Raw genomic sequence first — 128,975 nt, 5'->3', positions numbered from 1 at the left:
ATGAAGTTGAACATCTTTTCATGTGCTTGTTTGCCATCTGTATATCCTCCTCAGTAAAATATATGTTCAGTTCAGTGAAACGCCTCTTGCCTATGTCTTAACTGGATTGTTTTTAACTGTTGAGTTTTATTTATTTATTTATTTATTTTAGAGCCAGAGTCTCACTCTGTCGCCCAGGCTAAAGGGCTCAAGCAATCCTCCCACCTCAGCCTTCTCAGTAGCTGTGACTACAGGTGTGCACCACCGTGCTAGGCTAAGTTTAAAAATTTTTTTTGTAGAGATGGGGTCTTACTACATTGCCCAGGCTGGTCCTGATCTCCTGGCCTCAGGAGAGCCTCCTACCTCGGCCTCCTCCTACCTCGGTCCCCCAAAGTGTTGGGATTACAGGCGTTAGAGACGGGGTTTTACCATGTTGGCCAGACTGCTCTCAAACTCCTGACCTCAGGTGATCCGCCTGCCTTGGCCTCCGAAAGTGCTGGGATTACAGGCATGAGCCACCGTGTGCGGCCGTAATTATTAAAATTTCTTGTAGAGATGAGGTCTTGCTATGTTGCTCAGGCTGGTCTCAAACTCCTGGGCTCAAGTGATTCTCCCGCCTCAGCCTCCCAAAGTGTTGAGATTACAGGCGTGAGCCACCACACCAGCAATTTCTATTCTTATTTTTATTATTAATTTTTTTTTGAGATGGAGTTTCGCTCTTGTTGCCCAGGCCGGACTGCAATGGCACAATCTTGGCTCACCGCAACCTCCACCTCCCAGGTTCAAGTGATTCTCCTGTCTCAGCCTCCCGAGTAGCTGGGATTACAGGCATGTGCCACCACGCCCAGCTAATTTTTTGTATTTTTAGTAGAGAGGGGGTTTCTTCATGTTGGTCAGGCTGGTCTCAAACTCCCAACCTCAGGTAATCCACCCATCTCAGCCTCCCAAAGTGTTGGGATGATAGGCATGAGCCACCACACCCAGCCATTATGTTCTTTTAGAAGTGGTTTTTGCAAATATTTATTGAGCATCTTACCCTATGCCAGACACTGTGCTCAATGCTAAGGATATAGCAGGGGACAAGACAAAACCTGACTTCCGGGGCTTACAGGCCAGTGGAGAAGTCAGAGCAATCAAATCACCCTACAGATATGTGATGGGTTAGGAGGAGAGGCCTAGAGAGCATGCACAGGGTCAGGGAGGCCTCCTTGAGGAAGGGATAAGCCCAGGAGGTTGCAGTGAGCTGAGATCATGCCACTGCACTCCAGGCTGGGTGACAGAGAGAGACTCCATCTCAAAAAAAAAAAAAAAAAAAAAAATCATTCAACTTCCCTCTCCTGGAGCTGCTCATGGCTTAAGGAAGGGAAGAAAGTCCTTGCACAAACCACTTCTCTTAGAAGGCTGGGGCTGTGGCTTCAGCTCTGCAGCCAGCTAATACCCCTGCCTACCCAGGCCTCAGCATTCCTCTCTGTTCAATGGGGTGCTGTTCCCAAGCCCTCCCACCATGCTTCGGGGTGGGAGTCCCAGTTTCTTGCCAGCTCAGCCTCCTTCATGCCTCTGCCCCTACCTCTTGGAGGGTGGGGACGCTGAGTGACAGCAGGACACAGCTCAGCCGGCCTTGCCCTTGGCTGAAAACCTACAAGCTCTGGAAATATCCCCCAACCCACCCATCTCACGCTTCCGTGCCTTCCCCATTTCTACTTCTCCATTCCGAGGTGGGGTGCGGGGAGAACTCTGGGGAGTGGGGCTGAGGCAGGAGGAAGTGGGGGTGCCGACTGAAAGACAGACACCTTGTTTTCAGGCCCTGGGAGGAGGGAACCTCGGCAGCCAGCCCGCAGGAGGGGGTTTGGGAATTCCTGCCCACTCCTGCCACCGCTGCCTCCTGTCCCACGTGGCTCCCTGCCCAGAATCGTGCCCAGCAATCACAAACAGGGCTTTGTGTTCCTGAGACAAAGAACAACCCATCACCCCAGCCTAGGCCAGGGCCCGTGTCTGCTTTGCCCTGGTCTTGGCCTCAGAATGGAAAGTGCCACTTCCCAGGAGGGGACACAGGCCTCCTGGTTTGAAGGTGTAGGTACACTGGGCAGGTGGTAAATTGGCAATGACGAAGCTGCCCTCCTAGGCACTGTAGGGAGGGAGGAAGTAAAAAATAATATGACTGTTATCACATGAAGAGAGGCCGGGTTCCAGCCCTCCAGGGGAACTGAATTCTGTTTAGCCCGGTGTGCGTGTCGTGAGTCTTTCTTATGTGCCTAGCTGTGTGGGAGGCTCAACATGAATCAGACACTGTCCCTGACATTTAGAAGGTAAGAGAAGCATGTAAATTGCCACGAAATAAGGGAACAAGAGACCAAGGTCACACAGCGGTGCCTCTGGGGCCTGGGGTTGGGGGAGCATCTCTGCCTCCCCGCTCCTCTGTAAGGGCTTCTCAGAGACTGTGGATATACAAATAAAGGACAACTATTCCATTTATTTATGTATGGAGATGGGGTCTCACTACATTGCCCAGGCTGGTCTCAAACTCCTGGGCTCAAGAGATCTTCCTGCCTTAGCCTCTGGAGTAGCTGAGGCTACAGGTGTGTGCCACCACACCCAACGAATTTTTTATTTTTATTTTTTGTAGAGACAGGGTCTTGCTATGTTGCCCAGGCTGGTCTCAAACTCCTGGGCTCAAGAAATCCTCCTGCCTCAGCCTCACAAAGTGCTGGGATTAGAGGTGAGAACCACTCACCTGTACTTGGGGCCGTGGGAGAGGCCACAAGTCTGGAGAGATCAGGGGTCTGGAAGCAGCCACCCCCTCTTGCCACATGGCCTGTGGAGCACATGGCTTGGGACAGTGGTTCTTTTAGAAGCCGGAGGGACCACGAATCCTTTTCTGATGATAAAAGAAGCACATGGGGTTGGGTGTGGTGGCTCACGCCTGTAACCCCAGCACTTTGGGAGGCCGAAGCAGGAGGGTCACCTGGGGTCAGGAGTTCAAGACCACCCTGGCCAACATGGTGAAACCCCGTCTCTACTAAAAATACAAAAATTACAATTTGGGAAGCCGAGATGGGTGGATCACAGCGTCAGGAGATCGAGACCATCCTGGTTAACACGGTGAAACCCTGTCTCTACTAAAAATACAAAAAATTAGCCAAGCGTGGCAGTGGGCGCCTGTAGTCCCAGCTACTCAGGAGGTTGAGGCAGGAGAATGGCGTGAACCCAGGAGGTAGAGGTTGCAGTGAGCCGAGATCACGCCACTGCACTCCAGCCTGGGCGACAGAGCGAGACTCGGTCTCAAAAAACAAAAACAAAAACAAAAATTAGCCAGGTGTGGTGGCGGACCCCTGTAATCCCAGCTACTTGGGAGGCTGAGTCAGGAGAATTGCTTGAACCCAGGAGGCAGAGGCTGCAGTGAGCCGAGATTGCCCCACTGCACTCTGGCCTGGGCGACAGAGTGAAAGTCTGTCTCAACAACAACAACAACAACAACACAAAAAATTAGCTGGGCGTGGTGGCACATGCCTATAATCCTAGCTACTTGGAAGGCTGAGGTGGGAGGATCACTTGAACCTGGAAGGCAGAGGTGCCACTCCACCTCCCAGTGAGCCAAGATCACTCCAGCCACCCAGGCTGCAACAGAGTGAGCCGAGATCGTGCCACTGCACTTTAGCCCGGGTGATAGAGCAAGACTTCACCTCAAAAAAAAAAAAAAAAAAAAAAAAAAAGCACATGCTATTTTATGTAAGGAATCCCTCCAGCTCCAGCTGTACCCCCATGTCTGCTCCATCATCCTCGCATCGTTCTTTACTCTCTGGGAGTTTATTATTGAGCTGTGTTACTTTTGTCTGCTTTCCTATTTTACTGAGAGCCCCAGGAGAGCAGTGCGGGGCCATCTTATCCTTCACTTGAACCTTGCTATATCCCTACCATCTAGTACATTGTAGGTGCTCAATACACGTTTGTTCAACAAAAGATCTTATATATTCATACATAGAATATTCTATGGCCTCAGACTCCTACTGTGTATATGGTTGTATATACCTTTTCCTCACCATTTATGCTTTTTTAGTATTTTCTTGTCATTAAATCTTCCTTGAGAACATTTTTGAAAGAGCCATACAGTATTCATTTACACTGATGCCTGTGCTTTACTTCCCCCCACCACCATCTCTTATAATCTTTATTAACCTATTGGGAAGACTTTTACTTATTTATTTATTAGTTTTTGAGAAAGTCTCGCTCTGTCACCCAGGCTGGAGTGCATTGGTGCAATCTCGGCTCACTGAAACCTATGTCTCCTAGGTTCAAGTAATTCTTGTGCCTTAGCCTTCCAAGTAGCTGGGATTACAGGCACATGCCACCACGCCTGGCTAATTTTTATATTTTTAGTAGAGACGGGGTTTCGCCATGTTGCCCAGGCTAGTCTCTGACTCCTGAGCTCAAGTGATCTGTCCCTCTCGGCCTCCCAAAATGCTGGGATTACAGGTGTGAGCCACCATGCCCAGCCTTATTTACTTATTTAATTAAAAAGAATTCTATAATAGAGGTGAGGCCTCACTATGCTGCCCAGGCTGATCTCAAACTCCTGAGCTCAAGTGATCCTCCTGCCTCGGCCTCCCAAAATGCTAGGTTTACAGGTGTGAGCCACCACACCCAGCCTATTTATTTATTTTTAAGATACAGTGTCTTGCTATGTTGCCCAGGCTGGAGTGCAGTGATGCTATCATAGCTTACTGCAGCCTTGAATTCCTGGGCTCAAGTCATCCTCCTGCCTCAGCCTCCTGAGTAGCTGGGACTACAGGTGCAAGCCATCATACCTGGTTAATTTTAAAATTTTCTGTAGCAGCGAGGTCTTGCTATGTTGCTCAGGCTGGTCTCAAACTCCTTGCCTCAGCGATCCTCCCACCTTGGCCTCCCAAAGTGTTGGGATTACAGGGGTAAGCCACCATGTCTGGCCCTGTAAAGGCCTTCTTGAGGGAAATGACTGATCGAGCAAAGGCAGTGTGTGTTGGGGGAGCAGATTGGGAGGATACGAGAAAAGTCTTAAGGGTGTTGAATTCAGGAACGGTATCTAGAGAGCTATGTGACTGGGGATTCCTGTGCCCAGTAGTGTATTGGTAAACTGACTCTCAAAAACAAATGTAGCATTTGCCAGTTTCCATACTGTAAATCCTACCCTAGTCAATTTCAAGTTCCCACGTGATGTGGCTAAACATGGAGTTGGAAAGTTATGTGCACAGTCGAATCCAGTGCCGATGGGAGCGGGCTCCAGGACGCCCCCACCATGCCCAGGCCCGATTCCTCTTCTGGGATGAGGAGCCCTCTCTCCTCCATGTCTGTGAGCCCTCCCTGGGCCACAGGCCCAGCATCTCAGATCAAGTGGAGACTCAGCCAGTCCTGGTCAGAGGGCCCAGCATCTCAGATCAAGCAAAGACTCAGCCTGTCCTGGACAGAGGGCCCACAGGGGAGGCCGGAGCCCTGATCTTGGAAGCTGTCTATCAGATTTCTCAGCCAGGATGAAAATCCTCAGATTCCCCCAGCTCAGCGATCTGGAACTGCCCTGGCTACTGAAGTGTGGGCCTTCATCCATGTCTGGAATCTGGGGCTGGGCCTGCATTCTACCTGGGCAATGTCCCCAGGACCCAGCCTCAGAGCTAAGCCACCAAATGGGGCTCAGTATCAGGCACAGGATGTTCCACAATGGCCATGACATTTATTGAGTGCTTGTAGTATGCCAGGCTGTGCAAAACACCTGGCACTTATTTCTTTTCCAGCCTCATGCTCATCCTAGAGGTGGATTCTATTAGTATCCCCACTTTACAGATGAAGAAACTGAGGCACTGAGAGAGTAACTCACTTGCCCAAGAACACTTGGCTTGGAAGTACAGGTGCCAGGGTTCAATCCTAGGTCAGCCTGATGCTAAACCCTCTTCTGGTAAACCCTGAGCTCAGCATTTCTTCCCGCTTAAGTCTTTATGAAACACCTGCTGTGTGTATCGCATGGGTATTGCAAGAGATGGTTATGAATTTACCTTTAAGGAGCTTGGGGTTGGGGTTTGGCCATTTCTTGAGCACCTACTATGTGCCAGGAATGATGCTAAGTGCCTTACGCTGCCCTCGAGATTAACTCTCATAATAACCCTGGGAGAATCACCAGCCTGCCCTCTCCCTGCCTAGCTGGATGGTCCCGCGCAGGTCACACACTCTCTCTGGTCTGCCTTTCCCGCTTCGGTCCCTTGGCATGGACTGCCCTAGGCAAACTCCAACTCCCTGCTAGTTTCAGGTCAGAGATTCTCAGAACAACAGGAAATGGCCGGGCCATGTGCAAAGTTTGGGGACTGTGGCCATTGCCCCAGGCAAATTGTGGGGTCACCCTCCAGATATTGGACAGGTAACAGCGCTGGCTTGCTGGAGGCCCAGCTGGCACAGTCTATATCCTTGGTATTTCCCCGTGGGGAGCTGGGGAAGGGTGTTTGGGTATATGACTTCCTGCTTAGCTCTGGAAGATGGGCCAAGATGGCTGCGTGGCAGTTTGGCTGGCATCCCATGGGGGCTGGAGGAACAGGCCCCTTAGGTTCCATCATCAGGGGGTTCCAACAGGGGTCCTGGGGGTCTGGAGGCCTGTCTGCGGTCTTTGCAGGCTCACAGAAGAAAAAGGCTCAAACAGTAGCTTCCACTAAATGTGTGTGGTGGGGGGCGGTGTGGGGCGGGGGGCAGGATTCCCGTCTTAAAGCTTCAGTTACATAGCAAATACCTTAAGTACCATTCCCCCCACCACCTTAGGTGGTATATTTTCTTTGGAGAGAATCTGGGGTAACTGATAAAGATCACAGTGGGCCAGGCATGGTGGCTCACGCCTATAATCCCAGCACTTTGGGAGGCTGAGGTGGGTGGATTGCTTGAGATCAGGAGTTCAAGACCAGCCTGGCCAACATGGTGATATAAAAATACAAACTATAAAAATCTACTAAAAATACAAAAATTAACCGGGCATAGTAGTGGGTGCCTGTAGTCCCAGCTACTCAGGAGGCTGAAGCAGGAGAATCACTTGAACCCAGGAGTGGAAGTTGCAGTGAGCCAAGATCGCGCCCTGCCTTCCAGCTGGGCAAAAAAAAAAAAAAAAAAAAAAAAAAAAAAAAATCACAGTGGGATGATTCCTTTGGGGCTATTACTGTTCTGGATCTAACCCTGGATTACCCCTCCTGCCCAGCTGAGGATGTTGCAATACTTCTAAGGCTTGGAGCCTGTTCTGCTAGATCCATTTCCCAGATGGGATTAACTGAGACCCCATCTCTGGTGGCTCAGAGACTCACCAGGCAGCCACCAGCTGGGGAAGGAATTCCAGGGCTCTGAGTTCCTCATCAGCCTGTCTGGGGTGCTGGGTGGGGAGTCAAGAAGGGAGACTGGGAAGCAGACCATTGGGCTGCTGATGGAGCCAGGCAGGGCACTCCTGGTCTCACCAGTCTGGGCGTTGGCTCCCGCACTCAGTCTGCAGGGGCACTCCCATTGGTGCCTGGCCTTTCTAAGAGGTCTTGGGCAGGTCAACAATGAATTCACAGGGAGAAATAAGTGTGCGAACGGATCTGTTCTGGGACAGGCCCTGCCTGTCATATTATCTCATTTAAAATCAGAAAAATGTACAAACCTGGAGCCACTGGAGCAGAGAGAAAGGAAAGAAAATCTCTACCGGAGTGGAAGGGCATCCTGGAAGCCTTTCCAGGAGAGGTGACGCATGGGCCACGCCTCAAAAGACAACAATCAGAATATCAAACACTTTCTGGACGTGTATTAGGTACTTGTCACTGTCCTGAGACTTTTATCTTCATTAACTCTTTTAATTCTTTCAAAATCCTATGACTGAAATGCAATGTCATCCTCACTCAACAGATGAGAAAACCAAACCAAAGCACAGAGAGGTTGAATGGCTTACCCAAGTCCAGACAGCTACCAAATGGCAGAGCCAGGATTCGAACCCCGGAAGGCAAATCAGTTACTGACTGTGAGACCTCCGCCAAGTTATTTAATCCCTCTGAACCTCAGTTTCTTTATCCATAAACTGCGGGTAATGGGGTAACAGTGGAGTAGTGTGTAGTGCACATCTGGAGACAAAAATGAGCTAATCCCAGTAAAGCGCTTAGAACAGTGCCTGGCACCCATGAAGTGTTCAAACAACTGTAGATGACTTTTTATCATCGCTGTAGTGGTTATCTTCAAGCCTTCCCCTCCCCCATCCGGCCGCGGCTTCCTCCCCCGCAGTGCCAGCCCGTGACGTTAGAGCAGAGTCTGGGTTCTGTGTTTAACTGGAAACTAGAACGAGATGGAAGGGGAGGTTCAAGGCCCCTCCCTTGACTCTGAACGGACCCCCAGGGAACATGCGACCCTCTCTCTGGCGGCGCCTCCCACCCACCACTAATACTTGCTCCTGAACCGGGGGGCGCGGAGGTTGGAGAGAGGAGGCAGGTGTCTGCATGGTAGGCAAGGAGGGGTGGGGGCGGAGAGGTGTGAATATGTTGGATGAGGGACAGGCGGGGGCACAGACCATGTCTTTTAAGCCCAATGCCAACTCACCAGGAGCCAGCGGCCACGCCCATCAGGACGGGGGCCCCTCCCCACCTGGCGGTGCACCCTTGTCTCCGCCGCCCGTGCGCTCTGGCGCGCATGACTGGGGTGCCGGTAGAGGGCGCGCGAGGGGGCCCGGGGTCAGGTGGGGGACCCCATTGGAGGCGGGACTGTGGGGAGGTCCCTGGGCCGCCCCTCACGCCCCCTGCCCGCCCAGCCTGCTTGTCTGGAGCTCCAGACGCCTAGGCAAGAGCCCGCTGCGCCCCCTGCGCGCTCCTCCTGCTCGGAGCACGGCTCCTACCTGTAGAGTCCGGACGGGCGCTCCCTCCCCGGGCACCTACACCTTCTCCCCTTTCGGAAATCTCCCGTCCAGCTACCCGGGTCTCGGACAGGCGGCACTGGGACCACGAGGCAGGGAGCCAGGCTTGAAGCAGGTGACATGTAGACGTCCCCTGGTCCAGCCTCGGAACCTGAGCGCCCTTCTGCCTGGAAAGTTTGTGGCTAGGCGCCATGGCCAAGAGCAGCTCCCTGAATGTTCGCGTGGTGGAGGGCCGCGCGCTGCCTGCCAAGGACGTGTGAGTACTCCTCGGGCGCTTCTGGGTGAGGGGCGCGCAAGGCCTGGGGTGGGGCCGACGTCGCCCTTTCCGCGTGCCAGGGCGGGTTGGCAGGAGGGCGAGGGGTTCTTGTCCAAGACTGGTCTTGGGGCAGATCCGCTTTAAAGGGGCGAGAGGCCGCATGCCCATGGCTGTCCCGGTGGGAGGGGGGCGCCTAGAGTTAGCAGATGCCCCGCCTCACCCCCGGGCAGGGGAGGGGGTGTCTTTGTTCCCGGGATGTACTAAAGGGGGTCGTCCAGAGCCGAAGAGGGGATTAGAGGGCCATATTCTGTCAGATCTGGGAGGGGAGAAAGCGGGGGGTCTCTTCCTTAGTCCAGGCAGATGTTGGAGGTGGCTCCTCCAGGCCTGGGTGGGGGCCTAGCAAGGGAACCCTGGGGAGGACCCTTGGAGAGGGCCTGGGATCAGATGAGCCCTAACATCCTGTGTGGATCTGGTGCTTAGGTTTGAAGAGTGTCACCAGGTGGCCCTCCAGGGTCCTTTTGACCCCAAGCCCTGAGCTCCCCAGTCTTGTGGCTCCCAGCCTCGTGTGGGCCTTCCCTGGGTGCTGAGCTGCTTGAAGAGCCAATTCCTTGCTGCGACCCCCTCCCCAGCCAGGTGCAATGGGACTGGGGGGCCCTACGGCTCCCTTCACTACCAGTCCCAAGCTATGCTTCCCCCAGGGCTGAGTCAGCAGCTGCTGAATCAGCAGAATATGGGGGGCGGGTTCCCCCTCCTGCTTGGCATAGTGCCCAGAAGGGGCTCTGAGGGCCTTAGCGCCTGCGACAGGTGTGGGATCCTCTGGAGGACATTTGCTGTGTGACCTTGAACCTGCTTCTCTCTGGGCCTTGGTTTCCCATTTGGGCAATGAGAGCTCTGGACCGGAGTCCCCGTCTGGTTGCCTGGGGTCTCCCATCCAGCTGGGAGGGTGGAGGACCTGTTAGGAGTTCCCCTGTGGCCCAGGTGAGCAGGAGCATGGATTGGGAGCCTTCACCTGTGTCAAGGTTCAGTCTTAGCTCTGCGCTGATTCCCCAAGGTGTGGGCTCCCAGAGAGGACTTTCCTGCCTGATTTTACGACACTCCCAACCCCCAAAACACTGCAGCTGCGTCAAGGGGGCAGCTGTTGAGAGCAATTTTTGCCACCCTTCATCCTTATTGGCTACTCCAAATATACACACCCTGAATGAGAAGCAGAGTGTGTGCTCTGACAGTTCAGTGGCTGGACAAGCCCCCCCACCAGACTCTTTCTAAGATGTCCCCTCAGAGGCCCTGGGAATGAGACGGCCTACACTGTTAGGTCATGGAGGCCAGGCTGGATGCCTGGCAGCTGCTAGGTGGTGAAAAGAGTTCTTTCCAGAAACGGGGTTCTCACTCACTGAGCTCTGGCCCCTCCACCAGCCCTGGGTGAGAGGTCATGAGGGGGCGATGGGTGTCACCCCTGCACCTGGACACTGGCTCACGGTAACCTGCTGCTCTTCTGGAGAAGGGACTTGAGTCATGCCTGATTCCTGCAGCTCTTGGCCAAACTTCCTGCCCCCAATTCCTGGGCCAGTGAGCTATGAAATAGGTCATGCCGTAGAGCAAGGGTGGGAAGGAGTCACTTAGCCCCAGCTGGGGGGGGGGGTCCGGCCACCCTGCCTCAGTTTCCCTAGCTGTCAGCACCCTTCTTCAAAGGGGCTCTTCCTGGAGGCTGCTGGGAGCTCCATGCCATGGGAGCCCTTAGGTGGGGTGTGTTCTTTCCCTCTTCTCCTAAGGGAAAGGGCCCAGACTCTGCCTAAAGCATTGCCAGGTTTGAGGGGGTCCATTCTGGCCCAGGAGGAGGCCTCTTCAGGTAATTGTAGAGTTTTTACTATTAGAAATAGTAGCAGTCAGTCACTGAGGGCTTAGTATGGACAGGCCCTGTGCTTAACACTTCATATAGTTCTATTGGCGTCTCTTATTTTACAAATGGGGAAACTGAGGACCAGAGAGGCAGTCACTTGCCTAAGGTCACCCAGCTGCGATTCGAACTCTGACTACTCCATGCCCAAACCAGACTGGGCAGGCGATGGCTGAGGGGCCTGCTTTCCCAAGACTGAGCTGAGTCAGGGGCCGTGGGAGAGGCCACAAGTCTGGAGAGATCAGGGGTCTGGAAGCAGCCACCCCCTCTTGCCACCGTTGCCCTCCCTGATAGGAGTCTGATAAGGCCCTCATGCGTCAGAGCCCTGCAGCTGACTAGTGCTGAGCTCGGCTCCCAGGAGGGCCTGGAGGTCAGGCTGGGTCTGCAGGAGGGGGTGTGTCTCCCAGCCCTCGGCTAGTGGGATCCCAGCCCATCTGACCCCACATTTGTAGTTGGGGAAACTGAGGGGTGGGAGCCTGCATAAAGGAAGCTTAGGGGTGGAGAACCCAGGGAGGGAAACTGAGACACAGGACATTACCAGCCACAGGTGTCTGAAGGTGAAGCCCAGATGGGGAAACTGAGGCTCCTGGGGTTACCCAGTCCAATGGATTTGGGATGGAGCCAGAAGGGAAAACTGAGGCTTGGGGCACTCCGCAGAAGGGGATTCAGATGTAGGACCCACAGAGGATCACGAAGACACTGTCTGTCTAAAGTGTTCAGGGATAGAAGCCAGGTAGGGAAATGGAGGCATTGGAGTGTCCAGCCAGAGGGGGATAAGGGAAGGAGTCCAGAGAGGGAAACCGAGGCACAGGGAAGGGCTCATCCAGCAAGATAGGTTCAGGTTGGAGGCAACTCTTAGCGCCAATGTCCCTCTTTCCTGGCATCCCAGAGGCATTTGTGGATCTATACAAACTGGAGAGACAGAAGGTGGCAGAGATCAAGGGAGTGGTGCTGGGGCATCAAGGGAGAGGGCCATTTGAATAGGTAGAGGGGGCATTGGTTTCAGAACATGAGTGTGAGCCCACAAACCTGGGTCCCAGTCCTATCTCCACTGTTACTCCCTGCTCCAGAGAGAGCACTCCATAAACCTAGTCATTCAGAAATAGCTCTAGAGGGCCAAATGCATGCCAGATGTGGGGGCCGGGGGTGGGGAAGGTGGGGACACAGACTCTCCCCAGGGAGTTCACAGTTTGGAAGTGGCAGGGAGGTGGGGAGACAGATACTAAACGCATAGAGAAATAAGGAAGGCCGGGTGTGGTGGCTCACGCCTGTAATCCCAGCACTTTGGGAGGCCGAGGCGGGTGGATTACTGGAGGCCAGGAGTTGGAGTCCAGCCTGGCCAGCATGGTGAAACCCTGTCTCTACTAAAAATACAAAAAATTAGCCAGGCGTGGTGGTGTGTGCCTGTAATCCCAGCTACTCAGGAGGCTGAGGCAGGAGAATCGCTTGAACTTGGGAGGCAGAGATTGCAGTGAACGAAGATCGCGCCACTGCACTCCAGCCTGGGTGATACGGTGAGACTCTGTCTCAAAAAAAAAAAAAAAAAAAAAGAAGAAGAAGAAGACGATTTTAGGTGGAGGTAATTTTAGATAGGACAGTGGTGGCCAGGGATAGCCTCTCAAGGAGGTGACTTTGGACTGAGACTTGAATGGCAGGAAGGAGCCAGCCATGGCAGTATCAGGGCTAAAGTGTCTTAGGCAAAGGGAACAGCAGGTGCAAAGGCCCTGAGGCTGGCCGGGGGCCTGATGAAAGACAAAGAAGGCCTGTATGATGGGATGGAGGAGGAAGTGAGGGACCTGTTAGACAGCTTGGGATTTGCTGGTGTCTGTTATTATGAAGGGGGGATGCAGCTGGCCTGAATTGGCAGATGACTCATAGCTACTTAAGGGGGTGCAGCACATCTTAAGAGATTTTGAGGGTTGATTTTGAAGCCTGGGTTCCCTGGTCTTTGCCTGTAGGGAGGGTCTGCCGAGTCTGTCCCCATGGAGGGCTGAGGAATGGGGAGTCCCCTTCCCAGGGAAGCTCCCATTGAAATGAAAAGCTGGGGACACAGCATTAAAGCCCCTGCAGGGGAGAGCTGGGGGCCAGACCATGATCCGGCCCAGCATTTGAGTTCCTCCAGCCCCCTAGGAGGTGTATGTGAGCATCACACCTGATTTATAGAGCAGAGAAACTGAGGCCCAGAGAGGGAAGGGGACTCTCTGGGATGGCACAGCCAGAGGGTGGTGAAGCCAGGCATTCAAGACCCCCAGCCCCCCCACACACACACATGCTCTGGGCCTCTGCGTTGGGCTTTTCGAGGCCAGGACTCAGAACCTGCTGGCCTCAGGCCTCCCTGTTCTATTTCTATGGGTGGAAGCCCAGAGTGCACAGATGTGGTGGCCTGGGCAGCTGTGACATCTCCTGCTGGTCCCCTAAGATTCTACTTCTGAGCTGGACTTGCTGTGTGACCCTGGGCAAGTCCCCTTCTCTGTCTGTGCCTCCGACTCCCCTGCCTGTGTCATGACTGGGACCCTCCACCCATGGCTGCCCTCTCAATCTGCTTCCTCCCTGAACTCCCTCCTTCTGCAGGTCTGGGAGCAGCGACCCCTACTGCCTAGTGAAAGTGGACGACGAGGTGGTGGCCAGGTGAGGGGTGGCGACACCAGGCCTTGGGGGAGAGGAGGAAGGGAGGGGTCTCTTTCTAGACCTGGGGAATCTGGGACCAAGAATTCACATTTAAAGGAGTGCTTACCCTGAGGGGGACTCGCGGGCCTGCAGGTGGGTGATTTGTGTCCAGCTGGGACTGCCAGCTCCTCTCCCCGACCAGCCCTGCCTTCTCCCTCTGGACCTAATGCTGTCCCTGCTGGCTCCCTGGGGCTGACTCAGCGCTGCCAGCCTGTGCCTCCTACAGTGGCCTCCCTGGGGGCGGGCATCTCACGCTTGGCTGGACTGGTTGGTTCCGGGCCTGCCGGGTGCTGCGGGCACTGGGGATGTCTGTGTGCGTGGGCACATGCATTTGTGTCTGTGTGTGCACCCGCCCAGCTGGGCCTGCTTGTGAGTTGCAGGGGGTGGGGGATGTTGCGGGGCTAGTGTGAGTGCCTGTGACCACGTGTGTATGTCCTCGTGGCTGTGCAGGGCACAGGCTCACGTGTGTGTAGGGTGCATGTACATGCACGTGCACATGGCTGCCCTGCACATGCATGTGAACACCAATGCCAGCCGATTTGGTCACAAAGGCGCCGGTGTGGACACATGTGAAGGTGTGAGGATGTTTGGGGTGTCAGTGAGTCTCGCAGGGGGATATCAGGCTGCGCCCTGCTTGGCTCCCACCCCCGCAGGCCGAAGGACAGCTCTCAGCCCCTGGAGGCCTGATGGGGGTGGGTGGGCTGGTGGGTGGCTGAGGCCTTGGTTCCTATGGAGACGGCAGGATTCAGGATGCTCCTATTCTGGTCCAGATGGGCTCAAAGCTGGGGGTGGGGAGCCTGCCTGGGGGAGGGGTCAGCTGTAGCTCCCCCCTCCACTGACTCCCCTCCACTGTCCTCCCAGTGCTCATGCTGGCCCCTTGATACATTCCCTGACACCACCCCAAACCCACAGATTGATTTTCTGTGTGACCCCAGGCTGCTGTCTCTCCCTCTCTGGGCTGTAAGAAGCCTTTCAGCTCAGGAGCTGGGGAATGTTCAGAAGACCTTTGGCTGGGAAAAGGTCAGGTTGGGGGAAGAGGGTATTTGGGAGGAAGCACTGGGGGTCCATCTGAGGTTGGTGCCGCTGGGCTGGAGGAAGAAGGCGGGGTGTGTGTGTGTGTGCGCGCACGCGCGCATATGTGCACTCTTTCTTAGGGCACAGTGTGGTGAAAGGAGGGAGGAAGGGAGCAACAGGTATGAGAACCAAACTTTGCATCCACAAATGTGGATGTGTCTTTACCGGGCAAGTAGAATCTTTGTTCTCTGCTGGGTAAAGGGAAGTACCCCTGCAGGGATGTCAGGGCAGAGATGCTGTGTGTGTGCACCTGTTTCTGGGCTTATCTTGGTCCCCATCCTTCCTGTGCCTTCCTCCTGCTCATTGTGTGCTTCAAAGCCCCGAGTGCTCTGTCCCCTGCTCACCTCCTGTCTCCTGGCCCCTCTCCCTCCCCCATTCCCACCAGGCACCTTCCTATTCCTTCAGCTCACGAAACTCATTCCTGCTACAGGGCCTTGGCCCATGCTGTTCCAGCCTTCTGGAATACTTGTCCTTGTCCTCATTGTCTCTCCCCACTTTGCCTGACTAGCTCCTACAGGAAGCCTTCCCTAATCCCCTCCGACCCTACCCCCACGACCCAACGAGGGGCGATTGAGCTAACCCCAATCCCAGGACTTCTCCCACCATGTCCTAATTGCTGGGAGAGAGCGCCTGCTTGTAGAAGGGGGGTCTGTGGGGTAAGCAGCCCTGACACCTGTTTCTCTGATCCCTGGAGCCCAGCACAGGCTGGGTCCATAGTCCAAGTGAATGTTTATGGAGTAAACGAATGAACAAATGAATGAATGGAATTGTGTGTGTGTGTGTGTGTGTGTTGGTGACTGTGTGTTTGTATGACTGTGTGTGTGTCTCTATGTGTACCTGCCTTGTATCATTGTAAGTGTGTGAGAGTGTGTCTCTGGATCTCTGAGTGTGTCTCTGTGTTCCCAACATATGTCTATTTTCATATGTTTTCATATGTGTCTGTTTTCTATGTGTCTATCTGCATGTGTCTGGTGTCTGGATTTCCAAACACAAAGGTACATGTTTTTAGGACTTTCTGAGGGTGCATATGTGTATCTGCTTATGTGTAAATGTGTCTCTGTCTCTGGCCTCCTTGGTGTATCTGTGAGCAACTCTGTCTCAGTGTGAATCCGTGTGTGTGTATCTGCACATATGTTTCTGTGGGTCGCTATGCGTGTCTGTTGGTCTCTGTGTATCTGGGACCTTAGCTGTGTATTGGGGCCCTGTATGTGGGTGTGTAGGATCATGTGTGTGTTTTGTGTATGTGCCTCTCTGTGTGTGTGTGTGTGTGTGTGTTGAGATCTCTGGTGTATGTCTGATACTCTAGGTATGTGAGTGTTGGGGTCTGTGTGTGTTTCTATGCCTGGATTGATACATGGTCCAGTGTCCCTGGGTGAGTACATATCTAGGATCTTGGAGTGGCTGTCCTTGGGTGTGTGTGTGTGTCTGGGCCTCTAACTGGGTTCATGTGGGGGGTCTCTGAGTGTGTGTGTGTGTCTGGATTCCCGTGTGTGTGTGTGTGTGTGTGTGTGTCTGGGTCTCCAGGTGTCTGCCTCCTGTGTGGCCCGAGGACCCCCAGCCCCCTGCACCTCCTTTTGCAGGACAGCTACTGTCTGGAGGAGCCTGGGCCCCTTCTGGGGGGAGGAGTACACGGTGCACCTGCCTCTGGATTTCCACCAGCTGGCCTTCTACGTGCTGGATGAGGACACTGTCGGGTTTGTGGTTGGGGAAAGTGGAATGTGTGGGTTAGGGACCCAAGCCTGGGCACCTGAGGGGAGAGGGGATGTGGGTCCACAGCCCACGAGGGCGTGCCCTCCCACCCAGACCTTGACACCTGCCCCCACTTCTCTTGGGGCGGGGCAAAGGGGCCCCTGACTCAGACCTTCACGTGCCCGCCTTCCTGCAGGCACGACGACATCATCGGCAAGATCTCGCTGAGCAGGGAGGCGATTACAGCCGACCCCCGAGGTGGGCGAGGGACATGGGCAGAGGGAGGAGGGGGCCATGCCCAGGGTGGGCATTTGCAGGGGCATAGCACATGGCACGGTGAAGCACAGAGCCTTCAGTGGAAACTTATTTCTCTTGTTGCTTTTGTCTTTACTTTTTGTTTGCTTTTAATTGTTGTTGTTAGAGACGAGGTCTTGCTCTGTCACCCAGGCTGGAGTGCAGTGGTGCTATCATAGCTCACTGCAATCTTGAACCTCTGGGCTCCAGCGATCCTCCCATCTCAGCTTCCGGAGTAGCTGGGATTACAGGTGCACACCACCACACCCAGCTAATTTTTTCAGAAATATCTTATAGACACGGAGTCTTGCTATGTTGCCCAAGCTGGTCTCGAACTCCTGGGCTCAAGCAATCCTCCCACCTTGGCCTCCTAAAGTGTTGGGAGTCCAAGTGTGAGCCACTATGCCCAGCCTTGTCTTTAGTTTTTGAGCAGTTAATTTGTTTGCCTAGTTCAATATTCAGATTTTATGATAAGCACCCCAGCTACTCTGTTCCCTTCCTGGCATTGTCAGCTTCTTGTATGTCCTTCTAGAAATATTTCAAACATATATAAGCAAGTAACAGTAGTAATAGCAGGCTGGGCATGGTGCCTCACACCTGTAATCCCAGCACCTTGGGAGGCAGAGGCAGAGGCAGGAGGATTGCTTGAGCCCAGGAGTCCGTGAGCAGCCTGGACAACACAGGGAGACCCCATTGCTACTAAAAATAATTTAAAAATAGTAACAGCAGCAAACATTTATATACTGTATATATAAATATAAACATATAACATATTTATATATAATAAATATAAACATATAACATATTTATATATAATAAATATATATAAATATTATTCTGAACACTAATTCTTTATATTTATGGACTCAGTGATGTAGGTTCATCATAACCCTGAGAGGCAGGTGTTCTAATTACTAATGCCCACTTTATAGGTGAATAAACTGAGGCACAGAAGGTTAAATGACTTGCTCAAGATCACATTATTAAGTGAGGCAGCCAGGATTTGAACCAAAGTTGTCTAGTTCCAGAGTCTATGCCTTTTGTGTGTGTGTGTGTGAGAGACAGTGTCTCATTCTGTCACCCAGGCTGTCGTGAAGTGGTGCAGTCTTGGCTCACTGCAGTCTCAACCTCCCTGGCTCAAGTGATTCTCCCACCTCAACCTCCCAAGTAGCTGGGACTACAGGCGTGCACCACCACACCTGGCTAATTTTTGTATTTCTTGTAGAGGAAGGGTTTCACCATGTGAAATCATGCTGGTCTTGAACTCCTGGCCTCAAGTGATCCACCTGCCTTGGCCTCCCAAAGTGCTGGGATAACGGGTGTGAGCCAGTGCACCAAGCCGAGTCTGCGCTCTTAATACTGTGTTTTTCTGTGCTTATACAAATTGCAGCCTTTTACATTCTGCTCTGTATCTCGCCTTTAAAAAATTTTTAATTAATTAATTTATTTATTTTTGAGACGGAGTCTTACTCTGTCGCCCAGGCTGGAGTGCAATGGCACAATCTCAACTCACTGCAACCTTTGCCTCCCGGGCTCAAGCAATTCTCCTGCCTTGGACTCCTGAGTAACTGGGATTACAGGGGTCTGCCACCACACCCGGCTAAGTTTTGTATTTTTAGTAGAGACGGGGTTTCACCATGTTGGCCGGGCTGGTCTCGAACTCTTGACTTTGAGTGATCCATCTGTCTCAGCCTCCCAAAGTGCTGGGATTACAGGCATGAGCCACTGCACCCGGCCTGTACCTTGCCTTTTTACTTCACTAAGTATCTCTGAGATCTTCCTATAACAGTGCTCTCAGAGTTTCCGCATTCTTCGTTTGGGATGGCATCGTGGTGCTCCATTGTGTGGCTTTACCATTGTTTATTTGGCTAGTTCCCTACTGATGGCATCTAGGGAGGTCATAGTCTTTCCCTGGTTCAAGCAATGCTACAATAACTAGCCTGTACAAATAAAATTTCCCACATATGTAAGTTATATCCATCGGTCAGATAAATTACTAGAGGTGAATTAAAGAGTGCACACATTTGCATACTTGATAGTTGTTGCTAAATTACCCTCCATGGAAGAGGTAGCAGTTCACTCACCCCACACTCTCTCGGTTATCAAACTTTTTGTGATCAATTAGTTGTAAACACCACCACACTCAGACCAGCCAGTTATCAAACTTTTTGATCGTGTATCTGATAGGTGAAATATTACATCAGCATAGGTTTATTTTGCACTTCTCCATGAGCCTTTTTTATATACAGTTTTGAAGAATCACTTTATTTTCTCTTCCATTTATTGTCTACTCATATTATACATGAATTTCCCCCCTACCAGGTTGTTTGCCTTTTCTTATTGATTTGTAGGAGCTCTTTACATATTGGGGCAGTTAATTCTTTGTCAAATTAGCTGCAATATTTTTTCTCCGTTTGTCTCTTATGTTTTGACTTTGCCTATAATTTTTTCATGTATAAAATTTCTTTTTCTATATTTAATCCCATATTTTTCTTTTGGTTCTGAATTTTCTGTTAGACCTAAAAAGAACTTCTCAACTCTAAGTTTAAGAGAAACATTTTAAAACATAATTCCTTCTAACATTAATGTATTACACACACACACACACACACATATGTATATGTATTTTTTTTTTTTTTTGTAGAGACAAGTTCTCACTATGTTGGCCAGGCTGATCTTGAACTCCTGGCCTCAAGCAATCCTCCTGCCTTGGCCCCGCAAGGTGCCGGGATTACAGGTGGGAGCCACCATGCCTGGCCATTTATTGCATTAAACAAAAAACACATTTAAGTCTTTGATCTATTTGGAATTTGCCTAGATATAAGGTATGTAGTAAGGATTAAACTTTATTACTTTTTGTCTACATGACTGTTAATTGTCTCAATACCATTTATTGAATAATGCATTATTTCCCTCAGTGGGAATTAGTTGAAAACCAACTGTGTGCGGATCATCATTATAATCCTATTTCATGAGGGCCTACTATATGCCAGGCATGGTGCTAAGCACTTTACTTCTCAACACACCAGTGAAGTGTCCACCAGAATGATCTCCAATATACAGAGGCATAGAGAGGGGAGGTGACTTCCCCCTTCTAGAAGGTTCAGAAATCGGAGTCCAACCCAAGTTGTGTCGGCCTCCAAAATCTGTGCTCTTAATCTGCCCACTGAGCTGTACCCAGTGCACCTCAAACATCCTCCCAGGGGAGTGAAATTAAATGAGTGAAGTATGAGGCCTGGCTTGCAGGAACTTGTGGACTTAGATAGGAAAACAGAACACATTCCCACACAACAGGCAGCAAGAAAAGAAGGAACGTGTCCATGTGTCTGCATGCATGTGGCAGAAATGTGGAGGCTGCAGTGGAGATAGAGAGATGTGAGATGAGACTTCTACTTTCAGCAGCTGGAGGGACTCAATCCTCAAAAGCACTCTCCTGCTACACAACAGTGAGATCCTGGATTAAATAGGGTTCCTAATACATTGTTGGACTTGTGGTAACTTTTTTTTTTTTTTTTTTTTTGAGACAGAGTCTCGCTGTATCACCCAGGCTGGAGTGTAGTGGCATGATCTCAGATCACTGCAACCTCCGCCTTCCAGTTTCAAGCGATTCTCATGCCTCAGCCTCTGGAGTAGCTGGGATTGCAGACGTGCACCACCATGCCTAACTTTTTTTGTATTTTCATAGAGACAGGGTTTTGCCATGTTGGCCAGGCTGGTCTCAAACTCCTGACCTCAGGTGATCAGCTCACCTCGGCTTCCCAAACTTTTGGGATTACAGGTGTGAACCACCAAGCCAGGCCAAACTTCTTTATAGAACGGGAAATCCCTCAGTATTTTTTCCATCTCAAGTCATGAGACTGGGTGGAATGGCTCACGTGTGTAATCCCAGCGCTTTGGGAGGCCGAGGCTGGCGGATCAGTTGAGGTCAGGAGTTCGAGACCAGCCTGGCCAACATGGTGAAAACCCTCTCTACTGAAAATACAAAAATTAGATGGGCATGGTGGCAGGTGCCTGTAATCCTTGCTATTCAAGAGGCTGAGACATGAGAATTGCTTGAACCTGGGAGTCGGAGTTTGCAGTGAGCCAAGATTGCACCATTGCACTCCAGCCTGGGTGACAGAGTGAGACTCCATCTCAAGCAAAAACAAAAACCATTAGCTAAAACCTAACAGTGAATGGTAAACAAAAAGCAAGGAGACCATGAAGGATTTCCCTGAAAGTAGACGTCAGTATCAATTCTACACTCAACAAAGAGACTAAAACTTGGACTAGGGGCAGGGTGGATGTTACTCAACATGAGAATTCTCCATTAGGCTGAGACCCTCAAGGGGTCCCAGAATAACCAACTCCTGCTCCTCTCTAGGGATAAGCATGTTCACTTAGGTTTCCCAGAGTAAGATCAAACAAACACGACTTCACAATCAAAGATCAGCAAACACACAAGGAAATGAGACACCATGGGCAATAGTCAGCAGAAACAATAATCATCTGATTTAGACCCACAAAGACTTTAGATTCTGTAATTATAATATACAGGATTTTTAAAAAGAATCAGATTAAAAGAAATAAAAGATGTAATCACAAGAAAGGTCTGCAATAACAGCAATAAATTACAAGTAATTATGCAGACAGATTTTTAAAAAGCACCAAATAAAACTTTTAGAGGTAAGTATAATTGTCGAAATAAAAAATGGAGTGGTTGAGTGAAACATCAGATTATTCATAGTTAAAGGGAGATTTAGTGAACTGGAAGAAAGGTCTAGAGAAATTATTCAGAATTAGTTTCAGAGGAAAAGGAGAAAAAATAAAATAGAAATTCAGAGACATGGAAAATAACTGTGGAGGTTTAACATTTATTTAATTGGAGTTCCAGAAGGATAGAATTTTAAAAATTAGAGACAGGCAAAAATTATAACAAAAATTGGGAAGAGGAAATAATTTTAAAAAATCAATCATCTAGAATTTTGCAGAACTAAAGGAAGGATATGATTCCATAAATAGAAGCAGCACAATCTCTACTCAGCAGGATTTTAAAAAATCTGTATCTAGACACGTTGTGATGAAACTGCAGTGCATCAGAGACATAGTCCTTAGAATTATAATAGATAGAAAAGGCTGGGCATAGTGGCTCCTGCCTGTAATCCCAGAACGTTGGGAGGACAAGGCAGGCAGATGGCTTGAGTTCAGGAGTTCGAGACCAGCCTGGGCAACATGGCAAAACCTCGTCTCTACAAAAAACACAAAAAATTAGCTAGCTGTGGTGGTATACATCTGTAGTCCAAGTTACTGGGGAGGCTGAGGCAGGAGGATCGCTTAAGCCTGGGAGGCTGAGGCTGCAGTGAGCTGAGATTGTGCCACGGCACTCCAGCCTGGTGATGGAAAGCTAGAATTCAGTGGAACAATATCTTCAAAGTGTTGAGAGAAATACAGAGGGGAGAAATGTCCAAGATTTTTTTGAGGGGAGAGTATGTTGGGATTACATGATGAAGTTCTTTCTATACCAGGGTGAAGTGTGTGATGGCACATGGCTACGAGCATTGGCCCTAGAACTAACTATACTGCCTGCATTCAAATTCCAGCTCTGCCATTTGCTAACTGTGAGACCATGGACAAAACTCTTTCTCCTTGTGCCTCATTTTCCTCATCTGAAAATGGGGATAATTACAGCACCTATATCAGAAGCCAGGGTCTTAACACATTTTTTATTTTAATTGAGGTAGGACATAGTGGCTCATGCCTGTAATCCCAGCATTTTGGGAGGCCAAGGTGGATGGATTGCTTGATCTCAGGAGTTTGAGACCAGCCTGGGCAACATAATGAAACCCCATCTTTACAGAACAACACAAAAATTATCCAGGCATGGTGGTGCACGCCTAAAGTCCCAGTTGGTCGGGAGGGTGAGGCAGGAGAATCTCTTGAGCCCAGGAGGCAGAGGTTGCAGTGAGCCAAAATCGTGCCACTGCACTCCAGCCTGGGCAAGAGAACCAGACCCTGTCTCAAAAAAAAAAAAAAATAATAATGAAAATAATGTTAATTGAATTTTTAAGTTAACACAATGCCCAGTACATGGTAGGCACTTCATAAATGTTAGTGCCTGTGCCCTCCAGGGATTGACAGCTGGATTAACTTGAGCCGAGTGGACCCAGATGCAGAAGTGCAGGGTGAGATCTGCCTGTCAGTGCAGATGCTGGAGGATGGGCAGGGCCGCTGCCTTCGCTGCCATGTGCTTCAGGCCAGGTATGCTTAAGGTGGAGGTGGTGTGGAGGGTGGTCTGAGAATGAGCAGGAGTCCCCTGGGTCTCCCCTGCTGCCTGGCGTTTGGGACCTCCTCAGTCCTGGGGCACTTCTGGGCTGGCAGTCAGGTTCCCTGGGTGGACAAACAGTCCAAGCTCACTGGGTTGTAAGTTCCTGGGGGCAAAATCCTGTTGAGTCCCCAGGGACTAGCAGCAACAGACCAGACACTCAGGATGACAGGTGACAGGTGAGTGTGGAGGTGTAGTCATTAAATTGTAACTGACAAATACCCAATTCATACTGGCTTAAGCAAAAGAGCTGCTTTATTGGCTTATATGACTGACATGTAGCTTCAGGCATGGCTGGGTCCAGGTGTTCAAATGATGCCATTAGGAATCTGTCTTTTAGCTCTGCTGGTCTCTGTGTTAGCTTCATTCTTAGGCAGCCTCTCCCCAGGTGAGAGATGGCCCTAGCAACTCCAGGCTGGCACCCTGCCAGCTTAGCCACTCCAACAGAAAAAAACACTTCTATTTCCTACCATTTCCAACCAATGTCCTGGGATTAATTTTTACTGGCTCAAGCTGGGGCACATGTCTATCTCTGAACCAATTACACTGAATAATGGATCAGGCCTGAGTCACAAGCCCATTACTGGAGCGGAGGGAGGGATTGGCCCCCACTAAGTCATGTGAGAGGGGGGTGGTGAGAAGGAGATAGGTTCTGTCCCAAAGAAAAATCAGGTGGAAGATGGATGCAAGACCAGGAAAACCCACAGGTGGCCCTCTAGGGGCACCAGCTCATGGGACACCCATCTTCCCTCTTGCCTACTTGTCATGGCCATCCCTTTTTCCCTTCCTCAGCTCTCTGTCATTTTGCTCCCTCAAATACCTCCACCCTTCCCCCACTCCTCTCTCATCCTGTTTTTCTGCCTTTTTTTTCACCTCCCCAGCTCTCATTTTTAGGAAAATCCCTGCCCAGATTGGGGAGGACCTCCAATTTCTAGCTTGCTGTGTGACCATAAAGCCCTTCCTTGCCCTCTCTGAGCCTCTCCCACCACCTCCAGATTTTTGCTTCCAGCCTTGGCCTCAGCTGGGGCTTCCTAGAGTCTGGTTGAGGGAGAAGCAGGGAGGCAGGTGACAGGCTGAGGGACTCAGCAGGGGGCAGAGGCTCCTGGTCTTCCTTGAGCCCACGGCCCCTTCCTCAGCCACAAGGCTGTGCAGGTTCCTTGCAGGCATGAGAGGGACTGATTGCTGTCGCTTAGCAACTGGGCCAGCTCCTAGGAAACCGAAGAAGGCTTTGGATGCTAAGCAGGGGTGGGAAGGGAGCAGGAGGAAGAAGGAAGCAGCCCCTGGTGTGGGGGTGGGGTGGTGGTGTGTTCCTGGGTTTGGGGAACGTCAAGAAGGAGGGATGGGGAAGCTGCCTGGAGTAAGACTTTTGGGTTGTCATGGCAACCAACGGCAAGGAGTCCCTGCCTCATGCTTTCTCTTGGGTCCTAGACAAGGTGTGGGCATGGGTGTTTGTTGAATGAATAAATGAACCAAGCACCCATCACCTGCCAGGTGCTATGCTTGGCCCTTTACACACATCATCCAATCTAACCCTCGGCTCTATGAGGTTGGTCTGTTATTACTCCCATTTTCCAGGTGAGGAAATGAAGACTTAGAGAGGGGAAATGACTTTCCCTAGTGTCCGCTAGCCAATGAGTGCAAAGCCAGGCTTTGAACCTTTGCATCAAGTTTCCCATCTGGGGCCTCCAGAGAATTTGAGGCTCTCTTTTCCCCCTCCCTGCTGCACTTCTACTTGCTGGGCTTTGTGATGTAGGATATGACCTTTTGGTGCCTCAGTTTCCTCATCTGAAAAATAGGGATATACAAGTGCCTCCCCATAGGGTGGTGACAGGAAGATACTGGGTTTGGACGGTCATGGTCAGGGGTGTCCCTAGCTGGACCCCTACATGGAACAGTTTGTTGCCTTGGAAACCAGCGACATTGGAATGATCTACTCTTAACAGCCTTTCCAAGGCCCAACTTGGGTGCCGTGTTTCCTCACTCCTTTCCCCATCTGTTCCCAGGGACCTGGCTCCCAGAGACATCTCTGGCACATCTGACCCATTTGCACGTGTGTTTTGGGGCAGCCAGAGCTTGGAGACCTCAGTGAGTGGTGGGGGATGAAACCAGGAAGGAGTGGGGCATTTGGTGGTGGGGCAGGAGTCCCCATCAGCTCTCCCACTCACAGACCACTTCCTTCGCCCTCAGACCATCAAGAAGACTCGCTTCCCGCACTGGGATGAAGTGCTGGAGCTGCGGGAGATGCCAGGTGCCCCGTCCCCACTGCGGGTGGAGCTCTGGGACTGGGACATGGTGGGCAAGAATGACTTCTTGGGCATGGTGAGCCTCATTCCCTACAATAGCCTCCATGGCTCCCCAGTGCCTCCAAGGGGGAAGAAAGATGAGACGGGCTGAGCCTCCTGGCTCTCAGAAGGGTGGATGTACAGCTGCCTCATCAGGTTCCCCTGGTTAGGCCTGAGTGTTGCGGTTTCATTGCTCTGTTGTACAGGTGAGGAAACTGAGGCTGTCAAAGGTACAGGAACCTATCCAAGATCACAGGACGGGCCCAGATTCTCATTCTGGGATGAGAGCATGACAGATGACTATGTGCTGGCCCTGTGCTGAGTGTCCCTCCCACAGAGCCTCATTACTTAACCTTCATGGCTACCCTATGAGGCTGGGACTGTTGCTATCCGCATTTTACAGATGGGGACATTGAGGCTCAGAGAGGCTAAGTGGCTTTTTCAAGGTCATATGGCTAAGAAAGGGCAGAGCCAGGATCTGAGTTCAGATCTCTTTGACTCCAGACTTACGCCCTTAACTCCTACTCCTGGAAGTCCTGGGCTCAGGTTCTTTCTCTTGGTTTCCCTGTCTTTGGAGACAGCCTGGCATTTCCTCAAATAGTTAAAGATAGAGTTACTCTATGACCTAGCAATTCCACTCTTAGGTACATACCCCAAAGAAATGAAAACTTATGTTCACACAAAAACTCTGACATTACTGTTCATAGCAGCATTAGTCATAACAGCCCAAAATGGAAAAAAACTCAAGTGTCCATTATAGATAAACAAAATGTGGTCTATCGATACAATGGAATATTATTCAGCCATAAAAAGGAATGAAGTACAGTAAGTCCTCATTTAATGTCATCCATAGGTTCTTGGAAACTGCAGCCTTAAGCAAAATGACATACTGTATGCTGTAGGAACTTAACTCTTGTTTATTTTTTTATTTTTATTTTTTAGAAGGAATCTCCCTCTATTGCCCAGGCTGGAGTGCAGTGGCATGAACTCAGCTCACTGCAACCTCCACCTCCTGGGTTCAAGGAATTATTTTGCCTCAGTCTCCCAAGTAGCTGGGGTTACAGGTGCACACCACTACATCTGAGTAATTTTTGTATTTTTAATAGAGACAGGGTTTCATCAGGTTGGTCAGGCTGGTCTTGAACTCCTGACCTCAAGTGATCTGCCCGCCTCATCCTCCCAAAGTGCTGGGATTACAGGCATGAGCTACCCACCCGGCCTTCATTCTTGTTTATAGTAATTAGCTCATGGTACATTTGATTTCCTTATACGTTATGAGTCAGGACTTACCGTACTGGCACGTGGATGAACCATTACACTAAGTGGAAAAAGCCAGCCCCTGCAAAACACATATGATTCCATTTATACGAAATGTCTAGAATAGTCAAATCTACCGACACAGAAAATAGATTCGTGGTTGCCAGGGGCTGGGGGGCACGAAGTGACTGGTAATGAGTGCAGGCTCTTTAGGGCTCATAGACAATGTTCTGGAATCAGCGGCACAACTAATTGCGGTAACTCTGTGAATATACTAAAAATCATTGAATTGTACACTTTTAAAAGGTGAATTGTTTAGGATGTGAATTACGTCTCTATAAAGTTATTTAAAAAGAGAGAGAGGGTGGGGCTTGGGTCCCTCCAGGGCTGTCCTTATGCCTTTTGATAGATGAAATTTATGTCCCTAAACAGAGCTGAAAATACACTCAGTCCAGACATGCTATCTCTAGCAGCTGTGTGACCTTGGGCAAATCACTCCACATCGCTAAGCCTCAGTTTCCTCAATTGTAAATTAAGTGTCCCTGGTAGGCCCTCAGAAGCCCTCAGTGTCCTGGCAGGAGCTAATAATTTGGGACTTGTAGGAGAGAAGGAGGGGTCCCCTGGCAGGCCATTCTGCCCCTCTGTGGGTGGGCAGTCTGTTCTTCCAGGGCTAGGTGAGACCTGAGCCAGGCAGGGCAGGGCAGGCCAGGGCCCGGCTGAGGGTCTGTGTGTCTCTCTCAAAAGGTGGAGTTCTCTCCAAAGACCCTCCAGCAGAAGCCACCTAACGGCTGGTTCCGCCTCCTGCCCTTTCCCAGAGCCGAGGAGGATTCTGGGTAAATGTCGGTGCAGAGGGAGGGGGCCAGGCTGGAGCCATGCCGGGCAGCATCCACAGCTTGTGGGCAGAGCCCATGCCAGCCCACACATTATCACTATGCCACTTCATGCATTCATCCATTTAACAACTGTCTATGGAATGTCTCTCAAGGTGTTTACGTAAGTCCACATAATTTCACTTTACACCCGTTCACCTGTTCATGTGCAAACATGTTGGTTCACACTTGATGTATATTTAGAACTTTGGGTCCTTCCACACCTGTCCATACTGTTCATTCTTAAACACACTTGTTTATACCATCTCCACTTGCCTGTCCTGTTTATACCCATCAATATCATTTCACACCTGTTTATACTGGCCGCACCTATACACACCTGTCCATGCTTGTTCACACTGTCAACAATCATCTACACTTGTCCACACATCCTGTACATATTTGTGTACACCGGCCACATCTATCCACTCTGGCCACACCTGCCTGTTTATGTTGTTTGTATGCATTCCTATTTATGCCTGTTCACAGCTGCCTACCCCTGTTCATACCTGTCCACACTTGTCTATACCTGCCTACGCCTGTCTCGTTTTGCAAACACCCGCCCTCCTCCCATGTGTTCCCATTGGCCTCTCTTGGCTCTCCACACCTGCCCATGCGCACTTGTGCTCTTCCATAAGGGCATCTTTCATTTTCTTTTCTTTCTTTCTTTTTTTTTTTTTAGACAGAGTATCACTCTGTCACGCAGGCTGGAGTGCAGCAGCACAATCTTAACCTCTGCCTGCCAGGTTCAAGCAATTCTCCTGCCTCAGCCTCCTGAGTAGCTGGGACTACAGGCGTGTGTCATCACGCCTGGCTAATTTTTATATTTTTAGTAGAGATGGGGCTTCACCATGTTGGTCAGGCTGGTCACAAACTGCTGACCTCAAGTGATCTGCCCACCTTGGCCTCCCAAAATGCTGGGATTACAGGCGTGAGCCATCGTGTTCGGCCAGATCTTTCATTTTCTTATGATCTGATCCTGGACAGGGGGACCCTGGGTGCCCTGCGAGTGAAGGTACGCCTGATTGAGGACCGCGTCCTGCCCTCCCAGTGCTACCAGCCTCTCATGGAGCTGCTCATGGAGTCTGTGCAGGGGCCAGCAGAGGTGGGTGCGTCAGGCAAGCAATGCTATCAGGGGGGTGCCGGGGGTCTGGATCCTGGCCTCCCCCTGCCTCACGGAGCCCTATCTAGGCCCATCTGCTTTGGGGTCCCAGGGGCCGAGGTCATCTTTGTCTCCCGCCCCCACCCAGGAGGACACTGCTAGCCCCTTGGCTTTGCTGGAAGAGCTGACCTTGGGGGACTGCCGCCAGGACCTTGCCACCAAGCTGGTGAAACTCTTTCTTGGCCGGGGACTGGCTGGGCGCTTTCTGGACTATCTCACCCGGCGTGAGGTGGCTCGGACCAGTGAGTTGCCCGCACAACCCCCGACATCACCGCCCTCAATGGTGGGCTTGCAGGAGGGTCCTGGGGGAGGAATGGGGAGGCCTCAGGCGGAGGGAAAAAGGGCTCCTTTTTCTGTGGGTCCCTGTGCTGTGCACCTCCAGACAGTTGGGAGCCCAATTGCAGGTTCAGGCCCTGGTTTTGCTACTTGTGAGCTGTGTGACCTCAGGCAATTCACTTAACCACTCCGGGCCTCTGTACTGTGAATGGGGTTGATGTTTTGGGTCTTCCTGATTCTTGGGGCTGGAAGAATCATGACTCTCACCTTGGGTGAGTGGGGTGAGCTGGGTTCAGCTCCCTAAATCCCAGCAAACACTTCCTCCTGTCCTCCCAGTGGACCCCAACACCCTCTTCCGTTCTAACTCCCTGGCATCCAAGTCGATGGAACAGTTTATGAAGGTGAGTAGGTGAAGGCCTGGGGGACCGGGTGCAGCTTCCTCGGGTACCTCCTTCCCAGTGCCTACCTGGCTCCCTCACTTAGCTGGCTTCAGACAGCACTGAGCAGCCGAACTGCAGTGCTGGCGGCTGGTGCCCGGCCTTGCCCTGAGTTGCACCTGGATGTGTCCCCTACCCCAGCCCTGGCCTCTCTCTGAACCTCTTCCTGCATGGTCCCCCCGCGCCCAGCTCATGGGCATGCCCCGGCCTCGCCCTCAGCCCCACCCCGTGTGGTGCCCCCTGCCCCCAGCTCGTGGGCATGCCCTACCTGCACGAGGTCCTGAAGCCTGTGATTAGCCGCGTCTTTGAGGAGAAGAAGTACATGGAGCTGGATCCCTGCAAGATGGACCTGGGCCGCACCCGGTGAGCAAAGCCTGAGGACCCTGACCTTCCGACGGGCCCCTTTGGCTACCTGGAGCCTTGTCTGGGGGCTGGGTTCATGCTGACTGCCACCCACCCTGGGGCTACAGCTGCTCAGGAGCTCGGTGGCTGAGCTGAAAGCCTTACACACAAGTCCTTAAACCATCAGGCTGTGTAGTATAGGGGTTATGGTCAGGACTCTGATGCTAAGCTCCCTGGGTTCAAATCTTAGCTTTGCCACTACCGGTGGACAAAGTTGCCAAAACTTCTGTTCCTCAGTGGTTAAGTTGCTTCTTTTCTTTTCTTTCTTTTCTTTTTTTTTTTTTTTGAGACAGGGTTTTACTCTGTCACCCAGGCTGGGGTGCAGTGGTGTGACCACAGCTCACTGCAGCGTCAACTTCCCGGGCTCAGGTAATTTTTCCACCTCAGCCTCCTGAGTAGCTGGGACTATAGGCACACACCACCATGCCCAGCTAAGTTTTTACATTTTTAGCAGAGACAGGGTTTTGCCACATTGCCCAGGCTGGTCTCAAACTCCTGGGCTCAAGCAATCCTCCTGCCTTGGTCTCCCGAAGTGCTGGGATTACAGGCGTGAACAACCGTGCCTGGCATAATCAGATTTTTTAAAATTAAAAAACCTAAAATATTGATCCAATATTCTTCTACTTAATGCACACACTACTTCTAAAATGTCCCTTATCCAGCTGGTGAGAATATTATCACCTGAAACGTGGGGCTCATGACCTCTGCTCCGTTAACTGAGTCATGCATGTGCTCCACAAGCATTAGTGATCTTTATTACTGTGCTGCTGGGGCTCCCCGACATTAGTGATATTTACTGCTGTGCTGCTGGGGGTCCCCAACATTAGCGATTTTTATTACTGTGGTGTTGGCGGTCTCTGAGTGGGCCTGCCTGCAAGGGAGATCGTGGAGAGCTCAATGAGATTGGGAGGAAGCAGAGCAGTGGCTGGGGGTCATTCCACCCCTCCGTGGGCTCCTCCTTTCTCTCCAGAACCTTCTCCTGTCTAACCCACAAGCCTGGAGCTGTGGAAAATTGTTGCTGGGGTATCCACTGGGGACCGTGGCAGAGACAGGAGAGGATCTTTCCTTGTGCTGTCCACACCTTCCTACTACCTTAGAGGCAGGCATCATGACCCCCTCTTACTGATGATGCAACTGAGCTTCAGAGAGGGAAAGTCACTTGCCTAAGGTCACACAGCCAGGAAACTACAGAGCAAGGATTTGATCCCAGGCCCTGAGCAGAAGGGCACAGTCCATCTGTGAGACTCCAAGTTGAGGGCTTTTCCTAGCACACTTGATAACGATGGAGGAAACTCAGTGGGCACCCATGGGGACAGGGGCATCTAGGGACCTGGACAGGGCAGGGTTGCAGGCAGGCTGTGGAATTGGCAGTCCTGGGTTCTATTCTCAGCTGTGCCATCTCCCCAGTAACCTCTCTGAGCCTCAGTTTTCTTATCTGTTAAATGGGAACAAGTAAGGCTACTTACCCCATCAAGTTGCTGTTAGGATTAAAAGAGACCATGCCAGAGACAAGTCCAGGGCTCAGCACGTTGGGTCCAGGACACAGTGGGGCTGAGAACCCCCAGCTGTCACTCTAGGTGTGGGCAAGACAGACCCTCAATCTGTAAAGAAAGAAAGGAACACAACAATTGCAGATGGAAAAGTGCTGTTCTAGCATCCACAAAACAAAACAATGATTGAGTGTCAGGCTCTGGGCTGAACACTGACGATACAGTAGGGAACAAATAGTCCCAAGTCCCTATTCTGGGGGGAGACAGATAATGAGCAACTGGAGGAAGAAGGTTTATTTATTTATTTATTTATTTATTTATTTTTTGAGATGGAGTCTCGCTGTGTCACCCAGGCTGCAGTGCAGTGGCGCGATCTCGACTCACTGCAACCTCCACTTCCCATGTTGAAGCGATTCTCCTGCCTCAGCATCCCAAGTAGCTGAGATTATAGGCGTGCACCACCACGCTGGGCTAATTTTTGTATTTTTTGGTGGAGATGGAGTTTCACCATGTTGACCAGGCTGGTCTTGAACTCCTGGTCTCAAGTGACCTGCCCCCTCCGCCTCCCAGAGTGCTGGGATTACAGGCATGAGCCATCGTGCCTGGTTGGAAAAAGGTTATTGAATGGGACCAGGGAATGGAAAAAACGAGGGAGGGGAGAGGCCTGCAATATTCCAGAGGGTGAGGACAGGGGCAGCCTCGCAGGGGAGGGGACATCTAAGCAAAGACTTGCAGGCGGTGAGGAAGGGAGTGTTGCGGAGATTTAACATTTAACGGGAGAGTGTTCTGGGCACGGAGATGAGCCAGTGCAAAGGCTGCAGGATGGGAATGAGCTCATCGTGTTTAAGCAACAGCAAGAAACCCGGTGGGAAGGGGCAGGAAGGAGGCTGCGGACGTGGAGGGAAGATGACTCCTCTCGGAGCTCAGCGGGGCCGGTGGAGGGTTTGGAGCCGGCAGATGTTGTGCCCCGAGGCTGAGCTGCTCCGCCGGCCCCTCCAGGAGGATCTCCTTCAAAGGCGCACTCTCGGAGGAGCAGATGCGGGAGACCAGCCTGGGGCTGCTGACGGGCTACCTGGGGCCCATCGTGGACGCCATCGTGGGCTCCGTGGGGCGCTGCCCGCCCGCCGTGCGCCTCGCCTTCAAGCAGCTGCACCGGCGCGTGGAGGAGCGCTTCCCCCAGGCAGAGCACCAGGTGCGCCGGGATGGGAGGCTGAGGCTGGGGACAGGCCGGAGCTTGGCCGGGGTCACTCGGAGGAGTCAGGACAGAACTGTGACCAGAACCCAGGCTTGCCGGCACTAGAGCATTCTGTCCTGGCAGAAGTGGGGACAGCGTTCCTGGCAGGGTCCGGGTCCCAAGAATGATAGTAATAATAAAAATAGGCCGGGCGCAGTGGCTCACGCCTGTAATCCCAGCACTTTGGGAGGCCGAGGAGGGTGGATCACTTTCAAGTGAAGTCAGGAGTTCGAGACCAGCCTGGCCAACATGATGAAACCCTGTCTCTACTAAAAATACAAAAATTAACTGGGCATGGTGGCTCACACCTGTAATCCCAGCTACTCCGGAGGCTGAGTCAGGAGAATCGCTTGAAGCCAGGAGACAGAGGTTGCAGTGAGCCGAGATTGCGCCACTGCACTCCAGACAGGGTGACAGAGATAGACTCTGCCTCAAAATAAACAAATAAATAACAACAATAAATATAATAATGGCAGCTAACACTCTATGTAGCCTGACCATGGTCCATATCTTGTTTTAGGTGATTTATGTATTTATTACCCTATCTAATCATCACACGCAGCCTGTGAGGTGGATACCAGGATTATTCCCATTTTATGGAGGAGGAAACTGAGGCCCAGAGAGCTTAAGTCACACAGGTAGAAAGGAGTGATATTGGGACTGGCACTCACCCAGGCAGGCTGGCTCCTGAGTCTGTGCTCATAACCAGCAAATAATAGAGTCTGGCACAAAGTAAGTCCTTCTTAAAATTCCAGATGTAAAATAGAGAGAGAGAGAGGAAGTAAGAGAGAAGAACGCAGATCTGGCATACAGTAAGTGCTCAGAAACACCCAGAATAAAGTCTAAAAATGAATCCCTGCAGGTGTAGTGCTATACCAACATGGATAGAAAAGTTGAAAACTCAGATGCTGTGAGTTTCAGGCAGATGAGGCGCAAGAACAAAGCAGGCAGCGCGTGGGGTGGTAGGGAGTCACGAAGACTGTGGCCAACTGAAGCCCCCAGAGCTTGTCTAAAGGGGGCAGCTCCAGGGGATCACTGCCATATTGGAATGGAAGCCCAGTACTGCCAGATCTTTAGAGATTCTGGATTTTATGTGAGGTTATTTATTTATTTATTTATTTATTTATTACTAACTTTTGAGACGGGGTCTTGCTCTGTTGCTCAGGCTGGAGTGCAGTGGCACAATCATAGCTCACTGCAGCCTCTATCCCAGGCTTGAGTGATCTTCCCACCTCAGCCTCCCGAGTTGCTGGGACTAGAGGGGTGCACCACCACACCCAGCTAATTATTTATTTTTCTAGAGACAGGGTCTCACTGTGTTGCCCAGAGGGTCTCAAACTCCTGGCCTCAAGCAGTCCCCTTGCCTCAGCCTCCCAAAGTGCTGGGACTACAGGCGTGAACCACCGCGCCCGGCCTGATCTCTTATTTTTAAAATGTCAGCATGAATTCACGTGAAAACCAAACACACAAAAACACTTTGGGTCATGCATTACAAAACATTTGTGGTTGGACTGGCCAGTTTGGGACCCCCTGGTTGAATGCTCAGCACACCTCCCGAGGTGGCTGTCATTGTCCTCACTTGCAGATAACATCAGGTGAGATGAACTCTTACGTAGTGCTGATGTATCAGACTAGGATTCGCTTTGCAGAAAGATCTAAGACCTGTTACATTTTGGCAATGTCGTAACCCACTTCCTACAGCCTCATTTGAGAGCTTTTGATTTATGCCACATCTCTCTCCACTTCCTGTTTACAGATGGGGAAACCGAGGCCCAGAGAGGCAAAACACTTGGCCAAGGGTTTTCTAGACTCCCAGCTGGGGTCTCTCCCCTCCTCCCCCTCCTCCCCAGCTGAGGAGTAAGCTCTGGGCCTTGACCCTGGGATGTAGCTTGGCTTACACCTCACCTTGCTGGGCTCTCACCTGGGCTGCCAGCAGAGGTGTTAAGTGGGGCACAGCTGTGGCAGGGAACAGGGAAGAAATGGAGGAGGCCAGCTCCCCAGACAGCCTAGACCTCGTATGGTGAGCCAATATCAGTGACACCCAAGTGTCCTCTAGTTCTCAGCCCCCAAGGTGGGCCTGGAGCAGGGACTTTCTCCGGCCCGCGGAACCCAGGGAAGCCCCTTTCTCTGCTGCACTGACACCGGTTCTTTGCCTTAAAAGAAGGAAGAAACAAATGAGCTGATGTGAAGACTGAAATTACCCTGGACTACAGATGGCAGTGGGGTAGTGGTGGCCTTGGGGACAGTTCAGGGCTCCAGATGGAGGGGAAGATGCTCCCTCTGGGCAGTTCTAGGTACCCAGCTGCTGCAGGGGTCACTGTCAAGGCCAAGATGCCCCAGGAAGGTGGCACACGCCCCGGGGAGGGCATTGTTTCATGTGTGACTACAACCTCTGAATAAACACAGGCGCAGACTCTCAGGCTAAATATAGCCTGGCAAGTGTGAGAGGTGGGTGGGGAGCTGGTTTGCGGGGAGCAAGATGCACCCAGGATGGAGGGGCACCCTTCCCTGAGTCACCTCTGCTGGTGCTGGGGAACCAGCCTTACCTTTAGATGGGCCAGGCCCCGGATTCACATGGAGGGGAACCATACTCTACAGTTTGTAGAGGGCAGAGGCTGGAGGTGGGGAGGTGCACACAGGATGGACTCTGGAGCCCATCAGACTGGGTTCACTACTGAGCCTCAGTTTCCTCATCTGAAAAAATGGGATAATAGCACTTACCTACCCACATGGAGTTGTTTGAGGACTAAATGTGATAGTTTAGGCTTGGTTGCTAATACTTAGTGAGGGCTCCTTGGTAGCTGGTGTTGAATGGCAGGAGAGTGTGGTGAAGAACAGAGAATTCAAATCCTTGGCTGGGCGAGGTGGCTCATGCCTGTAATCCTAGGACTTTGGGAGGCCGAGGTGGCTGGATCACTTGAGATTAGGAGTTCAAGACCAGCCTGGCCAACATGGTAAAACCCCATCTCTACTAAAAACAAAAAAAACAAAAAAAAACCCCTAAAAAACAAAAAAACAAAACAAAAACTGGCCAGGTGTGGTGGCGTATGCCTGTAGTCCCAGCTACTTGGGAGGCTGAGGCACTAGAATCACTTGAAACTGGGAGGTGGAGGTTGCAGTAAGCAGAGATCGTGCCACCGCACTCCAGCCTGAGCAACAGAGCAAGACTCTGCCTCAAAAAAAAAAAAAAAAAAAAAGAAAGAAGAAAAAAAAAGAAAAATAATCAAATCCTGCCTAAGTCCAACTCCTGGCTCTGCCGCTTATGGCTGTGCAGCCTTAGGCAAGGGACTTTCCCTCGCTGGGCCTCAGTTGCCTCCTCTGTAAAATGGAGATGTGATCCTTCCTGGGTTGAGTATTAAATAAGCGAATGTATAGAGAGGTATCCGTCCTGCTGCTGTTATTATCATAAATCACAGGTCTGGGTTTGAATCCTGACTTTGCCACTCATTAGCTGTGTGACCCTGGGCAAATCGCTTGATGTCTCTGAGCTTCTGCTTCCTCATCTGTAAAATGGGAATCATGATGGTACCTCCCTCTTAGGGCTGTGCTCTTGGCATAGTGCTTGGCACAAAGCCAACTCTGAGGACATTTGGCCAAATCTGCTTTTGTAGGATTGGTTTTGTTATTCCATTTTCCAGGTGAGAAAACTGAGGCCCAGAGAGGAAAAACTTCCTTGGCCAGCCAGTGTGGCTTCCTGATCAATTCCCCATCCCACTTCTCTTTGCACCACAAATTTCTAGTCCTTGCTGCCTCAGTTTATGCAGCTGGGAAGTGGGTTTGGGGGGCTCCTCTTACCTTCTGCTCCTTCCAGCAGGATGTGAAGTACCTGGCCATCAGCGGATTTCTCTTCTTGCGATTCTTCGCACCTGCCATCCTTACCCCAAAGCTGTTTGACCTTCGGGACCAACACGCGGACCCCCAGACTAGCCGCTCACTGCTGTTGCTTGCCAAGGTGCCAGCCATGGGTTTCCCCCATCCTGGGTACTCTTAGCCAGGGAAAAAAGCATGGTAGGAGCAGAGCTGGGAGGCCAGACCCACAGAAGACCCAAAGAACACCCGAAGAAACCCAAGTCTGAAACACCAACGTTAGCATTCCATCCCAAGGGTGAAGGCAGTCATCATGCACTCCAATTTCCCCTTTGGGAATGAAAACCCAACCCTTCCAGAAGGAAAGTGGAAAACAGGCTAGCAGTCATTCACACCTTAGTATGAATTAGATCATCATTTGCAAAGGGCAACAACTTGAGATTCTGCATGAGAGTATGCATGGTAGGACTGAGCAGTTCTTGGGGAGGGTCTGGGCTCGGGAGGGAACAGAATAAGGTTAGTGGGGGGTGCAGATTCCAAAAAGAGGAAGGGGAAACAGACATCACCCAAGGAAGGTGTTGAGTCTTCTTATTAATTTATTTTTTTCCTTGAGACAAGTCTCGCTCTGTCACCCAGGCTGGAGTGCAGTGGCACGATCTTGGCTTACTGCAACCTCTGCCTCCTCGGTTCAAGTGATCTTCCCACCTCAGCTTCTGGAGTAGCTGGATTTACAGGCGTGAGCCACCACGACCAGCTAATTTTTGCATTTTTAGTAGAGATGAGGTATCGCCATGTTGGCCAGGCTGGTCACAAGCTCCTGACCTCAACTGATCCGCTTACTTCGGCCTCCCAAAGTGCTGGGATTACAGGCGTGAGCCACTGTGCCCGGCAATATGAGTCTTCTTTTATTGAGCACTGATTTGGGAGCCAGGAGGGGCCCTACCCTCTGCTGTGACCTTGGCCCCGGCATCCCTCGCTTCTTTGCTCCAGGCTGTGCAGAGCATCGGAAACCTGGGCCAGCAGCTGGGCCAAGGCAAGGAACTGTGGATGGCCCCCCTGCACCCCTTCCTGCTGCAGTGTGTCTCACGTGTGAGAGACTTCCTGGACCGGCTGGTGGATGTGGATGGGGATGAAGGTGAGTTCCTGAGGTCCGGCCACATCTGGCTTCTCAGCCCAGTTGAGACACCACTCAGGGACCTCCCCTTTCCCCCACCAGCTCCTCAGCACTAAGAATGTGAATCTGTGGGTCAGTCAACTAACATTTCCTGATACTTACTGTGCTAGGCCCCAGAGATGAACAGAGCTCAGGTTCTGTCCTCCAGGCCCATCCCCAGCCAGTGTGGGGATGTGGCTGTGGGCGGGATCGTGGTATGGTGTGCATGCCATTGACAAACATCTATTAAGCGCTTACTAAATAACAGGCACAGTTCTAGGTGCTGGGGATGCAGCAGTGAACAAGACAGAGAAAATCTGATCTCACAGAGGTTTTATTTTGTTGGGGACCACAGGCCATTAGCAAGATAAGTAAGCAAGTTATGTGGTATGTTAGAGAGCTGTAAGTGCTAAGAAGGAAAAAAAAAAAAGGAGGAAAGAACAGAGATCTGAAAGGGAAAAGTTAGAGAGCCTTGAGGATCCTGGGGAAGAGTGTGCCAGGCAGGGCACAGCATGTGCAAGGGCCCTGAGGTAGGACACAGAGCAGCACTGAGGACACCCGTGAAGAAGAGTGAACTGGGGGCAGTGGGGAGGCAAAGAGGCAAGGCCAGAGAGGTGAGGGGGCCAGATCCTGTGGGGCCTCATAGGCCTTGGGAAGAATTTTAGCTTTGACTTGGAGTGAAACAGAATCACAGGATGATTTGTAGCAGAAAAGTTGTGGTTGAGTCCATACCATAATGTGGGGCTCAGGTCATAACCTAGTTGGATCCCAGTCCCATTGAAGCAACCTGTCAGAACGTAGAACCTGGCTGTGGCATGGTGGGGTCCCTATGGTGCTGGGGTGGGGCGGCGGGGCTGTGTCCTGGCTCCCTGAGCATGATTAAATGCTGGACATTGCCTGGATGGGACCCCATAGGGTGTGGCTGCCCCTGCTGGCTGCCTGCATACTATCTGCAGATTTCTCTGGTTGGAGAGAGGTCTTCAAGGGCTACTCTGCCCTCCCCCTCCTCCCAGCCTCCATGATTGCATCCCCTATTGAGGGAGTGGTCTGAAGTCATCGCGCTCATCCTCCTGCCTCTAGGGGAGCAGAGAACCATGCCTGTCCACTGAGGTCCTCCCTGGGCATGCTAGTGGAGCAAGGTGAGCCTGGTTAGGGAGGGCTCACTGTCCACTGCTCTCTTCTCCCATCTCCTAGAAGCTGGTGTCCCAGCCAGGGCCCTGTTCCCGCCCTCGGCCATTGTTCGAGAAGGCTATCTGCTGAAGCGCAAGGAGGAGCCTGCCGGCCTGGCCACGCGCTTTGCCTTCAAGAAGCGCTACGTCTGGCTCAGCGGGGAGACCCTCTCCTTCTCCAAGAGTCCTGAGTGGCAGGTGGGGTTCCAGTCCACTATGGAGGGCTTTCCAGGGGTGGCCTTTTTCAGGGTGCTGCCTCTTTGTACCCAGGGGAAACTGAGGCCCACAGTGGGGCAAGGCCCCAAGGTGCCATAGCAACTTAACAATGACAAACTCTCAGGACAGGCTATGCTCACAAGTTTAGGCCAATGTGGGCACAGGACATGGACAGGCACCATCATGCATCCTTCAGAATGTACACATGCGGTGGCGGGGATACGCCTCCCAGATGTGGATGCACACAGGACAGGGATGATGCTGAGCCACTCTCCAATGCTCCCACCAGGATCTACACACATGCTAGACAGACTCATAAAATTGAATGTGTTCACTAGGAACGTGTGCAGATGTTCAGGCACATCCATCCAAGCATTCATTCACTCGTTCATTCATTCAGCAAACATTTATTGAGTGCCTATTATGTGCCAGTGTCCTAGGCACTGGAGATACAGAAGTGAACAAGACAGGTGAAAATCCTGCCCTTGTGGGGCTGGCGTTCATGACTAGAATGCCCCGAGACACGTGCTGGAATCTCCCGAATGGGGAGCTGTGTGCACACCAGTAGATGATGACGGCTAACGCTGAGAAGGGAGCCCACGCTTCCAGTTTCTATTTTATCAGAAGAATGGAGATTCTAGGGGTCAGTTCTCTGGGTTCCAATTTTGGGTCCACCCAATGAGTGACCTTGGAAGCGTCATCTATCCTCTTGCACCTCAGTTTTCTCATCTGCAGGTTGGAGAGAATAACAGAACCAACCCCAGAAGTTTGTTGTGATAATTAAATAAGTTGATCAATGTAAAGTGCTTGGAATCGCGTCCCAAGTACCATAGAAGTGGTAGTTATTATTAACAAGGAAATGGATGCCCAGAGAAGTTGTCACTTAGAGAGGTGGCTGGGCACGGTGGCTCATGCCTGTAATCCCAGCACTTTGGGAGGCCGAGGTGGGCAGATCACTTGAGGCCAGGAGTTCGAGACCAGCCTGGCCAACATAGTGAAACCCCGTCTCTACTAAAAATACAAAAATTAGCCGGGAGCGGTGGTGCACGCCTGTAATCCCAGCTACTTGGGAGGCTGAGGCGGGAGAATCGCTTGAACCTGGGAGGCGGAGGTAGCAGTGAGGCCAGCTCGTGCAACTGCACTCCAGCCTGGGCGGCAGAGCGAGACTCTGTTAAAAAAATAAATAAATAAAAATTAAAAAAATAAAAGGGGATAGGGCAGGACTCATGGAACAGCTCACATGGATGGATGGACGAGCACACAGAGCACAGACTTACAGGGTTGAATGTCCCGCCACTGGGAACTGAGTCCACCTGCTGCACACAACCAGACGGAAGGTGTCCCCACCCCGGCCCTAGCCCCCAGCCCATCCTGCAGCGACAATCCTCTTCCCCAGATGCGACACTCCATCCCCGTGTCTCACATCCGCGCCGTGGAGCGCGTAGACGAGGGCGCCTTCCAACTGCCCCACGTGATGCAGGTGGTGACGCAGGACGGCACGGGGGCGCTGCACACCACCTACCTCCAGTGCAAGGTGAGACCCCACCGCGATGGGGAGCGGGGGGCGTCCCTCTGTTCCCACCCGCCCCCTGATCGCCTCCCACCCGCTGCAGAATGTGAATGAGCTCAACCAGTGGCTCTCGGCCTTGCGCAAGGCCAGCGCCCCCAACCCGAACAAGCTGGCCGCCTGCCACCCCGGTGCCTTCCGCAGCGCGCGCTGGACCTGCTGCCTCCAGGCTGAGCGCTCAGGTGAGGGGGCAGGGCGGACTGCAGGCCCCGCCCTCCCCACCCGTCAATCAGCGGGTGTCCCACTTCCGCCTGGGCTGGCTGTGCAACCTCGGGCAAGTTACTCAACCTCTCTATGCCTCAGTCTCCTCAACTGTGAAATGAGGTTGATGACAGTGCCTATCTCATGGAGTTGTGATAATTAAATGACTTGATTTACACAAAGAGCATAGGACGCTGCTTGGCGCATGCGACGTGTTATTTCTAAAGTACTCACTAGGTGCCAGCATCCAGTGGTGCTCAAACATCATGAGCTTGTTCTCAAGAAAGATGAGTGCATAACCCAATAATTTTTTTTTTTTTTGAGACAGAGTCTCACTCTATTGCCCAGGCTGGAGTGCAGTGGCACAACCTCGGCTCACTGCAACCTCTGCCTCCCGGGTTCAAGCAATTCTCCTGCCTCAGCCTCCTGAGTAGCTGGGTTTATAGGTGCGTACCACTGCACCCAGCTAATTTTTGTATTTTTAGTAGGGACGGGGTTTCACCATGTTGGTCAGGCTGGTCTCGAACTCCTGACCTCAGGTGATAAGCCCTCCTCGGCCTCCCAAAGTGTTGGGATTACAGGCGTGAGCCACCGTGCCCGGCCTTTTGTTAATACAATGTTATACATTGTTATTAACAATGTATATACAATGTATAACAATGTATTACAATGTATAACATTGTAAATAATAACATTATTATTATATAAAATAATATATAATATATATAAAATAATATATAAAATAATGACATTGTTATTAGCAATGTATATACAATGTATAACAATGTATTACAATGTATAACAATGTAATACAATGTTATAAGTGCCAAGATGAGACGTTTGAGATTCCAGTGGATGCCTCTGACCCAGCCTCAGGATGGGGACTCAAGGAGGGCTTCCTGGAGGAGGTGCTGCTTAAATGTGACCTGAGTAGAGCAGAAGTTAAGCAGCGACATTGGAGACAGAACTGGGAGATGGGGGTAAGGAAGTGTTGCAGGTGTCATGAGCAAAGGCCTAGAGGTTGGGACAAGGTAGGCTGACGGATGGAAAAGGGTCTGTGTGACTGGAGCCTCGAATGAGGGAGGAGTACCGGGAGAGGCGAGGCTACTGCTAGAGTCTGGGGAGCAGAAGTGGGGCTGGATGAGAGTGGAGGATGTAAGATTCAAAGGAAGTAGTGGGTTTTTTTTATTTTTGTTTTTGAGACAGAGTCTCTGTTGCCCAGGCTGGAGTGCAGTGGTGCAATCATGGCTCCCTGCAGCCTCAAACTCCTGGGCTCAAGCAGTCCTCTCACCTCAGCCTCCCAAGTAGCTGGGACCACAGACGTGCCACCATGTGAGGCTAATTTTTTTGTGTGTGTGTGAGATGGAGTCTCACCCTTTTGCCCAGGCTAGAATGCACTGGTGCAATCTTAGCTCACTGCAATCTGTGCCTCCCAGGTTCAAGCGATTCTCCTGCCTCAGCCTCCCAAGTAGCTGAGATTACAGGCATGAGCCACCATGCCTGGCTAATTTTTGTATTTTTAGTAGAGATGGGGTTTCACCACGTTGGCCAGGCTGGTCTGAAACTCCTGACCTCAGGTGATCCACTCACCTTGGCCTCCCAAAGTTCTGGGATTACAGGTGTGAGCCACCGCTCCAGACCCAAGGGTAATTTTTAAATTATTTGTAGAGATGAGGTCTCACTATGTTGCCCAGGCTGGTCTTGAACTCTTGGGCTCGAGTGATCCTCCCATCTCAGCCTCCAAAAGTGCTGAGATTACAGGCATGAGCCACCGCGTGTGGCCTAGAAGTAGTAGGTTTGAGGAGGGATTTTAGAGGAAGAAGGAGCACGGCTTGGCGAATGCCTGGCTGTGGAGGCTTCTGGAAGGGGAGAGGGAGTTACTGATGAATGAAGCTGTGTCCCCTCAGCCGCCGGCTGCAGCCGTACACACTCGGCTGTCACCCTGGGGGACTGGAGTGACCCACTGGATCCTGATGCTGAGGCCCAGACAGTGTATCGGCAGCTGCTCCTGGGGCGGGACCAGCTCAGGTGGGTGCCCCCACCCATCCCACTTCACCTCCTATGACCAGCCAGGCCAGCCCCCCACTGTGGCCTTGCTGTGTCCATTTATTCATTCTTCCCATGTGTGTTGGTGGATATTCCCCGGGGGCCTGGCCCAGGGTGGGGACTGGGTGTCTACACAGTCAGGGCTTGGGAAGCATCCTCAGTGGGAGGGGTCCCTTATGCAGAACTGGGTCTTGGGATCTTTTAATACCTGGAGCTCCAGAGACCCTGGCACAATTCACATAAAATCCTGGCCCCCTGCGCTTGCTAAATGACCTTGGATAGATCTCTTCCCCTTCCTGGCATGAGAATCACTATCACTGTTATTTGGTGACAGAGATTTGTCCCAACTCATTATAGAGCGGGTTCTGAAGCTGACCTGTCTGGGTTCAAATCGTGACCTGGCCACTTACTAGCTGTGTGATCTGTTTTTAAAAAAATTTATTTATTTATTTACTTAGACAGAGTCTCGCTCTGTTGCCCAGGCTGGAGTGCAGTGGCATGATCTTGGCTCACTGCAACCTCTGCCTCCTGGGTTCAAGCGATTCTCTTGCTTCAGCCTCCCACATAGCCAGGATTACAGGCACTTGCCACCACACCTGACTAGTTTTTGTATTTTTAGTAGAGACGGGGTTTCACCATGTTGGCCAGGCTAGTCTCCAGTTCCTGACTTCAAGTGATCCACCTGTCTCGCCTTGCCCTCTCAAAGTGCAGGGATTACAGGCATGAGCCACTGCACCCAACCAGGCTGTGTGATCTTAAACAAGTTGCTTAACTTCTCTGTACTTCAGTTTCCTCATCTGGAAAAGGGGGATAATAATGGTGGCGACCTCGTGGGTTGTCCTGAGGATCAAATGAGCTAATACAGGTAGAGCACTTTGTAGGTGCCTGGCCAGATAGTTAGCTTTCAATAAGTGATAATGATGCTGCTGCTGATGCTGTGTGACCTTAGGCAAGTTACCTAACCTCTCTGTGTCTCAGTGATCATCTGTATAATGGAGCTAATAGTAAATACCTACCTCATATGAGTTTGTCATGATAATTAAATGAGTTAATACATGTAAAAGGTTTAGAATAGTATCTGGCACTCTAGAAATGTTTGCTGTGTAGATGATGATGATGATGGTAGATGGTGATGGTGATGGTTCAGGAAAACTAATTTCTCAGAGAATTTCTGGGGTAGGAAGCAGGAATGGGAATCAGGGACCAGACTTGTCTTTCTCCCTCTCACCTTCCAGGCTGAAATTGCTGGAGGATTCTAACATGGATACAACTCTGGAGGCAGACACAGGTAAGGGCTCCTGTACCACAGAAGGTAAAGGCTGGGTGCAGTGGCTCACACCTGTAATCCCAGCACTTTGGGAGGCCGAGGTGGGTGGGTCACTTGAGGTCAGGAGTTCGAGATCAGCTTGGCCAACATGATGAAACCCTGTCTCTACTAAAAATTTAAAAATTAGCCGGGCGTGGTGGTGCACACCTGTGATCCCAGCTACTGGGGAGGCTGAAGCATGAGAATTGCTTGAGCCCAGGAGGTGGAGGTTGCAATGAGCTGAGATCATGCTACTGCACTGCACCCCGGGCAACACAGCAAGACTCTGCCTCCACCCCCAAAAAAAGAAGCTAAGGGGTTAAGGAGGTCCCTTTTTCTTCGCAGGCACTTCCCCACTGTCTCCTGTGTCCTCCTGTTTCCAGTCCATTATCAGGCCACAGGGCTGTGTGTGGGGATTCTCAAGGATTTTAGGGTTCTCAGGGCACAAGGCACATCTTCAGCGTGAGAAACCATTGGGTCCGGGTTACAGCAGCCTGCCCTGGACTGGCTGAGCCCCTGTGGCCTCTTGTCTCCCTCCTAGGGGCCTGTCCTGAGGTCCTGGCCCGGCAAAGAGCAGCAACTGCCCGCTTGCTGGAGGTGCTCGCAGACCTGGATCGTGCCCACGAGGAGTTCCAGCAGCAAGAGCAAGGGAAGGCGGCCCTGGGCCCCCTTGGCCCCTAAGGAAATGCCAGAGCTAGCCCGGAAGGAGGAGCAAGAGCCAGGGGGCCCTCTTCAGCGCATCCTGCCCCGGGAGTCTCCTGTCTCCTTGGACCTCTTTGATTCTGTGGTTTGGAGGCTCCCAGAGACGTGCCTAGTCCTGTGTGCCTTGAGTCCAGAACTCAGGGCATGGAAGCCCTTTGGCAGGGGCCAGCCTTGCACTGAGTGAAACTTGCCCTCTGGCTTGATTCAGACTGGAGTGGATAGGATAAGGAACCTGACTTATTTGACTGAGAATGGGTTCTCTACTTCACCAAACTGGCCTCTATCCATACCAAGGAGGCCAGCCTGGCCCTGAGCTGCTGGATACAGCTGGACCTGAATTCCTGATGCCCATGTGATGTTATTGCCCCAGATGGGCACTAAATGGCCTCACTCCTTCCTGTTTTCATGTCTGCTAATCCCTATAACCTCACTGATTCTTCTGTACCCTGCCCTTGGCCTAGGACTCCAACCACAAGCTTCCAGAATCAGGTACCCTCAGGAAGAACCAAGGCTGGGTGGGGGTCCAGTGTGCCAAACTCAGACCCTTGGAGCCTGGGAGACCTTGGGCCAGGCTGTTTATCTCTCTTTGGGTCTCAGATTACCCTGTATAAAAAGAGGAGGGAAAGTCTAGATGTGTGGTTTTCAAACTGGATTCCAATGAGGTAGTTCAAGAACAAGGGAGGAGTTTTTCTGACTGTGGGCCAAAGACACCCGCTAGAATGTCTGCTAGAAATGCAGATTTCTGAGGACCAGCCAGCTACTGACTCAGAATCTGAGGGTATATGAGGGCAAGAATCAGGGTTATTTAACAGATTCCGTAGGTCATTTGGATGAGTATCAGCTTTGAGGACCACAGGCCTGGGGAATGGGCAATTTTATTTTATTTTGTTTTTAGAGTTGGGGGTCTCACTCTGTTGCCCAGGCTGCAGTACAGTGGCATGATCATAGGTCAATGCACCCTCAAACTTCTGGACTTCAGTGATCCTCCCATGTTAGCCTCCAGAGCAGCTGCGACTACAGGTGCAAGCCATCACGCCTGGCTAATTTTTAAATTTTTGTAGAGATGGGGGGTCTCACTATGTTGCCCAGGCTGGTCTCAAGCTCCTGGCGTCAAATGAGCCTCCCGCTTCGGCCTCCTTAGTTGCTGGGATTACAGGTGTGAGTCAGTGCCTGGCTTGCAATTTTATATGCCAGAGTTTGGGTTGAGGTTTTGTCTGAGAATGAACCACGGAGTACAAATGTTTGGGAACATGTGACTGGCAGAACTGGAAGGGCCTCCAAGGACTCGTTTCCGGTGTTGTGTCACTAGGGGGTGGGACAGAAACCAAAGCCTACCTGGCAGGGGATCAAGTGGACCAGGAAAGACACGGCGCTATCCCGAGGGTGGCCAGCAGGGGTTGCCCGAAGCCGCAGCATCCACCAGAACTACAGGGGCATCCTGGCATGTTGCAGAGAGGCTGATTTAAGGCTGGGGTCCATCCCTGTTTTTCCCTAGTTAGAACCTGACCCTCCTCCCCAAGGACAGGGTCCTGACAAGCTCTGAGATCCTGATGAGCTGATCACAGTGTCTCCCAGCTCCTCCGTATTTCCCTCGAGGCTCCCAGCTGCTCCGCCCGAGTTCCTTGTTTCTTGTCATTGTGCCAGGTAGCAGATGTGTGCATTGCCTTGTGCTCTTGTGAAAGAGAAGGGCACTTTCACCTCTGCATTCTCGGAGACTAGGACTAGGAGGGTCTGCCACTGCTTCACCGCCCCCACCCCTTCCAGCCCAAGGCAAGGACCCTGAAGTCATTCTCTTGCAAGCCATCACTCCCCAACGGGGCTGACTGCAGCCCCCAGGAACAGAGCCACCCACCCCTCTCTTGGCAGGAAAAGACCAGGCGAGGAGGAGAAAGACCATTTATTTCTCCACCCACAGTGGGACTGGTAGGTTTTGAAAAGAGCAATCGCTGGCATCCCTTTAAATCTTGGCTGACTCCCGCCGTGGCAGCCAATCAGCAGAGGCGGAGCTGGTGAGTTGCCTGGGCAACAGGCCCCTGGTTGGCCGAAGACAATTAGCCACCCCACTGCCCACTCCCAACTAAAGGGAAATTGACTCTCTGCTGTCCACTCTGCTTTAAAATACATGGGCCCAAACTAGGCCTCCTCCTTTCGCTCCTGAAGTCAGAAGCGCCAGCCTTTGGCTCTCAAAATTGGGAGCGATTTGGTGGAGAGGATGGGGTAGGGAGGATGGGAGAACAGCGCCTTTATCTGGGACAGACAGAAGGCCTGGAGATGGGAAGGGAAAAGGAGATCAGAGTCCAGAGAGATGAAGAGGCACAAACACAAAATCAGGACCCTCTAGTCCCCGCTCGTGCTGGCCATTCTTTTGTAGAACTGCTCAGTCACCTGGGGGCTTCCACCCCATGGGCCCACGATTGGCCAATCAGTGGGTGGCAGACATGGGTGATGACATGGAATGGGTGAGGCATCTGGGGTGCACTGAGTTTCCCGAGTCCCTCTTTGCCCCCCGAGCCCTGGCAGGCCCCAAAGGGCTTGCCCTGCATCCTCCAGTTCGCAGACAAGGCTGTACAGATGCAACTGAGACACAGATGGGGATCCACATGGGGGGGTCATGGGGTCTTTCTGTCTCTTCTCTTCCAGCCTGGGGGCAAGTACAGGCACGTACGTGGGTGTGCGTGCATGAGTTCAACAGGACATGTGTGTTTGTGTGTGAGGGGGCAGGTCTCTGTCTTTTTGGTAGGGAGGTTTCCAGTACTCTCTGCTTGGCCCTCTCAGGGAGCTATGATTCGGGGCCAGCCTGACATGCCATCTCTCTTCATCCCAGCTGCCACCAGGCAGGTCCCCTGAATGGCTGCGGCCCCTTCCGCAGGCTCCTCCCCAGCCCTGAACCTGGGCTACCAGGACACACCTGGTGAAGGAGGCATTTGCCGGACCAGGGGCAAAGCAGGAGGGAAGGTGGGCAGCCTTGGGCCTCAAGCCTTGGCTGCAGCCTCGGATACGCCCTGGGCTGTGAGCTCAGCCAGCACGTTGTCTAGGTAGCTAGCGTCCGGGTAGCCGTGGCCTGTGAGGTTGGATCCAAACTCGGTCTTGTGGTGGATCTCGTTCCACACCACGGTGTCCGACTCGCCCGTGGTGTTGGACGTGCCGATAGTGAAGATGAGTCTTCTCTCCCAGGCCGTGATGAGCAGCCGCAGCACCTGGGGGGACAGGGACACAGTGGGGCCGGGAGGAGGTCACAGGCAGCCTCCAGCCCACCAGCCTCAGCCTCCCTCCCTCCCCTGCCACATCATGGCTACCTTATGGCTTCGTCCATTGGCACCAACTACGTACTGCTGGCTTGGCCATTTCCTTTGCATTTGTATTTCCTGAACTTCCAGTAAAAGCTCTTTCCAAGTTACTTATGTTTGTTTCTTCTTTTCTTTTCTTTCCTTTTCTTTTTTTTCTTTTTCTTTTTTTTTTTTTTTTGAGGCAGAGTCTTGCTGTGTTGCCCAGGCTGGAGTGCAGCAGTGCAACCGGAGCTCACTGCAGCCTCGAACTCCTGGGCTCCAACAATCGTCCCACATCAGCCTCCCCAAGTCTCACTATGTTGCCCAGATTGGTCTCAAACTCCTGGCCTCAAGTGATCCTCCCACCTCGGCCTCCCCAAGTGCAGGGATTACAGGTGTGCGCCACTGCGCTTGGCCTGCCTGTTTTTTTTTTTTGTGATGGAGTCTTGCTCTGTCACCCAGGCTGGAGTGCAGTGGGGTGATCTCGACTCAGTGCAACCTCTGCTTCCTGAGTTCAAGCAATTCTCCTGCCTCAGCCTCCCAGGTAGCTGGGACTACAGGCGCACTCCACCACTCCGGATAATTTTTGTATTTTTAGTAGAGACGGGGTTTCACCATGTTGTCCAGGCTGGTCTCAAACTCCTGATCTCGTGATCTGCCCGCCTTAGCCTCCCAAAGTGCTGGGATTAGAGGCATGAGCCACCACACCCGGCCCTGCCTGTTTTTCTCTGGGGTGAAGAAAGCATCTGGCAGCTCTGCTCTATTTAGTTTGGACTCCACACTATATTAAAGAGCCACTTGTAAATTAGTTACTAACATTCAAAAGCCTAGAGATTTCCCATGAAAATCTGGATTTCTTGGTGCTCTTGAAAAGCAGAAAGTCAAATCAGACAACCTGTAGGGTGGTGGTGACAGCTTGGACTGCCTGGGCTCAAATCCCCGCTCCGCCACTTAGTTTCTCTGTGACCACAGTCAAGTGACTTGCCCTTTCTGAAGCCTTGCATCTTTGTCTATAAAATGGGGTCAGGATCTTGACCTCAGTGGCTCAGGAAACGAGATAAGATGTGTGAAGGAGGTGGCTGTGGTCGTTACTGTTCGGGTGCTGCTTTTGGGAGGAATGTGAAAGCAGGGATTGGGAATGATGGGGACCACAGGCCCAGGCCAGTGGTTGCTGGAGCCCCTGCCTGTGCCTATCTCCCATGCCCTCACGGCTGGGCACCCACCTTCCGGCCTTTCTCGTTGTTGGGTAGATAGCAGTGGCGAGGGAATCCTCTTGCGGTGAACTTCTTCCCGGGGTTGGGGTGCTCAGGGCCCTGCAGAGAGGGACAGTACAGGGATTTAGACCATGAACAGGTGGTGGCAGGGTGGAGAAGCATCTGGAGGAGTTGGAGGGGTGTGGGGGCTGGGGGCCAGAGAGGCGGAAGGGGAGCCCACCTGGATGCCTGTGGGGATGTCATAGACGATGCGGATGGTCTGGGTATCAGGGAAGCCGGGCAGCGAGTGGGGGATGAGGTGGAACTCCATCTTCCCAGGCGGCTGCGTACCCGTCTTCTCCCCGTAGATGGCCTTGCAGGTGGGGCACTGCAGGCTGCCATCCTGGGCAGGGGAGGCTGGCAGTGAGTTCCCAGCACCCCCCCAAACCCCACTCCGTTCCCTGCCCACTCCTCAGCCATTGTCCCGCCCAACCCACCTTGTTGCCATTGGAGTACATGGCCACGAGGCACAGCAGGTGGTACATGTGGCCACAGCGGCCCAGGCGGCCCACGAGCTCAGGCCGCACGCCCTTGTGCCGAAGCACGCCCTCGTAGCCTGACGCTGTGACCAGCCGCTCCATGCAGATGGTGCAGTCCTGCAGGTGGCAGCAGGGGAGACTGAGGACTGGGGAGGGCAGGGCACCTGCTGGGTCAGCACTGCCCCTTGGTGGGTCACCATAGGCAGCAGACCACACTCTCTCTGGTACCCATTTGGCAAAGGGAGACAGGACACACCCTCTGCCCCATACATTGTTTTATTTTCTTTTCTTCTTCTTCGTTATTTAATTTAATTAATTTATTTATTTTTATTAAGAGACAGGCTCTGTTGCCCAGGCTGAAGTGCAGCAGTGCAATCATAGCTCACTGCAGAGTCAAACTCCTGGGCTCAAGAGATCCTCCTGCCTCAGCCTCCTACGTAGCTGGAACTACAGGCATGAGCCACTGCACCCAGCCCCTTCCCATATATTGAATTCTGATATATCACAGAGGAAGATGGCTCCCTCACCACCCCCCAGGTGAATTAAGGGCTTAACTATCAAAAGCAAAACTTAAAAACATTTAGTGGAAAATATGGGTGAAAATGACACAAAAACTCAATCATCAAAAGATGGATAAATGTGAGTCTATTAAACGTAAGTATTTCTATTCATCAAAAAACCTCATAAAGTGAAGAAAGGAACAAACTAGAAGAGCTCTGTGTCACCCAGAACCCAGGAGGAGGGGTGAGGGTTCCTGCCCCCTCCATGCCAGGGCCCTCCCCCAGCCCCCCCATCCCCTCCTCACCTCATCAGGTGGGTTTTTCACCTTCTGCATGTATCTTCGAACCACATCCTCGGGATTCTTACCTGCAGGGACACAGCGGGGTGGGTTTCAGGGTACCCAGAGTCTGTCCCCGAAGGCTTGGCTCAGAACTGGGTCAGGGGTCAGAGGGCAGGGGTCAGGCTGGCAAGGGTTGGCCAGGGTCAGAGGTCAGGGGTTGCTGGAGGTTAGCTGTAACAGGAGCTGGTGAAAGATGGGGCCAGGGCAAGGGGAGCTGAGATCAGGCAATGGAGGTGAGGTAGTAAATGCTAAGAATAAGTTGGAGACCAGGGGTCACAGAGTTGTGGTCAAGGCTTAGTGGGGTTCATCTCGTGTGAGGCAGGGCGCGGAGGGCGTACTCTTTTTAAGGTGCTTCTTCTTGGTCTTGCGGCACACCCCGGGCACGCCAGGCACGGGCTTCACGTCGCTCTTGCTCACGGGCGGCGGGTGCAGGATGGGCTTGGGGGCCCGCGTCAGGCACACGGGCAGCCCGGCCGCACACAGCAGTATCCCGGTCATCCCTGGGGGTTAGGGGGCGCAGTCACAGGGCGGGGCGCCATCCCCGCCCAGACCCCCGACCACTGGCCCTGGGAATCCCGGGGCCCTCGGGTGGGTGGGAGGGTTGCGCTCTTGGGCCCCACCCACTCAGCCCCTTGAAGGCCCCTGAAGGGCCTTCTGCAGGCCACGCCCACCCCGTGTCCTGGGCCCAGTGGAAGGGGGCGTTTCCTCCGGGCCACGCTCACCAGCCCATCTCGGCGGCGGGGTCACCGGGTGACAGGCGGAGCTGCCTCCTAGTGGGCCCCGCCCTTCTTTCCCGCCCTGGGCCAGACCTCACCTGCCAGGGCCGGATGGACCGGCCCAGTACCATTCAAGTTCTTCACCGGGAGTGCGGGGACCCTGCGGGGAGAAGAGAAGAGGCCGCAGCTGGACTCCAGCCCCCGACGCGACGTCAGGGGACCTGGCTTGCCTTCTGTCTCTGGCTCCCGGGCCACACACCCTGGCCTCTTTGTACCTCTCTCTGCCAACTGCAGTTACCTCCAGGAAACTTTCTACTCTGACATCCTATTATGGGGCGGGGGTGGCCAGAACCTCGGCCCAGGTTCCAATGGGATGCACCCTTAGACTTTAGTGCAGACCCCTCCTTACCCTACAGCCGGCTCCTCCCTCGAGAGGGCGCTTTGGCTCTGAGGGCTCCTTTCGTTGGCCGCTGTGCCTGAAACCCAACTACTAGTGGTGTAGCTATTTTAGCATCTCTCAACGCTTGTTAGATGTAGCATTATTAATTTCCATAAAACGTTCCAGGAAAGAAGGATTCAGGAATCAAGTAAGTTAGGAACACGTCACTGTCTCCCTCTCTGAAATTCACAACATATCTGAGCATATTAAAGGCTCTGACAAGCCCTGCATAAGAACATATCATTAACAATGATAAGTCCAGGTTTTCAAAAGCATTTGCTGATGAATTTTTTTTCTCTTCTGGAATATTTACTGATGTCAGTTTCTGTGACAAGGTACTATCCTCTCTTCAAATGAAGAGCCCCTAGGAAAAGGTATCCTGACTCTCCTCTTCCTCTGGCCCTCAAAAGAGCTTTGGCTTTTGGAGTCAGCCAGAGCTGCTTTCATATCTCCGTTCAACCACTAATGAGCTGGGCGACACACAGCACATCATCTCATCTCTTGTAAGGGGTGGTCTGTAAAATGGGGACAATATGGTACCTTTTTTTTTTTTTTAATCTGCTGTGAGGATTCCGTGAAATTATATGTGTCAAGGGCCAAGCACAGTTCCTGGTACCTAACAGCTACTAAAAGCACAGCCATCGGTATCATCACTGTCAGCTGTGCAATCCTGGCCGAGTAATTTCACCTCTTTGCTTCCCAGGCACTAAGTCCTGGTGTAACTTCTCTCCATCTTAGAGAGGAAACCACAAAACTGCTGCAGTGACAACCTTGAACAAGTCACTTAACTTCTTGATCCTCAGTTACCTTATCTGTAAAACAGGCATATTAACACCTCACTTATAGTCGTTGGGAGGACTGAAGGAGAGCTTGCGGTGATGTGTACAGTGTGTCTGCCTGAGTCCTCCTGACTTCAGCACCTGTTTATGCAGGGGAACTGGTGTCTTGCTGTTGATGGGCATGGAACCCAGGCTGGATACGTTCTGATGAAGAGGGGTGTTCTGAAATCCAGGGGTCAGCCTGAAGGCCTTGGGGGATGTGCCAGGAGAGGAGGCAGGAAGGGCTGGGAGCAGTGACAGCTGGAGAAGGAGCTGCAGCAGCCCCCTTGGCTCTGGCCGTGCCCGTTCAGGTCACAGCCTGTCTAATGCTGTCTGGTCACCTGTCCTTGGCAGGCACAGTTGGCACCAGAAAGCATCTTCAAGCAAATGGTGCCCTTGGCAGGCTTGGGTACTGCTGCAGTGGGTGCAGACACACAGACATACACACCCAGGGCACACACCATCCACACAGATCCACAGATCCAAATATACACACATGCATGGAGAAGACCACACAGACTTATCATACTCCCCGGGACACATTACACACACATGTTTAATTTAAGTACACAGACACACAAACACACACAACCCAGGGAGTACATCACAGATACATGCACACACAGACACACACATACCAGGGAGCCTCCCTCCCCATCCGTCTACTTGGGGAACACACCGCACACACTAGGGAATGCACACCCTGCACATATACATGGATACACACAGGCACACTTCAGGGCACACCCCCCACAAACATACATGGATTAAGATACACACACACTCACATATTCCAGGGAATGCCTCCCCACACCTACATACAGAGACTTGTGCACACACGGGGACACACACATACACACAGAAGCACACACAGCTCTCCCCTGGGAGGATACTCCATTGGACAAGAGTCGGTGGCTCATGTAGACCAGCACTGCACCTGCCACTGCCGCCCCTCTCCCCAGCTGCACAGAGCTGGGTAAAGTGGGCAGCAAACCCAGAGGAGCATGCGCTCAGCCCTACAAGCACCCGGCGCATTGCAGCCTGCAGAACGGCCTGCCATCCACACGCGGACACACGATTCCGCACCGCCTGTGGGGAAGTACTCGTGCGTACTGATTCACATCATGCATGGGGGCGCAGGAGGACACGCTGACTCACTGCACACGAGGACACATGCGCACATGCTCTGACCCACACCTCCTGACACTGACACACACTCAGCCTGGGAGGCCCACACCTGCGCACACGCAGAGGCACAATCACACATGCACACAGGTGCAGCGCACACACACCCACTTGGTGGCTGCTCGGCTATACAGGATAGTATCACATGGCCGGGACTCCCATCCCAGACCCCTCTGAGGGCTGTGGAGAGGTCTGGAGCAGACATCTGGATTGAGCCCCTTGAGGAGGCGCCGGTGTGACGGAAGTCAATGAACACCGCTCCCGAGGGAGGCAGGATGGGATGGCGGGTACCCTGGGTCCCCCAGGACCTGGTCAGTGGAGGTGGGAAGAAAGCACTGTGCCTCAGTTTCCCCATCTGTAATGGGGATAGAGTCCTGTGAAAGTTAAATGTGCTAAAACATGTAAAGCTCATCATTTGGCGCAGGGATGAGAGTGGAGGTGTCTTGATTTTCTTGTCGGGCACCCTGCGGGGGGCCCCAGGAAGAGGGGCACTGAGTATTCATTTGACCCTTCTCAGGGTCTGTCATAATCCTCCAGGGCCTTCCTCAGGGGGGCAGCTGTCACCACTCTAACTTCCTCCCTCTCTATACTTTTATAGGAATGCATAGAGGCATTTCCCTCAAGCTTTTCCTCTTTCCTGCCCATTCTTCAAGCACCTCTAGTGCAGACAACCTGGTTAAGTCTAGGTCTGCCTCACCCTTCTTTCTTCCTTTCTGCCTCACAAGAAGAAAGTATCTCTTTTTTTCTCCAGGACTACCTATAAATTGGGTGGAAAGAAAAATATTGAGCATGCATACCACCACTGGTTGGTCTCCTACCTGTGGCAGACATCACTAATCCATCACAGCACTCTCTCAAGCTTAGCAGAGTCCTCAGTACAGCTCTCCAAGCAGCCTCTATCAATCAGTATAGCCAGTTTGCTACCCCAGGTCTATATAATGCCCAAAGTCTGGCCCAGTGGGTAACCCTGCTCTTGCTGAGTGTTTGGTCTAGGAGTTAGACAGAGGGTACTCCAGGAAAGGAAGGATTTAGATCTCAGCTGCCCTAAAATTTCTGGAGCCCCTTAAATGCCACATAGCCCTAGATTACAAAAGTCAGTCTTGCTCCTGGGAAGAGCACTGTGAGTGGGGTGTCACTGTGGGACTGTTATTTATTTACCCATCAGTGAGCCTGGGGGACAGTCCCGAGGTAGTCTCCAGCTTCTCTCTATCTGCAGGCCTCCTGCGAGAACCCAGGGTAGCAGAGTTCCCACGAACCCTGAGCGTGGGAGCCACCCGGCCCCCTTTTGATGTGGGACACGCTATTTCCTCCGAGTCAGTGAGAACATCCTCCTGCCTGGACAAGCGACCGCTGCCTGCGGGCCTCCCGGAAGGGAGCCAGCCTTCACCCCTAGCTCTGCCTTCTTGGGGGCCCAGGCTGGCACAGGACCTGAGGAGTCCCTCAGGCCCTCCCCGAAATCTACTCTGACCAGAAGGCAGGCATGGGCCCCACTGCCATGCAAGCCTCTCTGCCTTTCCCAGTCCCAAATCAGATCCCATCTGTCCTCTGCTCTCACTCCTCCTGCAGCTCCCACTTTGCTCACAGTTAACACCTGGCCTCCTGATCTGGCCCCCATCTACCCTCTGAACCTCATTTCCTATGTGTTCACCCCTCTCCCACTCCACTCCAGCCACCCTGGTCTCTCTGCTCTTTCTCAAGCATGCCAGGCACACTCCCACCCCAGGGCCTTTGCACTTGCTGACCCTTTCCCAAGGTGCTCTTCCCAGATATCCTCATGGCACACTCCCTCACTTAGCACAGGTCTCTGCTCAAATGTCAGCTTATCTGAGACACCTTCCCGACCACTTTATTTAGTTATTTATTTATAGACAAGATCTTGCTCTGTTGTCCTGGCTAGAGTGCAGTGGCTTAACCATTGCTTACTGCAGTCTTGAACTCCTGGGCTCAAGCGATCTTCCCACCTCAGCCTCTTGAGTAGCTGGGACTACTGGCACACACCACCACACCCAGCTTAAACAACAACAACAACAACAACAACAAAACTTTTGAGGAGACAGGGCCTCGCTGTGTTGCCCAGGCTGGTCTGGACTTGACCTCCTGGGCTCAAGTAGTCCTCCCTCCTCGACCTCCCAAAGTGCTGGGTTTACAGGCATAAGCCACTGTGCCTGGCCCCAACCACTTTATTTTTAAAAAGCCCATCTTTGTCCTTACCTTACTGAACTTTTTTTTCATAGCACTAATCACGACCTGACATTATAGTCTTTTTTTAAAATTATACTTTAAGTTCTAGGGTACATGTGCACAACGTGCAGGTTTGTTAAATATGTATACATGTGCCATGCTGGTGTGCTGCACTCATTAACTCATCATTTACATTAGATATATCTCCTAATGCTATCCCTCTTTAAGCATGACCAGGCCCTGTGTGATCTGGTCCACCCCTGCCTCTTCTGTCAGACAAAGTTAGAGCAGGAATGTCAAATATATGAGTGCATACCACTACTGTCCTCCTAGCACCCACAGCAGGCATTACTAATCAATTTCGGCATGCCTTACCGCTAAGCCAAGATGCAACTTCAGAATTCTCCTCAACATAGTGCTCCAGGAAGTCACTGCCCTGGAGCAGAGATGGCACATGAGATGAACTCTATTTGTCATTTATTTTGCAGATGATGGGACTGAAGCCCAGAGAAGGGAAATGACTTCACTAAGGTCACCCAGCTGGTTGGTGGTGCAGCTGGCACTGGGTCCTGGAGTTTCCGAGTCAGGGGCCAGGGATGACCCTGCCGGGTTGGTCTGTGGAGCCATCTGGAGTTGAGCCAGCCTTGAGAGCCCTCTGTGCTCTACAGGTGGGCTGAAGTCTTTGACCTGGATCCTGGAGCTGGCTCAGGCCTGGGCAGGGTAGATCAGGGCTGTCTAACTGGATCCATTGGCCTGCTTTGGCCACCTCTCTCTGTCCCCTAGAGGGGTCCAGGATCCCGAAACACTGACAACTGACCCTCCCTTTAGGGCAGCCAAGTCCCTTCCCTCCTCCAAAGTCTGGTCTCCTTATCTCTCCCCTCCCACCCCCAGCAGGCCTAGACTTGTTACTTTCTCTGATGCTAGTTTCCAGGTCCCCCATTGGCCTTGGCCCCCTTCAGGATACCTCACACTTACCCAGCAGCCCCCAAAGAGCCCCAGGAGCCTCAGGACTCAGTCATTTGGGGCCAAGTGGGTGAGGAGGGGGCAGAAGTGAGGATGTCACTTTATGGGGAGAAGGAAGTTGAACAGTGCTTTAGGGACCCCCCACACTCTCCCTTTCTCCTTTCTAGGGGTGTGAGCCTGTCACCTTTCCCCACTTTCAGGGCTGTCTCTGCCTCGTAGCTGCCTTCTCCCCCTCCTCCCCCCACAGTCCTGGGGAACACAGCCTGGGGCCAAGTCCCCGCCGCCACCCCCACTGCAGAGACTTGAAGGACATCACTGCAAGCCCGGGGGACCAGGTGCCCATGGACTCCTCCTCAGCTGCTGTCTGGGGTCCTCACTTCCCCTTTCCTTACCCCAGCACCTCCGTCTGCCTAGACAAACCTCTGAGCTTCTCTGGGCTTCAGTGTCCCCTCTGTGAAATGGGACCCCTTACTTCTGTCTTCTAGACCCCTTACTTCCATGTTCTAGAGATTAAAGGATGTAAAAGTCCCCTCGGGAGACATTTTGAGGGGTGAGTGGTATTGGAGGCTCAGATTTATCTAGAGGTATGGGGGCTGCGGGGGTCACTCTTTTCAACCCTCCTGGTCCTCCAGCCTGCCCAGCTGTCTGCGGGGGAAGGAACGGGAGGAGATGGTTGGGGGCAGGGAGGACCGGTCAGGTAGGGGAGGGGAGGGCAGGACCGGCTGTTCCCACGGCCCGGGGCAGCCACGTGCAGACAGGAGTGTGTGTGGTTTGGTCTCCCAGGGAGCAGGGCAGGAAGTGCTTCAGGTGGGGGGCAGGGTGGGGGGAGTGTTTGGTTTGACCTTGCAGCAGCGGTGAGGCGGGGTGACAGTCACTGCACACCAGTGGCTAGCGGGGCAGGAAAGTGGGGGAGGGTGGGCAGCCAGGGGCCTGGTGGGGTCCTTGACTTCACAGTGTACCTGTCAGTACTTTAACATTTTCAAACCCCTGAAATGTAATACTTATGGAAGATCTGGAGAAAGAAAATGTGGATTTTTAAAAATAAAAGCATAAAATCACTGCAAGAAATTTAAAGAAAAAAGGAAAAAAAAAGGAAGGAAAACCCTAAAACACACCCACCACAACAAAGTCCCTTTGCCCTTGGCCTCCTGCTTCAGCCCCACTGCGGTCTATGCTCAACATTCAGAGTGAACCTGTTAAAACAGTCACACCCATCTCTCCCAACACACAGCCCTGCTGGTTCCCTTCTCATGCAGAGCAAAAGCCAAAGTCCTAACCGCAACCTTCCAGGCCCTGTGTGACCTGGCACCTTTTCCTCTCTTACTTCTTTCCCACCAATTGCCCTGAGCCTCTCCAACCACACTGGCCTTCTCAGGCACCCCAGACCCACTCTGCCTCAGGGCCTTTGCACATGCTGTTCTGCTGTCTGGAATGTTGGAATGTTCTTCCCCCAGTTCTTTTGCTTTTTTTTTTTTTTTTTTTCTTGATACAGGGTTTTGCTCTGCCACCCAGGCTGTAGTGCAGTGGCTCGATCTTGGCTCACTGCAACCTGGGCTCAAGGGATCCTCCCACCTCAGCCTCCTGTGTAGCTGGGACTACAGGCACGCACCACCGCACCCAGCTAATTTAAAAAATTTTTGTAAAGGTGGAGTCTCACTATGTTGTCCAGGCTGGTCTCAAATTCCTGGGCTCAAGTGATCCTCCCACCTTAGCCTCCCAAAGTGCTGGGATTACAGGTGTGAGCCACAGTGCCTGGACCATACCTTGCTTTTTAACCTCCTTCCACCTTTGCTCAAGCAGGTATTACCTTCTCCATGAGGCCTTTCCTTCTCATCACTCCCTACATCCTTTCTCTCCTATATTTTTCCTCTGTAGCAGTTACTACTTTCTACCATATTCTACAATTAATTTATTCTGTTTCGTGTTTGTCGCCCACTAGAATGTGAGCTCCAAGAGAGCAAGGACTGTCTGTTTAGTTCACTGCTGTGTCCCCAGGGCCCCAAACAGTGCCTGCCACACAGAAGTTATTCAATAAATATGAATTAATTAAAAAACAGATGAACATATGCTATAAAGGAAAAAGAAACAGCAAACTACAGAAAAGATGGGAGACAAAGGGTTAATGCCCTTAATGCAGGAAGAACACTTGCAAATTAATAAGGAAGCAATAAACAGCTCCAGAGAAGGATAAGCCAAAGAAATACACAAGTAATTGGCAAAAGAAGGAACCACTCATGGCCAGTAAACAGGAAAAAGTTCTCAGGTTCAACTAAGAACCAAGGGTACGGAAACTTAAATGACGTCTCTTTAGGAATTATCAGCTTGGCAATGTTGTACAAATCTGATAGAGATGGGAGGGACAAGGGTGGATTTAAAATGGGTGCAGGCCTGGCTGGGCACTGTGGCTCACGCCTGTAATCCCAGCACTTTGGGAGGCTAAGGTGGGTGGATTGCTTGAGGTCAGGAGTTGGAGACCAACCTGGCAAACATGGTGAAACCCCACCTCTACAAAAAATATAAAAAATTAGCCGGGTTGGTGGCGTGCGCCTGTAGTCCCAGATACTCAGGAGGCTGAGGTACAAGTATTGCTTGAGCCTGGGAGGCGGAGGTTGCAGTGAGTGGAGATCTCGCCACTGCACTCCAGCCTGGACAACAGAGTGAGACTCCATCTAAAAAAAAAAAGGGTACGGGCCTGAGAAATCCAAGTGCTTTGACATCTGGCTTCATGATGGACTATGTGGGCCTGTGTTGCCAGTCCCATTTCACAGATGCAAAAACTGAAGACCAGAGAGGAAGATGAGCTCAGGCAGGGTCACACAGGAATCAGGGTGGGGCTTCTGGGACCATGATCCAAAACAGTAGAGGCTGGCTGGAGATGGGGCATCCCCAATATGCTGGTCAACTTGGGTTTTTGAATCTGAGTCCTAATTGTGTTACCTTGTGCAAATGTCTTAGTCTTCTGGAGCCTCAGTTTCCTCATTTGAAAAATGGGGATTATAGAACCTGCCACATTGAGTATCTGTGAGAATTAAGAGAGACATGCCTGTAAATGGCCAGACACAGTGGTTCATGCCAGTAATCCCAGCGCTTTGGGAGGCCAAGGCGAGAGGATCACTTGAGCCCAGGAATTTGAGACTAGCCTGGGCAACATAGTGAGACGCCCATCTCTACAAAAATAAAAAATTGGCCGGGCATGGTGGTGCATACCTTTAGTCTCAGCTACTTAGGAGGCTGAGGCAGGAGGATTGCTTGAGCCCAGGAGGTCGAGGTTGCAGTGAGCTATAATTGTGCCACTGCACTCCAGCCTGGGTGATGGAGTGAGACCCTGTCTCACACACACAAAAAAGCCATGAAATTGAGAGCCTGGGACATAGGGAGCGCTCGATAAATGGAAACAGGCCCGCAGCTATCACTGTCCTCCCACCCACCACGTGGGGTGGAAACTCTGAGTGTGGTTCCTCTGCTCCACAGCTGTGTTCCAACACACTGGACACTGACCCCTCAGGGGACAGGGCAGATCTTCCCCACCCCCGCAGGTCCCCCAGGCCCAGGCTGCCAGCTGGCTCTCCGCCCTGTCTGTTACAGGGGCAAGTGGAAAAAACCCTGGCCAGGTGGATACTCTGCCCCCACTGGCTGGGTGACCCTAGATGAGCCAATCCCCCTCTCTGGGCCTCCTTCGCTGTTACCCATCCAGGGCTGAGATGAGGTTGGAGGTGAGAATGACATTGAAGATCTCTGCAGAGTTCACACCTCCCTTGCAAGCTGATCCTTGCTGAGTCTGCCCATGTGAGAGGTGGTGGTTTTAGCTCTGTCTGACAGATGGGGAGACTGAGGCTAGAGAGGGCAAGCCTCAAGTGGGTCCAAGGTCACCCAACCTGTAAAGGGCTCTGGATCTGTTTGGGTCCAGGAGGGGAGAGAAGGAGGGTGGACAGAAGGAAGCCAGGGAAGGAAAGAGAGTGACTAAGAGGAAAAGGCAGAAGACAGAGAAAGAGAGAGAGAGACACAGAGCTACAAAGAGATATGGAAAGACTGAAAAAGACCAAGACACACAGAGATATTGTTTGGTGCAAAAGAAATGGTGGTTTTTGCCATTAAAATTATTGGCAAATTGGCCGGGCGCAGTGGCTCATGCCTGTAATCCCAGAATTTCGGGAGGCCGAGGTGGGTGGATCACTTGAGGTCAGGAGTTCGAGACCAGCCTGGCCAACATGCCAAAACTCCGTCTCTACTAAAAATACAAAAAATAGCCGGGCATGGTGGCAGGTGTCTGTAATCTCCATTACTCGGGAGGCTGAGGCAGGAGAATCACTTGAACCTGGGAGGTGGAGGTTGCAGTGAGCCAAGATTGCACCACTGCACTCCAGCCTGGGTAACAGAGCAAGACGGTCTCAAAAAAAAAAAAGTATTGGTAAATTATAAAAGGAGAGACACACAGACACATTGTTATGGGCTGAACTGCGCCCCACAGAAGTCATGTGTTGAAACCTTAAGCCTCAGGACCTCAGAATGTGACTGTATTTAGAGACGGGGTCTTTAAAGAGGTAATTAAGTTAAAATGAGGTCACTAGGACGGGCCCTAATCCAATAGGACTGATGTCCTTCTAAGAAGAGAAGATTAAGACACAGACAGGTACAGAGGGAAGACCATATGAGGACACAGGTAGAAGATGCAATCTACAAGCCCAGGAGAGAGGCCTCAGAAGGAACCTACCCTGTGACACCGTGATCTCGGACTTCTAGTCTCAAGAATGTGAAAGAGGGAATACATTTCTGTGCTTTAAGCTGTTACTTTGTTACCACTGCCCCAGCAAACTAATACAGACTTAAAGTCATAGAGACAGGCCAGGCGCTGTGGCTCACGCTTATAATTCCCAGCACTTTTGGAGGCTGAGGCGGGCGGATGCTTGAGGCCAGGAGTTTGAGACCAGCCTGGGCAACATAGCGAGATCCTGTCCCTACAAAAAATTTTAAAAAATTAGCTGGGTGTGGTGGTGCGTGCCTGTAGTCCCACCTACTTGGGAGGCTGCATCAGGAGGATTTCTTGAGCCCAGAAGTTTCAGGCTGCCGGGAGCTGTGATTGTGCCACTGTACTCCAGCCTGGGCAATAAGAGCGAGGCTCTGTCTCTAAAAACAAAAAACAAAGACACAGAAACAAAGAGACCAGGGTGGGGAGGGCTGGGAGGTGGTTTGGGGACGAGGGTGACAGTGGGTAGACCTGTCTGCCTGGCTCCTCAAAGACCCCCCGCCTCCATCCCTTTTCCCTCATAGGCTGCACTTGGGCCTCAGCTGTCTCAGCAATGGAAAGCTTTAGGCAGAAGAAGCCAGGGTCTGCCACCCCTATCTTCCTTCCTCCTACTCCCCTTCCCCAGCAACAGGCTCCACGGGTCTTGAGAGCCAGAGGGATTTTCCCTGGGGGGTTTCTTGGAGATGGAGGGTTGGGGACTTTGAGCCGGGCTTGTCTGGCTGGGGAGGATCAGTTAGAGGGGCTGGAGTGAGGCTGGGCAGAATCTGCGTGGGTGGGGAGGGATGAGGGAGTTCTTGAGAAGTTTCCCCCACCCCACATCTTCTGTTTTCCAGGCCAATGTCTGGGCTCAGGGAGGGTCAGAAACAGTCCCCAAGGGGAGGGGCAGGAGAAATGATGTCGGCTGTGGGGGAGCGGCATGTGGCTGGAGACAACAGAGCTCTGGCAGGTCAGAGGAGGACATGTTTAATGATCCGCACCCCCACAGAGAAAACTTCCTTTTCACTACAGCCCTCTAGAGCTCAAGCACACTCTATAGCTCCCCACTGATGGCAGCACCAAGCCCAGGCTTCCCTGAGGCCACCCAACCTGGCCTTGTACCCCCATTTGGGGTAAAAAATCTCAGCCCCCACTGTTCCAGAAGGGAGCCTCTATCCCTCGCTGGTCTCCAGAACCTTCTGGATTCATTCCTACCTCTGCCCCTTTGCACCTGCAATGCCCTGCCTGGGGTGCCCTTCCCCTTCTTGCTGGCGCCTCACTCCAGCCCTCCCCACACCTCTAGCCCTTCCCTGAACACACCACGCCCTTCGAGCCCCCTTGAAGTTGTTCATGCTGTTCCCTCTGCATGGATCAGCTGTTCTCCACATCTGGCCACCTCCTCAGAGGGATTTTCCCTGAACTCCCACATCACCCTGTCCCACTACCTCCCCAGCACTTCTGTCTCACTCCAGAGATCGTCTTCATTTACTCTTTGCTTGCTGTAGGTCTGTCTCCCCATCTGTCTGTGTGCCCCGGGAGGACACAGGCCTTGTTTGTCTTGTTCAGCTCTGTGAATACACACCCACAGCACATATTTGGAGAATTAACACTAGGCCATGAAAGCTGAGTAATTTTCAGCCTCCTCTAGAACAGTAGCTTTCAAATCTCTCTCTTTTTTTAATTTTTTTGGAGACGGAGTCTCACTCTGTCACCCAGGCTGGAGTACAGTGGCGTGATCTCGGCTCACTGCAACCTCCACCTCCAGGGTTCACGCAATCCTCCCAGTAGCTGGGATTATAGGTGTGTACCACCATGCTCAGCTAATTTTTGTATTTTTAGTAGAGATGGGGTTTCACCATGTTGGCCATGCTGGTCTCGAACTCCTGGCCTCAAGTGATCCACCTACTTTGGCCTCCCAAAGTGAGCCACTACACCCGCCTCAAATATTTCATCAGTGACTAAGAAATTCATTTCACCTTGCAATCTATTAAACATATGCAGAAATGATGCAAAACATTCATGGAGCAATTTTTTTTTTTGAGACAGTGTCTTGCTCTGTCTCTCAGGCTGCAGTGCAGTGGTGTGATCACAAGTCACTGCAGGCTTGACCTACTGGGCTCAAGTGACCCTCTTGCCTCAGCCTTCCGAGTAACTGGGACTACAAGCACACCACCCTGCCTGGCTAATTTTTTGTTATTGTTGTAGAGATGGTGTCTTGCTATGTTTCCCAGGCTAGTCTTGAACTCCTGGACTCAAGTGATCTGCCCACCTTGGTCTCCCAAAGTGCTGGGATTACAGGCATGAGGCACTGTTCCCAGGCTACATGTAACAATTCTTATTTTTACTATGTATTATACATGCCAATCTATTCTAGTTCTATTCTGTTTTCCATTCCATTCCATTCCACTCCACTCCACTCCACTCCATTCCATTCCATTCCATTCCATTCCATTCCATTCCATTCTGTTCCAAGAAAATTCTGGCTACAACCTTCTGATTTCTTTTTTTTTTTTTAACCTTCTGATTTCCAGTCTTCTTGTGGGTTACAATAAATTTACCCAGAGAGAAGGTTCTCAAATTCTTACTGCAGAGGTCCCTGGAATTTTTCTGGTTCTGTCCCCTCCCACACTCCCCCTAGCCTGTCATTCTAGGACCCACTCTTCTTGTCATTCTGGGACCTCCAGCCCCTTTTTTGTAAGGCAGCCAGAGCCCAGCTGCTGTCTATAAGGGGCCATAACTGATACTTCAGCCCCCTGAGATCTCCCTGAGATCTCGGTGACTCTATCCTGCAGCTTTGGACAAGGCTTCCCCAAGGGGTCTTCTTTGACCCCCTCAAGTCTGCTCTCTGTTGGCACTGGGCCTGCCCTAGGCTGAGGTCACATGGGACACACCTCTGTTTGTCCCCATGACCCTCTCCTCCAAGAGGAATGACCAGGCAGACAGGTGGTAGTGGCTGTGATGCATCCCTGGGAAATTACAGCTTCCCCGCCCTCCATGCCAACCCTCCTCCTGGAGAGCAAAAGTAGTCCTAATGGCCATGGCTGAACTACTGCCAGTGTAGATGCTGTGTTCAGGTTCACAGCGTTTTCACATGGTGGGAAGATCTGCTCCCATTTGACAGATGACGAAACTGAGGCTCAAGGAAGGAGAGGGACTCGTCCCAGGTCTCCCAGCTCAGAAGTGGTCAAGAAGGGGGCCGGGCATGGTGGCTCATGCCTGTAATCCCAGCACTTTGGGAGGCCAAGGCTGGCAGATCACAAGAGGTCAGGAGTTCAAGACAAGCCTGGGAAACATGGTGAAATCCCATCTCCACTAACACACACACACACACACACAGTAGCCGGGAATGGTGGCATGCACCTGTAGTCCCAGCTACTCAGAAGACTGAGGCAGAAGAATCACTTGAACCCTGGAGGCAGAAGTTGCAGTGAGTGGAGATTGTGCCACTGCACTCCAGCCTGGGCAACAGAGTGAAACTGTATCTCAAAAAAAAAAAAAAAAAAAAAAAAGAGAAGTGGCCAAGAGGGGATTTGAACCCAGGAAGTCAGACTCCCAAAGGGACAAAAGGTGAATAGGGCCACCTAGTTCAGGGTCCTGACCTTTCCTTTTCCCAGGCCTTGTTTGCCCATAATAAAAGGGGTGACCTGGATGCAGTGACCCCAAAGGTCGCATCCAGATCTGAGCTTTGGTGATCTCGGACCATCATTATCAATTCCGCCGGCCATGCCATAGTGATTGAAGCACAGTTGGTTTTGGGTGCCCTCTCTTCCTCTTGGGGACCACAGTCCAAACCCCCCTGGTCTTTTCTCTTCTGATCTGTCCCAAGTTCAAGGTCTTTGATCTTTCCTCTCATTGCCACCCCTCAGGGCTTGGTTCTTTGCTCAGATGACTGAATCTGGGGTCCAGGGTAGGCACCCAAGAGCAGCTCACTGGGTCCCTATCCTGGGGCCTGGGACACCTTAACCCAAGAATTTGCAAACTTGATACAAGCTGGGTGCCCATCGTTAATAAAATCATGCTGAGAAAGCCAGTTCATAAAAGTGTTTCCAAAAAGGGCTGCTCTGGTTAAAACAAGAGCAGAGAGACAGAGTCTCGTTTGCCTGGCTTTCTATTACCCCACCCCCCACGATTCCAGGTCACCCCGGGAGTCCCTGGAGCCCAGTGTGCAAACCATAGTATTAACCCAGAGTAATTGTGGTATTTCAGGTGCAGCCTATGGGGAAATACTTTGGACAAGCAGCTGATGCTTGCTCGAGCCACCATGTGAGGTGGGCATGGACTGGGACAAGGACAGATGGACTCTGAAGCCCTCTAAAAATCCTAAGACAACACAGCACAGACTTTGGAATTGGGCAGGTCTGGACTGCAATGTCTACCCTTCCCTGGTGACCCTGAGAAGGCACCATAGCTTTCCCAGCCTTGGCTTCCCCATCTGTAATATGCACATGGTAGAACTGTTTGGTGGAATAAATGAGAAGGCACCATAGCTCTCCTAGCCTCGGTTTCCCCGTCTATAATATGCACATGGTAGAACTGTTTGGCAGAATAAACGAGGTGATACATATAACGGGTTTAGCAAATAATAAACATGGAACACGCACCATTGCTGATGTTGCTATTATGGCCCCATCACTTGTGAACTGTCTGATCTTGGGGGAGTTAGTTCTTCATCTGTGAACTGGAGGTGATGATGGTACCCACCTCATAGGGTCCTTATGCATGGAGATAGATGCGTGGGAACATGTAAAGGTGCTTAGTTGATGCTTGGCACAAAATGAACATTTAGTGCATGCTGGATATTACTTATCGTCATTATTATTATTGTAATCTTTGCTCCTGCCCTAGTGGCCAACCACCCCCGGGCTTCGTCCTTGCCTGTGGACGACACAGAGGCCCCCTCCCCCTGGGCCCCGTCTTACCCCGGCGGGATGGAGGCGCGCGCGCTCACGCTGGTGGTGCGCTGGGGCCCGGGCCGGTTGAGGTTGTTCTGCCCCGGGGTGCGCGCTCCGCCGGGGGCGCCCGGGCTCCGTGGGGGCGCCCCGGGAGGTGGCGCGGGCTCGGCGGGGCCGGCGGCGGGCGCTGCCCAGAGCGCGGCGCCTGTGAAGGTGGCGCTGGGGCGCACGGCAAGCGCACCTGGAGGCCCTCCAGGTGGCGGCGGCGGCGGCAGCGGGGGCGCGGGGGGCGCCTTGCGGCGCTGCGAGGCCAGGATGGCGTTGGAGGCGGCGCGCGTGCTGTTGACCAGCAGGCACTGCTGGCAGGAGCAGGGCTGGCCCGAGCTGGCGCCCACGGGCCACGACTGCGACTTAGGGATGGAGCCCACGGTGAGCGGGTAGGCGAGGTCCAGGCGGCGGCGCAGGCGGCGGCGCCGGCGCGTCTGGCGGTTCATCTGCGACATGCTGTTGAAGTAGATGAGGTAGCAGAAGCCTAGCGAGGAGAGGTCGAGCCACGGGTGCTGCTTCTCGTAGGCGTTCTGGATGGTGATGCAGATGTCCATATCGTAGGCCGTCCATGCGCCGCCGTCGTTCTCCCACTCCCACACGATGCCCTTGCCCGGCGCCGACGACGGGTCGTAGAAGTTGCGCCGCACGGGCCGCATGGTGCCTGTACTCGAAATGGGGAGGGGACGTCAGCACAGCGGGCGTTGGTCTGCGCGGCTGGAAGGGCGGGCCACAGCCAGGCAAGGGTGGGCGGGAGGTTGGGGGGTCAGCACAGGCCTCCAGGGGGTCCACCCAGACTTGGGGAGAGGGTCAACACATGCACGGAGAGGAAGGAGGTCAAGGCCCAGGCATGAGGTTCAGCACAGGCTGGAGGGTCAGGACAGGCGGCACCCAGGGTGAGGGGGGCCGGGGCTAAAGGTTCAGCGCATAGCACTGGGGCGAGAGGTGGGCAGGGGCGCGTGGTCAGTAGTAGATTGGGGATAGGGGCGGGAGAGCCACCAAACAGGGTGGGGGTGCCAAGATAGCCTGGGGTAGGAAACCAGCAAGGTGTGGAGGGCTCCCCCACCCTCCACCTCTCCAGGGCCAAGACAGACACTGATGTGGGGGTTATCACAGGCCCTGGATGGTGCGGGGGAGGGCAAAGGGGGCCTGGGGGTTCTTCAGACCAGAGTCAGATAAAGTGGGGCAGGCATAGACAGAGACCAAGGCCATGCACAGAGGCCCCATGCAGTCCTCTTCTTCATTATAGTTTGCTCACTCATTCAATGATTCATTCATCAATCTGTTCATGCCTTAGTTCATTAATTCAAGCACTATTTCATTTAGTCATTCAACAATTCTTGCATTAGTTCATTCACTTATCCATGCCCTAGTTCACATATTCATATATTCCTTCATTCGATGATTCATTCATTCATTGATTCTTTCCTTAGGTCATTCATTCGTGCCTGCAGTCATCCATTATTTTATTTTATTTTATTTTATTTATTTAGAGACGGGGGTCTCCCTATGTTGCCCAGGCTAAGTCTCGAACTCTTCGGCTCAAGCAATCCACCCGCCTTGGCCTCCAAAAGTGCTGAGATGACAGGTGTGAGCCACCATGACTGGCCCCACTTTTTTTTTTTTTTTTTTTCCAGGCAGAGTATTGCTCTGTCGCCCAGGCTGGAATACAGTGGCACAATCTAGGCTCAATGCAATCTCCGCCTCCCAGGTTCAAGCGATTCTCCTGCCTCAGCCTCCTGAGTAGCTGGGACTACAGGCATGCACCACCTTGCTGGGCTAATTTTTGTATTTTTAGTAGAGATGGGGTTTTGCCATGTTGGCCAGGCTGGTCTCGAACTCCTGACCTCAGGTGATCCACCCACCTCAGCCTCCCAAAGTGCTGGGATTACAGGTGTGAGCCACCGCCCCTGGGCCCCTTATGCTTTTTTTTAATTGATACCTTTATGTATTCTCCATCTTCAGCCCACTCCCGTATTCAGGCATTCAGACATTCCTTCATTTACCATCATCCTATTTAAAAATGTGCACCCCCACGTACTTTCCCCTCTCTCCTTCCCCGCTCCATTTTCTCCCTCAGATATACTTCACATTCTACCCATTTATCTTGGTTTCTGTCTGTCTCCCCCTCGCTAGAATGTAATAGCCACAAGGTCAGGGATTTTGTTTTATTTACTACTATATCCCCAGCACCTGCACACAGCAGGTGCTCGAGCGATATTTGTTGAATGAATGAATGAATTCATTAGGTCACAAATGGATTCTTTTTTTTTAAATTCATTCACACATTGCGCTCATCCCTGCATTCGTCCATTCCTTCATTTGCTTATTTGTTATTTTCATTCATCTGTTTGTTTCATTTGTTACTTCCTTCAACAAACAACTGCTGACTGCCAGGTGGGCCCCCTTTCATAAAGGAGGGCACTGAGGCTTTACTCCAAACCACAGCTTCATGTTTGCCAAAGCTCTGCGTGCTCCCCTGACAGCAAGGCTCCACGGGAAACTCTGGGCTAACCAGAGATAACCCAAGGTCCAGGCCGCAGGACTTCTCAGAGCCTTTAGCCTGCTCTGTGTCTTGGGGCTGATGAAGTGAGGCTTTTGCTGGGTTCATTTGGCACACCTGCAGAAAGGCTGCACACTTGACTTCCCCTCAACTGCGGGAAAGTCCCTTAAGCCTCCTCAGGCCTTAGTGGCCCCATCTCAAAAAGAGGGGTGATCATCCATGACCCAGCCCTTCCCTCTCACACAGTGTTTGGGGGAGGAGTGAGTGAGAACAGCTGCAGAGGGTCTGGGTGGGACCCAAGGGCTGGGAGGCAGACAGCCCTCACTTCAAGTCCTGACTTGCTGACTTTCCAGCTCTGTGACTGTGCGTAGGCAACTCAACATCTCTGGGCCCCAGTTTTCTCATGTTGAAAATGGGCATAAGCAGACATGCAATAAAAGACTGCTGCGTTTGCCAGCTATAGCAACAGTTGCTTGTGGGGTTGCTAAGAGGATCAATTGAGATAAATACCGTGTCTACTCTGATGATTCCAAAATCTGCCGTCTTTGGCCCCATCTTCTCCCCTGGGAGCCAGGTTCATGACCCTTCCCTGGAGAGGTTTAACAGGCACCTTGAACTCAGCTCTGCTCTCCCCTGCCCCAAACCTGCTCCTCCTGAAGTCTTCACATCGCAATTCCTGGCAGCTCCTGCCCTTCCGGATGCTCTTCCTTGGACCCCCAAATCTTGGTCTCATCCTTGACTTCCTACCTCATATCCCACCTCCAATCTGTCAGTAAATCCAGTCATCTCCACCTTCAAACACATCCACATCTGACCACTGCTCCCCACTGCACTCACACCACCCAGTGCACGCCATGTTATCTCTCCTGCCTGGACCATTGCAGTAGACTCATGACTGGCCTCTGTAATCCATTTCCCATACCGCAGCCAGAGGGATCCTGCTCAATGCAAGTCATCACATCTTTCCTCTGCTCAAAATCCTTCCTGGCTTCCGCTCACTTGGAGTAAAAGCCAAAGTCCTTGCCATGACCTACAACGAAATCACACATTGTGGGGCCCTGTCCTCCTCTGACATTGCCTACCTCCCCCTTATCACTCACTCCATTCCAGCCACCCTGGCCTCCTTGCTGTTCCTCAAATACACCAGGCACTGTCCAGCCTCAGGGCCTTCTCACTGGCTGTTCCCTCTGCCTGGAATATGACCTCACCATTCCCAGATGTTCTCATCATTTCCTCCCTTCTTTCTTACAGGTGTGTGTTCAAACATCTAAAAGTGCAGCCCTCCTATTGCTGTCCTCTGAGCTTGCTTTATTTTCCTCCCTGGCACTTGGCATTACCTGACTGACTATATATATATATGAGAGAGAGTCTTTCTCTGTCACCCAGCCTGGAGTGTAGTGGCGTGATCTCGGCTCACTGCAACCTCTGCCTCCCAGGTTCAAACGATTCTCCTGCCTCAGACTCCCAAGTAGCTGGCATTACAGGTATGTGTCACCCAGCTAATTTTTTTTTGTATTTTTAGTAGAGACGGGGTTTCACCATGTTGGCCAGGCTGGTCTCGAACTCCTGACCTCAGGTGATCCACCTGCCTCAGCCTCCCAAAGTGCTGGGATTACAGGTGTGAGCCACCGCGCCAGGCTGTGACATGATGTATTAATCTGCATGCATTCTTTATGCTGCGTATCCTCACTCTAGGCTGTCAGCTGCGAAGTCAGGGATCTTGTCTGCTTTGCTCACTGCTGTACTCCCAGCACCTGGCACAGTACCTGCACACAGTAGGCCCTCAAAACCTGGAAGGCATTTCCATTGTTAATCGGCATCTTCCTCGGGTGCCTGGCCCAGGGATCTGCAACCCGATAGGGGAACTCAGACTGTTCCACACTGGTGTGTCCCTCCTCAGGGCTGAAAGAGCTTGTCCTCTGCCCTCTCCTCTGTTAGAATCACAAGGGCTACAGACTAGCCCTGTGCCTTGCCAACTGGACAGGCCCCAACAGCTGGAGAAATCGAGGCACGGAGCTATGGCTATTGATATGAGAGGGGCGGGGTTGAAGAGGTGGAGAGGTTGGACTGGCAGCCCAGCCCCAGGAAATAAGGTCCCTGGGCACCTACCATGTTCCAGCCCATCAGACAAAAACTTGCCCTGCATCTCTGGGGCAGCCTCACTCTGATGCCTGATTTATCATTTTAATTGAGTGTGTGCAGATCGATTTCTTCCCTGGTGATGGGGCTTCCTCCACAGCAGGCCCGGGAGGAGATGAGTTAGAGAGAAAACCCTGGATCCTGCTCCCACCTGCTCTTGTGTGCTGGTCTTCCCCTCTCAGGGCCTCAGTTTCCCCACCTGCAAAATGAGGGGTTGTGATGACTGATCTTCAAGGCCGATGTGCCTGAAGTACAACCATTCAGCTCCTGGTGAGGTGAAGGCAGTGTATTACCTGAAAAATGTGCAGGATAGGAAGGGAAGCAATGGGACCCCGCCTTATTTAACTTCCCCTGTGTGCCAAATCCTGAGCTCGGCAGGGGAGGGGCCGGGAAAGGAGGTGCAGAGTGAAGTGATTCAAACAACTCAGAAGTCTCTCAGGTTGAGCCAGGTGCAGTGGCTCACGCCTGTAATCCCAACACTTTGGGAAGCTGAGGCGGGTGGATCATCTGAGGTCAGGAATTCGGGACCAGCCTGGCCCACATGGTGAAACCCCCGATCTCTACTAAAAAATACAAACATTAGCCAGGCGTGGTGGTACGTGCCTGTAATCCCAGTTACTCAGGAGGCTAAGGCATGAGAATCGCTTGAACCCAGGGGGCAGAGGTTGCAGTGAGCTGAGATCACGCCGTTGCACTCCAGCCTGGGTGACAAAGCAAGACTCTTTCTCAAAAAAAAAAAAAAAAAAAAAAAAAAGAAAATCTCTCAGGTCTTGTGCAAATCCTGGCTGGTACCACACATAGCCTCAGTGCCCTTATCTATAAAAGGGGGGTATTAATATCTACCCCAAAGAATTACTGGGGAAACAAAATGAGATAACGTATAGGCAAAGGTGCTTAGCAGAACACTTAGCATTTAGTAAGCACTCAATGAATATAGCTACAATGGCTGACATTACATACATTACCCACATTCATCCTCCCCCAGCCCTTGTTCACTTGGCGAACTCCTATTCATCCAACAAAGCCCTGCATGTGCTCATCTCCTCCAACATGGGCTTCTCTGTTCTGTTGCTATAGTTGGCAAATGCAGCAGTCTTTTATTGCATGTCTGTCCTCATAGTGTCATTATTTGTTTTTGTTCTTAGTCATCCTCATTGGTAGATCACTTTTGGGAGGACAAAGACTACTAGGTCAGATATGCAACTATGTTTGGAGCACCAGGCACAAAGCCTGGTGCAAAGAAGGCATCTGCAACCGAGACGGGCAACCTACTTGGCACTCGGAGGAGTGGGAAAGAGGAAAATCTGGGCTTGATGGAGAGGGAGTGGAGATTGGAGAGCAAGCAGCCCCCAGGGGGGAGGCCAAGCTTCGAGGGGTCCCTGGGGAGGACCCTCAGGCCGGGAGGAGGATTCCCAATGTCAGCGTTGGCCAGCTCTGCAGCAAAGGACTCTGGGAACCCGTCAGGGCCAGCTAGCCCAGGCCTCCCTCTCTCCAGGGCTCTATTTACCAGGTATCGATTTTCCTGCCTGTTTACTGGTAGTTATTAAAGGCTGTGTCCCTGGAGTCCTTTTGAAACAAGATTGGAACCTGGAGAGCGGGAGTAATTAGGGCAGCTGCTGTCCTCCCCGCTGGGCCCTGCACCCTGCAGCGCCCGCCGCTGCCCGCCTGCCCATCCGTCCGCCTCTCCGGCCCAGGCTGGCCATGGACCAGGCCGAGGGGGTGGGCAGCTGGTTCCTTGGTGACCTGCCTGGACTTCGATCTCAAGATTTCTAAGGGAGCAGTGGTGGAAATGCTCCTTCTCCTCCGCAGTGGCCATGGCCTAGATTTTCAGCCAGAACAATGGGTCTAAGAAGGGGCTGGAGTTTCTTCAGCCTGGGAAAGAGGCTGGGCCTCAGGCTGGTGGCCCAGAGCAGACCACACCCCACTCTGGCCTTCAGGGCACCCTGCTGTGCTGGCCACAGGGTCTGCGTCCCCCAGGCAGTTAGGGGCCTGTGACAAACACGGGCTCCTCCGTGCCTCTGCCTCGGCCTGTTTTTGTGTCTCTGCCTTTGTTGTCTTCCCCTTCTCTCTCCTCCCTAGTTGCTTAAAAATGTTTGGCAGAAAAATTCCAGGCTTCTTCCAGCTGAACTGGAGAAAGGGGCTTTGGTCAGTGTCAGCTGGAGGACTGCACAAGCTGGGCCCCTGAGACCGGGTGTGGGGGCGGCCACAGCCACAGCTGCCAGTGACTGCTTCATGCCTGGGGCAGAGACAGGGTGACAGCAGGATGGAGAGAGACAGAGAGAGACATACATGATCAAAGAGACTGTCAGAGACAGGCCAAGGCCAACATGGGAAACTGAGGCAGATACCAAGAGAGCTGGAGTCAGAGATAGAACGAGCTTGAGAGATGAAAAGAAAGGGAAGCTGGAAACCTAGAGGCTGAGACCATCATGGAGAATCAGGGAAACCAAGGCTAGCATTTATTGAGCACCTACTGTATGGCACATGCTGCACTCAGCACTCTCCTTGCACTCACTCATTCCATCCTCACACCATTGCTTCCAGGGAGGGACCAGGACTATTTCCATTTTACAGATGAGGAAACTGAGGCCCGGAGAGGTGAACTCTTGGGAGGGTGAGAGCAGAGGGCTGGGAATGATGCCACACTCGTGGAGTAAAGGCAGGCCCAGGTTGGACTGGTTCCATGGGGTTCAACCTCACCAAGTGGTAGCACAGCCTAGGATACTTCCAGCGATGGAGAGCTCACTACTTCAGCTTTACTTTCCGTTGTTTAGCCGTGTGAGGTTTCTGCCCTAGAGCATGGTCCCGATCTGAACCCACTGCCTAGAGGTGGGTATGTGGGTGCCTCAGCCCCCACCTCTTGGCCTTAAGAAGCAGCTGACTCCATGGAGAAGGGGGAGGGTTCTGAGCCCCCGAGCCTTCCTCCTGCTGGCCCCTCGGCCTCTAAACGGTTCCTCTCTGGGCTGGGCCAGCTTCAAGGCCCAGCAGGGAACCCCTCCCTTTGGGGGCGGCTTCCCGGAGGGAAGTGATCTCAGTTTGGGGGCACCCAGACCCTGACGGGAAGGGGGCACGTGGGAGGCGGTCATGGGACATCCTGTCAGGCTGGGGGAGTCCCACCACAGGCTGAGGCCTGTGACCGGGGGTTGGGCAGTGGCTGGGCCCCAGTCAGAGACTTCACTGAATCCTTCACCAACCCAGAAGTCATAATACTAACAGCCATCCACACTCAGAGAGCACACTTTTCTGCCCCAGGCTGTGTTTAGCTCATTCAAGCGAAAGGGTGTGTTTAGCACCCCTAGGAGGTGGGGGTGTTATTGCCCCATTTTAGAGGCGAGAAAACAGAGGCACGGAGCAGTTAGGAGCACACCGGATGCCGTCTGTGAGCGGTCCAGCTGGAGCCTACACAAGGCCACCTTGCTTCATTTGCTGTTCCCTCTGACTTAGTCTCATGAGCCCATGTTCTGGGGGAGGAAACTGAGGCACAGCAGTTGCATGGTAAGTAAGTGACATGGCTGAGGTTCCAACCCTGGATTGCTATGTGACCTTCTGGAATAGCCCCTTAGCTGGCATCTGCATGGCTGCTCACCTGTCTCCTACAACAAGGACAACAGCGGCACCCAACACCTTACCGAATGCTCCGCAGTGCCAGCAACTGTGCTAGGGGCTCACACACATCATCTCCCAGTCCTCACAGCAGCCCCAGGGGTGTGTGTGCTAATATTAGCCCCATCGGACAGATGGGGAGACTGAAGCTCCCTAAGAAGACGTGGAAGTCTGGCTGGTGGCACCGGCTGGGCTGGGATTCGAGCTGCAGCCTGTGGATCCAGGCTGCCTCATCAGCTCCTGCCCCATGATCAATAATCCCGCAGTGTTCTGTTTCCCTCCAAACTCTCCTCTGGGACTCATCAGGCTAAGCTGTGTCCCATTAGTGGTTTCCTTGTGGTTGAAGCTGGCCCAGGTTCTCCAGGGTCTGCTGGAAGCCAGGCCAGGGTGGTGGGGAGACAAGGGGAGGAGAGGGGGTCTGCAGTGCTGCCTAAGGAAGGCTGAAGGGCTGCGTGGCACTCGGAGAGGCTACCACCTTGGAGGCTGCTGGCAGGCAGAGGCGGGCACTCATACGCCATGGGCTGTATGGGGGGCTTTCTGGTCACCTGGCTTCCCACACACCCAGCAGGGGATTCAGATCCCTAGCAAAGCAGGAAGTGGAGGGGGAGGGGACAGAGGGCTGGACAGTCCTCCACAGCCTGAGCCCTCCAAACTGCTCCTTTCTCATCTGTGAAATGGCATAATTGTAATAATAATAAAATAATAATGATAATAAACACTCCCAGAGGGCCTACTATGTGCCAGGCGCTGTTCTAAATGCTTCGTGTAAGTCAACTCTTCAGCCACAAAATGACTGGGGCAGGTTGTTATGATAATAATGATAATAAACATGATAATGATAACTATTATGATCACTGTCTTGTACAAACACTGAGTGAAGCACAGAGAGGTGAAGCAATTTGCCTGAAGTCCAGAGTCACACAGCCACTGGGCTACTAAGTGAAGATTGAATCTAGTCAGGATTTGAACTTCCCCGACTTCCACTGTCAGCCCTCTGGCCCATGCCACCAGAGTGCTAGCCTGGACTGTTGCAGGGGCCTCCTCCCCATGTCCCAGTGTCCACCCTTTGCAATGTGCAGTGCATTCTCACATGGCAACCGGGGGGATTTTTCACAGACTCAAGGCTGGACTGTGTCACTCCTCTGCTCCACAGCTATCAATAGCTCCCTAGTGCCCTTAGGAATCAGTCTAAACTCCTTAGAGTAGCCTCTGAAGCCCATCACAAGCTGTCTGCACAGCCTCACACTCTAACCACACCAAAATTCCAGCTTTTTTTTTAACATACCGTGTGTGCGGTTATGCCTCTGTATTTGCATATGCTGTTCCATCTGTCTAGAGTGTCCTACCCACCCCACCCCATTGGCCTCCCTGCTGAGTTCTTTCTCAATCTTCTGGCTCAGCACAAGCACTCTGTCTTCTTGGAATCTTCTCTGCCATCCTTAGGGCAAACCACTCGCTCCTTGGGGACTCCATAGCACCTTGCGCCTGCAATGCTCCCATCAAAGCACATAGCTCACTAGGTGCGGAGGTGTCTGTGTTCCTTCGGGCCTGGCAGCCCCTCCAAGGCTGGGCTGGTTTACAGTCACCTTGGCATCCCTCTGTGGTCAGGAGTGCAGGGAGGTAGGTCCTTGCAAAATGTTGGATGAATGAATAACCAAATACATCTGAATGAACCTAACTGAATGCTGCTCATGACTAGGCTGGAGACTGCAAGCTGGGCGGATATGGTTTTGTTCTGGTTCACATGCTATTTACATTTAAAAAATAGTGACCTGTATTTATTTATTTATTTATTTTTTGAGACAGGATCTCACTCTGTTGCCCAGGGTGGACTGCAGTGGTGCCATGATAACTCACTGCAGCCTGCACCTCCTGGTCTCAAGCAATCCTCCAGCCTCGGCCTCCTGAGTAGCTGGGATCACAGGTGTGTGCCATCATGTCTAGCTATTTTTTTTTTCGTTTTTATTTGGTGGAGATGGGGTTTCACTACATTGCTCAGGCTGGTCTTAAACTCCTGTGCTCAAGTGATCCTCCTGTCTCAGCCTCCCAAAGTGCTGGGATTCCAGGCATGAGCCACCTCAAATGGCCTCACATTTAAAAACTGGGGCAGATTCACACCAGTCCAGATTTCAGAAATCCCCAGATATCCAAGGGTGGGGCCACAACAATTGGCCTCCTTGGCAACAGTGAGCAGGAGCTGAGTTATGCTGGCCCCATTCATGCCTTCAAGTATTTCTTGAGCACCTGCTGCATACCAGGCACTGGAGAGCAAGACAGTTAAAAAACCTCTGCCTTCCCATACACTGCACACACTTCTATTAGTTGCCCAGGCCCTGTAAGCATCTGAATTTGCAGCCTTTGTGTAGATGGGTAAGCTGAGCTGCAGAGAGAAACTTGGGCAAGATCACCTGGCAAATTAGAGACAGGCCTTGGACCCAGGCTCCCTGACTGTCATTTCCACAGGGCCAGGTGAGTAACACCTTGGAACAAGTGAACCTTCGCTCCCTAGAACAGAGGAAGCTGGGGAGGGCAATGCTTACCCCAGCCAGGGGGAGGGCCCTGGGAAGGTGGTATTCCAGGTAAACTCTGTGCTTCCTCTTACCGTGCTCTGCTTGCAGTTGGAGGGGGAGGGGACAAAGGCCCAGTCGGTCATCGGGACAAGAGGTGGCTGTGCTGCAGCTGCTGGCAGGACTGTCCTGGCAGCCTCCTTTGATTGCCTCGTCCTTTGTTCTGCATCTCAGGGTGCTCAGCTCCAGGGCCCAGCGCCAGACTCCCTCATGTACCCCGTCACCGGCCTGCCACTGCTGTCTGTGCAGGCAGCAGTAGCAGCCTGGAGCAGCTCCAGAGGGATGATGGAAGGAGCCCAGAGAGGGAGAGGCGCTTGGCCAGGGTGGCCGAGCAAGGACACAACTATGCGGGACCTGGAGGAGACTCAGCTCCTAGCCCGGCAGCTCCTGGGCCCCAAGGTAGGGGACAGTCCTATATGCTGGGACTTCCTTGGCGCCTGGCCTCCTGCATCACACCCATCATCACTCCACCTCTCACCCCCAGAACAGAAGCACCTTGAGGGCTTCTGTGTCTGTCCTGTTGATTGTGACATTCCTAGTGCCCGGACAGTGCCTGGCACACAGTAGGTGCTCATGAAATTCCTGATGAATGAATGAATAGTGACCACAATCACACAAGTTCAGTACTATCATCAGGTCCATATTACAGGTGAGGAAACAGAGGCTCAGAGGCTCAGGGAGGGAGTGTGGTTTACTTAAGGTCACAAATCTCCCCACCCACTACGATTCTTTTTTTTTTTTTTTTGAGACGGAGTCTCACTCTGTTACTCAGGCTGGAGTGCAATGGCTCAATCTCAGCTCACTGCTACCTCCACCTCCCGGGTTCAAGTGATTCTCCTGCCTTGGCCTCCCGAGTAGCTGGGATTACAGGCGCCCACCACCAAGCCCACTAATTTTTGTATTTTTAGTAGAGAGGGGGTTTTACCATGTTGGCCAGGCTGGTCTCGAACTCCTGACCTCAGGTGATCCACTCACCTTAGCCTCCCAAAGTGCTGGGATTATAGATGTGAGCCACCACACCCGGCCTACACACCCCATGATTCTTAGTAAGCAGCTGGGATGGGAACCCAGAGCCTGGCCCTCACCAACAGCATTCCCCGAGGTAGCTGTTTCCAGGTTCCAGGCCCCATGTCCTCAGTTGATGTCAGCCAGAGGCAGCTAGGGGCTGCTGGGGCTGTCTATGTCAACCCAGAGGCTGGGTGGGCTCATGGGGGTGACTATCTAAGGGACTGGAGCTGTCCTGGGGACTGGTTACCACCGGTTGTGATTCCAGAGCCAGGTGGAAGGATGGAGGCCCAGGGAGAGACAGAGGTGGCGGGCGGAGGCCTGGGAGCACCCCAGGCACCCCCATGCACCAAGAACATCACACTGGAGAGAGAGTTAGGGACCTCAACCCCATTGCCTACTGCCTGAATGGGCACTTGGAGCCACTGTGACCAGTCCTGCCCCAACCCCTTGGCCTCCCCGTGGCCTCCCCGTCCTGGCCCCTCCTCGTCACCCTCTCATCACACCCTCCATCATCTCCCCTCCCAACCCCTCACGCTTCACTCCTTACCACCTTCTTCACCATCCCCTCCACAGCCCCGCTACCTGTCACTTCCGCATCACCTCCCCTACTCCAGCCCCCACGCTTCCCATCACAGCTTCCATCTCCTCCTTCCTCTCCAGGTCAGACTCCGCAGCTCCTTTGGAAGAATGAGGCGGGGGATGGGAGGAAGCTGGAGAGGAGGAGGGAGGGAAGGAGGAGGAGAAAGGGGTCAGGGGAGGAGAAGGAGAGGGAGAGGGCTGCGAGGGGGTCTGTCCCGGGCATCCCCACCCCCAGCCCGGAAGGCGCGGGCGGGTCGCTGATGGTGCTGTCCAAGGTACTCGGTGGCCTGGGCGAGCCTGGGAAGGGCCGTGCGCACCCAGCTGCAGACCTGGATCTGATCTCAGACCCATCTCTTCTCAGCGTCAGCAGGCGGCTCCCCACCCTCTGAGCTTCAGCTTTACTATGTGTAAAATGGGGTGACGCCCGCTGGCTGGGTGAAGGGAACCCAGACAGACTGTAGGAAGTGCCTGAGGCTGCCCCTGCCCCACCTGCTCCAGCTCCAAGGGCCCGTGATTAATGAGGCTGGTCCTGCAGCGTGGCTGTGAGTCCCCCGGGGCCTGGCTGCTAAAGGGCAGCAGCTGGCAGCCCAGCCTGCCAGGCCCCAGTGGGCCCCACGAGGCCTCCTCTACCCATCCCCTATCTCCCATCACAGCCGCCCTCTGCCACCCAGGCCTGAGACCCTCCTCCAGGACCCTGCTGAAGGACCCCTGCTGTTTCCTCCACCTGGAAGTGTTCCTCCTATCATTCTATTTACCCAAATCACACACTCTCAAAGGACTCCTCCTCCAGGAAGTCCTCCTCTCAGAGGCTCCAGGCATACACCATGCACATCCCATGGCTGAAGGCACCTGCATCTGCCTAGTGAGGCATTTAAATCTTTTTCTTCCTCGAGCATGAGTGCTTACTACGTGCAAAGTAGTATCCTCCAAGCTTTTATCTACATATCTCATTTAAGTATCTCATTATGTCCTCATGACAACCCTCCCAGCTAGGGACTATTCTTATCCCCATTTTACAGAGGAGGAAATAAACTCAGAGACGTTAAGGAATTTGCCCATGGTCACACAGCCAGCAAGGGGCCAAGCTGGGTTTTAGGTCTGAATCTGTTGTCCTTATGAGTCAGAGGGTTCAAAGGCTATTTCCATGATATGCATTTGCCTTCACCTTCACTAGACTCTGAAACTGATCTGAAATGGATAGATTAGACTCTGAAATGGATTTTGCCCTTCTCTCTGAGTCCCCAAGACCCAGCCCAGGACCTGGTACTGAGAGGCCACCAATGACTACCAAATACGAGCGATGAATTTACAGTTTCAAAACAGGCTTCTGGAGTTAGCCAAGCAGCCAGAGACCATGGGTCTGCAATAGTAGAAATACAGACAGTGTGACTGGTGGTTGGGGAGCACCCACATATGGATTAGCTGGACCTGCTGCTACCAGAGATGGACCGCTCCCTGCCCCTACACATAGTCTTTCTTGCCCCTGGCATCAGGCCCAGCCCTAGTCTCCAGTGAGGAGGCTGGAGAGAGGGTCCCAAAGGGTCCTGTAACCAGGAGCTGAGCCCTGGAGGCCTCCAGGGTAGTGCAGGCTGTCCCTGCCTTGGGCTAGACCCTGACAACAAGCCCCAAGAGCACTCTCAAGGGAGAAGGGGGAAGGGGGAAGGGGTTCTCTCAGCCCTGGCATTAAATGTCACCTTGTTTTCTATCCCTAAGGCCTGTCTGGGGGACCTGGGCTCTAGCTTAGGACTGGTAGGCTGTGTGACCTTGGGGAAGTCACTCACCCTCTCTGGGCCTCACTGTCCCCAGTTGGTGTCTAATTCTGGAGGTGTTTTCCCCGGTGATGGGAAAAGCTCCTCCCATCTGGGTGGTAACAGCCTAAGGGTCTCCAGCCTAAGTGTCCTCAGATAGTGCTTCCTCTCATGGCAGGGACCAGGGCTGAGTGAAGCCCAAGGTTTCCAGGGAAGGAGGCAGGCTGGAAGATCCCAGAACCAGCCACCACCTGCCACTCCAGCCTGTTGGCCAGCTTGGGGGCACCAGAAAAGGCCAGGCTTGCAGCCTCGGGTATGGCATCTTTGGATGGTCCCCAGCTGGCCTCCCTCGGCCTCAGCTATCCCATCAGCAGAATGGGCAGGAGGCTGCCATGCACCCCTCCAGCAGCACATGGAGAGCGACATGGGAGATACCAGGCAGATAGGTGTGCCTCCCCAGCTCCAGTCATACGAGGCCAGGGAGCGAGCTGGGAGCTTCTGTGGAAGTGGCTGAGTTACACCTCTGTCCAGCTGTGTGAACTGGGTGGGAAATTCAGGGTCTGGGTGAGGCCCTCGGAGGCGGCTGTCCCAGTGGCAGGGGATGTAAATGACCCCCCAGGGAAGATGTGGCTTCTTCTCTGGGAGCAGAAAGCCATTCTCAAACCTTTCCCCGACTGCCAGTGGCAGCCAACCCCCTCACCCCAAGACCCTGATGGCTCCTGGGCCCAGCCCAGCCACCAGCTGAGCATACCCTTCGGCCTTGGGCTTCCCATATGTGGCAATCTTTGTCTGTGGGAGGGACAGTTGGAGACAGAGGGAAATGAAGAAAGAAAGCTTTGAGGGAAACCGGGCACTTGGCTCAGTACTGCGAAGTGAGCAAGCGACCCATCCCTCGCCCAGCTCTGACTCTCCCTCCAACCCTCTGCCTGGGACACCACCGTGATTGATCTAACATCATCCAGCTCAGGGTCACAGCATTAGGCCTCCCCGTGGAGGGGCTCCAGTTTCCAGTCCAGACTCTGGGCTCTGGACCTGGAGGGCTTCAAAGGGAACCTCACCCCCTGCAGGGAGCAGTGAAAACAGCCCAGCAGGGGAAAGGTGAGGGGGCACGGCTGAACAAACAGCAGCCCCTGTGGGGCCAGAGCCTGGCTTCTCCCCTGTGGCCCCAGCCTGACACCTGGGCTTTCTTCCGCTGGCTGCACTGCACGAGAGGCACATACACAGGGCATGTGTGTGTCGGCATTGTGTGAGCAGACTGGTGCTGTGTGTGTGTACGCACACGCACGTGTACCTTGGTACACACCACAAGGGGTGGAGAAGCCATGCTGGGTGTCCTGTGGCACCAGCACGGTCTTACCCCATGCTCAGGTTCAGAACATGTGGGGCAGGGGTCAGTGAACCTGGAGCACACAGGCCAAATCCACCCACCATCTGCTATTGTGCAGCTCAGGAAGTAAGAATGGCTTTTACATTTTTAAATGGTTGGGGGAAAAAAAAAGAATATTTCATGACCCGTGAAAAAGATATGAAATTCAAATTTCTGTGTCCACAACTAGTTTGATTAGAACGCAGCCACACGCATTCACTTACATATTGTCTATGCTGCTTTTCTGCTCCGATAGAGTTGAATAGTTACAACAGAGACTGCAGGTCCCACAAAGTTTAAAAGATTTATTATCTGATGCTATTAGAAAAAAATCAGCCAGCTCCTGCATTGGGAAACTAGCAAAGCTAGGGCAGTCTCCCCTCAAAATTAAAGTCCAGCTTCAATGAACATATCAAGAATTTTACAATTAGAAAATCTAGTCAGAAGCTTGTGTTGATTTCAGCACATACACGTGAGTTTTGGGTTTTACAGCATTATGTTGGAGTGTGTGTGTGTGTGTGTGTGTGTGTGAAATATAATATTTTCAAGATTCACAGCCAGGCACAGTGGCTCACGCTTGTAATCCCAGCACTTTGGGAGGCCGAGGCGGGCGGATCACTTGAGGCCAGGAGTTCAAGACCAGCTTGGCCAACATGGTAAAACCCTGTCTCTACTAAAAATACAAAAATTAGCTGGGTGTGGTATGTGGTAGCTTGCCTGTAATGCCAGCTACTTGGGAGGTTGAGGCACGAGAATCACTTGAACCCGGAGAAAGAGGCTGCAGTGAGCCGAGATCGCACCACTGTACTCTAGCCTGGGAGACAGAGTGAGACACTGTCTCAAAAAAAGAAGAAAAAAAAAAAGATTTAAGATCTTTTGCTTGTCTCTCTTGTACCCACAGTGGTGAGCACGTGCTAGATGCACAGTAGATAATTAGTTGATGTTTGTGGGATAAAATCAGCCAGATTCTCTCTGTTCAACCCGACAACCCTGCTGGAGAGGTGATCCTCTCACCCATTTCACGGATGTGGAAACTGAGACCTGGAGAGGCCTGAGGTCACACCGTTGGCACTCAGGTCTGCTCCCTGCCAGTTGAGGCTCTTTTCCAGTCTGTTACCAATGAGGACAAGACATCCTTTCTTGACATTGTTTTGCTCCTGGGTAAAGCGAGGGAAAAACCCTCACATATCTGGTGAGGAGGCCTCTTGCCCCACTCTCCAGCAGGTTCCCAGGCAGCCGAGGTCTCCTGCCAATCACAGTAGGTTTCCAGGCCTTCCTCCCTCTCTGGTTGGGGTGGGAGGGGGTTCCTGGCAGGCTCCCAGGAGTCCATTTAGGAATGAGTGTTTTTTTTCCTTTTCCGGCAAACAGGGGGCAGGTGTGGAGTGAACAGCTCTGGAGAGGGGGAGAGGGGAAGTGACCGGAGCTGAACTTCTGGGGGATCCAGTGAGGCTGAACCATAAAAGGGGTACTATTGAGAGAATGGGGCCTGATGAAAGGGGAGTGTGCAAGTGTGGGGACTCGGGAACATAAGGGGATGCTGGGAATAGAAATGGGGGTCCCCCCAAAGATAAGAGGATCAAAGGTAAAGTTGTCAACTTGGCAGCCTTGTGGGGAGCCTGTCCCTGCTTCTAAGATCCCCGCTGCCCATCCCCAACCCAGCTAGGTCCCGGAAGATCTCTACACCCAGCATTAGCTCTGAACCTGCAGAACACCAGACCTCCTAGCAAGGAGTGACGCCTACCCACTTCTGCTCTCACAGCCCTGCCCTCTACCCCTAGGAGAAAACAGAATGGGGTGGGCAATGTACAACACTTCCCCTTCTTCCGTCAGGTCCTTGGTGCCTCTCTGGAAGAATGGGCACATGGAGCTAATGATGACTTCTACTCTCTGGATCAAATTCAAAGTTCTTTGCATGGCTGTCCAGGCCTGTACATCCAGTCCTTGCTCAGCTGCCATCTTGCACCATCTTCCCCTTGGTGGGAGATGCATCCCAAACAGAATGGACTTAAACGTCCTCTGCTCCTTCCCACCCCAGGGCCTTTGCACTGGCTGTGCCCTCTGCCCGGGACACTGGCACCCTCACTCATTCTTCAGATCTCTGTTCAAACATCACTTTCTCAGGCTAGCCTTCCCTGAGTACCTCTGGGCCAGGTTTAGTTCATGCTCTCAGATCTGCCACTGATTGTCTCTGCGGTGATATGTTTGCTTGCTCCCTGACCACACCAGGACCTTCAGTGTAGGTCCTCCAGCAGAAGACCTCGACTGATGACTTTGTCTTGCTCCCTGCTGTACTACTCCAGTGCTTAGCACAGAAATTGACACACAGCAGAGATCAATAAATAATCATATGATGGAATGCATGAACAATTGGCACCATCAGTGATGGTGGTCAATGCCTGGAGTTACGGAAACATAGATGTACTAATCTGTACCATCAATAAACCATTTGTTATGAATTCGCCTGTGTTTCCAGACATGGTAAGCACTCTGTGGGTACCTAGCAATGTTCCGGACTATTGGAAAGTTCAATCATTGCAGAAACTTCTATTGGACTGTGCTAGTTAGAAAGGCTGGCCTCCTTTCTAACTAGCACGGTGTAATAGAACTTTCTGCAACAATGCAATGTTCTGGATCTACACTGGCCCACAAAGTACCACAAGACACATGTGGCTATGAGCACTTGAAGTGTGGCTAGTGAGACTGAAGAACTGGATTTTACATTTTACTTAGTTTTAATTAATGTAAATTTAAGTAGCCACATGTGGTTGGTGGCTACCATATTGGTTGGCACAGCTCTAGAGGGAAAGCGAGCATCCTACCAGCCTGGGGTTATTACGTGTGGTTCTGTCATCCAGGGATTCATAGGAACTTCCCCAAACCCCATCAGCTGGTCCTTGGGGGGTCAAACATGCCAAGGATTTCTAGGCTGCTTCTGCACAGCAGGACCCCACCAGTCCCCACTGCCCATGGAGCTTGTCACAGATACCACCGGGCAATGACTCAGGGAGATCTCCCCAACGACGACAAATCTCCAGAACAAAAGAGAGTAGGCCTGAGAGTGGGACCTCATCGATTTTATCTCCATCATCAGCCATCACATCACCATCAACGCAACCATCAACATCACCATCATTACAACCACAACAGGATCACCAATACCACTAAGTAACAGCCACACACAGGGCTACCAGCCACACCACATGGCCACGAAGACTGCCACCAACATCATTTTCTCATTTTCTCCATCATCACCACCCCATCACACCACTTCCAGCACCACCACCAACACAACTATCAATGTCACCAACACCACTGAATCCCATGGTTAACGCTGTCACTGACATCACCACCAACACTGCCACGTCACCATCATCCATCCCTCCATTGTCACCAAGACCCCACCACCATCAATACTATCACTGAGTCACCACCAACACAACCGCTAACACTGCCTCCTCCATCATTGCCACCTCACCCCACCATCAACACCACCAACGCCCCCCATCCCCAATTAATTACCACCAGCACGACTCCACCCCCCAAACCAACACTTGGAGCCAGTATAGGATACCAGTTAAGAACTTTGGTTCTGGAACTCAACCGCCTGGGTTTAAATCCCAGCTCTGAGTTTAAATCACTCAGCTTCTGGGAGACTCGGTTTCTTCATCTATAAAATGGGACTCATAATAATACAACAATACACAGACTTACTGCCTGTGATTCTTGGGAAAAATCAAATGAGGAAGTGCATGTAAAGCCCTTATTCTACAATCACATGCTACTGCTGTTCTAGGTTCTGTGCTCAGTGAGCACAATTTTATTTAATCCTCACTCAGCTGTGAGAGATATTGATCTACCCATTTTGCAGATGAGGAAACTGAGGCTCAGAGAGATGATGCAACTTGCCCAAGGCCCTACAACTTGCTCAGAGGCTGCATTGGAATCCAAGTCTTAAACTGGACAAGGTTAGACTGCCCTGTTTTTCTGGAGGTGAGGCAGGGAGATGAGGAAGGGATTTGGCATCAGCAGATTTACTGGGATTTTCAGCATCCCACGCTGCAAGGTAGTGATGGCTCGGCGGGGCGGGTGGCATGGGGTGGGTGGGGAGTCTGCTCACCTGTGTCCTGGCGAAACTGGTGCATGGACTGCAGGTCGATGATGTAGGGCACAAGCTGGGCGTCCACCTGCCCCAGGACCACGGAACCGCGAGCGTCCTCCTTCAGCACGTTCTCAATGTGGTGGCACACGGTGGCCGTGTAGGGCCGCCAGCGGCTGTGCTCATTCAGCCACTCCCACACCACCACCCGGGCCACGTTCTGCGGTGGGAAGCCCAGACCATTCACAGGCATCAGCCCACCGTGGCCTGGCCGTGACATGGCCGCCACTGCCTCAGGGGCCAGGTCCCCCACTATTGCAGGCCCAGCTCCTCCTGGGCCTGGCAGCAGGCGGCAACTTCCTCTCTCCCCAGGGGGACAGCAAGGACCGTCTGGCCTCCTTTCTAACTCTGGGTTCTCTCTGAGGCCTAGAGACCTCCGTTAAAGGAATGTGGGATGGCCATCCAGGCTGCAAAGACCCCTTCCCGGTAGAGCCTTCTCTGATAAAGGGTGCTGCCCTGGAAAGCAAGTGTCTCTCTTACGCCGGAGGAAACAGCTCTAAAGTCCTTGGCCCCCTCGGCTGGCTCAGGTAGGGAGTGAGGCAGCCGCCCCTGTTCGAGGTCCAGCCTCTTCCGTGTTGTCTCTTGGTCCCTCTTCCCCGCCAGACAGGGCCTGTCACCCAGGAGGCCTGGGCCACAGCCTGCTGCTCCTGCGGCTCTCAGCCAGCCCTTTGCACTCCCAACTGCGTCCCAGACCCTGCGCCCGGCTTCAGTGGGGCTTCTCGCCTCCCTCCGGTCTGGGCCCCCTTCTCCGACGGCTCCTGCCGAAGGGGGCGTCCCTGCCCCCTTGTTCCCTCTCCACGGTGTCCTGGAAGGCCTGGGTGGCCGCAGAACGCACGGGGGAAGGGTGCGGCGTGGACCCCCGGGCGGCGCGCCTGGACTGCGGCTCCGGAGCTGGGCTGGGGGACGAGGGGGACGAGGGGGGCGGGGGCCCGTGGGCACGCCCCACCCCACTCGTGCTCGCGACCTGCCAGGAGACAAGAGGGGAGAGGGCCCTTTAAGAAGAGAGCACAGCACCCCCTCCCCCCTTCCCAGGAGAGCATTCGGCTGAGAACAATGGGGAACCGAAGGGGGACAGCAAGGGGGGCGTACGGGGTCGCCCCGCCCGCTTTCCCTTGGGGCAGGCCTGGAGGGAAGGCTGGGGCCGGGGGCGCGCTTTTCCGAGACTCTCCGCCTGGGGGGCGCCCTCCTTGGCTCCCGGAGCCTTCCCTTCCCCCGGGGCCCTCGCCCTGCCGGGGGGATGCCGGGTGCGCTGGGGTGCGCCGGGAAGCACGGGGATGCGCGGCGCTGCAGGCGCGGCCCAGGGCCCCTCGGGGGTCGCGTCGCGGAGGGGGCGAAGCCAGGAGCTGGATCGTCTCTGCCTCCCGCCCTGGGGGTAACAGCCCCGCTTCCCCAGCCCAGACGTCTCCGAGCCGCTCGCGGGCCCCCAGCGGGAGCCGGGGGTGGGGTCCCTAAGCACCCGCGTTCTCACCGCCTCTCTTCGTCTCCGGCTCCGGCTCCGGCTCGCGCTCCAGCACCGCCGCCTCCTGGACTCCCCCCGGAGTGGGAGGGAGCCGCGGTCCCGCCTCCGCGCCCGTTCCCTCCCAGGCCCCTCGGCCGCCGCGCCGAGCTTTCCGCGCGTGGACAGACTGCCCGGCCGACGGACGGACGCAGGAGCCGGCTGGCGGCCGCCGGGATCCCGCGGGTGGGAGGAGGCCTCGGCCGTGCTCCGGGAGGGAGAGGGGAGGGGGCGGAGGAGGAGGAAGGGGAGGAGACAGATCGCGGCCCTGAGCGCCACCGGCGCTGACACGCGAGTCTCGGGGCGCCCCAAATCCTCGGCCAGGCCCTCCCGAGACCCCAGGGGGCCTTCTGACTCCGAGCAGAGCGTGAGGCAGGGAGTGGGGTGTTTAGGAGTCACCGGCTTGAATCTTTGTCATCTTTATTTCCAGTCTCCCAGTCCAGGGCCTGGCACTGAATAGGTGCTCAATAAATGCTTGAATAAATGAATAAGATCCAGAGACTGTCTAAAGAAAGATCTTGAAGCATTCAGAGCTAGCCTCCTTTCCTCCTCTAACTATTCCTGGGGGTGGGAGGGTGCTGACAAGGCCTGATTCAGACTCAGATGGAACCGTGGAATCCGAAGAGTACAGATGAGGATACTGAAGCCAGAGAGAGTAAGACCCAGGCCCAGGATCACAAAAGCTTAGAGCGATGCCCAGACACCAACCTCGATCTGAATCTCCTGCCAGTACCCAGTTCCCAGCCCTGAGCCCACTTCCCCCAAAGCGCCCACCTGCTCCAGGTGAGAGGGGTGGGACCAGGGGAGGGGACCCTGGCCAGGAGGTGAGATCCTGGAGGAAGAGAAGGGCAGGCCCTCTGCCATGTCATTCACAGCCACCTGCAAACAACTGGTGCTCAATAAATGGTGGGTGAGCGTTGGTTGGATGGAAGGGAAGGCTGGAAATGGCAGCGGCTCAAGTGTTAACGGGATGGCCAGTCCCTCTGTCCTCCAGCAAGCTGGATGCAGCTGAGACACACATTGGCTGGGAGGGGGGTGGACCACCCGGGGCCTGTGGGTGTTTAGATTGGGGAAGATGAAGGATGCGTCCGGGAACTCCAGCCTGGGTGGCTGACGGGGGTCAGTGGCCTGTTTGGGCGCCTGCCCAGAGCAGCCCACGCCTGCCTCCCCGGGGCAGATGGGGATACACTAGGCAGGGTCAGGGGCAGGCTGCTCAGGGGTGCTTTCCCAGAATCCAGCTCTGGCTCTCCGGCCAGCTGGAGGGACCTCCCCTCCCCAGGCCCCTGCTCTGACCTGCAGCCCAGTGTTGGATGGGCTTTTTCAGATTGGGTCAATGATTCTGCTTGCTTTCACCTGCTGTAGACTAAAGAGAGAGGCTTTGCATAGGGCAGGGCCAAGTCTGACGATACTCCCACAGGATCACTGAGGTCTGGGATTTTAGCCTAAGGTCCCTGGATGGGCTTCTGGGGTCCATGAAGTCCCCCTCTCCCATTACAGGCAAACTTGTGTGTCGAGGCATTGTGTGTCTTGTATGTCTGGGAAGAAGGGCTCTGGCTGTCAGCAGATTCTTCTCACAGGAGACTGTGACTGAACGGATTCAGAGCAGGTGCTCAACCACCTTATATTGTAGAAGGATCTGGGGATCCCACAGTGGAGAAGAGATTGGCTCAAGGTCACATGGTGATTTAGCAGCAAATTAGAAAGAAGAACTCGTGTCTCTGGACTTCCTGTCGAATGCTATTTAAGGTCTGATTAAATGTCACCTCCTCCAGGAAGCCTTTCCTGAATTCATCCCATCTTCCTCTGTGTTCCTTTGCCCATACCTTGACATGACACCCTGTATCACAATTAGCCTCTTAAATGAAATCTGTCCCTGCTAGAGTGAGATAGCCATCATATTCATCTTGGTGTTGTGTGGCTGGTGCCCCATTACATAAGGGTGTCATTTACTGAGTGCCTATTATGTGCCAGGCACTTAAATAATACTTACTACTCTTCATAACTGCCCCACAAGGAAGGTAATGTTGTCCTCATTTTACACAAGGAAACAAAAAACCTCCTGAAGCTCAGAGAGTCTAAGTAGCTTACCCAAGTTCCCACAAGGAGTAAGTGGCAGAGCTAGGGTCTGAGTCCCAAATGCTTTTGCACCTCCCATAGCACCATGCTGCCTCTGTGTTTGTTGAGTGACTAATGGATGGCACCCAGCTGAGGATCTGGTGCAGTGTGGCCCTTAATGGCCCCTCTCAACTGGGTTTGGAACATCTGGGAATGCAACACTCTGCTCCCAGGGAACTTGGGGAGAAAAGAATTCCAAGGAGAGGGAAGGAATTTGGCCACCAAGGAGCCCACAATTCATGGGAGGGATGGCTCAGATACCAATGGGGAAGTCAATAGGACAAAAGCAAAAGCAATCAATCATGAACTGTTTTTTTTTTTTTTTTGGTCCATTGAGGCATTTTATTCATATGAATTTATTACATCCCTAGAAAAACAATCCCAGGATTTTCCCTCCTGTGTATTTTTGTCTTGCTTCCTTGCAATCCCTGATACCAGCTGAGGTTGTCAGGACAATGAAACCAAAGGGGATAGGGGTACCATTTTTCTAGATCTTTGAGTTGCACATCAAACTGGGGCTTGTCACTGTACACTTGTTTAACCTGCCTGTGAGGTCCACAGTGATTTTTCTAGCTCTGTGATTATTGATGATTGCAAATTCACTGATGTAAACTAAACTTCATCATCACACTTAGAAACTAGATGATGATTTTGGAACACAACCTAAAACAACCTGGTATTTGCTTCTCTTCTCAGCATGTTGATGCTGTTGAGAACACTGGCCAGGACGTTCACATGCACCATTATAGCAGCTCAGAAAGATGGCAGAAAGAGACCAACTCATTTTTTTTGTTCTGCCATCCACCATCCACTTATCCATCCACCCATCTATCCATTCATCTATCCGCCCATCCTCCATCCATCCATTCCACCCATCCATCCATCCACCCACCCACCCACCCATCCATCCAGTCATTCATCTGTCCACCCACTCATCCATCATCCATTCATCCATACACCCACCCACCCATCATCCATCCATCCATCCATCTATCCATTTATTCATCCATTCATCTATACATTCATGTATGAAATTTCCCACCTTCCTTCCTTCCCTTCCTCCGTCTCTCCCTTCCTTCCTTCCTTCCTCTTTTTATTTTTATTTTTTTAAGATGGAGTCTTGCTCTGTCACCAGGCTGGAGCGCAGTGGCGCAATCTCGGCTCACTGAAACCTCCGACTCCCTGGTTCAAGTGATTCTCCTGCCTCAGCCTCCCAAGTAGCTACAATTAGAGGCACGTGCCACCATGCCCAGCTAATTTTTATATTTTTAGTAGAGACGGGGTTTCACCATGTTGGCCAGGATGGTCTTGATCTCCTGACCTCATGATCCGCCTGCCTTGGCCTCCCAAAGTGCTGGGATTACAGGCATGAGTCACCGCGCCCGGCCCCTTCCTTCCTCTTATCCACTTATTCACCCATCCATCCATCCATCCATCCATCCATCCATCCAAAAAATACCAGATGCCCTCCTATGTGCCAGGCACTGGGCTACGTGCTGAGATACAGAGATGACACAAGCAGCATGGTCCCTGCCCTCCTGGGTCTCAGAGTCTAGTGAGGAAGTCAGACATGAATCAAAGAATCACACAAAGTGTAATTCCAAACTTTTGCAAAGACTATGAAGGAAAAGTACAGGATATCGTGAGGACATCTAACAGGGGTCTTATCAGGTCTAAGGAATCAGGGAGGGCTTCTCAGAGGAGTTGATGTTTCAGCCACTCCCTGAAGGATTCATAGGTCTTAATGTGGCTGAGTGGGGTAGAAGGGGGAATGATTAAATCAGAGGAAACAGGGATGTGCAAAGGCCCAGAGGTGGGAAAGAGCTTGGTGTGTTACAGCAACAGAAAGGAGACCAAGTAACCACTGAGAAAGAAGAGGGGTGAGCCTGGGGCCCGAAGAGGCAGAGCTACCATGCAGGGCCTTATAAGACCCAGTGTGGGTTTGCGATTTTATTCTAAGAGTCATGGGAATTACTAAAAATTTGATGTGATTTGATTTGTGTTGGAAAGAGCCTGGAATTAACTAGACTTTATTGAGTACCTACTGTATGTCCAGCCCTGGTCTAGGTACAGGAGAGTCTGGAAGGGGACACAGAACAAGATGAGTAACACTGAAGACCGTATTAGGGGCATGTGCATTAGGGTATGAGCCCTGGGAGACACATGCCACCCCTGTCCCCAGCCTGTGGAGCCGAGTGAGTTAGGCTTTTTTGAGCCCTTCTCTCCAGCCCTCCACATTCTTCTGTGCAGACCAGCTGTGACCTCCCCTTCAGCAGTTGAGAAAAAGTTTAAGTGGAAAACAGGAAACAGAGTGAGAAGGACTGTTTGGGTGTCTCTGGGGACTGAAATGGGGCCCCTGGAAGTCAGAGTGTTCCTTGGACCTGTAGGACACTGGTGGGGTGCGAGTGGTGAAAGGTCTTTTGCTGCCTGCTGAGAATGGGCAGTAGAATTGGAGAAGCCTCAGAAGGGTGACATCCACAGCCGGCCTTGCTTAGCGAGGAGGGTCTGCAGGCCCAAGGTTAGGGTGGGCACTGCTCTCGTGGCCATGTGTGCAGGTCATGGCTCCTGGGAGCAGTGTCTCCCCATCACCAGGCAGAGGCTGGTTCCAGGTGAGCACAGATTCATCCCAGGGTCTTGCTCTGAAATTCACATACAGCCGGAGTTGAAAGCAGCTTGAGCATCTATGGGCGAGATGGTGAGATGAATGCCCTCCCCACCCCAGAGCACTGGGTCCCACCCTGGATTCATGTGAGAATCTCCTGCAGAGTGCATACAAATTACCCATGTCCAAGCCCCACCCTCAGAAACTGATGTAGTTGGCTGGGGGGTCCAGGTATTTGTAGGCTTTGGCCAATGGTTCTTTCCCTGGATTTAAGGGATTAAAACTGAGAGATGGTTGTCAACCTGTCTCTAGGTAGTTGGGCTAATCATATGTGATATTGCGAGCTTTTAGGGCCCATTTAGAGCCATCCATTTATTCATCTAATCAGATGATGTTTACTGAGCACCTACTATGTGCCAGATACCATTCTAGGCACTGAAGATACAATGATGAATAAAAGACACAAAATGCTTGCTCTCCTAGAAGCTGACCTTCTAGGTGGCAGGAGAGAAAAAGTAAATAAATGCATAAATATGGAGTGCATCTTGTAATGTAAGTGCAGTGGAGAAAAATTAAGCCCTCTTAGACATTACTGGTGGGGACGTGACTTGGTGCAACCATGTTGGAAAACAGCCCGGCTTTATCTCTGATAGTTAAGCACATATACACCCCATGGTCCAGCAATTCTACTCTGGAGTATGGACCTTGGAGAAATTCTTGCCCATTCACAGCAGGAGTCCCATAGAAGGATGTTTATAGCAGCTCTGTTCACAGTGGTCAAAGCTTGGAAATAACCCAAATGCCCATCTGGAGAGAACAAATGAATAAATTATGGTTTAATTCCCACAATGAAATATTACACAGCACTCAATATGAAGGAACTATACAGCCACACGCCATAATATGGATGGATCTTTGAAATAGAATATTCAATGAAAAATGTCCTGTTACATAAACATGATTCCCTTTTTATAAAGTCAAAGGCAACTAAAATTATGGGCACACATATGCGATAATAAACTGTATGAAAGGGAAACAAGGGAAGAATAAATACAGGATTTAGGATGAGGATTAAGAGGGCAACGTGGCGCCACAGGTTGGGGGACCATATGGTAAGATGTAAATCACTGTCAAGATCCTAGCTTTTGTTTGGGTAGTGGTTTCACAGGTGTTTATTACATTCTTCTTCTTTTTTAAGAGACAGGGTCTCGCTCTATCGCTCAGGTTTCAGTGCAGTGGTGCGATCACAGCACTCTGCAGCCTCCAGTTCCTGGGCTCAAGCAATTCTCCTGCCTCAGCTAGGGCTACAGACATGTACCACCATACTTAATTATTTTATTTTATTTTTGTAGAGACAAGGTCTCCCTTTGTTGCCCAGGCTGGTCTTGAACTCCTGGGCTCAAGTGATCCTCCTGCCTTGGCCTCCCAAAGTGCTGGGATTACAGGTGTGAGCCACTGTGCCCAGCCATTCTTAAAATTAACCAGTTAATTAAAAGCTGATGAGAGCATTATTAACCCCCTTTTTTGTGGACCAAGATTAAAGAAATAAGCGAGTAAGCAGGGAGGGGCTAGATCATCCAGATCATGCTCAGGGTGGAGATATGATTGCCATTTTTTCTGTTTTTGAGACAGGGTCTTGCTCTGTTGCCCAGGCTGGAGTGCAGAGGCACAATCACAACTCACTGCAGCCTCAACCTCACTTGCTCAATTGACCCTTCCATCTCAGCCTCCCAAGTAGCTAGGACTACAGGTGTGCACCACCACACGTGGCTAATTTTTGTATATTTTGTAGAGACGGGGTTTGGCCATGTTGTCCAGACTGGGGTTGCAACTTTAATCAGCTGGTCAGGGAAGGTACTACCCAGGTGACATCTGAGCCATGACTTGAAGGAGAGAGTAGCAAATAAGGGGAGATCTGAGGAAGAGGGTACTGGGTAGAGGGCATAGCAGGTACGAAGGCCGCTAGGTGGCAGGGTGCTTGACATGCTGTAGGAATGGCAGGGAGGTCAGTGGGCTGGAGGAAGTGAGTGCAGCCACGTGAGAAGCAGGTGTAGGGAGGGAGAGAGATGGAGACATGGGGGAGAAGAGAGGGAGAATGTTTCCTGCATTTCCCAAGGGGTTCAAATCCCGAATCTGTTCTTCCCAGCGACTGGCTATTCAACTTTTCCTTAGGTTCCATGAGGCACCCCAGTTTCCTTGAGGTGGTTTAATCGGGTTTCTATTACTTGTAAGCCAGTGAGTCCTACCTGGTGAAATCACTAGCCCTGTGGCCAGAAGATCATGGTGTGAGTTTCTTCAAGAAAGATTTCTTAAGAGAAACTGCAAACTGGAGGGTTGGTGCTCGCACAGCAGAAGCCCCTGGGAGGTGGAAGGGGACCCAGGCCGGCATCGGCTAAGGGGTATGGAATAGCAGTTAGCCCATTCATGAAGTGATTTCTAGGTACAGGGATTTTATTACACTCTTCTTTTCTTTTGAGACAGGGTCTCGCTCTGTCACTCAGACTGGAGTGCAGTGGCATGATCTCAGCTCACTGCAACTTCCTCCACCCAGGTTCAAGTGATTCTCTTGCCTCAGCCTCCCAAGTAGCTGGGATTACAGGCATGAGCCACCATGCCTGGCTAATTTTTGTATGTTTAGTAGAGACAGGGTTTCACCATGTTGGCCAGGCTGTTCTCAAACTCCTGACCTTAAGTGATCCACCTCGGCATCCCAAAGTGCTGGGATTACAACCCTGAGCCACCTTATTATGCTCTTTTAATCCTCCCAACAACTCTGACAGGCATTATTACAGATTTTACAGGTGGGGAAACTGAGGCAGCAGAGGTTATGGCATACACAGTGAGTATTTGAGCCTGAAAACCCCAGGTCTGGCTGACCTCGGAGCTCTTGCACCTGGGATATGAGGTGTCTGATCTATTTCCATTGTGGTGTCCCTTTGTCTTTGGGGACCACAGTTTCTCTCCTTTATAGTGTGGGTGGGTGGGTCCTTGCCTCCTGTCCTCTCTTCCCCAGCTCCTGGGCCATCGAGAAGGCCTATGAGCAGCCAGGCGAAGTAGTGGGAACACTCAATCTGGAATTCGCTGTGTCTCCAACGTGGAGAGAAGGAACCCAGAGAAAGAACGGGGTTTAGAGTTAGTGTGGCCTGGGGTGTGGTGGAAGTTTAGTGTGGCTAGGGGACTAAGAGAGGGAGTTGGGGGGAGGTGTGTGTGTGTGTGTGTGTGTGTGTGTGTGTGTGTGTGTGTGTGTGTGTGTGTGTGTTGCTTATGCAGAGCTGGTTCATTTGGGGAAGGGTGGGGGGAGCAGAAAGGAGAGAGGAACCCTAGTCCTTTTCCTCCCTGTACAAATCAACCGCCTGAGTCCAGCAGGCAGGGCCGGGAAATGAAATGGGAGCGTGTGTATAGAACGCCCTCTAGTGGTCTATTTTGGTCCCCCGTTCTAATGCTGGAGACATTTCCAGATAATTTATTTTTAATTTTTTTGTTGCAGTAAACATGCATACCATAAAATTTACCATCTCAATTCTATCTAAGCTAAGTGTTAAGCATATACACATTGTCTTACAACCGATTTCTGTACTTTTTCATCTTGCAAAACTGAAACTGTACCCTTTAAACAAGAATTTTCCCATTTTCCCCTCCCTCCAGCCTGTAGCACCCACTGTTCTACTTTCTGTCTCTAAGAACTTGACTAGTCCAGTACCTCCTATAAATGGAAGCATGCAGTGTTTGCCTTTTTGTGCCTGGCTTATTTCACTGAGCGTAATGTCCTCAAGGTTTCCCCATGTTGTAGCTGTGTCGGGATTCTCTTCCTATTTAGGGCGAAGCATATTCCACTGTACGTATAGACCATATTTTGTTATCTATTTGTTATCTGTTCATCTGTCAGTGGACCCTTGAGTTGCTTCTACCTGTTGGTCGCTGTGAATAGAGCTGTTATGAGTATGGGTGTACAAATATCTCTTCCAGACTTTGTTGTCACTTCTTTTGGGTGTATCCCCAGAAGCGAGATTGCTGGATCATATGTGCTAGACTGAACTCCCGGCTCCCCTTTTCATATGTTGAAGCCCTCACCTGCAATGTGACTGTATTTGGAGATAGGGCTTTTAGGAGGTAACTAAGATCATAAGGGGCTGGGCGCTGTGGCTCACGCCTGTAATCTCAGCACTTTGGGAGGCCGAGGTGGATAGATCACTTGAGGTCAGGATTCGAGACCAGGCTGGACCAACATGGTGAAACCTCGTCTCTACTAAAAATACAAAAACTAGCCAGGTGTGGTGGCACGCTTCTGTAGTGCCAGCTTCTCCGGAGGCTGAGGCAAGAGAATCCCTTGAACCCTGGAGAGAGAGGTTGCAGTGAGCCAAGATCGCGCCACTGCACTCCAGCCTGGGTGACAGAGTGAGACTCCTTTTCAAAAGAAAAAAAAATCAAAAGGGGTCATAAGGATGGAGTACTAATTTGATAAAAATGGGTAGCCTTATAAGAAGAGGAGAGACAGGGATCTCTCTTTCTCCTTCCCTGTGCATACAGGCAATGAGGAATGGCTGTGTGAGGGAGTATCAGGAAGACAGCAGCCTGTAAGCCAGGGATGGGGGTCTCACAAGAACCAGACCATGCTGGCACCCTGATCCCAAACTTCCAGCCTCCAGAACTGTCGGAAGTAAATTTCTGTTGTTTAAGCCACCAGTCTATGATATTTTCTTTTCTCTTTTTTTTCTTTTCTTTCTTTCTTTCTTTCTTTCTTTCTTTCTTTCTTTCTTTCTTTCTTTCTTTCTTTCTCTCTCTCTGTCCTTCTTTCTCCTTCCTTCCTTCCTTCCTCCCTCCCTCCCTCCCTCTCTCTCTTTCTTTCTTTATTTTTTGACAGTCTTGCTTTGTCTCCCAGGCTGGAGTGAAGTGGTGCAACCTTGGTTCACTGCAACCTCCACCCCCCGGGTTCAAGCGATTCTCCTACCTCAGCCTATCAGGTAGCTGGGACTACAGGTGCACGCCAACACGCCCGGCTAACTTTTTGTATTTTTAGTAGAGATAGGGTTTTGCCATGTTGGCCAGGCTGGTCTTGAACTCCTCACCTCAGGTGATCCACTCACCTTGGCCCCCCAAAGTGCCGGGATTACAGGCGTGAGCCACCACACCCGGCCTGATATTTTCTTATGGCAGCCAGAGTGAATACAATATAGTAATTCTATTTTTAATTTTTGAGGAACTGTCATACTGTTCCCAGAGCATTTTACAGGCCCACCGAGAGCACACAGGTTTCCAATGTTTCTACATCCTCACCAACACTTGTTATTTTCTTTCTTTTCTTTTATTAAAATAATAGTAGCCATCTGAATGGGTTTTCCAGGTAGTTTTTCTCCCAGCCACCAATGAGGCCTCCTGTGTGCCCAACATCAGGCTGAATATGTCACATGCCCAGTGGTTAGTATCATTCCCATTTTACAGATAAGGACACTGTGGTTTGATGGGACAAGTAACTAACTCAGTGTCACCAATGAGTAAGTGCTACATGCATCACTGGCTCCAAGTTGGATTTCTTGACTCTAAAGTCAAGAATCCTAATGGAAATCCTATTAATCTTGGTGATGATGGTGGTGATGATGACAAGTAGCAATTACAGAGCATTACTCCTGTGACTGGCACTGTCCCCAGCTCCTTACAGACATTTTAACGGATTTAATCCATAACAACCCTATGTGATGTCTACTATTAAGTTCTTCATTTTACAGATGAGGAAACCGAGGCATGGAAAACTCAATTTGCTTGTTCAAAGTCATATGGCAACTAAATGGTACAACCAGGATTCTAACCCAATATCCTATTCTGCCTTCCTATGGGCACTGATGGCTAAAGAAAATCCTACCTACCAAAATCTAAATTCCCCCAAAGTAAAAATGAGGGCGACAACCTTTGCTTCAGTGAAAGCATCACCGCCATAACTCTCCTGGCTAAAGGGCTTCATCCTCATGCTGTTTTTGTGGAGGATGTTTTAGTTGAGTTTGAGAGAGCCTCAGATTGACCTGAGATGAACTCTGGGACCCTAGGAGTCAGTGTGTAACCCTGGTCTCCTACAGAAAGCCCCAAATCAAGTTTGAACCCTGGCTCCTTTCCTTTTTTATTTTTTTTGTTAAAAATTTTATTTTAAATTAATTTGGGAGCTTATAGAGAAGTTACAAAGAGTACAATAAATTCTTTATACCTTTCACCAGGATTCCTCAAATGTTAACCTGATATTTGATTTCTTCCTCTTCCTCCTCCTCCCCCTTCTCCTCCTCCTTTTCTTCCTCCTCCTCTTCCTGCTTCTTTTCTCTCTCTTTCTCTCTGTATATATATATACACACACACACACAAACACAATACATGGATATATAAAATTTTCTGAAACATTTGAGGATGAACCGCATACACTATACCACTATACCCCCTAGTGCTTCAATATATGTATTCCCTAATATAAGGAAATTCTTTTACCTGACCACAGTACAATGATCACAATTGGGTAATCAAAATACAATGACCTAATCTATAGCCGTTATTTGTATTTTGCCAATTGTCCCAATAGTGTCCTTTACTGATAGCAAAATAAATAAATAAAAAATCCAGGATCATGCCTAGCACATAGATGGTGCTAGATCATCCATCTCAACCAACATGCCTGTCGAGGCAGAGGCATAAGTGAGCCCAGCTAAGACTGGCACACCTGCTTGGCTGACCTGTAGATTTATGAGAGATAATACCTGGTTGTTGCCTTTAGTCACTTAGTTTTGGGGTGGCTTTTCAAGCAGCAATAGAAATGATAGAGCAGGTGCACTAACCAGGATGCTTGGGCTGCAAATAACAGAAAACCCAACTAAGAGAGGCTTAGACCATGAGGACACTCTTATTCTTCATGAGGAGTCCTTAGGTCAGGAGGATCCCCCGCCATCCCATCCCAAAGCCATTATATGGGTCAGGGTTTTCCAGAGAATCAGAACCAATAAAATGTGTATCTCTCTCTCTGTAGCTTCCTTCCTTCCTTCCTCCTTTCTTCTTTCCTTTCTCCCTCCCTTGCTTCCTCCGTTCTTTCCTTTCTTCCTCTTTCCCCTTTCCTTCTTTCCTTCCTCCCTCCTTCCCCCACTCCCCCTCCTCCTTCCTTTTCCCCCCTCCATCCTTCCCTCCCTCCCTTCCCTTCCCTTCCTTCCTCCCTCCCTCCCTCCTTCCCTCCTTCTTTCCTTTCTTTTTCCCACACTCCCTCCCTTCCCTTCCCTTCCCTTCCTTTCCTTCCTTCCTCCCTCCCTCCCTCCTTCCCTCCTTCTTTTCTTTCTTTTTCCCACACTCCCTCCCTTCCCTTCCCTTCCCTTCTCTTCCCTCCCTTTCTTCCTTCCTTCCTTTCTCCCTCCCTCTCTCCCTCCTTCCTCTCTAGGAATTGAATTACATTATTTCAGAGGCTGACAAGTCCAAATCTGCAGGACAGGCTGGAGACCCAGGGAAGAGCTGATGCTTCAGCTTGAGTCATAAGCAGTCTGGAGAGATAATTTCTTCTCCCTGGGGGGACCTTGGTCTTTTTCTCCTAAGGCTTTAACTCATTGGCTGAACCCACCCATGCTATGGAGGATAATCGCTTTACTCAAACCCTACTGTTTCATATCTAAACATACCTTCACAGCAACGTCTAGACTGATGATTACCAAACATCTGGGCACTACAGCCTATCCGAGTTGACTCTTAAAACTAACCATCCCAGCCATCAAAGTTCTTCTGCTTTCCATCCCTGACATGTTGATATTTCAGAATTAGCATTGTCACCTCAAGGTCACAAGATGGCTGCTGAAGCTCCAGAAATCACAACCTTAAACAGCAGCATCCAGAGCAGAAGGGAAGAAGGAAGATTGAAAAGGTCTTTTCCTTTCCTGACCCATCTCTCTCTCTCTCTCTCTCTTTCTCTTTAGAGACAGGGCCTCATTCTGTTGTCCATGCTGGAGTACAGTGGCATCACTATAGCTCACTGCAGCCTCCAGTTCCTGGGTTCAAGCGATCCTCCTGCCTCAGCCTCCCAAGTAGCTGGGACCTACAGGCATGCACCGTCACATCCAGCTAACTAATTTTTTTGTTTGTTTGTAGAGATGGGGTGTTGCTATATTGCTCAGGCTGGTCTGGAACTTCTGGCCTCAAGCAATCCTCCTGCCTTGGCCTCCCAAAACATTGGGATTACAGGTATAAGCCTGGCTGCGTCTCTCTCTTAATAGAAAGACAGTCTTCCTAGAATCTCTTAGCAGAATTCTCTTTATGTTTAATTGGCCAGACTGAGTCACATGTCCCTCCTGACCGTGCACTGGCAAGGAGGCACAGGATGCCAGGATTGGCTTAGACCAAGCAAGACATCCCCTGGGACTGGGTGGAATTTGGGGGGCAAGGTAAAAAGGAGGAATGACTGCTAGGTAGGCGACCAACAGTGTTGGTGCATAATTAATGCTGTTTAAATATTTGGGGAGGGAGCAAATGGACGCCTGAACCTTAGTAGAGATGAAGGTCCCATAGAGGAAGGCACTCGTGGAGGGTTGACTTGGGTCTTCTTAGTGTCAGGCTAATGGTTGGTTTGCCCAGCGCCCTTGAAGACGAACAGGCTATCTGGGGGACTTCACCTTGTTAGGTAGGTGGGGTGACCCAGTGGCAGTGGAGGAAGTGGCCGTTACCAGCTGCTGTCCTCTGGGTTGTGACAATCTGATCCTGTCTCACGGCCTCCCAGCCTGGCCTCCAGCCAAGTGGCTGACACCTGGCCAGCCATCTGTCGTCCACCTAGAAGCTAAGTCTGCAGGGGGACACCACAGAGGACACACCAGTAGATTTCCCAGCACGGCGCGGGTGGGGGAAGAGAGGAAGCAGGGAGGGCTCTTCGTCCCAAAGCTAACACCCAGAAAGAGGTCAAGGATACGCGGAAATGGACTTAAAAATTCAATTCTCTTTTATAGCACACTTTTCCAAACCTTTACATATTTATTAACTTGTTTAAGTCTCCCCACAGGCAAGGGAGGCAGGGACCACTCTCCTCATTTTTTTCTTCTTTTTTCTTTTTTTTTGAGACAGAGTCTTGCTCTGTCACCCAGGCTGGAGTGCAGTGGCGCAATTTTGGCTCACTGTAATCTCTGCCTCCTGAGTTCAAGCGATTCTCCTGCTTCAGCCTCCTGAGTAACTGGCGTTACAGGCACATGCCACCACGCCTGGCTAATTTTTGTATTTTTAGTAGAGACGGGGTTTCACCATGTTGGCCAGGCTGGTTTTGAACTCCTGGTCTTAAGTGATCCACCCGCCATGGCCTCCCAAAGTGCTGGGATTACAGGTTTGAGCCACTGCACATGGCCAACTCTCCTCATTTTATAGCCAGGCAATGGAGGCGAGAAAGTCAAAAGGCCTTGCCCAAGGTCACCACATGAGTCTCGTCTTGCCGATGGAACACATGACCAAACCTCGCAGCTTAGAACAGCACAGGTGTGTTATCCCACCTTTCCGGAGGCCAGAAGGCCTAAAGTCAAGGTGCTGGGTTCATTCTGGAGGGTTCAGGGGGGAATCCTTTTCCTCGCCTTCTTCCAGCTCCTAGAGGCTGCTCCAGTTCCCTTATTCCTTGGCGCAGGGCCCCACCTTCATCTTCACAGCCAGCAGCACCCTCCAGTCCCTTTCCCTGCTTCCGCTGTCACTTTTTTCTTCACTCTGCTCTGCTTCCTCTTACAAGGACCCTCCCTCTTATAAAGACCCTTGTGATGACACTGGGCTTACTTGGATCATCCAGGATCATCTCTCATCTCAAGACCCTTAGTCACATCTGCAAGGCCCCTTTGCCGTATGTGTAGGTGTGGGGATGAGGATGTGCGCATCTTTGGGGGCCCTTATTCAGCCTATCACGGCTACCTGGCTGAGGACTGGCTGAGACCTTCTGAGCCTCTTCATTGCTCCTTTGCTCCCAAATCCCCCACCCGCTTCACCAGGGCTGCAGTCATTGACCAACTCTGTCTGAGGTTGCGTGCCTCAGTGGCAGCATTTTAGTGAATCCTGCACTTGCCTTTTTTTTTTTTTTTTTTTTTTTTGAGACAGTCTTGCTATGTCACCCAGGCTGGAGTGTAGTGGCGTGATCTCAGCTCACTGCAACCTCTGCCTCCCGGATTCAAGCGATTCTCCCACCTCAGCCTCCAGAATAGCTGGGATTACAGGCATACACCACCACACCCAGCTAATTTTTGTATTTTTAGTAGAGACGGGGTTTCACCATGTTGGCCATGATGGTCTCGATCTCCTGACCTCGCGATCCGCCCACCTCGGCCTCCCAAACTTCTGGGATTACAGGCGTGAGCCATTGTGCCCAGCCGCCATTCTTAGTTAAGAAGTGAGCATGTGGGCCCCAGAGTCTGACTGTCTGGGTTGAAATCCTGGCTTCAATGCTTTGTGGCTGTGTGACCTTGGATAAGTTACTGCACCTCTCTGTGCCTCTGTTTTCTCATCTGTAAATGAGAGTGAGATAATAGGTACCAGTCCCATAGGTATGGGGTGTGAGGGTTAAATGACTTCATGACTGTTGCGTTCTTAGAACAATACCTAATTCAGAATGACCTCAGTTAATGTTAGCTAGCTTAAAAAAAATTAAACAAAAACTTTATTGGCCGGGTGCTGTGGCTTACTCCTGTAATCCCAGCACTTTGGGAGGCCAAGGTGGGTGGATCACTTGAGGTCAGGAGTTCGAGACCAGCCTGAGCAACATGGTGAAACCCAGTCTTTACTAAAAATAAAAAAATTAGCCAGGTGTGGTGGTGCACGTCTGTAGTCCCAGCTACTTGGGAGGCTGAGGCATGAGAATTGCTTGAGCCGGCGGGGTGGAGGTTGCAGTGAGCCGAGATCTCACCACTACACTCTAGCCGGGTGACAGAGCCAGACTCTGTCTCAAAAAAAATTATTAAAAGCAGAATATTTCATCATTTACCATCTACCAGGTTGCTTCACTGTCTTCTAGGCTTGGGCTTTGAGGTCTGAGTGTGCCAGGGCGCTTAATGCCAGCTGCCACAACAGACAAACCCTGGACTTGCAGTGGCGAAACTCAATCAAGGCTTGCTTCTCGCTTTTCTAAGGAGGAGGGCAGCCCTTCCCCAGAGAGAGCACATGGCCTCAGGGTCACTGTGGCAGGGCAGGAGAGCGGTGGGGCTGCTCCATTTCACAACACCAGCTCTCCATTGCCTTAACTCCCAAAGTCACATGTCAGTCTCACTCCAGTTCCAGCCCAGGAACTAGGTCAGTGGAGGCAGGGATGAGGTGGTCAGTGCTGGGTTGGGGAGATGGAGCCTGGGACAGAGGAATCACTAATGCAAACCATGGAGTCAGGGAGGCCTCAGGGAGGAGGTGATGACTAACTCGAAGCTTGAACAGGAACTTGCCTAGGACAATCCTGGGTGTGGTCCTGGGATAAACCCTGCAGGAGATTAAGGTTTCAACATTCAGGGTGAGAAACTAAATCTGGATATCTAGAGACAGCTGCACTCCAATGCTCATTCCATCATTATTCACAATAGCCAAGATACGGAAACAACCCTGGCGTTCACGGCAGATGACGGATAACGAAACTGTGGTATATATACACAGATTATTCAGCCTTCCAAAAAGGGAAACTCTGCCATTTACAACAACCTTGATGAACTTGGAGGACATTATGCCAAGTGAAATAAGCCAAACACAAAAAGAAAAACACTGCAAGATCTCACTAGTAAGCGAAATCTAAGAGTCAAATTCATAGATGCAGAGAGTAGAAGGGCTGTATCTGGATTATCTTGAGATGGGAGATGACCCTTGAGAAAGAAGGATGGGGGTAGAACTGGGTGCTTCATTGAGGATTTGGCGGACCCAGGAGACATTACCCTGACACATTCAGATCCCAAAGCCCTAGCCTAGAAGACAGCAAAGAATCTCTTGGTTGGGGTTCTCAGCCTGGGGACCACAGACTCCTTTGAACTTGGATGGGGAAAGTGATATCTTTATTCTCATTAACTGTGAATTGAAAGACAGCATTTCCTTCTACTATGAACATAGGCAACAAACCACAATGGTGTGAGTAGTGTCTGACTGTGTCATGAATAGAATCCTATAGTTTCCTATTACATTTCTCTTGTTGGTGCTGTCTCAAAATATATTGCTTTTACTCATCACTGCTTTGAAGTCATTACAGTAATTAGACTGGGATCTTCATTTTATTTTATTTTTTGAGATGGAGTCTCACTCTGTTGCCCAGGCCAGAGTGCAGTGGTGCAATCTCAGCTCACTGCAGTCTCTGCCTCCTGAGTCCAAGCCATTCTCCTGCCTCAGCCTCCCAAGTAGCTGGGATTAAAGGCGTGCGCCATCACACTCGGCTAATTTTTGTATTTTTAGTAGAGATGGGGTTTCGCCATGTTGGCCAGGCTGGTCTTGAACTCCTGACCTCAGGTGATCCACCAGCCTCAGCCTCCCAAAGTGCTGGGATTACAGGGGTGAGCCACCTAGCCCAGGTTATTTTAACACAGCCTGAATTAATTGTAGCTCAAGAGGGGTGCCCCTAACAACCTGCAGCTGAGGAGTCCTGATGAGATCCGCCAGGCTTTGGGCAGCACTGGTGCAGTGGACTGAATGTCTTTGTCTCCTCAACCCCTAAATTCATACATTGAACTCCTAACCCACAGTGTGATGGTGTGAGGAGGTGATGTGAGAAGGTGATTAAGTCATGCGGGTGGGGACTTCATGAATGGGATTAGTGCCCTTATAAAAGGATCCCTGGAAAGCTTCCTTACCCCTTCAGCCATATGAAGACCCAGAGAGAAGGCAGCTACCTATGAACCAGGAAGAAGGCCTTCATCAGACACCAAATCTGCAGATGCCTTGATCTTGTATTTGCCAGTCTCTGGAACTATGAGCACCACATTTCTGTAGTTTCTAAGCCACCCAGTCTATGTATTTTGTTATGGCAGTCCTGAAAGTAACCCCCGTGGGTGAGGGTCTTTCTCTGGGTCTTAAATCAGCATGACTGCAATGGGAGACACCCAGCCTGGGTGGGGGGGCTGTCCCCCAGCTTCAGGGCTCAGTGGGAAGACTTTGGGGGCTTCTTATCATTCAAGGGAGAACAGCTCTTTCTTTCTCTTTCTTTCTTTCTTTCTTTCTTTCTTTCTTTCTTTCTTTCTTCTTTCTTTCTTCCTTTCTTTTTCTTTCTTTCCTTTCTTTTTTTTGAGACAGAGTCACTCTGTCATCCAGGCTGGAGTGTGGAGGTGCGATCTCGGTTCACTGCAACCTCCACCTCCCAGGTTCAAGTGATTCTCTTGCCTCAGTCTCCTGAGTAGCTGGGATTACAAATGTGCCCCACCATGCCCAGCTAATTTTTGTATTTTTAGTAGTGACAGGGTTTCATCATGTTGGCTAGGTTGGTCTCAAACTCCTGGCCTCAAGTGATCTGCCTGCCTCCGCCTCCTAAAGTACTAGGATTACAGGCGTGAGCCACCGTGCCTGGTCAATATTTTTGTTTTTGATTACCCATGGCCATTATAACCTTATCTCTGTGCGAAGTGACATCTTAGCTAGAGGGTGTCCTACCCAAAACCAGGTTTTTGGGAGTCCATAGAGTTAAAGAATTAAAAGCTGAGAATTTGGAGATTGAGGGGGCCCAGGGTAGAATTCTGCCAGGCTGCTTGTTTGTGCAGGCTCTTTGGGCAAGGGACTTAACTTCCCTGGGCCTCAGTTTCCCTATTTGTAAAATGTGAATAATGGTCTTCAACTTAGAGGGCAGTTTGGAGGCATTCAGGGCTATGAGGCCCTTATCTCGGGTCTTGTCACAAGGGAAGTGAGTGCTCGGTAAATAGCGGCTGCTCTTGTCACCTTCGCCTGGGCCAGATCAGGGCTGGCAGCAGGTTCCTTCTTTTCCCTGGCCATCCCTCTTCACTCAGCCTGCAGTGAGCAGCATTGCTGGCTTCCTGGAGGAGGCCATCTCAGTCTTCTAAATCAAGCTGGACGGTGGGGCATGTACTGCCCATCAGTAGGGACATTGGGACTCAGAGCAGCTTTGAAACAGCAGGGCCCGACAGTGCCCCTGAAATGTGGTTTGCTAATGAAGTTTCTGCCTTGGCTCTGGGCCTTTCTGAACTGTTTACTGCAGGAGGACTGTGAGCCTTTAGTTGCCTGCAGGAGGAGGCAGGTAGAAGACAGTGAGGCTCCCCAGCGTCCAGCGGAGTTGAGGTCCCAAATCTTATACAGTGAGGATTTCAGGGTGTGAGCATGGAATCTCTTCCTGATTCCATGATGAAGACCTGGGCCGTGACCTTGGGTGAGAGAGCTGCTCTGAGCCTCAGTTTCCCCCTCGGTCAGATGGAGATGAAAATACCTACCTCATAGGCAAGGATCCAATGAGGATGAATGAAAACTTCGAGCTGAGCACACAGAACACTCTAAGAGTGAGCTGCTTTGTTCTCTCTGCTTTGGACAGGATGCCCAGGGCTGAGCCTAGCTTGCTTTGGATGAGTGAAAAATAAGACAGGGATGTAACCCAGTGTATTTAGTCCAACAGGATTTCCCAAGAGCCCTTAAGAAGAGTTATGGGCCAGGTGCGGTGGCTCGCACCCGTAATGCCAGCACTTTGGGAGGCCAAGGTGTGTAGATCACCTGAGGTCAGGAGTTCGAGACTAGCCTGGCCAACATGGTGAAACCCCATCTCTACTAAAAATACGCCAGGCATGATGGCAGGTGCCTGTAATCCCAGCTACTTGGGAGGCTGAGGCCGATGAATTGCTTGAACCCAGAAGGCGGAGGTTGCAGTAAGCCGAGATTGCGCCATTGCAATTGCACTCCAGCCTGTGCGACAGAGCGAGACTCTGTCTCAAAAAAAAAAAAAAAAAAAGGAAAAGTTATGAGTTAGCATTAATCTGGAGCTTGACCTGGGCCTGGTAAGTTCAGTGGGTGGGGGTGCAGGCTGGGGTGTTTATGCCCCAAAGGAGGATGGTGGTGTTAGGGTGGGGACAGGTGGGTTTGGTGGCAGTAGGAGACAGACCTGGAGGTGGGCGGGTGCTAGCTTTGTATGGGCTGCCCACCGTGTGATGGAGGACATACACAGGTGCTTCTGCACTGCCACACTTAGCGTGTGGGGTCGCATGCACATCACCTTGTCCTTGTTAAATGGCTGTCGCAGCTACAGACCTGATATTGCATCAAGGGCAAATAAGGGGAACCCGGGTGGTGGTGGCTGAGGCTGTTCCTTTTATCAGTAAAGTAAAAACTCTCTGAAACCTCCTAGCAGATTTCCCCATCAGTCCCATCCGTCAGCATCGCGATCCAGCACAAGGCCCACTTTAGCTATGAAAGACTCTGAGAAGAGACTCAGGTTTTCAGCCCCTGCAGTGAGAAGCAGCAGGGGAGAAGGCGTGGGGATGGCTGTTGGGTCCATCAGTTGATTGTGTTCTTCTCAGCTATGTGAACCCCACTGGTACCTGGGGGCCACTCACTCACCTCTTCTTTCTTCTGAACTTCTACCTGAACACTCTAGGTTCTTAGCTACTGCCAGGGACAGCTTCCTAGCTGTGTCACACAGAGCCTTCACTCAGAAGTGCCCTTGGTTAAACACTCTGGTGGTATAGCCTTAACACTTTTTGTTTGTTTGTTCGTTTGTTTCGAGACAGAGTCTCGCTGTATCACCCAGGCTGGAGTGCAGCAGTACAGTCATGGCTCACTGCACCCTCGATCTCCTGGGCTCAAGCGAGCCTCCCTCCTCGACCTCCTAAATAGCTGGGACTACAGACTCATGTCACCACAGCCACCTAAATTATTAAGTTTTTTGTAGAGATGGGGTCTCACTATGTTGCCCAGGCTGGTCTCCAACTCTTGTCCTCAAGTGATCCTCCCACCTTGGCCTTCCAAAGTGCTGGGATTACAGGCGTGAGCCACCGTGCCCAGCCAGTCTTGAAACTCTTAAGACTTTTTCAACAAGGGGTCCTGCATTTTCTCTTTGCACTGGGCCTCACAAATCATGGAGTTGGCCTTGTCTACTGCTCATGGTGCTATAGCCACTTTTTCTACGAGGCCAGAGGCTTCTTGGTTTCCTGTATATTTATGACCTTAGGGAAACAAAAGTCCTCAAGATGCAAAATCATTCACCAGGGAGCAGACCATCATGGAATTAGACTGCATTCAAACCTCCCTCCTGCCCCAGTAGAGGTATGTGTGTGCTCAGCTTGGGTGTTTCTAAGTGAAGGATATGATTTTTTTTTTTGGGAGAAAAAAATGAAGACTTGATTTTTGACTCTGTTTTTTTTTTTTTTCTTTTTCGGTTATATAGATGAGAGGTTTCTATGTTGCCTAGGCTGGCCTCGAACGCCTAGCCTTGCCTCCTTATGCGCCAGGACAATAGGCCTGAGCCACCGTGGCTCCTGATTTTGTCTCTGTTTTAAGAGTTACTAATTAATTGAAACACAAGTAAAATATGCTAATTGAAACAATGTAAAACATGTTAAATGTCATAAAAATAAGCTTCTTTTCCTTTTCTTTCTTTTTTTTTTTTTTTTTGAAACAAGTTCTCACTGTGTCACCCAGGCTGGAGTGCAGTGACATGATCAACACTCACTGCAGCCTCGACTTCCTGGGCTCAAGCAATGCTTCCACCTCAGCCTCCTGAGTAGTTGTGACTACAGGCGTGACCCACCATGCCTAGCTAATTTTTGTAGGTTTTTGTTTTTGTTTGTAGAGACGGGGTTTCACCACGTTGCCCAGGCCAGTGTTGAACTCTGGGCTCAAGCAATCCTCCTGCCTCAGCCTCCCAAAGTGCTGGGATTACAGGCATGAGCCACTATGCCCAGCCTGTTATTTTTCAAGATAGCTCCACAATCAGGCCTGTTCTCTTACTCCCATTTATTATGACATTTTCATTCTTGTGGGTTTAGTTAAGTGGTCTTTCCCACTTCTATTTTTTATTGTTTTTATGGTGGTAAAAGTATATATAACATAAGATTTGTAATTTTAATTGGTTTTTAACATATAATTCAGTGGAATTAATCACATTCACAATGCCATGTAATCATTGCCTCTACCTATTTAGAAAACTTTTTCATTATCTCAAACATAAACTTCATACCCATTATGCAGTAATGCCTCATTATTCCTTCCCCCAGGCCCTGGTAACCACTTTTTGTCTGTATGATTTCTGAATTTGAAATTATGCAGTGTTTTTTTGTGTCTGGCTTCTTTCAATTAGCACTTTTTTTTTTGCGAGACAGAGTCTTGCTTTGTTGCCCAGGCTGGAGTGCAGTGGCACGATCACGGCTCACTCTAGCCTTGACTTTCTGAGCTCAGCCCATCCTCCTGCCTCAGCCTCCTGAGTAGCTGGGACTATAGGTGCTTACCACCATACCTGGTTACTTTTTTTTTTTTTGGTCTATTTTGGAGAGACAGGGTCTCACCATGTTGCTGAGGCCGGTCTTGTCCTCCTGGGCTCAAGCAATCCTCTTGAATTGCCTTGGCCTCCCAAAGTGCTGGGATCACAGGTGTGCACCACCACACTCAGTCTTAGCACCGCATCTTAGCACTGAGGTCCATCCATGTTGTAGCCTGTATCAGAATGTCGTTATTTCTACAGCTAAATTATAGTCCACTGTGTTATGTGCCACATTTTGTTTAGCCATTCATCTGTGAATGGACACTTAGGTTGTTTCCACCTTTAGGCTATTGTGAATAGCATGCTATGAACATTTGTGTACAAACATCTGTTTAAGTCCTTGTTTTTAACTTTTTAGGGTCTATATCTAGGCGTGAATTTGCTGGATCCCATGGAAATTCTATGTTTAACTTTTTGAGGAATGGCCAGTCTGTGTCTACAGTGGCTGCACCATTTCCACTTCTAACCAACAATGTACAGTAGTTCCAGTTTCTTCTCATCTTCTCCAACAACTGTTATTTTTTCATTAAAAAATTATAGCCGGCTGGACACAGTGGCTCATGCCTGTAATTCCAACACTGTGGGAGACTGAGGCAGGCAGATCACCTGCGGTCAGTAGTTTAAGACCAGCCTGGCCAACATGGTGAAACCCTGTCTCTACTAAAAACACAAAAATTAGCTGGGTGTGGGGGTGTTCACCTGTAATCTCAGCTACTCAGGAGGCTGAAGCAGAATTGTTTGAACCTGGGAGACAGAGGTTGCAGTGAGCCGAGATCACACTACTGAACTCCAGCCTGGGTAACAGAGCGACTCCATCTCAAAAAAAAAAAAAAAAAAAAAAGGTCATCCTAATGGGTATGAAGCGGTATCTCATTATGGTTTTGATTTGGATTTCTCTAATGACTAATGACATCGGGCGTCTTTTCATAAACTCATTAGCCATTTGCATATTTTCTTTGGAGAAATGTCTATCCAAGTCTTTTGCCCATTTCTGAATTGCAGTTTTGTCTTTTTGTTGTTGAGTTATACTTCTTTATATATTCTGGATATTCAATCCTTATCAAATATATGATTTACAAATATTTTTATTCCATTTTGTGGGTTGTCTTTTCCATGCTAATAGTGATGCAGGACAGGCAAGCCCCCAAACTGGGGCTTAGCCCGGGACGGTTCTTGGCTTTGCCCAGTGTATTTGTCTGTTTTCACACTGCTGATAAAGGCATACCCAAGACTGGGCAATTTACAAAGGAAAGAGGTTTAATGGAGCATTCACAGTTCCACATGGCTGGGGAAGCCTCACAATCATGATGGAAGGCAAGGAGGAGCAAGTCACATCTTACGTGGATGGCAGCAGGCAAAGAGAGAGAGCTTGTGCAGGGGACCTCCTTTTTTTTTTTTTGAGACGGAGTCTTGCTGTGTTGCCCAGGCTGCAGTGCAGTGGTGTGATCTCGGCTCACTGCAAGCTCTGCCTCCCGGGTTCATGCCATTCTCTTGCCTCAGCCTCCTGAGTAGCTGGGACTACAGGCATGTGCTACCATACCTGGCTAATTTTTGTATTTTTTGTAGGGATGGGGTTTCACCATGTTGGCCAGGCTGATCTCGAACTCCTGACCTCAGGCAATCCACCCACCTCGGTCTCCCAAAGTGCTGGATTACAGGCGTGAGCTACCGCGCCTGGCCCAGGAGCTCCTCTTTTTATTTATTTATTTATTTATTTATTTATTTATTTTTTATTTTTTTTGAGACGGAGTCTCGCTCTGTCACCCAGGCTGGAGTGCAGTGGCGCGATCTCGGCTCACTGCAAGCTCCGCCTCCCGGGTTCACGCCATTCTCCTGCCTCAGCCTCCCGAGTAGCTGGGACGAGCTCCTCTTTTTAAAACCATCAGATATTGTGAGACTTGTTCACTACATGAGAACAGCAGAAGAAAGACCTGCCCCCATGATTCAATTACCTCCCACTGGGTCCCTCCCATGACATGTGAGAATTGTGGGAGTTACAATTCAAGATGAGATTTGGGTGGGGACACAGCCAAACCATATCACCCAGGAAAGAATTCAAGGATGAGCCGGTGGTGTTAAACAGCAACTGTTATTGAAGCAGTGGTGTACAGTAGCTGCAGAGGTACTGCTCCTTGCAGAGCAGGGATACCCCATAGGCAGTGTGCCCAGAGTAGCAGCTCAGAGGCAGTTCTTCAGTTAAACTTATACCCACTTCTAATTATATGAAAATTAAGGGGCGGTTTATGGAGCCATTTCTAGGATGAGGGTGGTAACTTCTGGGTTGTTGGGTCATTGCCATGGGAAGGGTCAGTAACATTGGAGTGTTGCCATGGTAATGGTAAACTGACATGGCACACTAGTGAGTGTGTCTTATGGAAAGCTGCTTCTGCCCCAGACCTGTTTTAGCTAGTCCTCAATTTGGTCTGGTGTCTGAGCCCTGCTTCCAGAGCCAAGCCCCATCTCCTGCCTTGCTAGCATCCTTTAATGTACAAATTTTGTAATCTTAATAATTTCTATTTTTTTGTTGTTGCCTGGGCTTTTAATGTCATATTAAGAAATCCAAGGTCATGTAGATTTTCCTCTGTGTTTTCTTCTAAGAATTTGATAGCTTTAGCTTTTAAAATTTAGGTCTTTGATTGACTTTGAGTTAATTTTTGTATATGGTGTATGGTAAGGATCCAAATTCATTCTTTGGTGTGTGAATATTCAGTTTTCCCAGCACCATTTGTTGAAGAGACCATTCTTTCCCATTGAATAGTCTTGGCACCCTTATTGAAAATCAACTAACTATAAATGTGAGGGCTTATTTCTGGCTTCTCAATTCTATTCTATTCTATTGATTCTCAATTCTATTCTATTGATTCTCAATTCTATTCTATTGATTCTCAATTCTATTCTATTGATACACACACACACACACACACACACATGTTCTTGTGTGAGTACCACATTGTTTTGATTACTGTACTGTAGCTCTGTATCAAGTCTTGATACAGAATTTCAAGGAATCAGAACAGGCAACTTTTTTTTTTTTTAAAGATTGTTTTGGCTATTCTGAGTCCTTGAAACTCTGATGAGTTTTTCCATATTGGCAAAAAATACGATTGGGATTTTGATAGGGATTGCATTGACTCTGTGTGTTGCTTTGGGTAGTATTGCCGTCTTAACAACATCAAGTCTTCCAATCTGTGAACAACATTGTTCCATTTATTTTTAAGGACCTTATTAACACCTTAGGAGGTAATTCTTAAAAATAGGACTGTCTTCAGAACTCCAAGATGTGAATCCATCCATAATGGTCAAATTTGAGGTCCATAGGGAAGACCTGTCTTTCGAATACATAGCAAAATACCACAGTGGGTTAATTTGGTAGAGCCCATCCAGTGTCCCTGAATTTGTAGGAAGCCAAATTAGAAGAATAATTTGTGAATAATTAGAAGAATAATTCACTCCTAGTGAGTAGTGAATGCACAGGATGTGGAAACACTCAAGTGCTTAAAGATGCCCTGGTTATGTGCATCAGGATTCAGAATGGACCTCCCTTCCCTAATCACATTACAGTGGCTTTAACAGTACTTAACCATATTCTAGGACTTTTCTGTTTCCTGCTCAGGTTAATTTAATTCTCTCTAATACCACAAGATGGCAGCAAGAGCAGAGCCACCCTGAGCCAAGAGTACAGGAGTAGAAGAAAAAAATCAGGCACAAAGAGAGAAAAGGAGGGAGATGGGGCGAGGAGATGGAGAGAGAGAGGAGGATGAGGCGTGAGCAGGACAGACGCCACCCTGTGGACTTGCACGCTTGGCGGGCCGGGGATACTGACCACGGATGTGCAACCACCCTGTGCAGGTGGGTTGTCATGCTCGAAGTAAGATGACACATGAAACTGTTTGAAACCAGTGTTTTCCTTTAATAGTGAGCATGGAGAAAGCAAGGGGAAATTAGGGACAGCAAAGAACTTCTCTGTCTTCCTCCTTATGTCCGCTCATGGAAAGCTATTTTACTTGACAACGTGCTCAACAATTGCAATCTCCCGTCAAAGAAACACCCCCTGCCTTAGAAACGTTAGAATCTTAGAAACGTTCCCTGTGGAATGGACAAAAGTGTTCCATAGAGAGAGCTCTAGTGCACAGCAAGTATGTAACAACCAGCAAAACCCACTGGATCTTTGAGATAAGTGGCCATGGAGATAGAGTAGAAGCCGAAAAAGAAGTGAATTCAAGGGTAGAGTGGGAGACCTGGGTTCAAGTCCTAGCTCAGCCACCGACTTGCTGACCTTCGCAAGTGGCTCCAAGTCTCTAGACATCAGTTTTCTTTTCTGTAAAATGAGGATTGGATCAGCCAGGCACAGCTGCTCATGCCTGTAATCCCAACACTTCGGGAGGCCTAGGCAGGTGGATTGCTTGAGGTCAGGAGTTTGAGACCGGCCTGGCCAACATAGCAAAACCCTGTCTCTACTAAAAATACAAAAAATTAGCCAGGTGTGGTGGCTGCATACCTGTAGTCCCAGCTACCTGGGAGGCTGAGGCACAAGAATTGCTTGAACCTGGGAGGTGGAGGCTGCAGTGAGCTGAGATCACACCACTGCACTCCAGCTTAAAAAAAAAAAAAAAGGCTGGGTGCAGTGGCTCACGCTGGTAATCCCAGCACTTTGGGAGGCCAAGGTGGGTAGATCACCTGAGCTCAGGGGAGACCAGCAAGTGGCTCCAAGTCTCTAGACATCAGTTTGCTTTTCTGTAAAATGAGGATTGGATCACCCAGGCGCAGTTGCTCATGCCTGTAATCCCAACACTTTGGGAGGCCTAGGTGGGCGGATCACTTGAGGTCAGGAGTTTGAGACCGGCCTGGCCAACATAGCAAAACCCTGTCTCTACTAAAAATACAAAAAATTAGCTGGATGTGGTGGCAGGCACCTGTAATCCCAGCGACTTGGGAGGCCAAGGCATGAGAATTGCTTGAACCCAGGAGTTGGAGGCTGCAGTGGGCTGAGACCACACCACTGCACTCTAGCCTGGGCAGCAGAGTGAGAGTGTCTCAAAAAAAAAAAAAAAATGAAGATTGGATTGAATGGTCTATCCTTCTTCAATCCCTCTAGAAGATCCAGCTTTAAGGACGAAGATATTAAAAGTGAGGAGTTTTAGCAAGTCCCACCGGCCACCAAGTAGGAAAGAACAGAAGGGGCCCCTGTAGAATGGGCGTGAGAATATCTCACAGCCCAAAAACTCAGGTGTGCTGGACGTAACGCATGTCTTTATCTTCTTTGAATCAGCCTAGTTTTGTTTTCAGGCTCCCATCCATGTAGAGTGGAAAATTCCACCTTGGTGGTTTTTGGGGCTTTCTTCCCTGGTGAAGGGATCTCCAGCAGTGCCAAGGAGGGGCTGAATCCCTAGTCACTGGCCATCTCTGAACTTGGGTTCCACTGGAATGTCCACTGTTCCAATCAAATGGCACCAGGGTGGTCCTCAGCTGTTTCTTTTTGCTGCCTGGGGCACGGGCCCCTTTGTCCAGGCTGAAATCCCTTGTTCGGGGGCACATTGTGGGGGTGCCAGGCTGTCAGTCCTTCCCAGGGCACTGCCTCAGAGCACTGGTCCTGTTATCTCAGGACCCCCAAACTCTGCCCACCCCCCTACCTATCTCAAGTCACTCTTGATACCCAGACAAGTGTTGCCAGCTACTCAGTATTAAACATTACTAGGTGGAAGGATCTTTTATAATTTTTTTTTTTTGAGACAGGGTCTTGCTCTGTCATCTGAGCTAGAGTATAGTGGTGTGATCATAGCTCACAGCAGCCTTCACCTCCCAGGCTCGAACAATCCTCCCACCTCAGCCTCCCAAGTATCTGGGACTATAGCAGTGCACAACCATGCTCAGCTAATTTTTCAATATTTTGTAGAGATGGGATCTTGCTCAGTTGCCCAGGCTGATCTTGAACTCCTGGCCTCAAGTGATCCTTCTACCTCGGCCTCCCAAAGTGCTGGCACTACAGGTGTGAGCCACTGTGCCTGGCCCCCTATTTTTTTTTTTAAATCCATGGTAGCGCTGAAGTTTTCATGGTTGTGGGGAAGCAGTTTTTGGGAGGCAAGGAGGATGAGTGGTTTGCCCAAGTGGTTCAAAGCTCAGAAAGTTTAAGCCCTTGGCCCTGGGGCTCCTCTCACTTCTCTGAGCCCCTGCACGATGATGGATGGAGCCACCGTTGTCATCTCATTGTGATCAGAGAGAGCACCTTTACCCTTCACCCCTTCTCACTGTGTTTGTTCATCCTGCCCACCAAGCCCAGAGCAGTTAATTTTGTTACATTCAGTGTTGTTTTCTTTTTAATTAGGCTATTACAATGAAAGACAGAATTACACTCATTTTCCTATTGCATCATTATTGTATAAAAGGAAATTCTAATAGTGGTTTAAAATACTTTTAGGGATTACTATATAATTCTCTTCTTCTGTACTTAACGTTTTAGCACTGGGAGGGAACTTAGGTATCCTGTTAATGTAACACTCTCATTTTAGAAACTAGAACATGGAGGCCAAGAAGTTATAAGTTCAAGAGAACTATTGTCCAACATGGTGACCATAGTTAATAACAATGTATTGTGTACTTGAGAATTGCTCAGAGAGTAGATATTAAGTGTTCTCACCACAAAAAAAAAAATATGTGTATTAGTCTGTTCTTACACTGCTATAAAGAACTACTTGAGACTGGGTAATTTATGAAGAAAGGAGGTTTAATTGTCTCACAGTTCTGCAGGTTGTATAGGAAGCATGGCTGGGAGGCCTTGGGAAACTTACAGTCATGGCAGAAGGCGAAGGGGAAGCAAGCATGTCTTTCCACGGTGGAGCAGGAGACAGAGAGTGAAGGGGGAAATGCTACACTCTGTCAAACAACCAGACGTGGGAACTCATTCACTGTCACGAGAACAGCAAGGGGAAATCCTGCCCCATGACCGAATCCACTTCCACCAGGTCCCTCCCCCAACATTGGGAATTACAATTAGACATGAGATTTGGGTGGGGATACAGAGCCAAACCATATCAGTATGTATGGTAATGCTTATGTTAAATAGTTTGATTTAGTGTTCCACAATGTATACATATTTTAAAACATCATGGTGTACATCATAAATATATACAATTTGCCTTTGCCAGTTAAAAAAATGGAGGCTGAGATTCTTCATGGCAGGGTGGGGACGGAATTCCTGTCTGCACCCAATGACTTTCTTGATTATTGAGGCACATCAGATGAAAAGTTCTTCAGCTCCAACGATCATATTGGCTGTCCTGCTGAATTGTGTTAGTCTAAAGCTTGATTTCCTGGGAGGTGCTAATGTTCCCCTCCTCAGAGAGGAGAGGCTATGTGGCATTTGAGGACGGGCTCCTTATTTCCTTCTCAGGAATGGCCTTATGTGATGGCGAGAAGCAGTCTGGTTTTGGCTGGGTGTGGTGGGTCACACCTGTAATCCCAGCACTTTGGGAGGATGAGGTGGGTGGATCACTTGAGATCAGGAGTTAGAGACCAGCCTGGCCAACATGGTGAAATCCTGTCTCTACTAAAAATACAAAAATTAATCAGGCATGGTGGTGCATGCCTGTAATTCCAGCTACTCGGGAGGCTGAGGTGGGAGGATTGCTTGAACCTGGGAGGTGGAGGTTGTGGTGAGCCGAGATCACACCACTGCAATCCAAACCTGGTGACAGAGTAAGAATCCATTTCCAAAAAATAAAAAATAAAAAAAAATAAAGAAGTAATCTGGTTTCGTCAGATGCCTCGTTTCTCTTGGTAGTATTTTTGTGTATGAGTCGCCCAAACAGTGTGTTTAGGTTAACTGAGGATAAGACATCTTTGGGGGCTCCTGGCCAGAAATCAACCCCAGCTTTTGCAGTGGAATTGGTTATGTGGTGGACTCAAGCATTCCTGACAGAAACAGGCATGGTTGTGTCTAACTTGACTGGCCAAGATGAGACAGCCAGAGGTTTGGGCACTCTCTGGAGTCAGTAGTGAGGTAGGAAGTGGGACTGGTTGCTGGAGGTAGACTCCGACTCTGGACCAGATTGAAGGATAGCTGAAACAGGGAAGAGGCAAAAGCACCTTTCCATAAGACACGCCCACCTGTGCCATTGCCACGGCAACACCTGGAAGTTACCACCCCTTTCTAAGGCAATGACCCAACAACCCAGAAGTTACCCCTCTTTTTCTAAAAATTTCTGCATAATCTGCCCCTTAATTTGCATATAATTAAAAATGGGCATAAACATGAATGCAGAACTGCCCTTGAGTTGCTACTCTGGGCATACTGCCTGTGAGGTAGCCCTCTTCTGCAAGGAGCAGGACCTCTGCTGCTGCTGTACACTGCTGCTTCAATAAAAGTTGCTATCTAACACCACTGGCTAGCCCTTGAATTCTTTCCTGGGTGAAGCCAAGAACCCTCCTGGGCTAAGCCCCAATTTTGGGGTTCACCGATCCTGCATCAATAGGACATTAGCTTCATCTCTGGGAATGCCAAGGAACCAGGTGTTTAAGCCAGTGAATGTTTCCATTCCTGTCTTCTGGTGCTCCTTAAGAGACTTCCATGATAGGACATTTAGTTTTTTTTATCTAGGCCCAGAATAATACCTGGAATCCATGTGCTAAGATTCCTTACTGGGAAGAGACAGACTTGGAAGGTGGCAGTGGGTTGGTGCTCTTCCCACTGTGTACCATCTATCTGCTCCAAATAGGGATTAGGGGTCTCCTATTACAGGTAGGGAAGAAGGAAGGAAGGTAGCAGAGCAGAACAGTGTCCCTGGCATCAGATAGAACCGAGTTTGAGACCTAGTTCTCCTATTTTCTGGCTCTGTGGCCTTGGCAAGTTCCTTCTGCTTTGAGCTCAGCCTGCTCATCCGTAATGATAATAACATTAGTGACTATTAGTGAACACTTACTAGGTGCTGGGCACTATGCCATGTGCTTTGCATATCTGTTAATTAACTCTCACAACAATCCCTGGAAGTAAGTTCTTATACTTTTTCTTTTTTTTAAAGATAGGATCTTGCTCTGTCATCCAGGCTGGAGTTCAGTGGCACAATCATAGCTCACCACAGCCTTGAAGTCCTGGGCTCAAGCAATCCTCCTGACTCAGCCTCCTGAGTAGCTGGGACTACAGGTGCATGCCACATGTCACCACATCCGGCTAATTTTTTTGTAAAGACAAGGGAGTCTCACTATATTGCTCAGGCTGGTCTCGAACTCCTGGCCTCAAGCAATCCTCTGATCTCAGCTTGCCAAAGTGCTGGGATTACAGGTGCGAACCACAACGCTTGGCCAATCCTTATAATTCTTATCTTACTGTATTAGCTTGCTGGGGCTGCCATAACAAAATACCACACACTGGGTGGCTTAAACAACAGAAATTTATTTTCTCAAAGTTCTGGAAGCTGGAAGTCCAAGGTCAAGGTGCCAGCAGGGTTGGTTTTTCCTGAGGCCTCTCTCCTTGGCTTGCAGATGGCCACCTTCTTCCTGCATCCTCACATAGTTGTCCTGTGCATGTGTACCCCTGGCATCTCTTCCTTTTCTCATAAGGACACTCGTCCTATTGTACTGATGTCATGACCTCCCCTTTCTCATGACCTCCTTTATCATCACTACTTAATGACCTTGTAAACCTTAATCACCTTAATTGCTGTAATCTTAATTATCTCTTTAAAGGCCCTATCTCCAAAAAATAATCACTTTCTAAAGTACTGGGTTGGGCAGGGGGTGGGCAGGTGCGGTGGCTCATGCCTGTAATCTCAGCACTTTGGGAGGCAGGTGGATCACCTGAGGCCAGGAGTTCAAGACGAGCCTGGCCAACATGGTGAAACCCTGTCTCTCCTGAAAATACAAAAATTAACCGGGCCTGGTGGTGCATGCCTGTAGTCCCAGCTGCTTGGGAGGCTGAGGCAGGAGAATTGTGTGAACCCAGGAGGTTGCTGTGAGCTGAGATCGTGCCACTGCACTCCAACCTGGGCGACAGAGCAAGACTTTGTCTCAAAAAAAAAAAAAAAAAAAAGTACTGGGGGTTAGGGCTTTTACATATGAATTTGCGGGGAGGGGACACAATTCAGTTCATAACATTTAACAGAAAGGAAAGCCAGGCTAGTGAGGTGCAGTACTTTGCCCAAGCCCACTCAGTAAGTGACAGAGCTGGGATTTAGATTTGGAGGCCATTTAAGTTTAAATTAATTAAAATTAAATACAATTTAAAATTCATTTTCTCAGGCATGCATCTCATGTGCTCAGTAGCCAATGTGGCTGTTGGGTACGGAGTTGGACACTGTAGATCTGGAACATTCTCATCATTGCAGAAAGTCCTGTTGGACAGCCCTGCTTCAGAGTCTATGCCCGTGGCCTCTATGAGCTCTGCTCTGGGGGTATGAAACTCAGGGAGCTGTTGTGAGGACTAAAGGAACTAATGTCTCCTAGGGGTCCGGTACACACAGACAGTTTGGGAAATGGTAACTGCTTGTGGTATTATTATTAAGCATCAAACAGAGAGGGACTTCTGAATAGCTGGAACAGTGGGGATTATAGACACCATTAAATTTCACCTTGTAAGACTCAACTTGGCCATTGCACGCAAAGAAACACATCACAGCTAGGCGTGTTTTGGATGAACGAAGCTAGTCAAATACCTGGCGTTGTTTTTCTCAGTTAGCACTTTGGGACAGGAGGCAAATAGCATTATTATAGTTTACTGGATATTCCAAGTTCCTTCTGTTGACCAATCTCTGTGGATGTCAGTGACTAAATACATGAATACAAGGTCGTTCTGCAGTGGGCAGGTCTATACAAACCTACCCCCAAAAGTTAGAAGAAGCTGAGAGGCCAAAGAAAGAGGCTGGTAAATCAAGTTTCTTAGGAAGAAATACTTAACAGGGTCTTACAAACTGAAGCCATGTCTGTGTCTTGTGCAGTGGGAAGACCAGATGGTGGATCCCCACGCTATTATGACTGCCCAGTGGGTTCTTGCTGCCCACTGCCTCGATAGAGCCAATTTATCAAGACAGGGGAATTGCAATAAAGAGTTTAATACTCATAGAGGCAGTTAAATGGGAGACTGGAGTTTTATTGTTAACTTAAATCAGCTTCCCTGAATATTCAGAGGCTAGGGGTTTTAGGCCGGGCACGGTGGCTCATGCCTGTAATCCCAGCACTTTGGGAGGCCGAGGCGGGTGGATCATGAGGTCAAGAGTTCGAGACCAGCTTGATCAACATGGTGAAACCCCATCTCTACTAAAAAATAAAAATAAGAAAATTAGCCGGGCGTGGTGGCACGTGCCTGTAATCCCAGCTACTCAGGAGGCTGAGGCAGGAGAATCGCTTGAACTTGGGAGGCGGAGGTTGCAGTGAGCCGAGATTGCGCCACTGCACTCCAGCCTGGGCAACAGAGTGAGATTCTGTCTCCAAAAAAAAAAAAAAAAAGATAGTTTGGAAGACGAAGGGTAGGGAATGAGGAATGTTGATTGGTGGGTTCGGGGCTGAAATCATAGGGAGCTGAAGATGTCTTCTTGTACCACATCAGTTCCTGGGTGGGGGCCATAAGGCCAGATGAGCCAGTTTACTGGTCTGGGTGGGACCAACTGATCCATCAGAATTCAGTGGCTGAAAATTATCTCTAACACCAGTCCTAGGTCTTACAATAGGAACATTACTCACAGGAGCAACTGGGGAGGTTAGGAATCTTGTGGCCTCTGTCTGCGTGACTCCTGAGCTATAATTTCTAATCTTGTGGTTAATGTGTTGGTTTTACAGAGGTGGTTTGAACTCTAAGCAAGGAGGGGGTTTCTTTTGGGGAAGGAGTCTTATCACTTTTGTTTTAAAGCTAAACTCCAAACTAAATTCCTCCCCAAATTTAGTTCAGCCTGTTCCCAGGAGTGAAGAAGGGAAGCTTGGAGGTTGAAGGCAAGATGGAGTTGGTTAGGTCAGATCTCTTTCACCGTCATAATTTTCTCAGTGTTAGAATTTTTGCAAAGGCAGTTTCACTATTACTCCCAGACCCAGGACTTATATACCATAAGGAAAGGGTGATTCAGAAGGGATGCTTAGGGCAATTGATGTAGAAAACATCAAGGTGGTTTGACCTGGGAGCAAGATTTATAGCAAGCACCTGCTCTTCCACAGGGAACAATAGATAAACTGGAAATTTTAGGGGCCTTCTTGGAACTGGGGTTAATCAGAAGCCCATATGGTGGATTAGCATCTGAGAGGGAGCTGCGTTGGCTTCCACAAAGACGTATTTCATTTCTACTCTCAAGAAACTTAAAACCTAGAGCAAATGCACCATGGCATATGAGATAGTTTGGATGTGTGTTCCCACCCAAATCTCACATTGAAATGTAATCTCCAATGTTGGAGGTCGGGCCTGGTGGGCAGTGATTGGATCATGGAGGTGGATTTCCCATGAATGGTTTGGCACCATCCCCCTTGGTACTGTTCTCACAATAGTGCATGAGTTCTCATGAGATCTGGTTCTTTAAAAGTGTGTAGCACCTCCTGCCCTCATTCTCTTGCTCCTGCTTTCGCCATGTGATTTGTCTGTTCACCCTTTGCCTTCCACCATAATTGGAAGCTTCCTGAGGCCTCCCCAGAAGCAGATGTTGCCATGCTTCCTGTACAGCTTGCAGAACTGTGAGCCAATTAAGCATCTTTTCTTTATAAACTGCCCAGTCTCAAGTATTTATTTATAGCAATGTGAGAATGGACCAAAACACCATATCATACAATACTTTAATACTTTAGCAACCAGCAAAGTTATACAACTGTCAGTTCTTGTTCTCATTCTAGCTCTATCTTAGCATGGGTTACCTGCAGACTGATGGACTCTCCTTCAATAACCATTGAGATGTCAGTTGATTTATTGGTAGATCCAAAACTCTCTTCCTACAGACCAACATAGTCTTTGGAAATAGTCATGGGAATAGGCTTTGGAAATATGTCCAAAGCCAAGATGCTAGATTTCCCTAGAGTGCACATCACTCAGAAGATTAAGAAAGACTTAGAGGAGGTGGTGTTTGCCATGATGCTTGAGATATGGGAGTGTGTCTGCTAAGATATGGGGTAAAGATATTCCAGGTAAAGAGGAAGCATGAGTCAGTCCCTGTGTGTGTGTATGAAAGACACATTCCATAGCAGGATAACAGTTCAGTTAGCTGGAGTTTTCTTCCATGAAGACCCTGGTACAGGAATGGGTGGTGCATGTATGAGTGACACAAAAGAAGGTTCAGAGCTGTGTGTGGTGGCCCACACCTGTAATTCCAGCACTTTGGGAGGCCGAGGCGGGTGGATCACCTGAGGTCAGGAGTTCGAGACCAGCCTGGCCAACATGATGAAACCCTGTCTCTACTAAAAATACAAAATTAGCTGGGGGTGGTGGTGGGCACCTGTAATCCCAGATACTTGGGAGGCTGAGACAGGAGAATTGCTTGAGCCCGGGAGGCAGAGGTTGCAGTGAGCCAAGATTGCTCCACTGCACTCCGGTGTGGGTCACAGAATGAGTCTCCATGGAAAAAAAAAAGGTTAAAAAACATGCCCAATACAAAGGGAATTGGGTGTATGATACAGGAAGCACTACTCACCTATGAGAAAGTGGTAAGATGTTAAGGTAACTGGCCTTAACAATAAAATAAAGCTGAATTTCCATTTGATTTCTTACACTAAAAAATTCTAGACAAAACCATGAAAATCTCTGATAAAAAATGAAAATGTAAAAACAAAAACAAATGAAGTCCCAGAAGTGGAGAGCTTTCTAATGATGACATAAAACTCAAAGGAAAAAAATCACACAATTTAATGACTGGAATGTATAAACAAAGCACCAGGGGAAAATGCCTGCATCACTAGTTAAAAAGCCTGGATTATTTAATATGGAAAGAGCTTGTACAAATCTAGGTAAAAGGAAACCAACCTAGAGAAGTGGACAAAGGACACGGGCAGGTGGTTATCAGAAAGATAAATGCAAATAGGCAGTGACTCTCTGAAAAGCATGCCAGACACAGATCTTAGAGGTAATGAAGAAAATGTAAAATTTTAGCTTTTCTTGTGTGAAATATGGCAAACATACCTAAAAGTCCAGAAACACAAATGGACAGATTAGCAAATACTAAAAATGTGCTTAAAAGAACCACCTTACCCCACCTACTCAGCGACCACTGTCCAGTAATCACCATCTGATTGCTTTCACCAGAAAGTAGTTTGCTTGTTCTTGAACTTCATGTGAATGGAATCGTGCTGCCTGCACTCATTTGTATCTGGCTCCTTGTACTCAGTGTTAAGCCTGCAAAACTCATTCATGCTGTTCCATGTTATTGGTATTTGTTCCTTCTCTTTTGCTAGGTAGTATTCCATTGCATATCTTTGCCACAATTTATTTCTCTGTTCCTCTGTTGTTGAAACATTTGGGTCATTTCTAGTTTTTGGCTGTTATGAATAGAGTTCCTATGAACATGTGAGTGCAAATTTTTAAAAATATTATATTAATTACCCAGTCTCAGGTATTCCTTCAGAGCAATACAAGAGAATTGCTGGGTAATTAATAAAGAAAAGAGGTTTAATTGGCTCCTGGTTCTGCAGGCTGTACAGGAAACATAGTAGCTTTTGCTTCTGGGGAGACCTCAGGAAGCTTCCAATCATGGCAGGAGGCAAAGGGGAGTGAGGTGTCTCACATGGTGGGAACGGGAGCAAGACAGGGGAGGTGCTAAACACTCTTAAATAACCGGATCTCTGAAGAACTCACTCACTATCACGAGAAGAGCACCAAGGGGATGGTGCTGAACCATTCATGAGAAACACTTCCGTGATCTAATCACCTCCCATCAGGCCCTACCTCCAACATTGGGGATTACAATTCGACATGAGATTTGGGTGGGGACACAGCCAAGCCATATCAGATATATATTTTCACTGGGTATACACCTTAGGAATGGGTCCTTATAAGAGGGAGGAAGTGGGGCTGGGAGGTGGGATGGTCAAAGCCAGAGGTATAAGGAGGAGAAAGCAATGAGACCATGGAGACAGAGATTATAGCAATTGCAGCTGTAAGCTGAGGAATGCAGGTGGCCTCTAGAAGGTGGAAGAGGCAAAGAATGGATCTCCCCTAGAGCCTCTAGAAGGAAGCAGCTCTATTGATACCTTGCTTCACTGCAAATAGGCAGTGGATCTCTGAAAAGCACGCAAGACACAAATCTTAGAGGTAATGAAGGCCAAGGAGGCCCATTTCAGATTTCTGACCTCCAGAACTGTAATGGAATATATATATTTTTGTTGTTTTAAGCCACTAAGTTTCCGGTAATTTGTTACAGCAACCATAGGAAAGAATCAAATTCCAGCTTGGATCAAATTCCAGGCTTTTATAAGCTCTGCAGCCTTGAATCAGTTCTGCAACTGCCAAGTCCCTTTCCCCCTCTGTAAAATGTGAATCTATCAAGAGCATGTCAGAAGCATCAAACGTCAGTGTTCAGAAGTTGGCGTTTAATCAGTAGGTGTTGAGTGATGTAGTTCTGTCTCTTTTTTTTCTGACATGAGCATTGTGTTTGCAGGAGAAAAACTGCTCAGTGAAGGAAGAGGCAGGGCATGGAGGAACAAGAATGGGATGAATTTTATCTTACTCATTTCCTGGAGGAATTTTGACAAAGCAGAGACGAAGGCGAGTCCTCATTCCTAATTCACCAGGAGGCTGTTAGCCCAGCAATTGGGCGTGACTGTTCCTGCCCAGTGTGCTGGGTGACAGCTGTGTCCCAGGAGCCCCACATCCCCAGAGCTCCAGGTATATTGTGGCTTCATTTATATTTTTATTTTTTGTAAATTTTTTCTTTTTTTCTTTTTTCTTTTTTTGAGACAGAGTCTTGCTCTGTCATCCAGGCTGGAGGCTGGAGTGGCACGATCTTGGCTTACTGCAACCTCCACCTCCCGGGTTCAAGTGATTCTCCTGCCTCAGCCTCTGGAGTTCCTGGGATTACAGGCGCCCACCACCATGCCTGGATAATTTTTGTATTTTTAGTAGAGACAGGAGTTGAACTGTCTCTACCTGCATGTTGGCCAGGCTGGTCTTGAACTCCTGACCCCAGGTGATCTGCCTGCCTCGGCCTCCCAAAGTGCCGGGATTACAGGCGCCCACCACCATGCCTGGATAATTTTTGTATTTTTAGTAGAGACAGGAGTTGAACTGTCTCTACCTGCATGTTGGCCAGGCTGGTCTCGAACTCCTGACCCCAGGTGATCCGCCTGCCTCGGCCTCCCAAAGTGCCGAGATTACAGGCATGAGCCACCACGCCCAGCCAATTTTTTGTAAATTTTTTTCTAAGGTACTTTCGTTGTAGCATATCATGGCTTCAGGCCTCCCGGCACTGGGATTGTGGAGTAAGCTGCCATTTTCTTCCTCTTCCTCTTCCTCTCCAGGGCACAGAGACTGTCTGGATGGGGGAGGAAGAGAGGGGAGAGGAGAAACAGGTGGGACTTTGGAGGTCTTTGAAAAGAGTTTGACACAGGTTGGGGCAATTGAAACCCCAGGTCTCAGTCGTTGGAGCTGTTCTTTTCCTTTCTTTCTTTTTTAGAGGCAGGGTCTTGCTCTGTTGCCCAGGCTAGAGTGCAGTGGGTTGATCAGAGCTCACTGCAGCATTGAGCTCCTGACCTCAAGCAATCCTCCTGCCTCAGTCTCCCAAAGCACTGGGTTATAGGTGTAAGCCACTGCCCAGCCCAGGCCTGTTCTTCTCTGTTTACACTCACTTTCTAGGTTCTCTCTCTAGTGTCATGGTTTAAATACTAACTGTTTGCCAATGCCCAGTGATAGGGTTTGGCTCTGTGTTGCCACCCAAATCTCACCTTGAACTGTAATAATCCACACGTGTCAAAGGCTGGACCAGGTGGAGATAATGGAATCATTGGGCCGGTTTTTCCCATGCTGTTCTCTTGAGAGTGAGTTCTCACGAGACCTCACGGTGTTTTTTTTTGTTTGTTTGTTTTTTTCCGGAATCTTGCTCTGTTGCCAGGCTGGAGTGCAGTGGCGCGATCTCGGCTCACTGCAACCTCCGCCTCCTGAGTTCAAGTGATTCTCCTACCTTAGCCTCCTGAGTAGCTGGGATTACAGGTGCACACCACGACACCCAGCTAATTTTTGTATTTTTAGTACAGACAGGGTTTCACTATGTTGGCCAGGATGGTCTCGATCTCTTGACCTTGTGATCCGCCTGCCTTGGCCTTCCAAAGTGCTAGGATTACAGGTGTGAGCTGCTGCACCTGGCCTGACCTGATGGTTTTATAAGGGTCTTCCTCCTCTGGTCAGCGCTCATTCTCTCACCTGCCGCCGCCCTGTGAAGAGGTGCCTTCTGCCATGGTTGCAAGTTTCCCGAGACCTCCCCAGCTACGCAGAACTGTAAGTCAATTAAACTGCTTTTCTTTATAAATTACCCAATCTCAGATATGTCTTTATTAGCAGCATGAGAACAGACTAATACACCCAGTGTGGTAGACTGAATAATTACCTCCTCAAAATGTCCATGTCCTAATCCCCAGAACCTGTGAATATGTTACCCTATATGGCATAAAGGACTCTGCAGATATGATTAAGTTAAGAATTTTGCAGGGGGAGATTATGCTGGTGGGTTTGATGTGATCCCAAGGGTCCTTATACGAGGGAGACAAGAGATAAGTGTCAGTAGTAGTAGATGTGATGAGGAAATCGAGAGGTTGGGGTGATGCCAGGAAGGGGTCGTAAACCAAGCAATGTGGGTGATTGCTCTGAGCCCTGCCAGGCTGGAATCAACGTGACAGCTGGGCTGCCTTCCTTTCTGGAGGCTCTGGGGAGAATCCGCTTCCAGACTCACTCTTGTGGGCAGAATTCTGTTCCATGTGGTTGCAGGGCGGAGGGCCCTGTCTCCATGCTAGATGTTGGCTGGGGCTGTTCTTAGCTTCTGGAGGGTGCCATGTTTCCTGATCCATGGCTCCTTTCATCTTCAAACCAGTGACAGCAGCTCAGGTTTGTCTCCTGCCTCTTCTCTAGTGAATCTCTCTACCTTCAGCTGGGAAAGGGTCTCTGTTTCTAAGGACTCATGTGATTAGTAGGTTTGTGCAAAAGTAATTACAGTTTTTGCCATTGCTTTCAATTAGGATATGGACATCTTTGGGGGGCTATTCCTCTGCTCTCCTGTACCCCTTCTTGCCTCCCATGGGTTTAGTGGCATTTTCTCTCCTGCTGTCAGAAGGAATTGAGCTTCAAGTTCATAGTGGTCACCGGCTGGCCACCCCATTCTTCCATTATCCTAGCCATCATCCTGGCCAAATCCTTCTTTCAAACGGAGTCTCACTCTATAACCCCAGGCTGGAGTGCAGTGGCGCCATCTTGGCTCACTGCAACCTCTGCCTCCTGGGTTCAAGCAATTCTTGTGCCTCAGCCTCCCAGGTAGCTGGCATTACAGGAATGCCACTATGCCCGACTAATTTTTTTTTGTATTTTTAGTAGAGACGGGGCTTCACCATGTTGCCCAGGCTGGTCTTGAACTCCTGGCCTCAGGTGATCCACCCGCCTAAGCCTCCCAAAGTGCTGGGATTACAGGCATGAGCCACTGTGCCTTTTTTTGTTTTTCTGAATAGCAAATAGTTTATTGGTAAGTACATGGTTTTAATGGGAGTAATAAATGAATAGGAGACAATAATCAAGTCAAAAGAATAAATGCTTACCAATCATCAGAAAATCTGTGGCCATTAGAGCTGGCACGTAAAAACTCAAAATCACTCAGAGGCCAAATCTTAAAGAAGATTCGTCGTCTTATTAGTTGATATGGAATAGGTCCATAGTACCTGGAATCTGTAGAATTCTGTAGATTATCACCTTCTAACCAAACATGACCCATTGGCACATAACTACGGCTTTTAAAGAAATCTGATGGACTAGTGGCGAGGATTTTGTCTCCTTCCAATTACTTTTTTACAAATATTTGATTTTGGATCACTTGGGCTTTTTGCAATCACAATGTCACCTCTTTGAATACCATAAAAATGTACACCAAGATTTTCTGCAAAGACAATATCTGAATTTTGAATGGTAGGCTCCGTTGGTGGTCCAGAACACATAACAACACCACCAATGTATTCAAAAGCACAATATAGCCATACTGAATAGCATAGCCAACAAGTCGAAAGCCTTTCCCCAGAACATCACAAAGCATAGTTCTAGGTAGACTCTGCCACCTTCGGCCTTGGGCCCTAAAGAACCCTGAAGACCCTCAACCAGGACACAGGTATGCCAAGGCCTTTTTATCTTGCTCTTTCAACTTTGGGATCTTTTCCCTTCTGGCCAGGGCTTCAGTTAAGCCCTTTGTG

General features: G+C 50.7%; 2 protein-coding genes and 1 pseudogene across 12 annotated transcripts; 1 reads left to right on the top strand and 2 right to left on the bottom strand.

Moving 5' to 3' along the window:
- The first annotated feature begins 8,256 nt into the window (after nt 1-8,256).
- RASAL1 (RAS protein activator like 1) lies at nt 8,257-44,995 on the top strand. 11 transcript variants are annotated; one of them, XM_016924298.4, is made up of 22 exons: nt 8,257-8,435; nt 8,897-9,098; nt 13,564-13,620; nt 16,314-16,427; nt 16,619-16,680; nt 22,824-22,953; nt 25,021-25,102; nt 25,205-25,336; nt 27,301-27,389; nt 28,413-28,530; nt 28,676-28,829; nt 29,200-29,264; nt 29,551-29,663; nt 32,192-32,384; nt 36,241-36,378; nt 37,224-37,368; nt 38,584-38,753; nt 40,168-40,305; nt 40,385-40,520; nt 42,447-42,567; nt 43,821-43,873; nt 44,433-44,995. In XM_016924298.4, the coding sequence occupies exons 2-22, from the start codon at nt 9,034-9,036 to the stop codon at nt 44,570-44,572; spliced, it is 2,415 nt and encodes an 804-aa protein (XP_016779787.2). In that variant the 5' UTR covers nt 8,257-8,435; nt 8,897-9,033; the 3' UTR covers nt 44,573-44,995. The 11 variants fall into 11 exon arrangements, 10 of the variants coding, with proteins under 10 accessions (XP_016779787.2, XP_054519602.2, XP_063642137.1 ...); XM_054663627.2 differs by having other exon boundaries at nt 38,581-38,753; XR_010148154.1 differs by lacking the exon at nt 8,257-8,435 and adding an exon at nt 41,364-41,519 and having other exon boundaries at nt 8,724-9,098; nt 38,581-38,753.
- Nucleotides 44,996-46,475: 1,480 nt separating this feature from the next.
- On the bottom strand, nt 46,476-87,743 carry DTX1 (deltex E3 ubiquitin ligase 1). The gene is made up of 10 exons (XM_016924300.3): nt 87,529-87,743; nt 86,022-87,024; nt 66,374-67,055; nt 51,247-51,308; nt 50,771-50,932; nt 50,397-50,458; nt 49,550-49,708; nt 49,294-49,455; nt 49,083-49,172; nt 46,476-47,790 (listed from the first exon to the last, which is right to left on the bottom strand). Exons 2-10 carry the CDS (start codon nt 86,278-86,280, stop codon nt 47,566-47,568), a joined length of 1,863 nt encoding a protein of 620 aa, XP_016779789.1. The 5' UTR covers nt 86,281-87,024; nt 87,529-87,743; the 3' UTR covers nt 46,476-47,565.
- A 40,482-nt stretch (nt 87,744-128,225) lies between these two features.
- Nucleotides 128,226-128,906, bottom strand: LOC134807509 (mitochondrial inner membrane protease subunit 1-like; annotated as a pseudogene).
- Nucleotides 128,907-128,975: the final 69 nt, after the last annotated feature.

Source organism: Pan troglodytes, chromosome 10 (genome assembly GCF_028858775.2).
Source record: "Pan troglodytes isolate AG18354 chromosome 10, NHGRI_mPanTro3-v2.0_pri, whole genome shotgun sequence".
In the NCBI taxonomy this organism is placed as follows: Eukaryota; Metazoa; Chordata; class Mammalia; order Primates; family Hominidae; genus Pan; species Pan troglodytes.
Note: the sequence above shows the minus strand (reverse complement) of the source record. Positions and strands in the feature narration are given on the sequence as shown.

Bases quoted from the DNA above. Each gene is read 5' to 3' on its own strand.
- RASAL1 (XM_054663625.2), top strand. From the start codon at position 9,034: ATGGCCAAGAGCAGCTCCCTGAATGTTCGCGTGGTGGAGGGCCGCGCG. The intron at 9,099-13,563 runs GTGAGTACTCCT...CTCCTTCTGCAG, and splicing joins GCGCTGCCTGCCAAGGACGT to GTCTGGGAGCAGCGACCCCT. The intron at 28,531-28,675 runs GTGGGTGCGTCA...GCCCCCACCCAG, and splicing joins CTGTGCAGGGGCCAGCAGAG to GAGGACACTGCTAGCCCCTT.
- DTX1 (XM_016924300.3), bottom strand. From the start codon at position 86,280: ATGTCACGGCCAGGCCACGGTGGGCTGATGCCTGTGAATGGTCTGGGC. The intron at 50,933-51,246 runs GTGAGGTCTGGC...CCTAACCCCCAG, and splicing joins GGTCCATCCGGCCCTGGCAG to GGATGACCGGGATACTGCTG. The intron at 50,459-50,770 runs GTACGCCCTCCG...GTGTCCCTGCAG, and splicing joins GAAGAAGCACCTTAAAAAGA to GTAAGAATCCCGAGGATGTG.